The sequence below is a fragment of the Delphinus delphis genome, chromosome 3 (assembly GCF_949987515.2).
Source record: "Delphinus delphis chromosome 3, mDelDel1.2, whole genome shotgun sequence".
Taxonomy (NCBI): Eukaryota; Metazoa; Chordata; class Mammalia; order Artiodactyla; family Delphinidae; genus Delphinus; species Delphinus delphis.
Window position 1 is genome coordinate 20,545,799 of NC_082685.1, and position 137,315 is coordinate 20,683,113.

The 137,315-nt window shown below is 53.1% G+C and overlaps 8 protein-coding genes and 1 pseudogene across 15 annotated transcripts; 4 read left to right on the forward strand and 5 right to left on the reverse strand.

Moving 5' to 3' along the window:
* The first annotated feature begins 3,322 nt into the window (after window positions 1-3,322).
* DBN1 (drebrin 1) lies at window positions 3,323-17,771 on the forward strand. Of its 3 annotated transcripts, none has more exons than XM_060006765.1 (15): window positions 3,323-3,703; window positions 8,247-8,302; window positions 8,882-8,994; window positions 9,175-9,249; window positions 9,329-9,475; window positions 9,615-9,692; window positions 9,930-10,081; window positions 10,167-10,230; window positions 13,474-13,533; window positions 13,622-13,745; window positions 14,530-14,667; window positions 15,011-15,181; window positions 15,566-16,245; window positions 16,558-16,660; window positions 16,840-17,771. In XM_060006765.1, the coding sequence occupies exons 1-15, from the start codon at window positions 3,618-3,620 to the stop codon at window positions 16,908-16,910; spliced, it is 2,118 nt and encodes a 705-aa protein (XP_059862748.1). In that variant the 5' UTR covers window positions 3,323-3,617; the 3' UTR covers window positions 16,911-17,771. The 3 variants fall into 3 exon arrangements, with proteins under 3 accessions (XP_059862748.1, XP_059862749.1, XP_059862750.1); XM_060006767.1 differs by lacking the exon at window positions 3,323-3,703 and adding an exon at window positions 7,284-7,299 and having other exon boundaries at window positions 16,840-17,769; XM_060006766.1 differs by lacking the exon at window positions 14,530-14,667 and having other exon boundaries at window positions 3,335-3,703; window positions 16,840-17,770.
* Window positions 17,772-18,118: 347 nt separating this feature from the next.
* On the reverse strand, window positions 18,119-27,128 carry PRR7 (proline rich 7, synaptic). 2 transcript variants are annotated; one of them, XM_060006768.1, is made up of 3 exons: window positions 26,963-27,128; window positions 18,817-19,470; window positions 18,119-18,593 (listed from the first exon to the last, which is right to left on the reverse strand). In XM_060006768.1, the coding sequence occupies exons 2-3, from the start codon at window positions 19,226-19,228 to the stop codon at window positions 18,196-18,198; spliced, it is 810 nt and encodes a 269-aa protein (XP_059862751.1). In that variant the 5' UTR covers window positions 19,229-19,470; window positions 26,963-27,128; the 3' UTR covers window positions 18,119-18,195. The 2 variants fall into 2 exon arrangements, with proteins under 2 accessions (XP_059862751.1, XP_059862752.1); XM_060006769.1 differs by lacking the exon at window positions 26,963-27,128 and adding an exon at window positions 24,192-24,232.
* Window positions 27,129-30,920: 3,792 nt separating this feature from the next.
* On the reverse strand, window positions 30,921-46,799 carry GRK6 (G protein-coupled receptor kinase 6). Of its 4 annotated transcripts, XM_060008294.1 has the most exons (17): window positions 46,607-46,799; window positions 42,847-42,942; window positions 41,803-41,915; window positions 41,607-41,684; window positions 41,158-41,258; window positions 40,730-40,822; window positions 40,556-40,619; window positions 40,276-40,416; window positions 39,799-39,989; window positions 38,971-39,008; window positions 38,790-38,879; window positions 37,580-37,788; window positions 37,352-37,489; window positions 33,092-33,229; window positions 32,875-33,009; window positions 32,759-32,760; window positions 30,921-32,222 (listed from the first exon to the last, which is right to left on the reverse strand). In XM_060008294.1, exons 1-17 carry the CDS (start codon window positions 46,656-46,658, stop codon window positions 32,114-32,116), a joined length of 1,788 nt encoding a protein of 595 aa, XP_059864277.1. In that variant the 5' UTR covers window positions 46,659-46,799; the 3' UTR covers window positions 30,921-32,113. The 4 variants fall into 4 exon arrangements, with proteins under 4 accessions (XP_059864277.1, XP_059864274.1, XP_059864275.1 ...); XM_060008291.1 differs by lacking the exon at window positions 32,759-32,760; XM_060008292.1 differs by lacking the exon at window positions 32,759-32,760 and having other exon boundaries at window positions 30,921-32,682.
* Window positions 46,800-60,317: 13,518 nt separating this feature from the next.
* On the forward strand, window positions 60,318-73,471 carry F12 (coagulation factor XII). Its single transcript, XM_060007138.1, is given in 18 exon segments — window positions 60,318-60,374; window positions 60,741-60,774; window positions 60,989-61,012; window positions 69,081-69,198; window positions 69,889-69,925; window positions 69,928-69,961; window positions 70,245-70,355; window positions 70,495-70,626; window positions 70,788-70,892; window positions 71,039-71,210; window positions 71,296-71,525; window positions 71,623-71,854; window positions 72,117-72,228; window positions 72,230-72,254; window positions 72,350-72,499; window positions 73,063-73,160; window positions 73,162-73,212; window positions 73,304-73,471. Coding segments are annotated over 18 exon segments (1,890 nt in total).
* A 2,645-nt stretch (window positions 73,472-76,116) lies between these two features.
* Window positions 76,117-76,653, reverse strand: LOC132421922 (mediator of RNA polymerase II transcription subunit 28 pseudogene; annotated as a pseudogene).
* An 841-nt stretch (window positions 76,654-77,494) lies between these two features.
* On the forward strand, window positions 77,495-77,908 carry PFN3 (profilin 3). The gene has a single exon (XM_060006771.1). It carries the CDS (start codon window positions 77,495-77,497, stop codon window positions 77,906-77,908), a length of 414 nt encoding a protein of 137 aa, XP_059862754.1.
* Window positions 77,909-79,587: 1,679 nt separating this feature from the next.
* SLC34A1 (solute carrier family 34 member 1) lies at window positions 79,588-100,643 on the reverse strand. The gene is made up of 13 exons (XM_060006772.1): window positions 100,577-100,643; window positions 90,756-90,885; window positions 90,458-90,607; window positions 90,244-90,372; window positions 89,847-89,990; window positions 88,794-88,905; window positions 88,475-88,670; window positions 88,296-88,391; window positions 82,784-82,853; window positions 82,335-82,502; window positions 80,976-81,092; window positions 80,751-80,875; window positions 79,588-80,091 (listed from the first exon to the last, which is right to left on the reverse strand). The coding sequence occupies exons 2-13, from the start codon at window positions 90,862-90,864 to the stop codon at window positions 79,588-79,590; spliced, it is 1,920 nt and encodes a 639-aa protein (XP_059862755.1). The 5' UTR covers window positions 90,865-90,885; window positions 100,577-100,643.
* Window positions 100,644-100,741: 98 nt separating this feature from the next.
* RGS14 (regulator of G protein signaling 14) lies at window positions 100,742-114,607 on the reverse strand. Of its 2 annotated transcripts, none has more exons than XM_060006774.1 (15): window positions 114,355-114,607; window positions 107,509-107,530; window positions 107,142-107,320; window positions 106,689-106,781; window positions 106,460-106,603; window positions 105,957-106,100; window positions 105,729-105,840; window positions 105,289-105,395; window positions 104,625-104,828; window positions 102,618-102,694; window positions 102,244-102,370; window positions 102,085-102,166; window positions 101,936-101,982; window positions 101,743-101,857; window positions 100,742-101,461 (listed from the first exon to the last, which is right to left on the reverse strand). In XM_060006774.1, the coding sequence occupies exons 1-15, from the start codon at window positions 114,397-114,399 to the stop codon at window positions 101,259-101,261; spliced, it is 1,701 nt and encodes a 566-aa protein (XP_059862757.1). In that variant the 5' UTR covers window positions 114,400-114,607; the 3' UTR covers window positions 100,742-101,258. The 2 variants fall into 2 exon arrangements, with proteins under 2 accessions (XP_059862757.1, XP_059862756.1); XM_060006773.1 differs by having other exon boundaries at window positions 105,289-105,401.
* Window positions 114,608-117,503: 2,896 nt separating this feature from the next.
* LMAN2 (lectin, mannose binding 2) lies at window positions 117,504-137,174 on the forward strand. Its single transcript, XM_060008295.1, has 8 exons — window positions 117,504-117,889; window positions 118,060-118,178; window positions 130,920-131,037; window positions 131,872-131,951; window positions 132,100-132,261; window positions 132,351-132,465; window positions 135,164-135,283; window positions 136,492-137,174. Exons 1-8 carry the CDS (start codon window positions 117,676-117,678, stop codon window positions 136,650-136,652), a joined length of 1,089 nt encoding a protein of 362 aa, XP_059864278.1. The 5' UTR covers window positions 117,504-117,675; the 3' UTR covers window positions 136,653-137,174.
* Window positions 137,175-137,315: the final 141 nt, after the last annotated feature.

Genomic DNA, 137,315 nt, shown 5'->3' on the forward strand with positions numbered 1-137,315 from the left:
CTCCTTCCCTAGACCCCACAGCTGTAGCCTCAGGAGCTACCACCAAATTCCAGGCCAGCCCCTGGATGCAAAAATGGGGGTGCTAGAAGGGGAAGCAGGGAGGGTGTGTGCTATGCTGAAATGATGCAGGACAGACTGGGGTTCCCATACAGATTTTGCCACTCACCAGCTGTGTATTACAGGGCGAGTAACTGCCCCTCTCTGAACCTCGGTTTTCCCAGCCGTGAAATAGTAATAATGGCCAACGTGTCAATAGCACCTACTATGTGCAGTTGCCATTTTAAGCATTTTCTAGATACTTTTTAAAAATCCTCAAACAGGGTCTTCCCTGGTGGCGCAGTGGTTGAGAATCCACCTGCCAATGCAGGGACATGGGTTCGAGCCCCAGTCTGGGACGATCCCACATGCCACGGAGCAACTAAGCCCATACTCCACAACTACTGAATCTGCACTCTAGAGCCCGTGAGCCACAACTACTGAGCCTGTGTGCCACAACTACTGAAGCTCGCACGCCTAGAGCCCGTGCTCCACAATGAGAGAAGCCACCACAATGAGAAGCCCGCGCACTGCAACAAAGAGTAGCCCCCCCACCCCGCTCACCGCAACTAGAGAAAGCCCATGCGCAGCAACAAAGACCCAGCACATCCAAAAATAAATAAATAAAATAAACAAATTAAAAAAAAAACCTCCTCAAACAGACCTTATGAGGTGGGTACCATCATTATCATCCCCATTTTATAGTGAGACAAGAAAGGCCAAGCAGAGTCTAAAGTCACACGGTAGTCTGTGCAGCTCAGGAGCAGAGCTAAGTGGTGAAAGTGGCTGGCCCCATGCCAGGGGCAAGACCTGGAAAGTGCTGGGAGCATTGTAATGATGAGAGGGCAAATTCTGAAGGTGTGCTTGGTAGGAACTTGCAGAGGGAGGGTGAGGGCAGAGAAGGCTCCACCAGCTGGTGCTGAAAAAGTCCTGAAACCTACATGTCAGCCTTGAAGCCTTCTCTGAGAGGTGTGGGGGAGTGCAGAGCAGGAAGGTGGGCGTGGGAGGGCGGGGCTGCAAGGAGGAAGGGGAAGAGGTTCTTGCTTCCTAAGCCTTCATCCAGTCATATCTTATCCTCACAACATGTTGTCAAAGAGGAAACTCAGAGAGGGAAAGCATTTTCCTCAAGGTCACACAGCAAGTGACCAGCTTCTGGATCTGAATCCTCTCTCTTTCTTGGCTTTTCCACTCTGGGGACCCAGAAGCCATTGGACTAGGCTCCCAGTGCTGAGGGGGTGAGGGGCAGGGAGGAGCTGGAGATCTAGGAGTGGGAGAGACTTGAAGGGTGATCAGTGCTGGGAGTGGTAGACATGAAAGCCTGGTGGGAGGGCCTCCAAGGAGGCACCCAGCACCCACCCACCAAGGCTGAGTGTGTGGGTTTCAGGGGCAGCAGGTAGCTGATGGGAGGCAGATTTGCAGAAGAGGTAGTGATCATTGGTCACCCTGCTCCCACCGGTTGAGGAAACTGAGGACTACAACAGGGCCACTGAACTTGGCAATTTAGTGGTCTCTGGTGACCTTGGCCAGAGCAGTGCCAGGGAAATGCGGGAAGGAGACAGACTACAGATGTACAAATTATAGGATGATAATGATGTGGAGGGGTGAAGGGTAGGCTCCAAGGAGGGTGAGCAGGGAAACTTCTTGCTCCCCTGAAAATAGAGAAAACTGGGCATGGGGCATATGGGGACTCTGTACTATCTTTGTAATTTTTCTGTGAATTTCAAACTGTTCTAAAATTAAGTTTGTTTAAAAATATAGATGGCAAAGAGGTAAGAGTGGGTGTGGCTGGAGTTTGTAGGTGGCTGGGGGGAAGTAGGAATTTGAGGAAGGGAGAGCATGCAGGTAGGGCTTCTGTTTTTTGGATGTGAAATTGAGTGAGCAGGAGGCTGGGGAGGGGGCTTCGGGATGGGGAGATGAAAGGCATTCTGGGCTGGGAAAAGTCAAAGGAAGCAGGAAGGGACGAGGCTGGAGATCCCTCTACCTACCGCTCCCAGGCACCCCTCAGCCCTGCTGTGGGGTCTTCCTCCCTCCCCGGAAATCCTACTGACTCTGCCTGGGACTTGCTCCAAGTGGGGGCCGTGGAGAAACCAGGGGTCCATGGGCATAGTGGACGCAGAGAGTTCCCATGAAATGTATTGAGTTTTAAGAGGTTCTTCCCACCCCAAAGTGCTGGGACCCACTGCTGGAGATCAGTGCACACACTGCTCTCCTCCTCTTGGCCCAGCTGGTTACCCAACTCAGAACTCAGAGGCCCAGCCCCACCACCTCCCAGATTGGACCAGGTAAAGTTTGCTCAGGTTCTGTCACCTCCTCTGGGAAGACAGGGGTGGGAGGCTTTGTAGGTGGTGGTAAAGGCTTCTGAGAGCTGCAGAGGGTTTCAGGATTCCAGCTCAGACAGGAGCAGAGATGCTCCAGGAGGCCCTGGCAGTGGTGTCCACTTCCCCTCGAGGGACTCCTCTTAGGCCCCAGTGTTTTCTGTGTTCAGAGCTTTGGGAAATTAAGGTGCCAGGAAGCTGGCCCTGGAGTGTCCTTGGAGGAGCCCTGCCCTGAGAGTCTGGGGTTAGATTCCTCTGGGAGGCCTGAGGCTTGGGAGAGAAGGCAAAGGATCTCCTAGTCTAGCCCCACCTGAGAGGACTCAGGGGGCAGCTGGTAAGGGAGGGGTGCTCAGCATAGGGTAGGGCAGGGATGGGGTAGAGGTTGGCAATGTTGGGGTAAGGAGCTGAGAATGGTCTAGGAGGCAGGGATGGAGGGGTGTGGTTGGGAACAGGGATCAGAATGGGAATAGGGTAGGTTGGAAAGAGGAGGGTGCAGCTAGGGATGGGGTCTGATGAATGGGTAGTGGGTGTGTGCTAAGCATGGGGTTGGGAGTGGGGCTGGAGCTGGGAGGGGAAAGGAATGGGCTGGATTTGGAGATGAAGACAGCAGTGGACAGTAATGGGGATGGACTAGGAATGGGCCTTTCAGAGGTGGGGATGGGCTGCAGATGGGCCAGGGGTGGCTGGCACGGGAATTGGGTTGGGGCTGGAGGTTGGGATGGACCAGTGATAGGGGTGAAGCTGGGTGGAGATAAATTAAGGACGGAGTGGGGCTGGGCCGGATTGGAATGGAGTGGATTTGGGATTGGGACCGGGAGCTGGGAAGGAGAGGGATGAAGCTGGGCCTGGATAGGGATTGGAGAGGTGGGGACGGGGCTAGGTTTGTGGCTGGGGACACCACAGGTGAGAATTTGGGACACGGGAAGAATGGACCCGTGCAGATGGGTATACCCGCCCGGGCGCGGGGTGCAGGGACTGACGGCGAGGGGCGTGGGGGCGCCCCGGGGCAGGCCGGGAAGGGGGGGCGGGCCTCCCCCCGGCCGGGTCGGGGCGGCGCTAGGACCGAGCGCGCGGAGTGAGCGAGCCGGGCGGAGCCAGCGCCCCCCGCCCCCCGCCGGCCGGCTCCCCTCCCCCGGCCGCTGGCTCGCTCGGCTCGCAACGCTGCAGAGGCTCCGAGGCGGCGGCGGCGCGGCGACTCCCTCTTTCCCTCCCTCCTTCTCCGTCCGTCCGTGCGTCTGTCCGTTCGGCCTCGGTCCGGCCCGCAGCATGGCCGGCGTCAGCTTCAGCGGCCACCGCCTGGAGCTGCTGGCGGCGTACGAGGAGGTGATTCGGGAGGAGAGCGCGGCCGACTGGTGAGCCCCCGCCCCCGCCCCCCAGCCCCTTTGTCCCCGCGCTGCCGCGCCTTTGTTTCCACCCGGCCCAGTCGCCCCGCAGCCGGGAGGGAGGGGGAGACCCCGAAATGGTGCAGCGGCCCGGGAGGGCCAGGGAGGGGCTGCTTTTGTGCGCGCCGGGGGAGGGGCCGGGCCGGGCCAGGCGGGGCACCGGCGGGCCCCAAGCGCCCGGAGGCGGCCCCAGCCGCGCGGTGGGAACGGTGGCCGGACGCGGGCTGGAGAGACGCAGGGTCCAGATGTGTGGCCCGGGGCCTCCCGGCCTTGTGGAAGCCCATCGCCCGCCCCCTCCCCTTTGCCTCGGGCCGGGCGGACAGGTGTGCATGGGCGGCCAAGGGCACCTTTGCCACCTTTGAGCGGGCGAGAACGGGGCAGGGACCGAGCTAGCAGAGCCAGCGCAGCCTACCCGGCCGAACCCGGCCCCGGCCACAGCACAAAGGAAAGCTAGGGCGGGGGAGGAGCAGAGCGGGCTGGGGGCCGGGGCGCCCCGCCCACCGGGGGGCCTCTCGGAGTTGGGGTGTGATGGAAAGACGTTCATTGCCACAGGGCCACCGCCAAGTGACTCCTGTTCCCCTGAGGGGTCGAGGAGGAGGCAAGGATAAGTGCTCTCCTCGATGCCAAGGGGATTGCAGGGAGTAGGCAGCTGGGCTGGGACATGCCAAAGGAACTGAACTGCCTGCCTAGGGAGCCAGGTGGGGTCCCTGGGAGGAAGCCCCCAGGCGCACCACTCTGCAGGGAGTTCCCAGAGAAGGATGAGGGGGTGAGTGGATCCACTGAGCCCCTAGCCCGGTGGCCCAGGGGCAAGGGGCTCTCAGCTCCTCTGTGGGGGAGGAGCTGGGCTGCCCTCTCCTCCCTCCCCAGCTGTTGTCTCCCCCTAGGCTGTGGGAGGGGTTGGACCACCTGCTCTGGGACTGGAGTCCCCAGGGTGGCAGGAAAGCCAGGGGGTTTCACACTGCCCCATTCAGGAATCATCATCCTCCCAAGATACTCTTCTCCTGGGGCAGATGCCCATTCTGTTCCCTAGGGCTCTTCTCCCCTTGGCAGGCAGGAAACACAAAGTGAAGGCAGGTCTGAGGGACCTCACTTGGGATGGCCTCACCCTCATGCTGGGAGGACACTGACCTGGGGGCTGGAGGAGGGGACAAGATGGCCAGGCATCCATGCCACAGTACTGCAGCACTGGCGGGCGGCCAGGCCTGGAGGGATGGACGCGGGAGACAAGCAAGCTCTCGTGTCCTGCGGGTCAGTCATAGGAGAGGCCAGCACAGGCTAAGCGGGCAAGCGGCCCATCCGTTGTCCCAGCCCTGCCCCATGGGGACTGAGATCATGGGAGGAGTTCAGGGCAAGTGGCCGGCTTGGCCTGGTGGAGGAGCTGGCCTTGGGATATGGGCCATGCCTGGAGAGAGGCACAGCCCACCTTGGAACCCTTGCCCTCCAGTCCGGGGGTGCTGCCTGCCACCACCCCGTTTACCCCTACCTTCCCAAAGGCAGAGCTCCCACAGCCACTGCTGGCCCACATCCTGCTCAGCAGAGGCCTGGGCTCCCACCACCCAGCAGCATCCATGTGGCCAAAGTGAGTTATTCATCACTGGCGTGCCTCACCCCTCCCCCACCCCAATCTGCGTTGTGTGTGGGACACACACAGATGTACACATGCACCGTCATACATACATACATTTGCTTACTCCCAAGGGCCCAGATAAACATTTGGTAGAAAGGATGTGAGGATCAACCTGCAGAAGGGGACATCAGGGTCCCCAGCACCTAGCACAGAACCAGGGGTACAGTGGAGTCTCAAGACTCAGGGGCAGACCCTGTACTCAGAGGCTGGAGGAGGGCGTCTTGGGTAAAATTGCTGTCTGGGCAAACGGGGCTTGGCACTTCCCTCCCTTACCTTGCCTCTGAGTGGGGAGTAGGGGTGGGGGAGTTCACTCCTAGGTGGCTCACTCTGAAATGGACCGCTGCCCTGATGCTGGCAGCAGGGGACCCAGGAAGTCAGACTGTGTAGTGAAAAGAACTAGTGTTGTCCTGGATGTGATCCGACTCGCTATACATAGCCACACCAAGTCTCTGCTCCTCTCTGGTCCTCTTGAAAAGAGGAAAAGGGGATTGGGCTCAACCATACCTGGGATACCCAAGGCCCTTCCAGTTCTGATATCCTGAGAGTGTGATTGTCCTGAAGAATCCACCTGCCCTGAGCCCCCCATCCTCAGCTGACCCCAGGATCTCCCTGGAGCTGCTACATTCAGCTCCCACCTCACACCAGTCCACTTTCTCTGGCCGAGATGGTCCCACCTTCACGAAGCTTATAGTTCAGGACAGTGTCTGTCTCCAGGGGTTGGAGGTGGTGTAGATTCCTGCCCCCCTCCATCCTGATTCCTTGCAGTTTCACCAGCTCCCACCCACCCAAGGCTCAGGCCACCTCGAATGTGTTTGAGAAGCACTGGTGGTCTAGTGAGATCTGGGGCAGGCTCAGGTGCCTCTTCCTGTCCCTGCTGGAGTGTGGTAAGCACTTTGGGGAGGTGCAGCGCAGGGCAGGGCTTCATGGGAGCTGGCATTGGGTCCCTGAGAGATTTCAGTCAGGGATGGGCATGGGTGGAGAAACAGGTCTGGCCTCCCTGTGAAGGGAACCACATATGCAGAGGCTCCAGGTTGGGAAACATCCAGAACTGTGCTGGGAATCAGGGAGCCATCCAATGTGACCCGAGTGTATGGTATGGATACGGAGGTCTGGCTGGAAAGGCAGGTGGGCGGAGCTCAGGGTTGAAGGCCTGCTGAAACCTTTGAACTTAGCTATGGTTTCCACCAGGTAAGGGCCAGGGCTGCAGCAGGAAAGGTGGCTGCAGGTGGGTAGGCAAGGAGTAAAGAATGGAAGGGGCAGGTTCCTGGGAGGAGCCAGGGTCCCTCAGAGAGCCTAGGAGAGGCTGACAAGTCACCCCAGGGAGGTGTGATGGCCAGAGCAGTGTCTGGGAACCAGGGTCTTGGAGTTCTGCCTCAGTTTCTCATCTGTGGAATGGAGAAGGGAAGACCCTGCTTCTCTAAGGGCCTTTTGTTCCCAGTGGTGGGTTTAGGGCAGCCAGACAGGTGGTGGGACAGCTGTGTTGAGAAGCAGCTGCCAGGACTGTAGCCTGGGCAACAGTTGGACCAGGAGCTCCCGGCCCCACAGCCCACCTGTGTCCCTTTCAGGAGGGAGGGATCCCGAGAAGCAGGGGGCTGGGGGCCCATTTGGCTCTGGCAGTGACTTGTGCTGACCTCATGGGGCTGGGCCTGGACCAGGCCCTCCCTGCTCCCTCCTTGCTCCGCCCTCCACCCTCCTCCCTCTCTCCCTTCCTCCCTCTTCTCTCCTCCCTCTTTCCTTCCCTCCCATTTCCCTTGCTCCTTCATTTTCTCTTCATCCCTTCACTTCCCTCCCTTCTCTTGTCTTCTCTGTCTGCCTCCTCTCCCTGCTCGCTTTCTCTTCTGCATCTCCCTGGTGCTCCTGCTTCCTCCCCTCCTAGCCCCCTACCTTGGCAGTAAGGAAAGGGGAGCTTGGGAGAGGGGCTGAGCCTCCTGCACCTCCGGTACATGACCTTTATTTCTGGCCCCAAGCCTGTCCTCCAAGTGGGTCCTGGGGAGGAGCTATCTCTGTCTTCCCTTCTGTGAAATGGATGCTGTGCCACTGCTACCTGTGAAGAAAAAGCTAGGGAGGAGGAGGAAGGAGGAAGGCTGCTAGGTCAGCTTTCTGCCAAAGCTGAGAGGGAAGGCAAGGCCAGCAGTCCCAAGAGGCCAGAGCCTCAGCTAGGGCGGAGGAGGCCTAGGGCTGGAAGGCCAGGAGAGCACATTCACCCAGGGGCCAGAGTCCAGGCAGGAGTGACCATGGTGACCTCATCCCCATTTCAGAGAGACTGAGATTGAGACTGAGGGCGTGTCCCCTTGGGGTCCTTTGTGTTCAGGAGAATGCAGCTGGGGTGGGCCAGTCGCGTGCCAATTGCTGGGTTGCCATAGTTACCAGGGGATGCCCAGAGCTGAACAGCACCAGGTTCTCTCTCCCCATCCCCCTCGGTGTGGGGGGAGGGGCAGTGGGTACCGAGGCACGCGCCAGGTAGGTTCCTGGCAACGGCCAATGGGGATGAGGAGCGGTAGCCAGGGAACGGTAACCAAGGAACCGTCGCCTTGGAATCTCCATCTCACACCGCTGGCTGAGTTGCAGGCTGCTAGGGCCAGGGCTCCGAGGACGCAACACACTGGCTCACTGGAAGCAAGCGACTGGGCAGCGATTTCTTCCCCACTGCCTGCTCCCCACCTGACCCAGGCCTCCCTCCATCAGATCCCAGACTGTCCCCCACTGGGTTCCAGCCTGAAATGGTGCTTAGCCATTGTTGTCATGGTGACAAGGCTTAAGTGCTGGGCTGGAACCCCCCTCCTGTCCTGCCCCCTCTGTATCCCTCCTCTCCCCGAGAGCCGTCTCCACCCAAAATTGGCTGCCTGGGCCCTGCCAGTTCTCCCAGCCACCCCTCCCTCTCCCCAGGGCTCTGTACACATATGAGGATGGCTCAGATGACCTCAAGCTTGCAGCGTCAGGAGGTAAGAATTCCAGCCATTCCTTTGCCTTCCTCTCCGCTCGCCCCTCCGGTTGTTTTCTTCCCCACCCGCCTGGCTCCAGGCCACCTCGCTGCCTTCATCCAGCAGACCCACACTTGTCTGGCCAAGTGTCCTTCCTGTGGTTATCCCTAAGATCCCCAGGGTGGGGAGGGAGGGAGACTTGTTTCCTGTTTGATTATGAGAAGACTGAGCCTCAGAGAGGGAGAGTGACTTGCCCGAAGTCACACAGCTAGACGGGAATGGGCCTGGCAGGGATGGCCTACATCACCCCACTTTCTTGAGAGCCCTAAAAGGTTTTATTTTACCTCAGTGGGTGCCAGCCCCGCGTGAGACTTGATGTGTGAAGAACACTTCCTCAGTTCTTCCCCAAGGTCCTGGGGGATTCAGAGCCAAAGCTCACACCTGCCTGCTGCCTCTTTCACACCAACACAGAACTCTGGGACTTCCAGATCTCTGGCGGTGCCTGCAGAGCCCACAAGAAGAGTCTTTGCTTTGGGTTCCAGGCCCTTTGTGGGGGAGGGATTCAGGAGATGGTGCCTGACACCCTCCTGATTCCCCCAGATGGGGGCTTGCAGGAGCTCTCTGGCCACTTTGAGAACCAGAAGGTGATGTATGGCTTCTGCAGCGTCAAGGACTCCCAGGCTGCTCTGCCGAAATACGTGCTCATCAACTGGGTATGCAGCTATGGGCTGGGGAAGGGAGCCGAAGGCCCAAGAACGGTTATCCTCCATCCCACTCCACTCACTGACACTGCTGGAGAGAACCCCACTAGTCCCGGGAAGAGAGCCCTGGGCCTCAGCCTGCCGCCAACTCTTGTCCTTTCCCGACACCCCCTTTCGCTGGGTACTTTGCAGGTTGGCGAAGATGTGCCTGATGCCCGCAAATGTGCTTGTGCCAGCCACGTGGCTAAGGTGGCCGAGTTCTTCCAGGTGCGAGCAGGGTCAGGGCTTATGGGGGCGGTGATGGGAGGGAGCCCTGCCGCCTGAACACGCCTTCTTCCTGCTGCAGGGCGTCGATGTGATCGTGAACGCCAGCAGTGTGGAAGACATAGATGCGGGCGCCATCGGGCAGCGGCTCTCCAACGGGCTGGCACGGCTTTCCAGCCCCGTGCTGCACCGACTGCGGCTGCGTGAGGATGAGAACGCTGAGCCGGTGGTCAGTGTGCGCCCCGGGCAGGCTGGCCCTGCCCAGGGCTCCGCCGTCCGGTTCCTCTCAGTCCTCACCCTTTGCGTGTGGGGGCTCCTGAGCACTCGGCCTGTGGGCTGCGCTCACGCCAGGCCGCTTGACTCTGCAGGGCACCACCTATCAGAAGACCGACGCAGCTGTGGAGATGAAGCGGATTAACCGCGAGCAGTTCTGGGAGCAGGCCAAGGTGTGGACCCTGACCCCGGCCTGCAGGCTGAGCTGCCACTCCCTGTCCTAACCCCATGGGGTAGCTCTGCCTTCTCTCCCTAAGGGCCTCGCTTGCACAGCATGGGCCATCCTACGTGCTTCCCCTACTGAAAGAGCGAGCCCCTGAGTTCTCAGAACCCTGGGTTGGGGATGGGCTGGAGGGCTGGGGCGGGCCCCAGGCTCAGGGCCTGCACTGCCTTGGCACGGGGTGCTGCAGAAGGAGGAAGAGCTGAGGAAGGAGGAGGAGCGGAAGAAGGCTCTGGATGAGAGACTCCGGTTTGAGCAAGAGCGGATGGAGCAGGAGCGGCAGGAGCAGGAGGAGCGGGAGCGGCGCTACCGGGAGCGGGAGCAGCAGATCGAGGAGCACAGGTGCGCCCCGCCCCGCCCCCGGGGTGCTGGGCCGTGGGCCCCACGTGGGCCCATCCTGAAGGCTTGCCTGCACCTCTCATTCCAGGAGGAAACAACAGACTTTAGAAGCAGAGGAGGCCAAGAGGCGGTTGAAGGAGCAGTCTATCTTTGTAAGTTCTTAGTCGGGGTTCCTGTCTCCTGCCCAGGGAAGCGAGGATGGTCCTCGTGTTCCTGCGCCTCTTGCGGGGGGAGTAAGTGTCTTGGGGACAGTGCTGGGCATTCTGGGTACCGCTGCATGGGCATGGGGTAGCATGCAGTGTCAGGCCTGGTACCCGATCATGTGAGGCTCTGTTCCCTGGCTGTGGAAAGAGACCTCCTTGGAGAAGCTAATACTCTAGACCGAAAGAGAAAATCTACCTTGACCCAGACCCTCACTGACCAGGCTCCTCCTGCCCCCGCCCAGCAGGGCCTGAGGGGCTCGAGGTGGATTAGACATGCTTCCTGCACTTATATGGGGCTCGAGGCCTGGTCCCCACGGCAAGAATACTGCAGAGCCATTGAATGGATCTGGGCTGGAGTTCTGAGCATCTACATACAAGTGTGTGTAGTGTCTCTTTGAGAACAGGTACTTGTTCCAGGGGTGCTGGCTGAACCTCCAAACACTGGGATGGCCCATAGGGTCATCATGATTGACCCCTTCAAAATCACAGTGGAGTCAAATCTTCATGCTTTGAATTGAATTTTATACTTGAGAAATAGTTAAGATCATTCAAAGCTGAGCATGGTAGAGTTTAGGACAGGAGGTGGGCAGTAGTCATCTGGACTGGGACTGTGTTGGGTAGCCGTTGGGCCATGGGGACGCAGACAGACTCCAAGGTCACACCCACAGGAGGCTGGGAGGGAGCTGGCAGGACAGCCCTGCCGGCACTGGCATTAATGGCTGTCATAGGTCATTCCACTCACGTTAGCCCCTGGGGGTGGAGAGGACGTGTGGTTAGTAAGCTGCAGCCTCATTCATTCAGCAAACCCTTGCCACCTGCCATGTGCCAGTGTGAGAAACATGGTGGAGAACAAGATGAACAAGGCTTTTTTACAATTAATTGATTAATTAGTTTATTTTTAATTGTGGCAAAGTGTACATAACATAAAACGTACCATCTTTACCATTTTTCAGTGTACAGTTCCGTGGTGTTAAGTGTATTTATATTGTACAGCCATCACCACTGTTTATCTCCGGAATTTTCTTCATCTTCCCATACTGAATCTCTGTACCCATTAAACACTAACTCCCCACTGCCCCCTCCCCCAGCCCCTGGCAACTGCTTTCTGCTTTCTGTGTTTAAGAATGTGACTACTCAAAGTACCTTGTATGAATGGAATCACACCGTTATTTTACCTTTTGTGACTGGCTTATTTCATTTAGCATAACATCTTCAAGGTTTATCCATGTGTCAGAATGTCTTTTCTTTTGAAAGCTGTTAATATTCCACTGTATATGTATACCAGATTTTGTTCATCCATTCAGAGCAATTTCTTTTCGAAAAAGCTTATTTTTATGGAAAATTTCACATACGTACACAAAAGTAGAAAGAATAGTATAGTGAACCCACTGAACTGATTGCTCATCTTCACCAATTACCAGTGTTTCAGGCAAAGGCTTACAGTGTCACATCATTATTTTATAGTCTCATCTGGCCCTTCAAGTGTGGCTCATGTGACAGTGACAGTAGGTGTTTTAGCAGGTCACTGTGGTTACCCTGCAACTTCAGGTCCTCTGAGGGAATTCCTACATGAGAAACTTTGGAATTTACAAGTGCTTTATATTGGCTTAAGGGGCTATTCTGCTTTCTCTCTTCTGATAAGAATTGCATTCCTTATGTGAGTTCCCTTTTTGCCTGGGATGCCGGGGAGCTTCCATTTATCTGAAGATGCTCAGGCATAGCAATGCTATTGACCTTTATGGTTAGTGCATTGATGTCTCTCTCCAACCCCAAGCTCTAATTTGTTTCAGTGTTTTTTTCACAGTGTTATGTAGTTAAGGTTTTTGTGGTAAGCTGCCTCTGGTCCTTTTTTTGAACAAGGCAGAGGAACCTAGCAAGGTTATACTAGGCAGGGGCAGCGTAACAGCAAAGGCTGGTGGGATGTACATTTTGGGGGGAAGGCAAGGAGCCTTCCCCAATGACTGGAGCCCGCTGGGAAATTTGGGAGGAGAGAGCAAGGTCAGAGGAGGAGTTTAGACTTCATTCTGGAAGACACAAAGTGGCAGTTGGGGTGACAACCCTCTTGAGGCTTTTGGTGTGATGAGTTCAACTGAGGAAACAGGTATGAACTGAACCTTGGGCTGGCCACTCACACACATAAGTGAGTTCTTATCCTGTATTACACACAGAGGGTGGGGAGATGATCCAGAAACAGGAAATTATGACGCAGTGTAATCTGTGGTGTATGCCTGGAACACCTCATGGGGACCCAGGGAAGGAAATGACCTGAATGGGCCAGGGACCCCTTCCCAAGGAGGCAGTGCCCAAGCTGAGGCCGGAAGCAGGAAGAGCTGGACCTGGGGTGGGGGTCGGGTACTTGGGGAGAGAGATTCGTCTCCCATGCCAAGGCACGGAGGTGGGAAGTTGTATGCATGTTCCAGGAACTGCGACTACATCATGCTGAGGACTTTATGCCTACATCTCACAGGGTGTGGGCGAGTCAGGGTGGGAGGGGAGCGTTGTGAGAGGTGATGGACTAGATCAGGCAGGGAGAAGGGAACATGGGCCAAGCAAAGGGGCCCCACCTACCTTTATTCCTGTGGTTGCAATCTCAAAACAGCGAGTGAAGTGGGCATGTGAAGGGCAGTAGGGAGTGGTGGGGACTGTGGTGAACTGGACAACACACACCCTGTGGGCTGCTACAGTGCAGCTCTAGTCGATGGCTGCTTTGGGACACGCTGGCCTGTGTTGCCAGGGCTTCTGGCATTTCAAGAGAAACTGGAGACCCTGATCTCAGTAAGAAAACCTGATTTTTAAGTGATGGCGACTAATTAACATTTTGAAAAGATCCTTTCAGGTCTGTAGAGAAGAAATGGGGGGAAAGAGAACAAGGAGGCAGGGGACTAATGAAGAAACCTCAGTCGTGATACCAAGATCCACGCAGCAGTGATGGAGGTGTGGTTGGCTAGGTGCTGGGGTAGGAGGTTCGAGAAAAGTTAGCTGCAAATCAGGGAGTGCTCCTGGGTGTCCTGGGGTGCCCAGGGGCCTGTCTGGACTGGAGATGAGGTGGCTGAGGACCTTGCAGATAGAAGGTGCTGTGTGACTGGGTCGTGAAAGTGGTTCCAGATAGTGGAGGAAACATAGGGGCTGTAAGAAAGCCAAGAGCTCTTGTGGGAGTGGGGTGCTCAGAACACTTTCCCTTTTGGTTTCCAGGGTGACCAGCGGGATGAGGAGGAAGAGACCCAGATGAAGAAGTCAGAATCAGAGGTAGAGGTGAGAGCCAGGGGGACCAGACATCTGAGTTTGGTAGGGCTGCCTCAGTCGGGCCCCGCCTGGCCTGACCCTTTCCATGTGCCCCCAGGAGGCAGCAGCCATTATTGCCCAGCGACCTGATAACCCACGGGAGTTCTTTAAGCAGCAGGAAAGAGTTGCATCGGCCTCCGCAGGCAGCTGTGATGTGCCCTCACCCTTCAACCACCGACCAGGTAGTCCCAGCTCCCACCCCCACCCAGTCCCCACTCCTCAGGTTTTGGCCTTGAGCCTCTTTGGGACCTTTCTTGGAAGGGAAACCTTGCCCAAGGACCCCTTGGAGAAGGCAAGGCCAGTCATTGAGTGTGCTTCCACCCGCCACCTCCAGGTGGCAGGGCTGAGAAGGGCTCGGGCAGGGTCAGTGTTGGGCCTGGGCTGAGCAATGGGCTGTGCTCGAGCCATCTGGGCATTTCACACAAGGGCTAAGGCATCCCCCTGGCTGCAAGGAGTAGCCCTGCTGGGGTTGAACTAGGTCTTATCTGAAGGCCTGTGGGTGCATGGGGAGTGGGCTCTTTCCCTGGTCCTGAGTTTGAGCAGCCTGGAGCCTGTACCCAGGGTTCCCTGTTTGGATTCTCCCTGTGCAGCTTCCACCTCTCCTTGAAGCCCCCTTCCGCTCCCTGTCTGCTGGTCTGTTTGCCCCTTCTGTGTGCTTGGCTCTGGGCTAGGGTTCCAGGGGTGGGGCAGGCTGATCCGAGGGGTGGGGCAGGCTGTTCCGAGGCGTGGGCTGCCCTGAGGCTGGTTGCACTGTGGCGTATCAGGCTCTTTGCTGTGTGTGGCTGGTGTGGTGGAGTCATCTGTTGGCTTGAGGCTCTGGCCCAGCTTGGCTGAATGTGCGCCCTGGCTGAAGGCAGCTTGGACATCCAGGGCCAGCTTGGGGGTGGATGAGGCCTCGGGGTGGGGGTGGGGGAGACTGACCCTCTCTTGTCCTCTGTCTCTCTCTCTGTCTGTCTCTCTTGGCAGGTCGTCCGTACTGCCCTTTCATAAAGGCATCGGACAGTGGGCCTTCCTCCTCCTCCTCTTCCTCCTCCTCCCCTCCACGGACTCCCTTTCCCTATATCACCTGTCACCGCACCCCAAACCTCTCTTCCTCCCTCCCATGTAGGTAGCAGACCCCAGGCCTCCGTGGGGGGGGTAAGGAGGGCCCCCCGCTTCCCAGCAGCCCCCCTAACCTCACTCCCCCAGCCTGACTGCTGACCTCTGGTGTTTGTCCCCAGAGCAGGTACCGCCTGCCTCTTTCCCCTGGCCCTGAAGGGACACTGACCCTTAGGGGCCTGGCTTATAGGGTCTGGAGCTGTGGTCTGGCCCCTGGGGGGCCTGGGGAGCTCCCAGCCCCGACCCAGACTCTAGAGAGGAGGGGCTGGTCAGGCCCCAAGGTGGACAATCCTGGTTCCACCTGGCTCCCTGGCCCTTACTGACCAGCCTAGGGGTTTTTGTTCCACAGGCAGCCACCTGGACAGCCACCGGAGGATGGTGCCTACCCCCATCCCTGCCCGGAGCCCATCTGACTCCAGCATGGCCTCTACCCCTGTCACTGAGCAGATCGAGCGGGCCCTGGATGAGGTCACGTCCTCGCAGCCTCCACCACTGCCACCACCACCCCCAGCAGCCCAAGGTGTGTGAACGACCCTAGCCCCTGGGCTGGGAACGCCAAATGGCCATGGTAACAACCCCCCAGGGATCTGGGCCAGACTGTACTGCCCTGGAAGTGGCTGGGGCAGCGAGGAGCCCTGGTCAGACCTGCCCTCTCTGAACCTCAGTGTCTCCCTGGAGTGGGGATTGCGCCTTCCTCCCAGGGCTGCTGAGAGGTTGAAAGACACTAGGTAAAGGGGCAGTGGGGACCAGTGGGTGCTAGAAGGCACTCTGCATGGAAGTCTTAGTGGAGGCCTTCTTTCCTGGACTCCTCAGTGGGTGGGCAGGGTACTGTAGGGTGCCTGCCCAGGGCCTGCATCCTTTCCTGGGAGCTGATCACATGTCTCCTCCATCTGTGCTTTGACAGAGACCCAGGAACCCAGCCCCAGCCTGGATAGTGAAGAGACCAGCAAGGAAGCCAGAGCAGCAGACCCTCAGGCCTGGGCCAGCCCCCTGGAGGAGTCCCCTCAGGCACCAGAGCCTCCCCAGGGCCAAGGCAGCCCCACAGAGGACTTGATGTTCATGGCGTCTACAGAGGAGGCAGTCCTGGCTGCCTCTCTAGAGCCTGCCATGGCTGGAGCCTCTGCAGCTGACACCCCAGCAGCTGATGCCATTGAAACCGACGCTGCCGCTGCTGACACCAGTGTTGCCAACACCGTCACCCCTGCCACTGCCAGCCTCATTGACCTATGGCCTGGCAATGGGGAAGGGGCCTCCGTACCCCAGGCTGAGCCTAGGGCCCCCACACCACCCTCAGGTGCCGAAGTCACTCTGGCAGAAGTGCCCCTGCTGGACGAGGTGGCTCAGGAGCCACTGCCGCCGGCTGGTGAAGGCAGTGCCAACCTTCTCAATTTTGATGAGCTGCCTGAGCCACCAGCCACCTTCTGTGACCCAGGGGAGGAAGTAGAAGGGGAGCCTCTGGCTGCCCCCCAGGCTCCAACTCTGCCCTCAGCTCTAGAGGAGCTGGATCAGGAGCCGGAGCCGGAGCTGGAGCCAGAGCCCCAGCTGCTGACCAATGGCGAGACCACCCAGAAGGAGGGGACCCAGGTGGGGCTGGGGCTGCCTAATGGGAGGGGAAGTGGTCAGGGCTGGAGCAGGGGGCTGACCCTGCCTTCCTTAGGCTTGCAGCAGTACCCTGCCCCCTTTCTCTGTGACCCACATTGTTCGGGGGTGGGGGGGAAGCTGTATTTCATTCCCCCTCCCTGGGCCAGCTCTGCTTTTATTCCCAAGGCGGGCATCTGTGTTTGCCTGGCAACCGCTGATAGAATCGCTGGTTGCAGGGGAAACGTGCTCAGGCCTGGTAGGTCAGCCCTAGTCCTGCTGGGTGGGACCCAGTGACATGGACCTTTTCTCCTACAGGCCAGTGAGGGGTATTTCAGCCAATCACAGGAGGAGGAGTTTGCCCAATCGGAAGAGCTGTGTGCAAAGGCTCCACCTCCTATGTTCTACAACAAGCCTCCAGGTAGTACTGGGATGGGTGATGGAGAAGAATTTGGGTGGCGGTGCTGTGTTCAAGTGTGGACAGGCAGCGCCCCCCCTCCCCCCCACACACAGCTGGCACAGCTCCCCAGGGTTGGGAGGGACACAGGCATGGATCTGCTGGGCCATCTCCTTAACTCCCCTCCCTTCCCTACACCATAGAAATCGACATCACCTGCTGGGATGCAGACCCGGTACCAGAAGAGGAGGAGGGCTTCGAGGGTGGCGACTAGCGGTGATGCTTGCCCTCAGGCTGCCCTCGCCAAGGCCGCCCACCTGCGCTGGCCTCTGGCCAGACGGCCCGCAGTGCCTGCACTTGCAGCAGCTCCGCCTGGCACCCACTCTGGATTCCGGCCCTGGCCGGGGACTTGGCCGCTTCCCTACCCACAGGGCCCTACTTTTACAGCTTTTCTCTCTTTTTTAAAGTTGATAGGAGACTTGTACAGTTGACTGGTTTTCCTCCCGTTGGTAGTTGAGATGCTGTTGCAAATTCCACCCCCTTCCCACCCGGTCCAGATTGTAGCTCTTAGTCCTCCCTGCTCACTCAGCTGGCCGGGGTGGAGGCCTCACCCTGCTTGGGGCCTGGCGTGGGGGGAAGTTCTGGTGGGAAAATGTTCCCCCCCCCTCTTTTCCTAGTTTTCTGTTTCTTGGAAAAATATCACTTTGTATTCTCTGTCCAGGGCTTCAGATATTTTGCACGAATTTTAAAACATGGCAATAAATGGCTCGTGGGCTCTGGTTCCCTGGGACCCGCCCCCCTCCCCCCTTCTCTTGACCCCTCCCAACCTGGTCCGAAGGAAGTAGCAGGCCCAGCTGGGGCCTCTCAGCTTCCTGGCCCTTTCCTGCCCCCTCCTGCTGGGCAGGTCCCAGGCTGGAGGCCCTAGGCGTGATTCAGGTCAGGGCTATGGGTGGCCCCTTTCCATCTCCTCCCTCTTTGCTTGGGTTCCTTTTTCACGTTCAGTAACTGTTTTTTGGAAAGCACAAACTTCTGTAACAGGTCGTGCTCATGTCTGTTAATAAAGAAATCCAGATCCCTTTGGGCCTGCTGCTCCGGGCCTCCAGGGGCTGATCTGGGGTGGACTGCCTGCCACGACCCCATTCCCAACTCTTCCCACTTCCAAGGCAGCAGGGGGCGCCCTCGCCAAGACCTCAAGGGCAAGGAAGGTGGGGTATGAGGCTCCCTGGGGAACCGACCAGTGGTTTGAAGCAGGCAGACCTCAGGTTTAGTTCTACACCCTCAGGCCGGTTTGTAGCTGAAAGGCGCAACAAGGTTCGGTCCCGATAAGGCCGGGCACACCTGGCCGCCAGAACCTTGGGTGCAAGCAGTGGGTGCCCCCTCCGCTTGTACCAAACCAGATCACACACCTTTATTATCCTCAAAATGTAACAAACGGGGTAAGAAATCCCTCCCTCCCGCCCCGCCCCCCACCCCCACCTCCGCAGTCCAAGGGAAGCGTTTAAAAAGCCCCGCAATCAGGCCAGGAGTCCGCGGGTGGGGCCCGGGACGCCGGGCGCCCTCTATACGGCTGTAGTCCTCCCGAACAAGGGGATGGAGACCGGCAGGCGCCAAGCTCCGTGCTCCAGTGGCTCTCGGCTGCTGAGCTCTGAGTCGGTCCAGCTGGGGAAGACCCGACGGCTGCGGTCCGCCTGCAGGCAGAGCGCAGGGCAGGGCGGCGCGGGCCGCGGGGCACTGGGCAGGTGCAGCGCCGACGTGTAGCCCCGGTCCAGGAAGAGCGGCTTGTAGCTGGGCGGCGGCTGCTCCTGTTTCTCCGCGCTGTCGCGGCGGCTCAGAAAGGGCGTGACAATCTTCCGATACAGGCCGCGCGTGTCCGTGAGCACCTCGCTGTAGGGCGGCGGCGGCTCGGCCATCAGCACCGCCTCTTCGTAGCACGGTGGCTTGGACGTGTCCGATTCCGCTGCGAAGTGGGAAGCGGTCCGAGGACGTGAGGCTCTCCGTCCTCAGCCTCCCGCAGAGGCCTTGGCCAGCCGCCAACCCCAGACCCAGCCCGCTCCCTCCTCCTAGCTTCTCAAGGAGGCTGTCCTGTGGAAGCCCCGCGGGTAAGCAGCGAGCCCGCCCCCTGACGAGGCCTCGCCCACCCTAGTGACCCAGGCTGCCCTCTGGTGGAGGTCGGTACTTACCTTGGCGCGGGTAGCTCCACGGCCGCGGCGGTACTGATAGGTGCTGCGGCGGTGGGTGCGGAAGCGCGTGGTGGTGTGCGTGCGGGTGCGCGTGCGGCTGCGCGGGCCCGTGGTGCAGCATCGGGTGCACGTGCACGTGCTGGTGGGCGTGCGCCGGCGCCTCGAGACGGCCGCGGTGAGGTGGTGGCGGGGGCGCCAGGCCGGGGGGGCTCCCGGCCTGGCTGCCCTCGAGCTCAAGGGGCTCCAGCTCAAGCGCGCGCAGATTCTGCTCACGCAGCCGCTCCTCCTGGCGCCGTTTGAGGCGGCGGCGCAGGAAGCTGCAGAAGCAGCAGAGTAGGACGATGAGACCCCAGATGAGCCAGAAACCGGCAAAGCACGTGAGGAACGTGTAGGTGCCCTGGGACATAACCATGGCGGCGGCGCGGGCGGCGGGTCCTCGGTTGTTTCACTGGACAATGGGCTCCTCGACGTGGCCCCGGGCCCGCGCCAAGCTCCCAGATGCCTCCAGCGTCACTCGGGGACCCGCGGCCGGGGGCTGCCCGCAGCTGGGTTCAAGTCGTGCGCGCGCACGCAGGGGGCAGCAGCAGCGGCGCCCGCTCCTTCCCATGGCGCCGACAGGCACGCTGGCGGGCCTCACCCGGGGCCGCGCGGGACCTGTGGGACAGACACAGGGCGCGGTGAAGGCGTGCTGTAGCCCCGGACGACTTCCCTGCCCGCGCCGGTGCCCTGCGCAATCCCGGGGAAGCCTCCTCTACGGAACCTCCGCACTCCGCGGGGGCCCGGTGACGTCACCTGGATGACGTCACGCTCAGAGGTTTCCCCCGTAGGGCTTTCCCGTATCTGAGACCCGGCTGCCGCCGCCTCCCAGCCGAGGTGACTCCAGGCAGGCCAGCAGGGGGCGCGCGAATGCCAGGTTCGACCTCAGTGCGAACGGAGATTCGCCATCCGCATCCCCGGGGTGCACGGTACCCCAGCTCCGAAAGGGCTCGAGAGGCCCATAGGCAGACTCCCAGGGCGCCGAAGGGGAGCCATGACGCAGTTGTTTTGCGGCGGAGAAAAGGTGGTCCACCTCCTAGGCCCCACAAGCAGCCCGCCGGTGCCCAGCTTCAGCCCTATGCATACACACCTGGCAGCCCCTGGCGCCCTAGGCCTTGTATCCGCTCCCAACCCTGGATGTCCAAAGCGTGTAACATTCCGGACCGCACCGCGGCTTCCTGCTTGTCTCAGCTCTTGTAGGGGGCGATCGGGCGGCTGGTTCCCGCGGCTACTGCGTGCTACCAGCCTTTGTCTGAGCCCAACGCGCCGCCGAGCGTGGGCCGTTCCCTCTTTTCCTTTACTCTAGGCGCCTCCGCTCGCTGAATCCCAGCTCCGTCTCCGCTTCCTCAGCCTCCTACCCATGCGCAGCCCCACTTGGCCCTGCCCTTCTAGCTCCAGGCCGCCATGTCTCTTCCCCCAATTCCTTTCCCTCTCTGCAGAGGGTAGGAAAATTAGCTCAAGTAATCGGTACCACCTGGTTCCACATCACTCCAGATGGGCACCTCTAGTTCCATTTCCTCTCCACAGCCAGGGTTGAGAGGGGAACCTTGCATCCTAAGAGGTATGTAGGAGGGAGCCCTAACTGAGGAGGGACAGGCGACTGTTCACCACTCCCTCAGAACAGGAATGACCCCTTCCTGACTGCCTTATACCCAGGGGCTTTCACATACAACCCTTTGGGGTAACAAATTATTCCTGTTTTACAGATTTTACACAATTAGCTGTGTGGATGGCAGTTGACGGTTCCATAATTTGAACCCAAGCCTGGCCACAAAACCCTAGCCTGGGGTGGGAAAGTGCTGCTGCTTGAGCTACTTTGTGGGTCTCTTCCAGGAGCCCCATGGACCCCCCATCCTCAGCATGCCCAACCAAGGCACACATGCATTCAGCTCTGGGGGCCACAGTGAGCCTGAGCCCCAAGCTGGGGACCCCACATTAAGTTGACTTAGACTGGTCTGAGAGCAAGCTGGGGGGAAGCCAGGCCACACAGGCCACCCCACACTTCTCCCCCAGATGGCTCCTTTCTGACTCCGTGACTGCTTTGTGCCATGTGCCATTGGTGCCCGTGCCAGTCCCTTTCTCCTGGGCCTGTGTTCCAGAACACACAATGGCAGGAACAATAGCTCCACCCGCCCCCTCGACAACCCCACCATGAGGCTGCCATGGTGACGCAGCCCAGATAAAAACACGATGCTGCCAGTCACTGGGAGTTAATTAAATCTGTTATTCTCCTTTTCCTGAGCCCACAGGAATTTTCAGGAGTGCTCTGAGGAAGCTGGCCCTAACTAGGGGGCTCCTTGGCCTGCAAAGTAGGAACAGCTCTGGGTCAGGAAAGCACTTCTGGGGCTGGAGGTGATGGAGTTTAGCGGAATTAGAAATAAAAATACCTGCCAAGGATTGTCTACTGTGTGAAGCCTCATTCTAGGCCCCTTCCATGCAGAGTAATCTAATGCAATCTTCAACACCACCTTCTCACTGGGGGTCATGCCCATTTGATGGATGAGACAGTCTTAGAGAAGGAAGTGACTTGCCCTGGGTCACACAGCTAATAAGGGGAAGAGCTAGGATTTAGCCTGAGTGTGAATCCAAAGTCTGTGTTGAAACACTTTCCCCTAAGTGATGAGTGAGATGTAAATAAATGCACGTGAGCACTCAGTACAGGAGATTTGGCAGTCGTGGGGACACTGGCCAGGCTGGCCAGCCTGTAGCCAAAACGCGCCTTCCTACTCCTTCCCACCAAAACTTGGTGCTTCTGGCAACCAGTCCTCAGCCCAACAGTGGGAAAGGCTACAGGGTGAAGGAGAGATGGAATGGCAGCTCTAGGGTTAACACGGAACAAAGGACAGGGACTGTGCCCTGAGGGGTCCAGCTCAGCTCGCTGGGCATTAGGAGGATTGGGACAGGCCACACCCAAGACCCACTGGGTGCCACTGTCGCCTCTCAGCCTGTCTCATCTATCAAGTGGGCATGACCCCCAGTGAGAAGGCAGTGTTGAAGATCACATAAGATTCTGTGTGGAAGGGGCCCAGAACAAGGCCTGACACACAGTAGACAAGCCTTGGTGGGTATTTTTATTTCTAATTTAGCTAAACTCCAGCTGAGAGGCAGGAACTATTGCTGAATTTTACAGACTTGGCCTCTGTGGGTCTGAGAGAGGAAGTCTGCTTAAGGTCTCACAGCTGAGCTGGCCCTCTGACCCCCACACAGGGCTGGTCCATAGGAGTTGCTCAGTAATATCTCATCTAACCCACAGTAGTTGCCCAATATATAAATGTCAAGGAATTAATTCAGGCTTTTCCAAGTGCTCTTCCTGACCAAGCCAAGCTTCTCAAAGCCTTTCCAAAGGGCTGTTCCTTTATCCCTTCACACCTGTGCATGCTCCTGTCCGGGTCTGGGGCGCCCTTCAAACTCAGACCCTGCCTCTTGCTCACAGCTACTCACCTTCCCCATCCCCTTCAGACGCATGCCTGGTCCCTAGTAAATACCAACTCCAACTGTGTGCTGGGAGCGGAGCCTTTGGCCAGATTCATCCTTAAGTCTGCCGTTTTATGATTTGTTTTCTGTTTGTTTCCTTATTCTCTTTTCTTACCTTTTTGCGGGTTATTTGGACGTTTTTCAGGATTCCATCTTGGTTTATTTGTGGAGTTTGTGAGTATATCACTTTGTAGGGTTTTCTTAGGCCACACACTCACTGGGAGCACAGCAGGGGATGGGAGTGAGAGCTGGAGGGTGACATGTTGTCTCAGTTTCCTCGTCAGTGGCCGTGGAGAAGAGTGAGCTAATCCATACAAAGGGCTTGGAGATGCCCAACAAACATGAGCACTGCTGTCCACAGTTTCAGAGCTGGGGGTGCAGAGGTGTGTGCCCACGGGCTGGATGCCACAGAGAGTTCTCAGTCACCCTATAAACTAGGTGAGCATTCTGCCCATTTGACAGATGAGAACACTTGGCTCAGAGAGATTAAATGACCCCCAAGGTCACACAGATCTCTTACTCTAGGGCCTGGTGCACTGCTGTGGGCACCTCCCACATTACTCCTCTGTATGGAGAACCCCGGCCCCCTAACCTTAGACCCCAAAGATCTGCTGCTGGCTCTTTTATCTCAGCAAAGGGCCCACCGTTTTCACCATCTGCCAAATCCTGTTGTTTTTAACCCTCAGTATAGTGTGTCTTCATCTGTCCACTTCCTTTTGTCCCCCCACCGCAGCTGGCTGGGTCAGGTCACTGTCATCTCTCACCTGGGCCCCCATTACCGTGCTTGCTACCACTCTCTCTACTTCCACGCTGTGCTTCTGCCTGGCCTGCCACTCTCCACACTGTCCATTTCCCCCTGGCCTGCTCCTGAACCCAGGTGCTACACAGCCTCGCTGCTCTCGCCCCAGCGCGTGCTCCTCAGCCTCACCTGTTACCTCCCTGGACGTGTCAGCCTCCAGCTACCTCACCCTGCAGGGCTGGATGAGAAGTCCAACGATATCAATCACAGTGTTCTGTAGTGGCCTGTGTCCAACACGAGGGCTGCATCTGCCTTGATCATCTGGCATACGGTAGCTCAAAAACCACTTGTTGAAGGAGTAACTGGAGGTGTCCAGTTACCTGTTTGGTCTTTTAGCTGTCTGACAAGGAATACCTCAAGAGCTAGGTCTGCATCTAGTTCATTCCTGGGAAATGTTGGCCATTCACCAAAATGTCACTGAGAAAGCAGCTCTCAGCCCTCACAGGGAGGTTTGTAAGCAAGCTGAGGATGCATACGTCTATGTGAATAAAAGGAAAAGTCTACGTGGAGATGTGTACCAGGGGCTCTGGAGTGGAAAGAAGGAATCCCAGGCAACAGGGGCTCTGGGTCACAAGGGGAAGCTGTGGATGTGACACCAGAGTTGCTGGTCAAGTGAAGGAATAGGCATTCAGGCCGGGGGACAGAGGAGAGAAGGAGGAGAGTATGGTGTGTGGAATGAGGGTGGGGTAGGAAAGGTGACCGCTCACCTGTCCTGCGTGCCCTGCACGTGCCAAGCCCCCTGCTAACCTCTCTAGATTCATTACCTCAGCGAGGAGGGAGCTGCTGCCATCCCCACTCTACAGGCAGGGAGGGAGCTGGGGCCAGTACAGGCCCACATAGCCTGTGGGCTTATGAAATCCAGGGGACTGTAAAGCCCACTGTCCTGGCAGGAAGGCCATTTTAGGGAGGCATTGGTGACATTTTTACACTCCTCCCACACCAAGACAAATGAACTGAAACCAGAGAGAGATGATGGCAACTGTCCCAGCTGCCACAGTCGGCCAGGCGCGGAGCTGGCCAGAACCTCATTTCCAGCGAGGCCAAGGTACTGGCTTGACACCCTCACCTGCAGGCAGCATCTCTGTGATCCAACCTCAGCACAATGCCAGGAACCCAGGGCTTGCGAAACTGCAAACAGGACAACAGAGATTGGGGCCCTAGTGGGTTGGTGTCTACTGTACTCAGATCTGCCCCTCCAAGGGAGTTGGCCACACCTCGGGGGTTGTGGGGGGGGGGGAGCGGAGGTGATTGTACCCTCTTTTGAGGGGCAGCCTGGTGAACACGCAGAGCACTGAGCAGGGAGCCCTGGGTTCAAATCCTGCTTATACCCTGCCCAGGCTGTGTAATCCCATCCCAGCTATTCCCACGCCTGAGCTGAAGTTTCTTCACCTGTATGACAGAGACGATGAGACCTGCCTGGCAGTGCCAAGGTAGGAGCAGAACTGATGGGGGATGTGAAAATACACCAGCATATACAGCTGCACTTGACAAACCAAATGCCAGCACCTTGCAGCCTCAAGAGGCTCAACTGTGGAAACTGGCCCATGGAACTACATCTACACAAGCCTGGAGATGGTCTAGCAAAAATTGCCATCACTTTCCCTTGGACTAGAGATCTCAGCCTTGTGACTCTCAGCCTTGACACAGTTCATGGACATGTTTTGTTGGCCCATAATCATTTTTTAAAAATATGATTAGTTGCCAAGATTTAAAAACCAGGAGATTTTACATACATTTCTGGGTCAACTTGAAAACTGGACAACCTTGTCATACCAAGTCCACATTCTCAGATGGTGACACAGACTGCAGCTGATTAGTGCCCTAGTCCACCTGGGCCTTGGAGGCATTTGGGTTTCTAACCCCTGAGCTAGACTGAGCACCCACAGGGGCCAGCAGTGCATGGGCCCATCATTGCTAAATTCCTTCTGCTACAGCCAGGGCTGCAAGCTGACCAGGCCACAGAGCCCACAAACCAAGGAATAGGGCCTTGGGGGTTTCCCAAGGGACTGAGGTAGCCCTCACTGCTCAGCTTCCCTCAGAGAGAGAAAATGGAAGGGGGGAGGAAAGGAGGCAACCCAGCCATAGCACGGTCCTACAGAGCATCTGGGGGCAAGAATCTGGCTGATTTTGCTGGAAGAAGGAAAGGTGTGCCAAGGCCTAAAAGACATAGGGAATTTCCTCACTGGAGGAATGCAGAAGAAGGTTAAGAATGCTCCTCTAGAAGGCTCTACAGTTCTTTTCTGCCTGGCTCACAAGAGATAGTATGTAGCAATACCATAGCAAAGAGGCGCCATGCCAGCAGAGAAACCTGCACTGGAAACCTAGCTCCACCACTTATTAGTTGTGCAACCTTGGTTAAGTCATTTTACCTCCCTGAGCCTTGGAGTCATCATCTCTAAAATGGGGATAATAAACTTACCTTGCACAATGTTGTAAGGACTAGGAGATCATGGATGCAGAGTGCTCAGCACAGGTCTCACACAGCAGGAACAGAATGAAAGGAGCCTGTGAGTAATTCCAAAGGCACTCCTGCCTGTGGGAGACTCAGGCCTGACTTAGGATACCACCCATCTAAGGGCATCTATGTCAAGGCCTCACATGCCCAGGTAATGGTCACCTCTGGTACCCAGGAGACCTCCCTGGATGGGAAAGGAAACCCAAGGGTGGTTGTGGTCACTGGGATGTTGGGTCCAAGGCCTGCGGTTGGGGCTGGCATCTGCTGAGTCAGGCCCGGGAGAGATGGCAGGAGGGCCATTTCTCTCCCCCAGCAAGCTATCCACTGAGGGGAGGTTGGGAGGGGAGCCAGAGGTCATTTCCTCTGACTCAGCGGCCATTCTCTCAGAGGAGCTCCCCTGGAAGATAGGACATCTCCATGTGGCGCTGGCCTGCCTGCCGGCCAACCTGCATGCCACCCAGCACAGTCTAGGCTTTGTGCTCAGACAAGAAAGGGACACTTGTGATCCAGACAGGGGGTCGGGTGCTTCTATTTGGCCTGGGATTCAGCTTCCCTGGGTCAGCAGTGTCCTTTCCTCTGCTACTGCCCACGCTCCTTCCACCCCTTCCCGGAGAATGGTGGCTTGAGAAGAGGAGCAGAGACCCACCGCGGGCCCAAGCCACGGTTTGGCTCATGCTCTGGCCGTGAGGAGGAGGGATGCGAGCGTCTTTCATCTCCCCTGGTAGGGACCATCACCTTTGGGGCACCCAACTCGGGTCAGGCCATTTCGCTGGCGGGGAGTGGTGGTGGTGGGGTTTGGGTTTGGGATGACGGGCACAGACCCCGGACCCATGCCTCCTCCTCCCGTGGCTGGCCCAGGGGCTGGCCCGCCCCCACGTTTGCTGCCACCCCAGGAGCCCTGCTGCGACGACTGCAGCCACGTGGGAGCCAGCTCCTGCCCACGGGGCCGCTCGCCCCCCACCCCCACCCTCGACGGCTGTGGAGGCAGGAACACCCAGACGGGCCAGAGGGTCGAAGTTCCCCCCACCGTGAGAGGGAGAGTCCCCCGGGGCTTCGGCCCCTCGTGGGGGCGGGGATAGGGGGTCGCCGCCCTGCAGCCGCGTTGCCGGGGAGCGCAACCCGGTTGCTGTGGCAACCGTTTCCAAGCGAACCGGCGGCGGCTTGCGCCCTGCTCCCGCTTCTTGGCTCACTGGCGCCTTCCCTCTCTCTCCCTGCCTCCCTCCCTTCCTCCGGTGTGGGCTGGGGGAGGGGCCGGCCGGGGCGGGGGTCCGGGGCGGCGACCCGGGGCCAGGGCGCGGAGCCGCCCGCGGGGAGGGGCTTAGCCCCGGGATCATCTTCCGCCCGCGCTCCGGACCCGACCGGCCCGCCACCGCGGTACTCACGGGCCCAGGCATCCTCCTCGAGCTCGTCCTCCTGGCTCGGGGCGAGCGGCACGGGCCCCGCGGACAGAGCCCGCGACCCGGGGGAGGCGGCGGCGGCCCCAGGGAACGGACTGTGGCAGCGAAGGCGGCTCCGAGAGCTGGGCTGGAGCCGCGGGGCGCGCGCACGGGCGCGTACACGGCGCGTACCGAGCCCGGCGTGCGCGCGCGCGGCCGCCGGCAGAGGGCCCCCACCCCCAGTCAGTCGCCGCCGAGGATGCTGTCCCGGGAGCGAAAGGCTGAGGACCCGGCACCCACCTGCCGCACCGAGACTCGGCAGGCAGGGCGCCGGGTTCACCCTGCACAGGGAATGCCCACGCCACGCCGCACAGCTCCTGGCAACAGGCTGTCCGGACCCGGCAGACGCTAGCAGACCCGGTGCACACCGTCGTCGGCTGAGCACACAGGATGCTCAGCCAAGGAGCTGAGATGGAGAACGAACCTACCTACCTACCTACCTACCTCCACCCGGAGAACGCACACATGTCCAGGCCCTGGCCACATCCTGACGGGCGCCGCACACACGCAGTGGGCAGGGGCTGGAGCAGGCAGGCACCCCAATGTGGCTCCAACTCACAAATACATAGCCCACTCCCAACTCACGGCCCTTCCCACTGTGTTCCCAGCACACACTATCACATGTCTAGTAAGAAGTAGCACAGGGAAAACCTAGTGCTGGATCCATAGCCCTGGCTTTCATGGACCCTGCTCATCCCCAGGGAACAGAGGTGAGCTCTAGTGAGGGCCCCACTACCTAGGCTGAGTCTGAACCTGACTGTCCATCAGCCTCTTAATTGGGTTCTTTGTTTCCAGTCCAAATTCTCCACCATGCTTAGGGTGGTCTTCTAAAACATCCTCCACCATCATGTTGGCTGGGGCATTTTGAGTTCCAAGTGACAGAACCTCAAAACAAATGGGCTTGAGCTCGAAGGCATTTGGCACATGTAACTGCGAAGTCCAGGGGTAGATTTTAGCTGTGATCACAATTGTGTTCCAGCAATGGAATGAGGCATTTATCTGTTCTCTCCACTCGGTTCTCTTCTGTTTGCATTATTTTCAAGCAAATTTGCCGCCAAATGGTGGCGAGGATGACCCCATAGCTCTAGGCACAAGTCACCCATCCCCGGAGGAACTGAGAACCCCAATTCTTCCCCAACAGTTCTAGCAACCCCCTAGGTTCTTTTTGGATTCATTTTGGCCAAGTGCCCATAGGTGATCCAATCGAGGTATGGGGGAAGGGATATGTGTTCAGCCACCCAGTATGTTACCTTTTCTTTGAGCACCCTGATTTCATTGGGGGACTCATTTCACCCCATTAGTTGCCCCCGATGTACAGTGGGCAGGTTCCCAGCCTGGTCATTTGGATTCCTTGGATCTGGAGCTCAGTGGTGCAGAGACATAAACATGGCTGTAGCATATTGCTTCTGGAGGTTGTGCCTTGATGAGCTGCCTCAGTTCTGATTCTTCCCCACTCAGCTCCTCCATATCTTTTTTTTTTTAATTAATTAACTTTTGGCTGTATTGGGTCATCGTTGCTGCGCGCGGGCTTTTCTCTAGTTGAGGCGAGCGTGGGCTACTCTTCATTGTGGTGCATGAACTTCTCATTGTGGTGGCTTCTCTTGCTGCGGAGCATGGGCTCTAGGCTCAAGGGCTTCAGTAATTGTGGCACGCGGGCTCAGTAGTTGTAGCTTGCGGGCTCTAGAGCACAGGCTCAGTTGCTCTGCGGCATGTGGGATGTTCCCAGACCAGGGCTCGAATCCGTGTTTCCTGCATTGGTAGGCGGATTCTTAACCACTGCACCACCAGGGAAGCCCCTCCATATCCCTTTAACACTTTCTAAGTTAGCTATAGGACAGCTCTGTCACTTGCAACCAAAGATTCCTAACAGCCCAACCTGGGTCACATGCTCTGGGTGTATGTGTATGCAGGGGGTGCAAGCCCAGTCTCATATAAACCAAAAGGACTGAGGGGAGTCTACCCAAAGGAAACATGGGGTGCTTTTGTACATGCTAGGGAGACACCCTGACACAACCACCTACAACCCTTCAGGACTGCCCCACCCTCCAGATGAGACCCCGCATCTTAACACAGCTTTCAAAGCCCAGGATGGCAGAGTCTCGCTGACCTCCGCTCCAGCCACTACCCCACGTTCAGCCATCCTAAACCACTAGAGGCGCTAGACCATCCGTCTCCTCCCCTGGGAACATCTGATTCTGTATCCTGGAGGGTACCACTTGACACCTTTGTGGCAAGGGGCCTCCCCTGTTTGGTGTTGGCCCCCAGTCCCAGCATCATCTCTGCTACAGTGCTGATCACACTGGGTCCCACTGTCCCCACGTCTGCTTGCCTACCAGACAGAGCTCGAAGCTGGCAGGGGCCTCATTTCCATCTGGGTCCCCCAGCTCTTACCATAGGGCTGGATGGAGGAGGTGAACTTGGGCAAAGCTTGTTAAGAAGTGAATTCTGGGAGTTTTCTCTGCCAAGCATCCACTGTGGTAAGAACTTTAGGGTGGGTTGAACCCTAACCAAGAAGTTCCTACCTAGCCTAAGGGGAGTCTGGTGGGAGGTCTGGACCCACCCGGCTACCTGGCACTCATTTACCCTCGCACACCTGCCCAGAGCTGGGCTGTGGCTTCTGCACACTAATACCTATCTCCCCCCACCACCCACATGAAAGCCTGGAGCACCTCAGGCCCCAACCTCTCACCTCCAGCTTCTTCATCTTCAGCTGGCTTCCTCTCCAAACTGCAATGGCCGCTCACCAGCTGGAAGACCTAGGTAAGGCCCTCTCCCTACCCCATTTCCCTCAAGTCAATAGAAGCAGCGGTGTGCACTCCACATACCAAGAGCTAGGCCGCCACCAGAGGCCCCTTCAAAGTTGGTACTTGGAACCTTGACTTGTCCTTAAGATAGCCATCAGCCTGACCCCCAGCACCCACATACCCCCAACAGGCAAGAGTCCTGCCAGTGACCCAGGGGCTCAAGGGGGTGACTGGCTACTTAGTTGGATTCTCATAGATGCCCAGTGAGGCGATGGGTATCACACCCAGCTTTCCAGACGAGGGAAGGGCCTATGCAAAGGCAGCTTGGCAAGTGGCCAGGCTGGTACTTGAACCCAGAGCTATCCAACTGTAAACCTCATGTGGCCTCTGTGGCACTGGGTACCCAGCCCAGAGGCAAGGAACAAACACTTATGGTGGTTACAGAGCATCCCTGGGGGGCTGGGGCCACTGGGATGCTACAGACCAGGAAAAGACTTGTGAAGTCTGGGACAGACTTGTGGTCAACAGGCTGCCACTCTCAAGTCTCTGCACAGGTGGAATGCTCCCCAACTTCCTCTGTCCCCCAGGTGAATGTCTCCTTCAAGACCTGGCTCAACTGCTACCTTCAGAGAATCTTCCCTGATGGCCACATGGCTGGTCTCCACCCACCTCTGCCACAGCCTAACTTCCAGCATCACCAGTGTCTGTCTCTGCCCAGCCACATTTCCTGCTTCAAAGGCAAAGCAGAGGAATGGCTCTAACACATGTGTACTGGCCCTGGGCAAATCACACAGCAGGTGTCCAGGTAAGACAGACTGGGCAGGTGCTCCTAACTGGCAGGTGTCCAGGTAAGACAGACTGGACAGGTGCTCCTAGCTGGCAGGTGTCCAGGTAAGACAGACCAGGCAGGTGTTCCTAACAGCAGCTCCCACCTTACTCCCCAGGCCGCTCCAAACCCACGAGCGGCAGCCAGGCCACCTTGGCCTCGGAGGGGATACTGCCAGCTGAGCCCACCTCTCCAGCACAGGCCCACACCCTAGTGGTTCCAGAGCCAGACCCATACCTAGCGGGGACCCAAGGCTTCTTTTCTGAGGCCTCAACCTGCTGAGGAAGCTGCTGGGCCCAGAGGCCACCAAAGCCTGGCTGCCTGGAGAGGCTACCCCAAGATCGGCCCTGGGGGCCCTTGGGCCTTGCTGGAAGGGCAGCCGCCACTATCCCCACTTCCAATCTCTTTCCACTTCCAGCAGGGCCAGGGAAGCAGGAAGACCCCTGGACCACCAGGGGCAAGAAAGAGGCAGGCAGGGGCAGCTGGCCAGGTTTGTGCTCGGACTGTATTCACACAGAGACATGTGGCAGCTTATATTGGACAAAATGGGTAATAAAAATTGGCTTTAAATATGGAAAAACTGGGACCCTGTAATCCCACGCTACCCTAACACTGGGACCAGGATGGCCATCACAGTCCGGGAGGGGCCAGGGCTGGGGCCTAGGGTGCAGGCCCATAGCCTCACCTGCCCCCTTCTCTCTCTCTCTCTCTCTCTCTCTCTCTCTCACACACACACACACACACACCACAGGCACACACTGGGAGGGGTGGATTATTGCTGGGCACATGTGTCTGTTATGAGGGGAGTCTGGAATGTTTGAGGGTTGGTCAGGGACACCCCAACCCCTACCCTTCCCCTGGCCTGGGCTGGGGTGTTTCTGCACGAGGTGTCTTCAGGACAGGGCCCAGCACAAGGGACGAGGTGACCTGGGAGCTGGAAGGCAGAGGCAGACCCATCTGGGATAGCCTGGGCAGTGGACTGAGGGGTCCCAGGGTCAGCCCAATCTCTGGTCACACTTTGGCACAGGCCTAGGGGACAGAAAGGTCCCAGATCCAGCTCTGACAGGTGCTGAGAAGGGACAGTATTGGGCCCCAGAGGTGGCGGCCTAAGCCCAGGGCGGCAGGGGCAGGCACGAGTCTCACTCGGAGGTCGGCGGTGGCAAGCACAGTGCTGGGGGCCCAGGGGCCTGGCCTGGCCCAACCTCGCCCGTCTGAGCTGGGCCTGAGGTGCCTGGAGTGTGGCAGCAGCCCCTCTGCCGGCTCCAGCGTGGGTCTTAAGAACACTCTGGTTGCTATATACATTCGTACAAAGACATAAATACAGAAAGCCCCGAGCTCCACAGACAAGAGCTGAAGGGACGCACCTTTGTCCCAGGGACAGTCCAGGCCTTGCCAAACTCAGCCAGACCAGGGGCTGAGGGGCAGAGGGCACTGGGGACAGCTCCGGCTGTGTTCCCCAGGCCACAACTTGAGTGGACAATGGGGAAGACCACTGTGCAAAACTGTAAACAGCGCTTGGAGTAGCTGCTACCGCCAACCGCCCGGCGGGGCCTCAGGTTGGGGGCTAGAGGCGGGTGGGGAGCTCGAGGCGGGCGGGAAGCTCTTCCTCACTGTCGCTGCAGTTCCCACAGCAGTCCTGGAGGGCGGGGAAGACACGGAGGGAGAGAGGCAGAGCAGGCGCAGTTAGCTACCAGGGCCGTCACCTGGGCCGGCCCTGCCAGGGCAGACCAGGAGCTCCGTGCTCCAAGGAGGGGGCTCCCCACGAGGAGCCCAGAGCAGCAGCTCAGGCCAGACACGTGTGGACATCAGTGCAGAGGCTGCTGGCAACAGGCTGAAGTGAGGAGGACCAGGTGGATCCCAGGCTCTGCCAGGGCCCTCTCCCCTGGGGCCGGTGGAGGCAGGGCATGGGGAGACAGATGGCTAAGCAAGGCTAGCAGCTTGCAGGTGCTGGGCACGGAAGCAGTGGGGAGGGGGAGGTAGGGAGCGGGCACCAGACTTCTTTCGCCCACATCTCGCCTCTGCCATGGAAGGGCTGTCTGTGGCTCCCCAAGGCCGGGCAGCAAGGCCAACCCATGGGGAGCCCACACTGCTCACCTCTGGAAAGAGAAAAGAGGCCGTGAGCCCAGCCGGGGGTGGGGGACAGGCGGGAATGAGGCCAGAGACCCTGGGCACCGCTGACATGGCTGGAGGATGCCTACTCCCCGCGCATGCAGGCACCGGCTCTGCCTCCCACCCACCGTCCCCTGGAGCCAGGTGGGGGACCCAGGTAGGACACTGCTGGGGGTTACCTGGCGACTGAAGAGCCTCTGCAGCAGTCCCTTCTTTGGGGGTGCAGGTGGCTGGCCCTTCCAGTCCAGGTCTGGGGGAACCGAGCCATCCAGCCCGAAGACATTCAGCTCCTGGAAGCACTCGGTCTCCACCATCTGCCACAGAACAGGTAGCTGTGAGTACTGACCCCAAGGGTGCCCCTCTGGAGCCCACCCCATCAGCTGGGCAGGTCCCCACCTCATTCTGCCAGGGGATGGACACACTGCCCGTGGCAAATTTCTGGTAGAAGTCCTGGTCAGTGGCTTCCAGCTCCACACCCTTAACTGTGGAGAACTGTTCGATATCCAGAACATCCTTGCAGTAAATGGCCTGGGGCTGGGGGGACAGAGGCAGTGGTTAGACAGGAACACCACACACACCCCTCCTCGACAGGAGGGCAGCTCAACCCTGAGCTGGGGCTGGGTTTGCCCTGACCCTTGCAGCTTCCTGGTTTGCAGGTGCCCCCAGTGTTTACAGCAGCACTATTAACAATGGCCATGACATGGAAGCAACCTAAGTGTCCATCCACAGATGAGTGGGTAAAGAAGATGTGGCATATGTATATAAATAATGTACAGTGGAATATTACTCAGACATAAAAAAGAATGAAATAATGCCATGTGCAGCAACATGGATGGACCCAGAGATTATCATACCAAGTGAAGTAAGTCGTACAAAGACAAATATATTGGGCTTCCCTGGTGGCTCAGTGGTTGACAGTCTGCCTGCCGATGCAGGGGACACGGGTCCGTGCCCCGGTCCGGGAGGATCCCACGTGCCGCAGAGCGGCTGGGCCTGTGAGTCATGGCCGCTGAGCCTGTGCGTCCGGAGCCTGTGCTCCACAATGGGAGAGGCCACAGCAGTGAGAGGCCCGCGTACCGCCAAAAAAAAAAAAAAAAAAAGACAAATATATTTAACATGACATCACTTATATGTATGACATCACTTATATGTGGAATCTAAAAAAATGATACAAATGAACTTATTTACAAAACAGAAACAGACTCACAGACATAGAAAACAAACTCATGGTTATCAAAGAGGAAGGGGGGAGGATAAATAAGGAGTTTGGGATTAGCAGATATATTTTACAATATATAAAATAGATAAACATCACAGTCTTACTGTATAGCGTGGGGAACCATATTCAATCCCTTGTAATAAACTACAATGGAAAAGAATCTGAAAAAGAATATGTATACACACACATATACACATATATGTATCTGTACATATATATATCTGAATCACTTTGCTGTACACCAGAAACTAATACACAACATTGTAAATCTACTACACTTCCAAAACAAAACAAAACACAAGTGCCCCATGCACTTCCTGAGCATGGCAGTCCCTTCTCTCTGAGGCCCAAGTTCCCCTCTAAACTGGGGCTCATTATCCCTCACTGCTCACTGCCTGACAAGGCTGCAGAGCTGACCCACGGTGGCCAAACAGCCCCCACAGTGCCATACGGAATCAGCAACAGGCACCCCCCTCCACCTGTATACAGCTGTCTAGGTGCAACTGGTGAGGGCAGCGCAGACTGAATCTCAGCTGGGTACTCCATGCGGGGCCTGGAGCTGATAGGTCCTCTGTCCTGGGATGTCCAATGGCATATTCCATCCCCTTCTGCTTCACAGCCAACCAAAGGATTAGAACATTCCTCCCACCTCTCTGCGCCCCCAGCCCTCTGCCAGGAGCCCACCTCACTCCAGAAGGCCACTTCTTTTTTCATCGTTACGTTTTTTTCTAAGTCCTACTGTTAAGGATGTCAAAATATTATCATGTAAAATCATACAGCCGCTTTTTGGAAAAGTCTGGCAGTTCCCCAAAAGGTTAAACATAGCGTTACCATATGAGCCAGCATTCAACTTCTAGGTGTATGTCCCAGAGAAATGAAAACATATGTCCCCACAAAAACTTGTATGTGAATGCTCAAAACAGCATTATTCATCATAGCCCCAAAGTGGAAACAACCCTAATGTCAATCAACTGATGAACAAACAAAATGTGTCATATTCATACAATGGAATATTATTCAGTCATAAAAAAGGAATGCAGGACCAATAAATGCTACAACATTGGTGAACCCTGAAAACAGTATGCAAAGTGCAAAAAGCCAGTCACAAAGGACCACATATTATATAATCCCATTAATATGAAATGTCCAGAATAGGCAAATATAGAGAGACATAAAGTAGATTAGTAGGGATGTCCCTGGTGGCGCCGCAGTTAAGAATCTGCCTGCCAATGCAGGGGACACGGGCTCGAGCCCTGTTCCAGGAAGATCCCACACGCCGTGAAACAACTAAGCCCATGCACCACAACTACTGAGACTACACTCTAGAGTCCGTGAGCCACAACTACTGAAGCCTGCATGCCTAGAGCCTGTGCTCTGCAACAAGAGAAGCCACCGCAATGAGAAGCCCGTGCACCACATCAAAGAGTAGCCCCTGCTCGTCGCAACTAGAGAAAGCCCGCGCACAGCAACGAAGACACAACGCAGACACACACACACACACACAAAAGGTCGAAGAGTGGATGCCAAGGGCCAGGGGAGGGGAGAATGGGGAATGACTGCTAATGAGTATGGGGTACTTTGGGGGGAGGGGTGATGAAAACGTTCTAAAATTGATTGCGGTGATGGTTGCACAACCTGACTATGCTAAAAGCCATTTAATTATATCCTTTCAAGGAGTGAGTTGTATGGTATATGAACTCAATAAAGCTGTTAAAAACTATATCATCATCAAGCACATTTTTCATCTGCTGCTTCTAAAAAAAGTTAAACTCCAGGGCACTGATTTTCAAGGTTGGTGTGCAGGGAAGGAGGAGTAAACTCGAGTGGCAGGGCCAGCCCTGAGGCAGGCTGCCGGAAGTCAGGCTCTCAGTTCTACTGCCCACAGCAAGGCTAAAACCGTGGGTTGCTGGTGAGACCCACCTACAAGATGCAGTTCTGCAGAGGCAGCAGCCCACTAGGTGGCCTCCCACTCCCGATCCTGCTCCCCTGCTCTGTGGCCCACACCCCCACCTCACATTCTTGCTCCACGTTCCCTGCACATGCTCATGCCAGCTACACTGGCCTTCACTGCTGTTCCACCTCTCAAGGCTGGTCCCTGTACTAGGATCTTAATGCCTGGCTGCTCCTTCTCCCTGGAATGCTCATGCCCCAAATCCTGGTACAGCTCTGTCCTTCACGTATTTTAGGCTTCTACTTAACCAACAGCTCCTCAGAGACCATCCTGTCTAGAAATACTCCCACCTCCCCACAACTCTTTTTTCACTTACTGGTTTATTTTGCTGTGTCTTCCCACTAGAACATGAAGGGAGGACTGGGTCCTGTTGACTCTATTAATTCTGAGGTCTGGTACATATGGGCACTCAGAATATTTGTTGAATGTGTAAACAACCACGTGCATGGTTGACAGCCACCAACCTGGCCTGCCCATCACCTACCTTCCTCCCCCGTGTTCCTGGTGAACTGTCAATCACAGGTCCCAGTCCTTTTACACATGAGAGGGGGGGCAAGCACGTGATCTAATCTTGGCCAATCAGAACCTTCCCTATGACTTTATACAGAGAAGCCTGAATTCAGTGGGAGAACAGTCAACAGGCTGCAGCAGAGCCAAGAGATGGAGTCCTGACAACATGGTATGAAACCCTGACATTGGCCCTACTCTGGGACTTTCTGGCCAAATGAACCAATAAGCTCCATGTTGGGCGTAAGTTTGAGTTGGGCTTCTGCCACTTAGAATTTGATGACTCGAGGATGTTTCTGCCAGGAGGATGCCTGACCCACTGAGATGCTCAGTAAATGAGTGAGACTCTGCAGAGGGGAGCGTCCTGCTCCCAGACAGGAGGCCAGCGTTGCCAGGTGTAGTGGGCAGCAGATATTTTGCCAGCCCAATGGGCCTTTCCCCTGCTGGCAAGGCATCTTAGTTTTCCTTTGGAAAACCGATCTCCCACCACTGGCAGTGGCTCAGGTGGGTATAGGATCCAGGTGTGGCTGCTGAGGGGCCTCTGGGCAATCAGGCAATGAGCATCAGCCTCAGGCCTTGTTTTTCCTTTTCGGACTTCTTTTGAAATTATTCGGCAAGAGGCACTCTCTGTCTTCTAGGGTGGCTGAGCTGTTAAGATGTAGGCCTGCCACACCCTGGGGACAGCTGCCTGAAAGAGAAGCCTGCACACTGACCAGTAGTGGTCAGAGAGAGGAAGACGGAATTCCTGCAACATTGTTGGAGCCCTGGATCGGGTGGGCCAAAAGCAAGGCCTCTCCCACAGCTTTTCATTTTTCTGAGCCCGGTGAATTCTGTTTTGCTGGTTAACACACTTGAGTTTTCTAACACTTGCAATGAGGGTGTCCCAACCAATCCTCCAAGAGCCCCCAACCCTTCCCGCTCACCCCTGCCCCCCAGCCAGGGCTTGGCCCTGCCCTCGGCAAGAGGGGGCAGCACTCACATCAGGCTTGAAGGGTGGTTCTAGCATGCCGGCTCCCAGCCGCTTGAAGTTCAGCTTCTTGAAGAGGGGGTGCTCCTTCACCTCGCGGGCACCGCCCCCCCCACACCCCAGGCGCTCAGCAGGGTCCTTGCAGAGGAGCTACAGCAAGGCAGGGTGGTCAGGGTAGCCCCGGGAGAGGCGCCCCCAGCCCCAGCCCTGGCCGGTTGGGCCTCCTGCTGGCTGCTGTACCTGGGAACAGAGCGAGCGGGCCTGCGGGGAAAAGTGCTCTGAGTACTCCTCGGGCACCTCCTTTACCAGCCGCTCCACCTCCTCCCGCTTGATCTTCTTTTTTCTCTGCTGGAAGGGTGACTGGCCTGCGATCATCTCGTACAGGAGGCAGCCTAGCGCCCACCAGTCCGGGCTGAATGTGTACCGTTCGTTCTTCACCACCTCTGGGGCTGGGAGGGACAGCACAGGAGTTAAGACGGGGCAGGAGGCGGAATTGTGCCCCGGGGCCCCAGGAATGCCCAGCATGCATGTCAAGGTGGGGTAACCAGCTCAGACACCCACTGGCACCACCCAGGCAGGCAACATCAGCAGCCCGGTGGGGACTGAGGTGAGTTGGAGAGCACACATCCCATCAAAGTGCGCTGGTATGGCCCTGCAGGGGGCCACGTCTTCTGACTTTTCAAAGAGAAGTCAGAAATCCGTATTTTTAACATGAAGCTGTCTGGGTTATCAAACGTTGGCAATCAATTCAGATTGTTTGAAAAACAATTTGATTTAAACACAGATGGAGGCCAAATTAGGCCTAGTGTGGCTGCCAGTTTGCAACCTCTAGATTTAATATCAAAGAGAGGAAAGAAGACAGCAACTGATTTGCTGGATAGCTACTGCCTGCCAGGACAGGCAGGTAGGGATTTTTGCCTCTACTACCTCTTTTCATCTTCAAGGCAACCCTGGGAGTAGGTGATGATCACTTTACAGTCAGGGAAAGTGAGGCTGGGAGAAGCAGAATGTCCGGCCCGAGGACACATAACAAGGAAGAGGTGGAGCCCATAGCTGGAGCTCTGTCTATTGTGTCACGTGGTCCCAAGGGGAATTTGGGGCCACATCTTGGCTTCCGCCACAGATGGGCACTCCCACTTCTAGCATGGGCAGGTCTCGGGAGTGGAGAGCCGGGGCCATGGAAACAGGTATGAGGCCCTTGTCTTTCACTGGTAGCCACCTGTAGGCCCGGCCAGTAGGAGTAGCTCAATGAATATGTAGTGAGTGAATGCTGTGGATTCACAGTGTGTGGGGCCCTGGCTGAGTCTTGGTCTCCTCATCTATAAAAGAAGAACATCAGCTCTTTCTATTTCCTGAGGTACAGGAGACTTCCCAACAGGGGTGGTGGGACTGGGCCCAAGACAGATAGAGGACCCAGGAGGCTGGCGGGCCAGGGGGAAGGGAGACTCACCCATGTAGCCCACAGTGCCCACACGGCCTTTGATCGTCTGGCCCTCAGGTACGTGCACTGCCAGCCCCAGGTCGGAGATGCGGATGTGACCTGAATGTGGATGGAGAAGCAGGGAGGCCCGTTAGGCAGGTGGGCCAGACCTCCCCCATGCCTCTCCCACCCTTTGTGGCCCCTCACCCACCGTGGTCATCTAGTAGGATGTTCTCTGGCTTTAGGTCCCTGTGGGGAGAGAAGGGCAGGATCAGATGCTGCTCAGTTTGCCCAGCAGCCAGACAGGGCCACCCCCTCCTAGCTCGCTCACCCCCTAGGATGGGATGTGCAGCAAGGTGTGGGAGCCTTTTGTTGCCAGAAGACAGACAGCCCTGCCTTCCCTGGCAGCAGCCCCAACCTGAGGGAGCAGATGAAGGATCTATGCAGCCAGGACTCCTGGGACTCGCTAGGCAAGTGGAAGGCAGTTCCCACTCAGAGGGAAGCTTCCCAGACATCACCAGCAGCTTTGTTCACCTCTAGTGCTCTCCCTCCACTCTGGTGGCTAACTCTACCTTTTCCATCTGTCAAATGAGGCTACTCATCCATCTCCTCATGGAGCTGTTGTGAGGCTCAAATGAAATCATCACCAGTAATAGTAGTAAGAGGAGCTCTCCACTACCGAGTTCTATGTACTTTACAGCATTATCTCATTCATTCCCTACAACAACTTGAGAAGCAGGAGTTATATATAGTCTTTGCTTCCCAGGAAAGAAAATGGTGTTGTGAGCAGGGAGCTGAGTGGCCAAGGTCACAGAGTGAGAGAGGGGCGACAATGCCGGGATTCACACGTGGTCAACCAGACCCCAGAGCCTGGGTTCTGAGCCTCTCAAGTCTGCCTAGTGTGGGTGAGTGTGGAGTCCCCAGCCAGAGCCCAGACAGACTTGCGCCTGCAGTGACAGCCCCAGCACACCAACATCTCTCTGCAGCCTCCACCCAAGCCCAGTTGCGGGCCCTGGCCAGGAGGGCCACACCCTTGCACCTGTACACGATGCGTTCCCGGTGCAGGTCCTCCAGGCCGCAGCAGATCTCTGCCGCGTAGAAGACGGCCCGAGCCTCGGGGAAGCCAGCCTGGCCCATGTGGTAGATGTGGAACTTGAGGTCGCCTCCGTTCATCAGCGTCAGCACCAGGCACAGCGCGTCCTTGGTCTCATAGGCGTAGGCCAAGCTCACCTGTGACCAAGAAGGTCCGAGCCCTGAAGCAGGGGCCGCGGGCCACCTGGTGGGGGGGGCTGGTGCCAGCCGCCCGAAAAATCCTTCTTAGTACCACTCCCTGGGGCCCAGCCTGCTCCCTAGGCCAGGTGTCAATTCCCCAAACCCACCCTTCCCAGGCATCTCTGAGGACAAGGGAGGCAGTTGTGCCTAGAGGGGGCCTGTGGCAGGGAAGAGATCTTAGTCCAGCGAGTGGGGAGAGCAGGCGTGGCCAGGGGAAAGGGAAGGGTCTCCTGTCTGTACTTACTACAAACCTACTGTTCACTTTCTCCAGGATCTGCTTCTCATTGAGGGCCATGGCCTCCCCTTTCCTCTTCTTGATCCGCTTCTTCTCCAGCTTCTTGCAGGCGTACATCTTGCCTGTTGCCCGCACCTGGCAGGCACATACCTGTAGCCAGGGTAGATGGGGCAAATGGGGACCAGCTGTGCCCTTCCTGGGGGTACAGGGGCTCAAAGGGGGAAGGGGCTTGTCAGGGTCCACCCTACCCCACCTCTGCACTCTGCTGGGCTCTGGCCTGGCCACTCACCTCCCCAAAGCCACCTTTGCCCAGGACTCGGTACTGCCTGAAGGTGTTTTTGGTCACTGGCTGCCTGTGGACAAGGGGTTGGGGATCAAACACTAGCTGATCAGGGGCCTGACGCCCATGAGAGCCCCCACAACCTGGCCTGGCCCAGCCCAGCCCAGCCTTCAAGGAGCTCACCTTTCCAGCCACTTCCACTGCAGGAAACGGTTGAAGTAGATGCTGTCGAGGTAGTCGGTATAAGGGGCCACACTCAGGTACTCGTGGGTCAGCCTATCGAGAAGACCCAGCCCACTGGTCAGCCCCTGACACCCCAAGTTCTTGGCTTGATGGGCCAGGCCCCCTGTTGTGTGTATGCTCAGCCTGAAACGCAGCATCCTCAGCCAGCCCTCTTGCTAACCCACCTAGGTGGGAGACATGCATCCTGGCTGAAGCCCAAGAGGCTACAGAGAGGGGAGGCAACCTGCCCAAGGTCACAGAGCTGGCGCAAGGCTGGGGTGAGGGGCTGAGCTCCCTCACCACCTGCTGAACTGTTCACAGCCTTCTGGGTCCACAGAAACCCACCCGTCAGGACACGATTCTCAGCCTATGGGCAGGGAGAGGCTTACCGGGTGAGCTCCTGGAAGAGGTCTTTGCAGGGCCCCTGCTCCAGCCGCTGGGCACAGTTAGTCACCAGTTGCCGGGGGACGTCAGGGATGAGGTCGGGACCCTAGGGACAAGCCACAGACAGGTCAGTGCAGGGGCTCCCTTGGCCAGCCGCCCACTCCCAGGGCAGAGACCTCGGGACTGTGCTGGGGTGGCTATGGGCTGGAGGTGCGCCAGCCTGCCCAGTTGCTGAACTTGGTTTCTGCTGTTCCCCTTGAGGCAGGGTGAAGCAGAGCTGCTGGCAGGCTGCAGGGTCCAGAGCCCCAGCCCACCCTCCTGGGCTCCATGCCTGCAATGCTGCCTGGTGAGCCTGGAGCAGCTCCAGGGCACTCTCTGCCTGAGCTGTGGTCAGTCCTCTCCCCATCACTGAGCTCTACCCGCTGCCATCATCCCTCCATCAGTGCTCACTTACCGTGTGGCTCAGAAAATTCTGCATTAGCCGCCACCCACACTCCTTCCGCTTCTCATCAGGGGTCACTTCATAGTCAGCCTGCGGGGTGGGAGGCAGAGAAGCTTGGGGTGTGGGTACAGCAACAGGTGTGGGGAGATGGGGCACATGTGGCCCGGGACCTCTGCCCACCCTTGGTGTTGGGCTGGGCTGCACTCACCACCCCGTCCAGGAAGGCAATGCAGCGGGTCAGCTCGGGCCTCGTGGCGCAGAACTCTCGGAACAGCAGGCGCCCGATGGGCTGCCGCTTGCACAGGCTGTGGTAGTCACACTCTGCAGGCAGGGGTGGGAGCTGTTGGATTTCTGGACCTGGAGCCCACCGGCAGGGCACTCCTGTCCACACCACCAGGCCCGGGGCCCTAACAACAGCTTCCAGCCCTGCAGTATGGCAGCCATTGTCTCCTTTAGAACCCTCACCACAGCAATGAGGTGGCACTACTGTTACTGCCATCATAGCTTGGGACTCCGAGGCCCAGAGAGGATAAGTAATTAGCCCAAGGTCACACAGCCAGGAGTGTGGCTCCAGAGCCGGGGTCCTCACTTCCAGCCGCTGTCTCCTGGTTCACACCACTTGCATACGTCACAGTTGGGGTTGGGTGTGGTCTGTGAGGTTCCGGCCCGGCTTGGGCCCGGCCCACACCTGCTGACTGCCTGGCGAAAGTGTGGGAGGAAGCTGTGGCTTCCGGCGAGCTCGAGGCTAGGCCTCCTTCCCGGCGGTGGAAGCAGCCATGGTGTACTCCTAGCCCACGTGCAGGCCTTCAGAGGGGGCCTGGCCCTTCTCGTTAAGGTTTTGCGGGGCACCTGCAGGGCCAGGCTGGGTGGGGCTGAGCACAGGCCTGGGGCTCCCCGGGCAGTCGGTGAGGGCTGACTCCAGCCCCTGAAGCACCCTCCGCTCCATCCTGCGAGCCCTGCTCGCCTGAGGCCCTCCCTTCCGCTGCTTCCCTCAGATCGCCCCCAATCTGACCCCGTCCTCCTCCCCACGCCTACCCCAACCACCCGCTGCTGTCCTATGTGCTCTCTGCCCTCCACCCAGCCCAAGCCCAGGAACTGAAACTGGGTTGGTGGTGCGGCCTCAATTTCTCTGCTCCCCAAAACCCCCAACACTGCCCCTCCACCCTGAGGCAAGGTCTTGGGGGAGGCCCCGTGGCACCAGCAAGGCCCTCTCACCTCTTCACCCCAGCCCCCGTCTCTACCCAGGTCTCACCAATGTTGAGCCGCAGCTCTTCGCACTGGCTGATATGAGGGAACTGCAGCATCTGACGCCATTTCTTGCTTTTGCCTTTGCGATTCCCGCCACCACCTGTGGAAGCAAACAGGTGCTGGGTCTCGAGTCCCGCCACTGCCGTGCCTCCCCTCCACCCTCAGTCCAATCCAGAGGCCTTCAGGGCCCAGCCTAGGCCCAGTCCACTCTGGGAGGCACCTCGGGCCTTCCTTCCGTGTGCTGCAACATGCCCTCGCTGGGTTCCAGGACAAACATGGGCCCCTAGGCCCACCTGCTAGGGGCTTCTGGGCTGGAAGAGCCAAGAGGGGCATGAGGCCAGCCACTGGGAGAGAGTGGGGTTTCCAGGTAGCTTTGGCAGGCCTCAGCTTCTTCCTACCAGGTAGGAGTTTCCCAGGTGAAGAAAGAGAAGGACACGATAGTGGTGGGAACTGTGTAAGTCAAGGCCCAGAAGGGAGATGTTCCAGGACATGTGGGACATGCCTGAGAGATGCCAGAGGCAGCGGGCAGCCTGGGTCACCAGGTAGGCTCCAGGCCCCTATTACGAGGCCCTGCATCAGAGCTATCAGAGACGCAAACAAAGTGGTGGCAGGAGGGTTGACACTCAGGATCCCTACCCCTGCTTTCCTGGTCCTGCTACCTGCCTCATTTTACCTAGCTGACCCCTCATCTGTAGCTGCTGAGACCAGGGTAGCAGCTCAAATGCCTACAGAGCCAGACAGGTACAGTAAATGTGGGCCAGATGGTAGACAACAGGGAGTGGTGAGGAGTGTGGGAACTGGACCCGGCATGCCGCTTCAAACAGGGGCAGCTGCAGCACAACCACGGCTGACTGCTTGATTGTTACTAGGCAGGAATGCTGGCCCAGTGTGGTCAGCTCTTTTGACTTTTCAAAATCAGCTGAGACTCTGGACTGTTCCATGAAATATTGGTTCCTATATTTTAAAAAACCCACTGCAGCCCAATAAATAAAACATGTTAGAGATCTAGCTAGATGTGGCCTGTGGGCCATGAGGTTGAAAATGGTGGAAGGAGCCTGAGTCTTGGAATCTTGCAGACCTGGGTTTGAATCTCCACTTTACACTTCAGGCCCATCACTTGCTCTCTAGGAACCTCAATTTCTCCATGTGTACTTCAGGTCCAGAGCCATCTCCAGAGGTATTGTGATGGTGACCAGGAGAGTCTGTGTCCAGTACCCAGTAGAGCTGTGGCAAGAGGTGGGTCGCAGCTCCAACAACTCAGTGGCAACCTCAGGCCACCACTATCCCTTGCCTGGCCTCAGTTTCCCCAGCCTTGTTTCCATCTGGCCTGGCTGAAGGCAGGTGGTGCAGGAGGAGCCACCGTCTAGGGAGAGGGCAAGGCTGGGTCCTCCAATAGGCTCCCTGACCTAAGCTGCCTGGAAGAGGAAGTGTTGTAGGGTACCCATTGGGAAACCTGCTAGCAGCCCTCCTGCAGCCTGCACCCAGCATACCCCACAGTCATTGCTCCACTGTGAGTGAGCAACAGACCCCCACCCCCCAACCCAGGGCAAGGCCTCCCCAGAAGGGGAACTCCTCCCCCACCTCTCCATCCGCCTGCTACCCCCATCACTTACTTCCTCCTCTCCCTCCTCCTAGCCACATCAAGGCAGCAGCAGAGTCACATGCAAATATCCTGTCCTGGAACTGCCACCAGAGTCAGTGGGGCTCCTCCCCACCCCAGCCTGGTCCCCTCCCCGTGCCTCTGGGGGCCTGGGAAAGGAAGGAGGACTAAGTGAGGGTTCACACCTCCAGTGCTGTCCCACTTCATCCTCATAGCAATCCTTCCAGACCTGGCCCAATTTTATGAGAAAACCGAGGCCCTGAAATGAGGAGTCAATTGGTCCAAGATTACGAAGGCTGGAGGTCCCAGAGTCAGGACTTGAACCCAGCTCCCTAGGACCACAACCCAAGCTCTTCTCCCACCGCAAACATGCCTGGCATCAGGTGTCAACTGAATACATGCAATCCCAAATCACTCAGGGCCTCAGATCACTTGGGAAGCTGGCAAAGGCCTGGGGTCCAAGCTGTCAGCCAGCTCATGAAGTGATTCCAATGCACTCAATCTACAGACCAGGGTTCAAAACTCAGTGACAACTGGGATTTCCTTTAGTTTTCAGGTCCCACCCTCAACCATCCCACAAAAAGAGTTACTGAAGTTCAGAGAGAAGAGACTTGTCTAGAGCCACCCAGGTGAGAGGGACAGAGCCAGGTTGGAGTAAGGATTCTCCAGTGAAGGCATTGGTCTCAGTCTGGCCATAACCCCCTATGCCTCCTGAGGAAGCCTATCAGAAGGTGCCCACACTCTCTAGTTAGGCAAGGCAGTGTTCTCAGCAGGCCTGAGGCCTGAACTGGCTACAGCCCTAGAGAGGGAGGCCTGGCCAGGCTCTCCCCACCCCTCCTCCCTGGATGGCTGGATGACGAGGCAGAACAGAATCGGCAGATGCCCCCAGAGGCTGGGAGGAAGGCCTAGCCCCAGGACTCGATAATGGACAGGAGATAAGGAAGGCTCTGGGCACTGAGGACCCAGACTGCCATGCCCATTTCCAGGCAGCACTTCCCCAGGGTCAACATGCACTGGGCAGGCAGGGGGCACCAGATGCTGTGCCAGCTGGGGGTTCCTCTGGGTTTCCTACAGACTGCATTGGGGACATCCTGTGTCCTAGGCATGAGTCAACCAGTCTCATTGTGTGTCCTTGGGGCTAGTCACTGATCTAAGCCTCAGTTTCCCACCTGTAAAATAGGTCAGAAAGGCGAAGCAGATGTCTTTTTCAGCCTGAAACCCCAGCAAAGAGTCCTGACCTCCCTGCCCTAGAGTTCCAAAAAGAAGTGTCTTCTCTGCTGGTCCCTGGCACCCTGGACAGGACAGGGCACAGAGTAGGTGTTCAGTGATTATGTTACTGAGGTGAACAGTGGCAGGTGAGGGGCAGACTGACCGCAAGGCAATGAGGACCAAGTCTGGTCCCTATGCATCCCCAGGATCCTCATAGAGCAGGTGCCTGGTAATGTCTGAGGAGCTCAGCAACACTAGGTTCACAAGACAGGCTCCCTCTGCCAGGCCTTGCACTTAACAGTCCTACCAGCCTGGCATGCCTCCCTTCCTTCAAAACTCAGCTTCCAGTTTTTTCTGTGCCCATCTGCCCCACTACTCCCGAGGGCAAAAACTGTGACCCATTCACCTCTGTCCCCAGTGTCCTGAGGCACCGAGCAAGTGGCAGTCATGCTGGTAGCATATATGACCAGCAGTTTCCCCACCTCGCAAAGGCTGTGCTACGGCAGAGCCTCGGTTAATTTATTTTCCAAACCTTTTACCCTGCACCAACTTTGTGCCGGCCCAGGCTGGGCGCCGGAGTCTGGGCCCGGGCACGTGGGGTGTGGGCTGCCCCTTTCCCTTCCTGGGGCATCTTCTTACCTCTTACCTGGGAGAGGGCTCAGAGAGGCTCTCCCGGGGCTGGGGTCCCACCCTTCCCTCTTCCTTCCTCTCTCCTCCTCTCACTCCCTCACCACGACCCCACCTCCTCGCCGCGCGGGCGGCGGCCTGACCCACCCCTTGCTGGGCTCCAGCTCCCGGGGGGCAGGTGCGGAGAAAGAGGACCACAGGCCGGAAGGGCTCGTGTCTGCGCGAGGTGCGGGGCACGGAGCGAGCTGCCCTAGGGGATCGGGCGGCTGAGGCACCCGGTCGAGCTCTGAGGCCGCGCGCCCGCGTTCTCCTCACCCAACAGCCTCACCTTCCCGGGCCTTGAGTAGCACCGTGTTCGCTACGATGTTCTCGAGCTCCATGGGCTGCGGCGCCGCCGGGCCCGCCGGGCCGCGCCACCGGCCGGGATTGCGCGAGGGAGCCGGGGCCGGATGGCGATCGGCGCGGCTCGGCTCGGCTCGCAGTGACCGCGCCGCGGCCTCCCGGGCCTCCCCGGCCGCCGCCGCCCGCCGAGCACTCTGCGCCCCCTCCCGGGGGCCACCCCTGCGCCGGCACGCCCCGCCCCGGCCCGCCCACTGTTTACTTTACTCAGCCAATAACCGGGAGAGCGCTCGCCGCGCCGTCTTCCCATTAGACAGCCTCTTCATCATCCCCCGCCCCCAGAGCCAGGAATTCGTTCAAAGGAACGGGGGGCGGGACTTAAAACGTCACCTCTTTCTGGTTGGTCTGCGGTGGGGTTCAGCCTCTACGTTCGAATTTCTGGGCCTTCGTAGGATACCAAACTGCCAATTAGGGCCGAGCCCTCCGCTGGGACAAAAGAGGTGGGTCCTCTGGGTCACGCCCCGGATCTCTTGTATTTGATTGGATGAAAGAAGCGTCAGTCATTCTCAGCTTTGCACTCTGATTGGGCCATTAGATGTGGGTGTGGGCCAGGTCCTTTTGGCTCGCCTTGGCTTGTCCAGGGTTTGTAGGGGATGCGCTTGGTATCTTGGGCCTCTTGCAGGCCAGCCTCAAGCAAGTTCGGGCCGTGTATCCAGCCGTATTCCTTTGGGCCGGCCCATTCTGGAGGGCGCACATCGTTAGCAGGGAGAGGCCCACAGGAGGGTGCCGGCTTTCCGAGCTGCTCCCAGGCCTCCAGGCCGGCCACCGCGGGCGCCCCAGCCCCGCCCCACCCCGCCCCCACAGCCGGATGTTGTGATTTCTCTCCACCCACACGGCCTTGTCCGCCCTCGGCCTCTGCTGCCTTATAAGGCAGCGCTACCACCCCAAGACGTAGGGAATGAGCTCACACCCATTATATAGGTGGGGAACTGAGGTCCAGTGGAGGGCTGCGGGCCTAGGACTAGGGAGAAAACAACGCCGAAATTTTACAGCTAATCAACACCTTCTAGCTAAACATCCTACTCCCTCCACCCTCACTTCACACACCAGGAAACGGAGGCTTGCCCAAACTTGCGGGTAAGGCAGAGTCCTATTCAACTAGGCTTCTCTGATTCCTATCCATTCATTCATCCAAAAATACAGAGCATGCACTTTGTGCCAGGCACTGGGCCAGGTGCTAGGGAATACAGTGGTGCCAGCAAGATAGTCAATCTCTCTGCCTACCTGCTAGAAGGGGGATAAATATGGTAATCCTATGTGTAAACAAATAAATGGTATGGTCTGAGGGAGTGACAAGTGCTATTAAGACATTAAGACAAAATAGGGGAAATGGTCTCAGGGTGTGACATTTGAGCAGATCCAACCACACAAAGATCTAGGGGAACAGTGTCAAGCAGAGGCAACAGCAAGTGCAAAGCTTTGAGCCTAGAGTAAGTTTGGTATGTTCAAGGAACAGGAAGAAGGCCTGTGTAGCTTCAGGGCCCAAAGTCTGAGATGAGTTGAAGGAGCAGGGATTCTAGGTAGATCCTGAAAGGCTTTGTAAACCATGGAGAGGAGTTTGTTTGTTTTTCTTAAATGAAATGTGGAGCCTTTGAAAGGATGATTTATACTTTTATTTATTTTATTTTTAGGCCATGTGGCATGTGGGATCTTAGTTCCTGACCAGGGATTGAACCCACACCCCCTGCATTGGGAGCACGGAGTCTTAACCACTGGACCGCCAGGGAAGTTCCTGACTTATACTTTTAAAAGATCACTCTAGCTAGTAGACTTTCAGGGGGCCAAGAGTGGAAGCAGAGTGAGCAGTTGGGAGCCTACTGAATTCCAGGAGCGAGAGGATGGTTGCTTGGACTGAGAAGGTGGCAGTGGACATGGAGAAAAGTGCATGGATCTAGGATACTTTGGGGAATAAAGAAAAGTACTTTGAAGGAAGGAAACCCAGTGGTCAGTAGGACAAAGGGCAGGTACCTCACCCAGTGAAGGGTGTTGTGTCTAAGTGAGATCTGAGAGTTAAGTGAGAATGTGCAGGTTTCAGAGGTAACTGGAGTGGGAGGGAAAGAGCCTCTGGCTAGAGGGCTAGCACATGTTCAGAGTTCTGTAGAGGAAGGTGGTTAAGGGCTCATGCATTTGGCACCTGAGGGCAGAGCATTGAACTAGACTTTCAGGTACACATTGTGGTGTGCATGGGGAGGCCTTGAAGAGGCCTGGATCAGGGAGGTCCTTGGAAGCTAGGTAAGGAGTCTGGACTTCATTTTGAGAGTAGTGGGGAGCTGTCCAGGGTGTGCTAAACCAGGGAGCAGTTTGATCATATTTGCTGACTCAGCCACACTGTGCTAGGGGTGAGGTGAAGGGTGGGGAGAGAGGGGCCTAGGCTGACTTGTAAACACCGATTGTTTTGACGCCCAGCATCTGAACACCCCTCCCCTTTGGGAGGAAACCTATAAAATGCAGAGGCAGGCCCTGCTTTCCACTAGGGAAATCAGAGAGGAGGCAGAATTTCCTCTCTAAGGTCCCTGGTACCTGGAGCGTTTCCAATGTTTGCAAGCACGTCTTTGAAATCCAAAGCAAGTGATTAACATAAGACATCAGAGGACCATTTAGGGTTCATTATGGTGGCAGTGGAAGAAGAGGGGGAGGTGGTCGAGCCAGGCCCTTCCTGGGGTAGGGGAAATTCAGCAAGCACCCAAGAGCATCCAATCAGTTCCTTGTCTGCCTAAGTTACCCAGAATCAGCTTCATTGTTTAGAGCCAAGTATCCTGAGTAAGACAGGTGGGAGGCCCTTTTAATAGGAATCACTGGAGAGAGGAATGATGCACTGTGCTGGGGCAGTGGCCAGTGGGTGCAGACAAGTGGCCAGGTTGAGAGCTATCACAGAGCTCCAATGAATAAGACTTGGTGATTGATATGGGGTGAGGAGGGGATGGTATCACACACAGCTCTTGGGTTCTGACTCTTCAACCCGTTCTCTAGCTATGACCAAAGTGATCCTTTTTAAAAGGGAAGTCTGCCACCATTCGTCTGACATATGCACTTCTAGGGTTTATCCTACAAATATAATTGCACTCAAGCAAAATAAGAAATGAATGTTCAAGGTTGTTCACTGCAGCATTGTCCAAAAACACCAAATGTACTAATTGTCCTTAATAGGGACTAGTTAAGTAAAATTTGGTCCTTTCCTGTACAGGAATACTACGTAGCTTTAAAAAAAAAAACTGTCGGGGTGCTCTTCATGTACTGATATAAACAATCTCCAAGATATATTGTTAAATAAAAAAAGTGGGACTTCCCTGGTGGTCCAGTGGCTAAGACTCCATGCTCCCAATGCAGGGGGCCTGGGTTCAATCCCTGGTCAGGGAACTAGATCCCGCATGCCTCAACTAAAAGATCCTGCATGCCGCAACTAAGACCTGGCACAGCCAAATAAATAAATTAAATAAATATTTAAAAAATCTTAAAAAAATTGAAAAAAGCAAAGTACAGAACAGTGGGTAGGGTTTGCTAGTAGTTGTATACAAAAGGTCAGGATAGGCTAGGTTATGCTGCAGTAACAAACAATCCCCAAATTTCAGTGACTTAAAGCAACAAAAGTTAACTTCTCAGGTACACCTTGTGTCCAGTGCAGGTTGTTGGGAAGTTGGGAGGCTCCACTAGGAGTAGTCACTCAGGGACCCAGGACACTAGAGACTCCCTGTCAATCTGCGCTTCTGCAATGTCAGGCAGTAAAACGAAATGTGGGGAATCATATGATGGCCCTTAAAGCTTGCATCTGAAAGTGACACAAGTCACTTCTGCTCACATTTCATTGGTTAAGGCAACCACATGGCCACAACTAAGTTGAGAAGGGTGTGGAGGTCCGACACTACTGTGGGAGATTGTATTTTCCAAAGATGAATGTAACAATACACTCCCATCCCACAGGCATTTCTGCAGTGTGACCTTGCCACCCACACAGCAAGAGGTGGGCTCTCATTTCCCTGTCCTTACTTCTGGCCTGGCTTTAGTGACTCTTGTCATCAGTAGAATATGGTGGAAGTGATACACATGAGATCTGAGGCCAGGTCACAAAAGGCCATGGAGCCTGGGTTTCTTGCAATGCTTGTTCTCTCAGGATGTTCCTTCAGGCTCATCAGCTGTGCTGTGATGTGATAAGCCCACACTGAATAGATTGTTCACGTGTAGATTGGTCATTGCTCTGCTATGGTTGACAGTTCCAGCTGAGCCCAGCCTTCCAGTTGTCCCACCTAGAGCACAAGACAGTTGAGCAAAGAAGCCCCTGGGTGATTCCAGCTCCCGGGCATTCCCATCGGCCCCAGCTGAGGCCCCTGGCATTGTGGTGCAGACAGCCATCCCTGCTGTGTCCTGTCTGAATTCCCAACCCGCAAAATCCATCAGCCTAATAAGTTGGTGTTTTATGCCACTAAGTTGTGAGTGGTTTGCTACAGAGAAATAGATTCTGGAATAACGACTGTACACCTGGAAGGAGAATAGAATTGGAAATATTTAGTGAACAACACTAACTCCTACAGATGAATCTGCTTCTGTACGCATGGACCCCACTCTGGAAGGCCACATGAGGTATGGGAACATTGGTTGCCTATAGGAAGGGGGAGTTAAGTGGCTGGGGACAGGGCTGGAGGGGGGCTTTTCATCTTATACCCTTTGTTTCAGTTTTTTGTTTTGTTTTGTTTTTTTAAATGATTTGTATTTATTTATTTATTTTTATTTTTGGCTGTGTCAGGTCTTTGTTGTAGCATGCGGGATCTTTTTTCTGTTGTGGTGCGTGGGCTTCTCTCTAGTTGTGGCGTGCGGGCTCCAGGGCAGGTGGGCTCTTTAGTTGTGGCGCGCGTGCTCTCTAGTTGAGGTGCAAGGGCTCAGTAGCCCCGCAGCATGTGGGATCTTAGTTCCCTGACCAGGGATCGAACCCGCGTCCCCTGCATTGGCAGGCAGATTCTTTACCATTGGACCACCAGGGAAGTCCCCTTATAGGCTTTTGGACTTTAATCTTGTATCATGTGACTCTATTGCTTATTTTAGAAACAATCAACCGGGTCCTGTCACTCTCCTGCTCAGAACCTCCCGGTGGCTTCCTGGGGTGGGCAGCCTCTAAGATGACCCCAATGATCCCTCCTCCTGATATTCACCCCCTGATGTGATCCCCTTTCCTCAAGCATGGATTGGACCTAATGACTTACTTCTAGTGAAAAGAATGCAGCCAAAGTGTTGAAATGTCACTTCATAGATCAGGTTACTAAAAGGCTGTGGCTTCTGTTTTAGGTGCCTTCTCACCCCCTTGCTGGCTCACCCTCAAGGGAGTTGCTCTATGCAGAGGCCTACATGGCCAGAACTGAGGTCTCTGGCCAACAGTCAAGAAGGACCTGAGGCCAACAGCCTTGTGAATGAACTTGGAAGTGGACCTTACCCCAGTTGCACTATCTTTGAAGTGAAATAAAATGAGGTATGCCTGTAAATGTTTGTAGTTTAAGCCGCTAAATTTGGGAGCAATTTGTCATCTCTTATTAGCTGTAGTAGATAATTAACTTCCCATTACACTTAAAAATAAAACCCAAACTCTTCCCCTTGGCCTACCAGGGCCCAACTCGATCTGGGCCTGTGTAGCTCTCCAACAGTATTTCATACACCTCTCCCTCTTGTCACACTGTGGAGCTGCACTGTCCAGTACAGTAGCCACTGGCCACGTGTGGCTATTTAAATTAAAATTAAATAAAATGAAAATTCAGTTCCTCAGTCATACTAGCCACTTTTCAAGTGCTTAATAGCCACATGTGACTAATGGCTACTGTATTGGAAAACACAGGTAGAGAATATTTCCATCATTGCCGAAGTTCTGACAGGCAGCACTGGTCTGGAGGAAGGAGTGGCTTCCATTTGTACAAATGTTCCATGGTGGTGGCCTGAATGACTGGGATAAAAATGGTGCCACTGACTGAGAGGAATGAAGGATGATGGGCTGGGTACCTTCTGACCCCCTAAACTTGTCTTTGAATAGGCAGTTCTGCCACCTCTTGAAATGTACGCCCCCAAGTCTCTGCTACAGAGGAGTGGGGTCTGTGTGTGTCTGTGGATCCAGGAACCTGTGAGCAGGAACTTGATGGTTTCTCCCTTCTCATCCCACAGACTGACACCCCAGGTATGGAAAGACAGAAACCAGGGTGAGGAGATGGTGCCTTTCTGCTCTGATCCAAAGCAGTTGATGGAAGGGACCCAGATGTTCAGGGGGAACTGGGCACGCATGTAGAAATTGCTGAGGTGGGGGGGTGTCCACATGGGAAAGTTTCTTTGTAAACTCCTATAGACTGAGCCCCAACCATATGCCAGGCTCTGCCCTTTCACATGCATTCCCATTCAAGCATCTCTACAAGCCTGCCAGATGGTGTGACTGCCATCCCCTCCCTAAAGAGGCGTGGCCTCTTTAGGTTCAGAAAAACTTAGCCCCTGACCCATGGTCACACCAGGGGTTGGTAGTGATTTGAGGTTTTGGTAGTGATTTGAGGTTCAAGACGGGATTTGAAGGTTTCCTGATTGAAGTTCGTTGCTGTTTTTTTCCCTCCAGTCCCTGCTTCTAAGGTCATTGTTTTCCTATTCTTTAAGCTACTGACTTACTTACAGAGCTGATCACTAGCGGTTTTGTTTTGTTTTAGCAACTTCCTGGTAACGATGCATGAATTCTTGCTTGCATCAGTTAAAACTTTTGGTTGCAACTAAAACCGGCTTAAGTAAAAAACCAGAATTTATTGGTTTAAGTAACTGAAAAGTATAGGTGGTGGTTCTGATTTCAAGTGTCATTGCATCCCAGGTCTCAAATGGTGTCACTCAAAATTTGTCTTTCCCATATTCTGACTTGGCTTTTAAAGTGTTGTGTTTATTCTCAGGCAGTTTCTGAGATGCTAAACACGGCTGCCAGCAGCTTCAAGGTCACTTCCTACCAACATGGCAACTTTTATAGAAAGAGAAAGGCTCTATCTTGATTCCAGCAAAAATCCCGGGGTTGCCTCTCATTGGTTTGATTTGGGTCAGGTGTTCATTTTGAACCAGTCACTGAGGACAGAAAGAGGCAGGTTTTTTTTTTTTTCATTGTGAAAAAGTCTCTTTATTTTAAGAAAAAAATTTAGTTAACAAAAAATTTAACAAGTTTCATTTAGCAAAATACACCCAAAAGGAAATCACAATACAAAGAAAGTTTTAAGTCAAGTCCTCACCAATTCCTACAGTATTAGTAATGTGTTTCAATTTCCAAAACTAACTCTTAAAAAGCTTAAACTTAACCTAAAAGATTTTAAATGAAAATAAACTAGAATAACAAATATGAGAAATGTTCCTCTTTGAATAAGGGATCTAGCACCCTGAGTTTTCCTAAAGAGGCAGTGTTCTAATTGACCAGGTCTGGATCACATGCCCACTCCACCCTCAGCTGAGGGATGGGGTAATCTTTCTTATATCCACTTGATGGAAGGGGGAATGGGCCCCTCCCCAAAGGAACATTGAGGGCTCTTACTAGATAAAGGGAGAATGAATGCTAAAGAAGGGAAATGACAGATGTCCACCAGAGGTTCTCAAATTATGTTCCGCCACTGTATATACCTTTAATTTTACGGAAGTCAAAGAAAGAGGCAGTGGGAATGGAGAGAAGTGGAGGGAATTGAGAAATATGTGGGCAGTGTAATGAACAGAACTTGGAGGCTGGTTAGACTTGAGGGATAAGGGAGAGTGAAAGGCCTTGGCTGCAAGCAACAGAAAATGGCTCTAGCTACTTAAACAAAAGGGAATTTACTTTATGGGAATGCCCTCAGCGGTTCATAGCATCAACTAGAAGGAACAGGCTTGGAAATAAGAAGGAATTAAGGGCCACTAGAGGATAAGGAAGCAGGAATTACAGCAGACACTTTGGTTGTTTACCTAATATCCAATACCACTCCCCTTCCTCTTTTGCAGAGTCCCAATTCTGTTTCTGTGGCTACTTTACCTCACAGCCTGACTTGGCTCCAGGGTTGATTGGCCTAAGACAGGAGATCCCCTTACCCTTGCCAGAGATTGGTTTAGGAGTGTCTGGTAACCCAGTTGTGGCCATTGAGCCATGAGGGGAGGTCTTCTTGGGATTTTGGGGGGAGGAAGGTTTCCTCATTTCTAAGAAAGATCTACTGGAAGGGAAGGTTCCTCTTCACTGGAGTTTAGACGTGATTCTTGGAGCTGTGGCAGCCATCTTGTGACCATGAGGGAATCAGCCTGAAAGTATACACACTGAGGACCATAGTAAACAAAAAGAAGAAGGAACATGGGTTCTTGATGACATTGTTAAACCACTGAAAGCACTGTTCCTGGAGCCCCTCCACTCTAGATCTCTTATGATATGAAATGATGCATTTGAATTTCCTTGCTACTTAAGCTTGGCTTTTGGAAGGCATCCTGACTTATGCCATGTAGCAGGGACAATCTGGTCGGGGCACAGTTGGTGCAATGGCAGACTTCCAACCCCAGCTCTTTTCACCATCCTTGGGTGGCCTGTTCAGGATTCAGAGTCCTGGGAGAGAGTGCCCATTGGCCACGTTTAGGCCCCTCTGACTATGTTAATATAGGGAGAGGGTGATCTGGTCCATTAGGCTTCCAGAGTGGGAGGTGATCACTAGAAATTTCCCTTCCCCCACACAATGGGGGAGGGGTGACCCCAAATAGAAACTGGGAGACTAGAGGAAGAGGAAGGGGGAATAGATGTTGAACATCCAAATACCCATGAATGTCCATCTCCAGTCCCAACAGACTGGATGCCTCATCTCACATTCCCTACAAAGCACCCTGTGCTCATCACATTCTTCATTTGACATGCTACATTCAGGTTTCTGTGAAGTTGTAGTACTCACTCTGCCTGGAAGCTGTTCTCTCCCTTTCCCACCTACAAAGCCCTATTCATTGTGAAGACCTGTTTAAAAGGCCCCTTCCAGGCTTCCCTGGTGGCGCAGTGGTTAAGAATATGCCTGCCAGTGCAGGGGACACGGGTTCAAGCCCTGGTCTGGGAAGATCCCACATGCCGTGGAGCAAATAAGCCCATGCACCACAACTACTGAGCCTGTGCTCTAGAGCCCGCGAGCCACAACTACTGAAGCCCATGCGCCTAGAGCCCGTGCTCCACAACAAGTGAAGCTGCCACAATGAGAAGCCTGCGCACCGCAATGAAGAGTAGCCCCGCTAACCACAACTAGAGAAAGACCACGCGCAGCAACGAAGACCCAACGCGGCCCAAAATAAATATAAATAAAATAAATTAAAAGGCCCCTTCCATTTGGAGGGAGAGCTGGCTTCTCATCAGGAGGAAGGAGCCAACGTGGGAGCAGCTCTGGGCCATGGACTGTATTCAAGAACTGCAATCAAGAACTGACAAAGGGGGCTTCCCTGGTGGTGCCGTGGTTGAGAATCCGCCTGCCAATGCAGGGGATGCAGGTTCAAGCCCTGGTCTGGGAAGATCCCACATGCCGCGGAGCAACTAGGCCCATGCACCACAGCTACTGAGCCTGTGCTCTGGAGCCCGCGAGCCACAACTACTGAGCCCGCAAGTCACAACTACTGAAGCCCGTGCACCTAGAGCCCGTGCTCCACAACAAGAGAAGCCACCACAACAAGAAGCCCATGCGGGCTTCCCTGGTGGTGCAGTAGTTGAGAGTCTGCCTGCCAATGCAGGGGACATGGGTTCAAGCCCTGGTCTGGGAGGATCCCACATGCCGCGGAGCAACTGGGCCCGTGAGCCACAGCTACTGAGCCTGTGCGTCTGGAGCCTGTGCTCCGCAACGAGAGGCCACGACAATGAGAGGCCCCCGCACTGCGATGAAGAGTGGCCCCTGCTTGCCACAAGTAGAGAAAGCCCTCTCACAGAAATGAAGACCCAACACAACCAAAAATAAATAAATAAATTAAAAAAAAAAAAAGAAGCCCATGCACCATAACGAAGAGTAACCCCCACTCACCGCAACTAGAGAAAGCCCATGCGCAGCAACAAAGACCTAACGCAGCCAAAGATAAATGAATAAATTTTAAAATGCTATATAAAAAAAAAAAGAACTGACGAAGATGCTTTCATTTTAATGATCTCATCTATACAGCTCACAGTTTCAGTTTCATCACAGTCTTTTTTTTAATATTTATTTATTTATTTGGCTGCACTGGGTCTTAGTTGTGGCACACAAGATCTTCATTGCAGCGTGTGGGATCTTTTTTTTTTTTTAAGTTGCAGCATGCAGGATCTTTTAGTTGTGGCATGTGGGATCTAGTTCCCCGACCAGGGATCGAACCTGGGCCCCCTGCACTGGGAGTGTGGAGTCTTAACCACTGGACCACCAGGGAGGTCCCTTACCATGGCCCTCATCATAGTCTTAGTAGCTGTCTCATCAACTTTTTTTGTTTAATCCGTTTTTTAATTTTTTTTTTTTTTTTTTTTTTTGGTACGTGGGCCTCTCACTTTTGTGGCCTCTCCCGTTGCAGAGCACAGGATCTGGATGTGCAGGCTCAGCGGCCATGGCTCACGGGCCTAGCCGCTCCACGGCATGTGGGATCTTCCCGGACGGGGCACGAACCCGTGTCCCCTGCATTGGCAGGCGGACTCTCAACCACTGCGCCACCAGGGAAGCCCAAATCAGTTTTTAAATTTAAAAAATTTTCTTTTTAGCTGTGTCAGTTCTTAGTGACGGCATGCGGGATATTTCCTCGCAGCGAGCAGGCTCTTCGTTGCAGTGTGAAGGCTTCTCTCTAGTGGTGGCGTGTGGGTTTTCACTCCCTAGTTGTGGCATGCAGGCTACAGGGTGTGTGGGCTCTGTAGTTTGCAGCACGCAGGCTCTCTAGTTGAGGCGCGCGAGCTTCAGTTGTTGTGGCGCACGGGCTTAGTTGCCCCGCGGCATGTGGGATCTTAGTTCCCCGACCAGGGGTTGAACCAGTGCCCCCTGCATTGCAAGGCGGATTCTTTACCACTGGACCACCAGGGAAGTCCCAATAGCTGTCACATCAACTTTTGAAAACAATTGTTGAAGTGGTGCCTCTACTCCTGCCGACCTGTTGCTGTGTTTCTGTTCCAGGAAGTCTTCCATGGCCTACCTTTCTTCCAGCAGAATTAAGGAATCGCTGCATTCTGTCTTCACTTCATTTCCCACAAATTACTTTGTATCAGTCAGGACTTCTTTGAAAGCGATGGAAGTCCATTCAAATTGGTTTTAATTGGTGAATGTAACTGAGAATTCTTGAGGGTATCTCTAGTTTTAGGATCCAGGTTCGCAAATAAAAGAATCAGTAATCAATTTATCTGTATTAGTTATCAAATGCTGGGTAACAAATCATCCTAAAATTTATGGCCTAAAACAACAAAAATCAATTAGGATTTTCTCAAATTCAGAGGTTCAAGAATTCAGGAGCAGCTTAGCGGGATGGTCTGGCTTGAGGTCTCTAATGAGGTTGCAGGCCAGATGGTCGGGCCTGCAGTATCCATATCAAAAGTGGTTCATTCACATGGCTGTACAGTTGGTGCTGGCTGTTGGCAGGAGGCTTTACTTTCTTCCCTCATGGGCCTCTCTGCAGGGCTGCTTAAGTGTCCTCACAGCGTGGCAGCTGGCCTCCCCCGGAGTGAGTGATCCATGAGACCAAGGCAAAAATTGCAATGCCTTTTATGATCTGGGCTTGGAAGTCAAACACAATCATTTCTGCTGTATTCTATTGGACACAGAGAGCAGCTCTGAATCAGTTTTAGAAGAGACTATTCAAGGTCATGAATCCCAGGAGGTGAGGATCAATGGGGACCATCTAGGAGGTTGCCTCCTACAGCATTCCTCCATCCTTCCTTCCCTGTTTGCTCTGCTATTCCTATATGTGTGCTTCATTCTCAGGCAGGCCTTCCCCAGGCAGTGACAGAGATGGCCATCAACATCTCCAGGCTTGCATTCTTAGGGACCCCAGTGGGAAGAAAGTACCTTTATACTTTATAAAAGTTCTGGTGAAAGTCCCAAGGCTGACTCTGATTGGCCAAACTTGCGTATAGCTTATCCCTGAACCAATCACTGTGGTCTAGAGATACCATGCTCTGATTGGCCAGACCTAGGCCACACCCCCAGCACTAGAACTGAGGGTAGAGTGGGCAGCACTAGAGACTCATGGAGCAGATGAAGGAGGAGTGGTTCCCAAAGGAAAAATCAGGGTGTCCTTACTGAACCAAGGAGGATGGTTGTTGGGCAGGAAAAATAATACATGCCCAACCTATCTCCCTCCTTTGTACTCCAGTTGCATATTTTAGCACCCCTTGGTTTAGTATTTTTAGTATTTTTTCCATGGGATAATTTACTTTCTTTGTAGGTAGAACTCTAAGATGGCCCCCAAGTTCCCTGGTGTAAACATACCTTCTCCCAGTCATTTAATCAAACACTAATCTAGATGCTTCTGTAGAAGAATGCTGCAAATGTAAGTAAGGTCCCAAATCAGTTGACCTTAAGACAGGGAGATGCTTCTTAGTGGGCCTGACCTAATCAGATGCGCCCTTAAAAGTGACAGGGTTCTTCCTGGCAAAAGAAATTCAAAGGGTAAGAGAGTCAACGTGGGGGAGATTCTCTGTTGTTGGCTTGGAAGATCAAAGGGTCTCTATGGCAAGAAATGCAGGTAGCTTCTAGCAGCTGAGGGCAGCCCCTGGCTTGCAAAGAAAAAGGGACCTCAGTCCTACAAACACAAGGAACTGAATTCTGCCAATGACCTGAATGACCTTGGAAGGGAATTTCCCCCAGAGCCTCCAGAAAACTTAGCCTTGATCTCAGTTTTGTGAGACCCTGAGCAGAAAACTGAGTCACGCAGTGCTGGACTTCTGACCCACAGATTTACGAAGTAATTAATGGGTATTATTTTAAGCTGCAAAGTTTGTGGTTAATTTTAGGCAGCAATAGAAAATGAATATACTTCTCCATGGACTCTAAGATTCCTAAAGTAGGGAGCTTCTCTTGGATCTCCTTAAACTCCTCATCCCCAATAGGACCCAAAACAAAGATGGTCCCTCTTCCTGCTTCCAGTTCCACTATCTGGGAAAGAGAGGAGGAGCCCCACTCCTTATTATGCTACTCCCACACACCAGCTCCCAACTTTCCCATCCTTGGGGGCCCACCAAGGAAACTCTCTGCTTGGCTTTCCATAAACAGCCCAGGAGGGCAGCTCGACCAATCTCTGCTTCCCAGGCCTCAGGGACCTTTGACCAGTTCTATTTTTTTAAAAAGTTATTATTTATTTATTTATTTTTGGCTGTGTTGGGTCTTCGTTGCTGCACACAGGCTTTCTCTAGTTGTGGCGAGTGGGGGCTACTCTTGGTTGTGGTGTGTGGGCTTCTCATTGTGGTGGCTTCTCTTGTTGTGGAGCATGGGCTCTAGGCATGCAGACTTCAGTAGTTGTGGCATGTGGGCTCCAGTAGTTGTGGCTCACAGACTCTAGAGCTCAGGCTCAGTAGTTGTGGCGCACAGGCTTAGTTGCTCCGCAGCATGTGGGATCTTCCTGGATCAGGGCTTGAACCCGTGTCCTCTGCAATGGCAGGCGGATTCTCAACCACTGCGCCACCTGGGAAGCCTGACCAGTTCTATTGATCTGGACTCCTGGACAAGTGGTTGGACCAACAGACAGACCCCATGAGGGCTCTGCTGCTCCTGGGGGTCCTGCTGGTGAGCCTGGAGTCAGCAGTTTTGGTGAAGGCTGTGGGAACCAGGAGGGTTGTACTGGGATGGCCCTGGGGGGTCCCTATCACAGCCTTGGCCTCTGTCCATGACCTTTTAGTCTAGGTGATTGGAAGGCCTGTTTGGAAAGACTAGGCAAGCCTATAAGGCCAAAGTAGAGGAGAGAAAGACAGACAGTGCTGGTGGATATGAGGACATGGCCTGCATTACTGGGGGAGGGGGACCTTGAGGAGACAATGAGAGGAGGAAGGAGGGGTCCAGGCCTTCTGAGGAAATCTCTGCATTTCTGGACTGTGAAAGGAAGCTGGGGACTAGCATGGGATCGGGGCAGGCAACGACTTTCTGGGAAAATTCCCGGCTTTCTTCTCTCTCCCATAGACTCCACCTTGGAAAGCCCCCATGCAGAGCAAACAGGGAAGGAAGGATGGAGGAATGCTGTAGGAGGCAACCTCCTAGATGGTCCCCATTGATCCTCACCTCCTGGGATTCATGACCTTGAATAGTCTCTTCTAAAACTGATTCAGAGCTGCTCTCTGTGTCCAATAGAATACAGCAGAAATGATTGTGTTTGACTTCCAAGCCCAGATCTCCACCTTGGAAAGCCACTCTCTATGAACTCTCTAAGTTCATAGAGAGTGAGCGCACAGTGGGTAAGTAGCCTGGATCCACCTCCTGAGAGACCCTTGAACAGGGATGAGTATGGCAGGGAGTGTGCAGATTGTTAGTCTCTGGCCCTTGGGGTGAGGGGAAGGATCCTGGGCACTCTTCACTCTCATCCCCAGAGTTGTCTGGCTGGCATTCAGACCTGAGAGCCTACTATATGCCAGGTCTTGTGCGCATGGGTGCCGGGGATCCAGAGTGATAGTGAACTATGTGCTCCTTGAGGGCAAGGCTGGGGCTGTATCTGAGTGTCTGGTCCAGTACCTGCCAGTCTTCCTCGGTTTCTCCAGCCTCCCCCTTCCTTTCCTCTCCTCAATACATCTCGCAGGCATCAGTCATGCCACACAGAGGCCAGGGCCCTTGACGGACAAGGAAGGATCAAGAGCAGGGCTCTGGAGCCCAAATTCCTCTGAATCCCAGCTTCATCACTTACGTGCTGGATGGCTCTGCACCAATGACTTGACTTCTCCAAGCTTAAATCCCCACCTGTAAAACGAGGCTGGTAATGGTAAAACTCTTAGGGTTGTGGAGAAGGAGAAATGAGTCATTAATCCCAGTGAGGCGCTCAGCCCACAGTTTGGTACATGGTAAATGCTTAAAATATATTGGCTTTTGTTATCAAGCTCCCTTTTAGATGGTAGATATCTGCCATCTTCCCCCTGCCATAGCTCCTCATTTCCTGTATTCTTCCAGGCACTAAATATTTACCTAGAATTGTAAACTAGATTGAGCCTGCCCTGGCAAGCCTGCCCTGATGGGATCAGGCCCAGCCCCTTAGCATGACACTGAGGCAATCCTGAGTACCTCACCTCCTCTCCTCAGCACTCCACACCTAGCCAAACTGCTCTCCTCCCTCTAGCCTGACTCAACCTAGCTGCTCTGCCCTTGCCTAATCACCTTCTTAGGGTCCTACTCTTCTGTGTCCATTCCATTTGCATCTTAAAGGTCCGTCTCAGACCCCTCTCTCTTCCTTTAATGTCCTGTCCCTGATTTGGCCCTCAGCACAAGCGTCATTGGGCCTCTAATAACAAAATAGCAGCTAATGTACTATGTGCCAGACTCTGTGTAAGTGTTTTATAGACACAATCTCATTTAAGTTTCACAACACTCCTCTGAAATAGAGTCAATTCTCATTATTCGTGGTAGTCATGTTCTATAAAGTCACCATGAACACTGAATTAGCAAAAACTGAACCATTGCTCCTAGAGGAAATATAGGGTTAGGTTTCTGTTAGCTCTGGTCACAACATTTTCATCAACATATAACCTTGTTGTATGTGTGATTCTGTTTAAAGACACCTTACTTAATATATATTGTTGATTCATTGATATTGAATTCATGGCCAGCAGCACTATAGCTCATGCCTGGACGAAGCTTATCTAACCCACAAGTGTTCTACATAATGTACATCACAGCCCTTTTGCACTTCGGAACACTGGACAGCACTTCAGCACTCTATTTGGGGGCCATTTTCAACAGCAAAATCAGGTATCAAAAGCACAAAATTTGAGGGCTTCCCTGGTGGCGCAGTGGTTGAGAGTCCGCCTGCCGATGCAGGGGACATGGGTTCGTGCCCCGGTCCAGGAAGATCCCACATGCCATGGAGCGGCTGGGCCCGTGAGCCATGGCTGCTGAGCCTGCGCATACGCGCCCTGTGCTCCACAATGGGAGAAGCCACAACAGTGAGAGGCCCGCGTACCGCAAAAAAAAAAAAAAAAAAAAAAAAAAGCACAAAATTTGAAAAACATGGCACTAAACAGAGCATGAAAAGTACACTTCTTGAGAAGTAAGAACTACAGTCCTGCAGCCTGTGGAACAAAAACCACATTCAGAGAAAGATAGATAAGATGAAAAGGCAGAGGGCTATGTACCAGATGAAGGAACAAGATAAACCCCCAGAAAAACAACTAAGTGAAGTGGAGATAGGTAACCTTCCAGAAAAAGAATTCAGGATAATGATAGTGAAGATGATCCAGGACCTCGGAAAAAGAATAGAGGCAAAGATTGAGAAGATGCAAGAAATGTTTAACAAAGATCTAGAAGAATTAAAGAACAAACAGAGATGAACAATATAATAACTGAAATGAAAAATACACTAGAAGGAATCAATACCAGAATAAGTGAGGCAGAAGAACAAATAAGTTACCTGGAAGACAGAATGGTGGAATTCACTGCTGCGGAACAGAATAAAGAAAAAGAATGACAAGAAATGAAGACAGCCTAAGGGACCTCTGGGACAACATTAAACACAACAACATTCACTTTATAGGGGTCCCAGAAGGAGAAGAGAGAGAGAAAGGACCCAAGAAAATATTTGAAGAGATTATAGTCAAAAAATTCCCTAACATGGGAAAGGAAATAGCCACCCAAGTCCAGGGAGGGCAGAGAGTCCCATACAGGATAAACCCAAGGAGAAACACACTGAGACACATAGTAATCAACTTGGCAAAAATTAAAGACAAAGAAAAATTATTGAAAGCAGCAAGGGAAAAACGACAAATAACATACAAGGGAACTCCCATAAAGTTAACAGCTGATTTCTCAGCAGAAACTCTACAAGCCAGAAGGCAGTGGCATGACATATTTAAAGTGATGAAAGGGAAGAACCTACAACCATGATTACTCTACCTGGCAAGGATCTCATTCAGATTCGTTGGAGAAATCAAAAGCTTTACAGACAAGCAAAAGCTAAGAGAATTCAGCACCACAAAACCAGCTCTACAACAAATGCTAAAGGAACTTCTGTAAGTGGGAAACACAAGAGAGGAAAAGGACCTACAAAAACAAACCCCAGACAATGAAGAAAGTGGTAATAGGAACATACATATCAATAATTACCTTAAACATGAATGGATTAAATGCTCCAACCAAAAGACACAGGATTGCTGAATGGATACAAAAACAAGACCCATATATATGCTGTCTACAAGAGACCCACGTCAGACCTAGGGACACATACAGACTGAAAGTGAGGGTATGGAAAAAGATATTCCATGCAAATGGAAATCAAAAGAAATCTGGAGTAGCAATACTCATATCAGATAAAATAGACGTTAAAATAAAGAATGGTACAAGAGACAAGGAAGGAAACGACATAATGATCAAGGGATCAATCCAAGAAGAAGATATAACAATTATAAATATATATGCACCCAACATAGGAGCACCTCAATACATAAGGCAACTGCTAACAGCTATAAAAGAGGAAATCAACAGTAACACAACAATAGTGGGGGACTTTAACACCTCACTTATACCAGTGGACAGATCATCCAAACGGCAAATTAATAAGGAAACACAAGCTTTAAGTGACACAATAGACCAGAGAGATTTACTTGATATTTATAGGACATTCCATCCAAAAACAGCAGATTACACTTTCTTCTCAAGTGTGCACAGAACATTCTCCAGGATAGATCACATCTTGGGTCACAAATCAAGGCTCAGTAAATTTCAGAAAATTGAAATCATATCAAGCATCTTTTCAGACCACGACACTATGAAATTAGAAATCAATTACAGGGAAAAAAATGTAAAAAACACAAACACATGGAGGCTAAACAGTACGTTACTAAATAACCAAGAGATCACTGAATAAATCTAAGAGGAAATCAAAAAATACCTAGAGACAAATGACAATGAAAACACGATGATCCAAAACCTACGGGATGCAGCAAAAGCAGTTCTAAGAGGGAAGTTTATAGCAATACAATCCTACCTTAAGAAACAACAGACATCTCAAATAAACAATCTAACCTTACACCTAAAGGAACTAGAGAAAGAAGAACAAACAAAACCCAAAGTTAGTAGAAGGAAAGAAATCATAAAGATCAGAGCAAAAATAAATGAAATAGAAACAAAGAAAACAATAGCAAAGATCAATAAAACTAAAAGCTGGTTTTTTGAGAAGATAAACAAAATTGATAAACCATTAGCCAGAGTCATCAAGAAAAACAAGCAGAAGACTGAAATCAGTAAAATTAGAAATGAAAAGAAGTTACAACAAATACCGCAGAAATACAAAGCATCCTAAGAGACTACTATGCCAATAAAAGCAACTCTATGCCAATAAAATGGACAACCTGGAAGAAATGGACAAATTCTTAGAAAGGTATAGCCTTTCAAGACTGAAGCAGGAAGAACTAGAAAATATGAACAGACTAATCACAAATAATGAAATTGAAACTGTGATTAAAAATCTTCCAGCAAACAAAAGTCCAGGACCAGATGGCTTCACAGGTGAATTCTATCAAACATTTAGAGAAGAGCTAACACCCATCCTTCTCAAACTCTTCCAAACAATTGCAGAGAAAGGAACACTCCCAAACTCATTCTATGAGGCCACCATCACCCTCATACCAAAACCAGACAAAGACACTACAAGAAAAGAAAATTACAGACCAATATCACTCATGAATATAGATGCAAAAATCCTCAACAAAATACTAGCAAACAGAATCCAACAACACATTAAAAGGATCATACACCATGATCAAGTGGGATTTATCCCAGGGATGCAAGGATTCTTCAATATACACAAGTCAATCAATGTGATACACCATATTAACAAACTGAAGAAGAAAAACCACATGATCATCTCAATAGATGCAGAAAAAGCTTTTGACAAACTTCAACACCCATTTATGATAAAAACTCTCCAGAAAGTGCACATAGAGGGAACCTACCTCAACATAATAAGGCCATATACGACAAACCCACAGCACACATCATTCTCAATGGTGAAAAACTGAAAGATCAGGAACAAGCAAGGGCAAGGATGTCTACTCTCACCACTATTACAACATAGTTTTGGAAGTCCTAGCCACATCAGTCAGAGAAGAAAAAGAAATAAAAGGAATACAAATTGGAAAAGAAGAAGTAAAACTGTCACTATTTGCAGATGACATGATACTATACATAGAGAATCCTAAAGATGCCACCAGAAAACTACTAGAGCTAATCAATGAATTTGATAAAGTTGCAGGATATAAAATTAAGGCACAGAAATCTCTTGCATTCCTATACACTAATGATGAAAAATCTGAAAGAGAAATTAAGGAAACACTTCCATTTACCATTGCAACAAAAAGAATAAAATACCTAGGAATAAACCTACCTAGGGAGACAAAAGACCTGTATGCAGAAAACTATAAGAAACTGATGAAAGAAATTAAAGATGATACAAACAGATGGAGAGATACACCATGTTCTTGCATTGGAAGAATCAATATTGTGAAAATGACTCTACTACCCAAAGCAATCTACAGATTCGATGCAATCCCTATCAAATTACCAATGACATTTTTTTACAGAACTAGAACAAAAAATCTTAAAATTTGTTTGGAGACAAAAAAGACCCCGAATAGCCAAAGCAGTCTTGAGGGGAAAAAAACGGAGCTGGAGGAATCAGCCTCCCTGACTTCAGACTATACTACAAAGCTACAGTAATCAAGACAATATGGTACTGGCACAAGAACAGAAATATAGATCAATGGAACAGGATAGAAAGCCCAGAGATAAACCCACGCACATACGGTCACCGTATATTTGACAATGGAGGCAAGGATATACAATGGAGAAAAGACAGTCTCTTCAGTAAGTGGTGCTGGGAAAACTGGACAGCTACATGTAAAAGAATGAAATTAGAACATTACCTAACACCATCACAAAAATAAACTCAAAATGGATTAGAGACCTAAATGTAAGACTGGACACTATAAAACTCTTAGAGGAAAACATAGGAAGAACACTCTTTGACATAAATCTCAGCAAGATCTTTTTTGATCCACCTCCTAGAGTAATGGAAATAAAAACAAAAATAAACAAATGGAACATAATGAAACTTAAAAGCTTTTGCACAGCAAAGGAAACTACAAACAAGATGAAAATACAACCCTCAGAATGGGAGAAAATATTTGCAAACAAATCAATGGACAAAGGATCTCCAAATATATCCAAAATATATAGACAGCTCATGGAGCTCAATATTAAAAAAACAAACAACCCAATCCAAAAATGGGCAGAAGACCTAAATAGACATCTCTCCAAAGAAGACATACAGATGGCCAAGAAGCACATGAAAAGCTGCTCAACATCACTAATTATTAGAGAAATGCAAATCAAAACTACAGTGAGGTATCACCTCACACCAGTTAGAATGGGCATCATCAGAAAATCTACAAACAACAAATGCTGGAGAGGGTGTGGAGAAAAGGGAACCCTCTTGCACTGTTGATGGGAATGTAAATTGATACAGCCACTATGGAGAACAGTATGGAGTTTCCTTAACAAACTAAAAATAGAATTACCATATGACCCAGCAATCCCACTACTGGGCATATACCCAGAGGAAACCATAATTCAAAAAGACATATGCACCCCAATGTTCATTGCAGCACTATTTACAATAGCCAGGACATGGAAGCAATGTAAATGCCCATCGACAGAGGAATGGATAATGATGTGGTACATATAAACAATGGAATATTACTCAGCCATAAAAAAGGAATGAAATTGGGTCATTTGTTGAGACGTGGATGGATCTAGAGTCTGTCATACAGAGTGAAGTAAGTCAGAAAGAGAAAAACAAATATCATATATTAATGCATATATGGAACCTAGAAAAATGGTACAGATGAACCAGTTTGCAGGGCAGAAATTGAGACACAGATGTAGATAACAAACGTATGGACAACAAGGGGGGAAAGTGGCAGGGGTGGTGTGGTGTGATGCATTGGGAGATTGGGATTGACATATATACACTAATATGTATAAAATGGATGAGTTATGAGAACCTGCTGTATAAAAAAATAAATAAAATTTAAAAATTAAAAAAAAAAGACACTTGTTTACAGTAGGAGTTGAAACAAGATGCAGAGCATCACCTTGTTTGACCTCAGCTGGGAATTGCACTTCAGGTGACTCAAATTTTTCACCGCTCTGTGCATGTCCACAAATGACAGTGAAAGCCCCTTGAGTATTGGTTTGGGGTTACAGATAAATTTTAGCAAGAAGTGCAGATAAGCAAATACAGAATCTGAATGAGGCTCAATTGTACTATTTTTAAAAATTACAATAGCAATATTTTTATTGTAAAAACTTTATAAATTACGGAAATAGAAAAGAAGGAAAAGTCACCCATAATCCACTATCTTCCAAAAACCACTGTTACAAATTTTGGAGATTTCTTTCTAGATTTATTTTTTATGCATATGTAAACATATTTTTACAAAAATAGGACCATACTGACATGCTGGGTTTTTAAATAAATAAATAAATTTATTTATTTATTTTTGTCGGAGTTGGGTCTTTGTTGCTGCGCGCGGGGTTTATCACTAGTTGCCGCGAGTGGGGGCTACTCTTCATTGCGGTGCGCAGGCTTCTCATTGCGGTGGCTTCTCTTGTTGCAGAGCATGGGCTCTAGGCATGCGTGCTTCAGTAGTTGTGGCTCACGGGCAGTAGAGCGCAGGCTGAGTAGTTGTGGCGTTCAGGCTTAGCTTCTCTGCGGCATGTGGGATCTTCCCGGACCAGGGCTTGAACCCGTGTCCCGGGCATTGGCAGGTGGATTCCTATTCACTGCGCCACCAGGGAATCCCCGTCTCAACCATTTTTAAGTGTACAGTTCAATGATATTAAGTACACTCGTATTGTTGTGCAATCATTACCACCATCTATCTCCAGAATTCTTTGCATCTTGCAAAACTGAAACCCTTCATCTGTACTATGTATGATTTTTGCCATTTTTAACAGATGAGAAAACTAAGGCTCAGAGTGGTCAAGTGACTTCAACATTCAACAAGTATTTATTAAGTGCCTACTTTGTAGCAAGCACTCTTCTAGGCCTGGAGGCTGCAGACTTGTCTAAAGTCATGCAATTAGTAGTTGGTGGAGTCAGGAGTCCACCAACTGACTCCAGAAACCCAACTCTTAAGCAGGATGTGGTCTTGAAGGCACAATGATCTTTTCAAAGGTCTATCCTTTTTCCAACCAGACTCTGAGGGGTGGTACCTGGGCAATGGGGCATGGGGAAAGTCATTAAGGAGTGTGTTACCCCTGCAGTTCTCACTGTCACTGGGGAGCCCTGCCACTTCCCCTTTCAGTACCACTGGCAGCTGTATCACAAATTTATCCACAGAGGCTGGCCTGGCCCCGACCCTGGTAAGACTACCCTGGAAGGGTTGGAGCAGGGGTCTGGGGGAGGTAGACTCTGCCCATCCTTCTGTCCAAGGAACCCTGCTTGGAGAGAAGGGGCTGTGATAGGGAAGGGCAGCCCAGCCTCTTGGGCAGAGCTAGGAAGCGTCATCTCTTTCTTTCTTTTTTTTTTATTTATTGAAGTATAGTTGATTTACAATATTGTGTTGGTTTCAGGTGTACAGCAAAATGATTCAGTTATATATATATATTTTTTCAGATTATTTTCCATTATAAGTTATTATAAGATATTGAATATAGTTCCCTGTATTATACAGTAAATCCTTGTTGCTTATCTATTTTATGTATAGTAGTGTGTATCTGTTAATCTCATATTCCTAATTTATCACCCCCACCCCCGTTTTCCCCTTTGGTAATTGTAAGTTTGTTTTCTATGTCTGTAAGTCTGTTTCTATTTTGTATATAGATTCATTTGTTATTGTTTAGATTCCACATATAAATGCTATCACATAATATTTGTCTTTCTCCATCTGACTTACTTCACTTAGTATGGTATTCCCTAGGTCCACCCATGTTACTGAAAATGGCAATATTTCATTCTTTTTTAATGGCTGAATAATATTCCGTTGTGTATATACCACATCTTCTTAAACCAATCATCCATTGATGGGCACTTGGGTCACTTCCATGTCTTAAGCCTTATCTCTGTCTACAGGTGTGCTACCACCCCCAACTTCAAGAAGGATCAGCGATGTGGGCATACTGCCTGGAGCCAAAGAAAGTGAAAGGTGCCACACAACCTTTGGCGTGGCACAGGGCCCTCTCCCCGACCCTAGCTACTCTCCTGGGTATCATCAGATCTAAAACATATGGGACTCTGGGCCCACCTATCTCCTTCCCTCCCAGAGGGAGAAGTTCTAAGAGGGGGTAGCCCCATTTTTCAGGTGGGTAAACTAAGGCTTGGAAATTTGGAGGGCCAAGGTCAAAAGACAAGCAGGTTTGGGTAGGGACTTGGCCCCATCTGTTTGATTCAGGCTCCCCACTCTTTCTCCCCCTGTGTTCATCTCTCAGATCACTGCAGCAAACACAAACCCTGCCAGAAAGGAGAGACCTGTGTGAACATGCCAAATGGCCCACACTGCATCTGTCCAGATCACTTCACTGGGAAGCACGGCCAGAGAGGTAAGGAGATGCTGAGGCCAGGGGAGGGGCTGCTGGGGAACAGGGGCAGCCACGGGCCTACTGAAGAAGTCCTGTGGATTCCCAGAGATTTGGCATGGTCCCACACTCTCCTGAGACTACCCTACCCCTTTGTCCCCAGAGAAGTGCTTTGAGCCCCAGCTTCTTTGGTTCCTCCAGGAGAATGAAATATGGCACAGGCTTGAGCTGGCAGGTGTAGCCAAGTGCCAGTGCAATGGTCCGAATGCCCAGTGCAAGCCACTGGCCAGCCAGGGTGAGTAGATCGGTGGGGAGCTGGCCAGGGAGGAGGGCAGAAGGTGGGAAAGAAAGGCTGGCAGGAGGTCAGGTGGTGTGCCAGCGTAAGAGGGAGCTCTCTGGGTAGGGGGCGCGGGGGTCTTTGAGCCTAGGGGTGGCTCAACATGCTCCTTCTCCCAGTCTGCCGTACCAACCCATGTCTCAATGGGGGCAGCTGCCTACAGGCGGAGGGCCACCGCCTGTGCAGTTACCCCACGGGCTACGCTGGACGCTTGTGCGAAGTGGGTGAGTTAGGGTGTCTGGGAAGCAGAAGCCCCGCCCCCACGTGGGAAGGGCTTGCAGAGAGGGAGGAGGGAGAGTGGAGAAGTGGGTGAGAGAGCGGCAGGAGACCGTTTCATACCCTAGCTGTAGGGAGCCTTCTCTCTCCCCAGACCACAAGGCGAACTGTTACGACGACCGCGACCACGGGCTCAGCTACCGCGGCGTGGCCCGGACTAAGCTCTGGGGTGCACCCTGTCAGCCGTGGGCCTCCGAGGCCACCTACTGGAATGTGACCGCAGAGCAAGCGCTGAACGGGAGACTGGGCGACCACGCCTTCTGCCGGTGCGCGGGTGGGGCAGGGCTGGGCGTCTCTTTCCGCCCCAGGGCCCTCTAGGGCTTCTCAACCACCCCCACCCCGTGGTTGCAGGAACCAGGACAACGACACCCGCCCGTGGTGCTTTGTTTGGAGAGGCGACCGACTAAGCTCGAATTATTGCCGCCTGGCACTGTGCCAGGCCCCAGCCCCGGCGGCGCCCCAAATCCCTCCTCCGATCCGGATCTCATCTGGGCACCAGTACTTCCCTTTGCCCTCGCTTTCGGCTTTGCAGAAACCTCAGTCCACGACCCAGACCCCGCTTCGACCCCTGACCTCAGGTTGTTGGGAAAAGTTAAGAATCCGAGCAGAGAAAGCACGGGACGAGCTACATTCCAAGATCGTGGGTCTCCCGGCCCTCAGCCTGGGCTTCTCCCACAGGCTGGTGCTCGCCGCCCGAGCAGCGGACTCCCCTGCCCAGCGCGGGCCCGGCGGGCTGTGGACGGTGGCTCCACAAACGGCTGTCCTCGCTGAGCCGCGTCGTCGGGGGACTGATGGCGCTCCCCGGGGCGCACCCCTACATCGCCGCGCTGTAACAGGGCCAAAATTTCTGCACCGGCAGCCTCATCGCCCCCTGTTGAGTGCTGACCGCGGCTCACTGCCTGCAGAACCGGCGAGTGCCTGAGCGCTCAGCTCCCGGCCCTGGATCCCTAGCTCCTCTCTCCTGTGCCCAGCTTCCGCGCGACACCTGAACACGTTCCCTACCTCTACGCGTCCCCTACCTCTACGCGTCCCCGCCCACCTTTCCCCCTTCTCCCTTTCAGAGCTCCCCAGGAGGAAGCTGAAATCCAAGAAGGGGCTCGGAAAGAGGAGGGTCCCGCAGGATGCCTGTGGCCGGCTCTGAGCACGCTTCCTTTTCCCGACCCTGCCCCCAGACCTGCGCCAGAGGAGCTGACAGTGGTGCTCGGCCAGGACCGCCATAACCAGAGCTATGAGCAGTGCCAGACGCTGGCCGTGCGTGCCTACCCCCTGCACGAGGCCTTCTCGCGTTATCACCTACCAGCACGACCTGGGTGCGTGGGGGCGCCCCAGCGGGGATCAGGGGAAAGGGTGGGCGGGGCTCGAAGTCCTAGCGTCCCGGTCTCATGCTCCTCCCCGCTTGGGTTAGCTCTGGTGCGCCTGCAGGAGAGCGCTGAAGGCTGCTGCGCGCACCCGTCGCCTTTCGTTCAGCCAGTGTGCCTGCCGAGTAGCGCCGCCCTCCCGGCCGAATCTGAAGCCGCGCTCTGCGAAGTGGCCGGCTGGGGTCACCAGTTAGAAGGTAGGCAGAACCGCTAGGGGTGGGAGGGAAACCTCTGGCCACCGGGGTAGGTAAGAGAAGGCCGCAGGTTTGGTACCGCCAGGGACAGGTGGGGCCGACCTGGTGGGTTGTGAGGACGTGCAGGGCCCTTGTCTCTGCAGTCTGCTTCTCCAAGAGCTTGGTATTCACTGTTGGGGGGCGTCCCCAAATCTGAGGCGTATCGGGAGAATCGCACTTTCTCTTGATTCCCTCTGGGCACAGGGCTGCAAGGGCTACTAGGACGCTGGCCCGCGCTGGAGCAGTAGGTGGGCTGGATGGGGACCAAGGTTTTGAGACACTGGATGGGAAGTTGGGGTGGGGTTCCGAAGCAGTCCTGCTTCCTCCTGGTTCATTCACATAACCGCTCCTCTCTGGCCTCAGTTTTCTCGTCTATGAAATAGTGTTAAAGGCAACTCACTCTCTCTCGGGCTTGTTGCGAGGGAGGCAGGAGATTAGCGGGTTTGGAAGAGCCTGGCGCAGCCAGGTCCATGGCTTGGGCGGAGAGGAGTTGGGAGGGGTGTGAGGAAGGCGCTCTCGGTTCGCAGGGCCAGGGTAATATTCCAGCTTCCTGCAGTAGACTCAGGTGCCGCTCATCCATCCGGAGCGCTGCTCCGCCCCCGACGTGCACGGAGCCGCCTTCATCCCCCGGCATGCTCTGCGCTGGCTTCCTCGAGGGTGGCACTGACGCGTGCCAGGTGAGCCCTTGGACCCACTTGGTGCCCTCCTCCAACCCGGTCAAGTGCAGACCTCAAGCCAAGGGCGCTGAGCCGCGTGTCCCCGACCCAGGGTAACTCCAGGGGCCCTCTGGTGTGTGAGGATGAGACCGCAGAGCGCCAGCTCATCCTGCGAGGCATCGTCAGCTGGGGTTCAGGTTGCGGCGACCACCACATGCCAGGTGTATACACCGACGTGGCCAACTACCTAGCCTGGATCCGGGAGCACACCGCTTCCTGACCGCCCCGGGACTCGTCTTTCCCTCCTGGGCAATTCTGGAATGGAAGTGTGGCTGAGGCTTGATCATGGATAGCAAGGAATGTGTTCCATTCCCCCCAGCGCTGCCAGCCTGGCTCCAGGCATGGCATAGAAATCAGTAAAGTGCTTTTGAAGATGCTTGAAAGGCACAGCTCTTCAGGTGTCCCGTCGGGAAATGCCAAGATAGTATACCGGTGCTCAACTTCTCCACACCCCTTCAGAGAACAGAATCTATTGAGATCTGATGCAAGGTTTAGATTCCTGTCCAGCTGACATTTACTAAGCCACACTGTGTACCAAACCTGTGCAAGGTGACTCCACATGTATGAAACTCATATTTTAAGTTTATAGAACAGGAGTTCTCAACCTCGACTGTACATCGGAATCACCATGGGGAGCTTTTTGAACCTATGCCCAACATCCACCTCAGGCCAATTAAATCAATATTTCTAGGGAAGGGGGGTGGGTGGGTAGCCATTTGTTTTGTTTTGTTTTTTTACAAACAGAAAAAAGTGAAATGTTTATTTGGCAGAAAACTTTTGAAGTTAACAAAGAAATGACAATAACTGGTACACACATTAATTCAAAATATTTCTACTAAGCACCAAATAGAATAGTTCCTGAACTTTTCACTAAGAACCTCTTTCATTACTGAAAGAATGCTAAAATGTAATCAATTTAGTTAGGTTTTTAATCAAGAAATCTAAAGCTGCCAATCAGAGCTTCTAATTGGCATGAGATGACCAGGTTAACAACCTTGAAATCAGATAATGTGATTAAAAACAACTTTTAAAAGCTTTGTTTAGGGCTTCCCTGGTGGCGCAGTGGTTGAGAGTCCACCTGCCGATGCAGGGGACACGGGTTCATGCCCTGGTCCGGGAAGATCCCACATGCCGCGGAGCAGCTGGGCCCGTGAGCCATGGCTGCTGAGCCTGCACGTCTGGAGCCTGTGCTCCGCACCGGGAGAGGCCACAACAGCTAGAGGCCCACATACCGCAAAAAAAAAAAAAAAAAAAAGCTTTGTTTAACTATATACTCCGAATGAGAGAATTCGTTGCCTCCGGCTGTGTACCATACACACACATACACAAACAAAAATAAGTACTAAGTTATTATATATAAAAGATAATAAACGGTCCCTGCATATTCAGAGGGGAATAATGCCTACTTCTCATGAGGAACAAGGAGACAGATTACTAACTCCAGAGGGAGAATCAAGCAAGGCTGGCAGAAGAGACAAGAAGTCCTGTGTCCTGTGGATACGACGGAGAGGGCCTTTGGAGGCTGCAGAGACCAGGTGGCGTCCAGGCCAGAGGGGAACTTGAGTGGATGTCAAGGTGGGTGGGGCAGGGCCTTCAAGGCTGGAGAAAAAGCGAGCCAAGACACCGAGTCACAGAATTACTGCCTGTTCAAGAGACAGTGCAGCACTTGGTGAGAGAGAAGGGGTGTAATCTAATGAGGGAATGTGAACAACAGAGAAAGGAAAGCCTCATCCAAGGAGATCAGGCACAATGCCGGTCTGTATTTCTCAACAGCAGACCAGGCACAATGCTGGTTTGTATTTCTCAACAGCGGTTCAACAGAGAATCTGAGGTGGCCTGTGCGGCTGGCAGAGGGTAAAATATCTTCCCAAACACCGAGTCTCCCATGCACCCTGCAGCCAGCCTCCCACCTCGAGGCCCCAGTCCCTTGGAATCAACACCACCCATTAGCAAGAAATTCATTAATGGAAAAATCTGCTCCAAATAGCAGAACAAACAAACAAAACTCAAAACTCAGAGATGATTACAGCAAACTTTAACCCTCATACTTCACCTATGCCCCTATTGAGATCAGGGTCCGCTCTGTTACTTAAACTGATTATTGAGGAAATGAATATCACTAGCATATCACTGCTCCTACCACCCCCAAAAGTAAATAAACACTACACAAAATATAAACTTACCCCAAATAAAAGTCAACATTAACTTAAGGATACTACTGGATTCCTATAGCACTAGGTTACTGCAGTACAATAACAGTTACTACGCTAACCTACGATATTATAATCCTCTTCCAACCTATTTACAAAATATCCTCATTCTGAGGTTCTGGAAGTGTTACACTGTTGCATTAGACTCCTCTTCTTGAGGTAGTTCAAAGTCTTGAAAAACAGCAAATTTACATATTTTTATATACTGCCACTGATGGGTAAATTATCATAAAAGGCCTACAACCGAAATCCTCATCCTTTGATATGCAGATCAGATCATACAAGCTTTTCCCCTCAGATCATACAAAGTAATGTAAAACTGGAAACAGAGAGATTAACACTCATTCAAAAATAAAAATAATAACAAGCAGCAAAAACCAAAAACATAAAAAGGAATCTGTAAATGGCATCACACTAACAGTCTTAAACTTTGCTAAAGACAATATACTTGGTTTACCAAAGCAATAAGCATTTTATAAAGTACTCCAGAAATAACAGTTATAAAAATAGAGGGGAAATTTTAGATGAGAGCACAAAACTAAAATCATATTCTCTGGCAAAGAGTTCTCCCAAAATGGCATGTCTACAAGAAGTGATGTTTGACAAAACTGTGTTGGCTGACTCAGCCACCAGCTCATGTTCAGGTGGCTTTTCCTCAGGTTTGCTTCATCGGTGAAAGGGTATTTGCAGATGCCTGCTTGAGGTAGGCCAGGGAACCCTGAGGGATGTTGGCTGGCTTTTTGTGCTGCCTGTTGATGTCCTCCAGCACCTGCTGCCAATGTCTCAGTTTTGTTAAGTGCTTCTGGACCAGAGCACCCTTCCGCTGTAATTCGTTCCTCAGTTCCGAGACATCCTCTTTGATAACTTGCTCTGGTTTCTGGACAGATAACTGCAATCTTTTTTGGAGGAAAAAACATTCTGTCTGTCTCACAATATCTAGAAATTTCTGGATACACTGATCAACACCAGTTCGAATTTCTTCCTGATCTGTACCATTGACATAATCCTGACTCACCAGAGAAGCAAAGCAGGCCTCGAACAATGACTCCGACTCGTCCACCAAGGTACTGTTAGAAGTTCTCAGAATGCCGGGTATGGCCTGAAGAAGCGAAGCCTAGCCCAATAACCCTGGCGGGGGTGGCGGGGGTCCATGTGGCTGTCCAGAGAACATGCCTCCCAGCGGAGCCGCCATTTCTAAAATGGCCTAGCCATTTGTTTTAAAACCTCCCCAGGTGATTCTCTCTGCAGCGGAGGTTGAGAACCATGGTTAGAAGTACTTAACATTAAATCAGTGGTGTGGACCCTTAAGACTGATGGCATGGAAGACCCTCACCCCTGCCCCAACTGTCACTAGGGCAGTGGGTCTCAAAGTGTGGTTCCTGGACCAGCAGCAGCATCGCCAGGGAACTTGTTAGAAATGCGTATTCTCTGGCTGCATCCCATACTGCAGAATGAGAAACTCTGTCTTGGGGCCCAGCAATCTGTTTATCAACTTTCCAGGAGATTCTGATACTCCTAATGTTTGAGAAACACATTCTGGGAGTTGAATGGTTATCAGGCTGAGAGGTCAGGCAGTTTAGACATGGCACCTTTCTTTTTATTCTTAAACTCGTGTGCTGTGCTTGATGGGCCATTTAAGTGTTCGCTTGTTTGTTTTGAGAGTTATTTTGACTCGTGCGATTCCCTCCTTCAGGCTAACTTTATTTTTTTTTTTTCTGCTTATCACACTTTTATTGTAGAAAATTTGAAAAATATAGGATAAAAGTACGAAGAAATGAAAATCACCTGTATCTTACCATCTAGAAATAACTGCCATTATCTACTAACGTTAGAACTTCATCAGGTGTAAGATATGAACACCGCCCCACCCGCACCCCATTCTCCAGCGTAGGTATCCGTTCTGTGACCTTGCAGCCATCTCTACGTCACAACCCCGCCCCCCCAATACGTCATAGTGCCTCGGGCGTTCCAGGTGCGCGGCGCAGCAGGACAACCCTCCAAAGTGAGAGGCGAGGGACGCACTCTGAGCCGGAATGGGCGACTGGAAAGGCTACATCAGTGCGGTGCTGCGGGACCAGCGCATCGACGACGTGGCCATCGTGGGCCACTCGGACAATCGCTGCGTGTGGGCATCGCGACCCGGTGGCCTGCTGGCGGCCATCTCACCGCAGGAGGTGGGTGTACTCACCGGGCCGGACCGGCGCACCTTCCTGCAGGCGGGCCTGAGTGTGGCGGGCCGCCGCTGCTGCGTCATCCGAGACCACCTGCTGGCCGAGGGCGATGGAGTGCTGGACGCGCGCACTAAGGGGAAGGACGGGCGCGCCATCTGCGTGGGCCACACGCCGCGTGCACTCCTCGTGCTCATGGGCCGGCGGGGCGTGCATGGGGGCGTTCTCAACAAGACGATGCACGAGCTGATCCATGGGCTGCGCTCGCAGGGCACCTAGCAGGACAGCCAGACAGCGCCAAAATAAAGTCTGACCTGGGCATGGCAGACTCACCCTCCGGTCGTGAGGGGGACGGGGAGGGTTGCAGATGCGGAAAGTACTTTACTAGAAGATCCTTGCAGAAAGGGTATCTGGTGAGGTTGGTATTATGAGTCCAGAGGCTTCCCAGCCTCCTGAGCCCTACATCAGGCCCTCCCATGGGTGCCCTGCCTGTGGCCTAACTCCCTAGGCCAGAGTCCAAGGGCCTTGGTCCCTTCTCAGGGTCCTAAGGACGGCCAACCCGAGGAGGGAGTTCTCAAACCCTCTAACTCAGGCCTGAGCATCCTCTCCCACAAAACTTTCCGCAGATCTGTGTGGGACATACTGCAAAGGAAGTCCCGTCCCCACCCTCCCACAACACTCACTAAGTTGGAGGCCAGGATACTTCTCACCCCCTCCACATGGCAAGAGGAAGCACTAGTGAGGGTTGTGAGTGGATGATGGTGGGGCTGGTAGCCTGGAGAGCAGCTCTAGGGCTTGCAGGCCCTTGCATCTCCCTGCACGTACTTCATAGGGGACAGAGGTGGGGGTGGGGAGGCACATGTTGCAGACCATCACAACTAGGTCTGGGGCCCCACAGCGTTCCTGCCTCCTTGGGGTCCAAAGGCCCTGGATATGTCCCTGGACTAGAGGGAGGAACTTTAGCACCCCCCCCACCCCTTGACCCTCCCTCTGCAGGCCTCAGCTCAGGGGGCCCTATGGAGGAGGAGGAATTGAAAAACTTGGGTGGGTTTAAATGAAGGCTGGTTTATTGCCCAAAAGTAGAGGATAAAGGTGGGAGGGAGAGTGGCTAGTTTCTGCGCCCTGTGCACTGGGGTCCAGGGCATGACCTCTCTTGCCCATCTCCACCCTGCCTCTCCTTCCCCGAGTGGCCCTGACAGGCCCCCATTTATCACTTGTTTTCTGGAGAACTGATTTTTATCCCAGAGAGAGGGAGGGAGGGAGGCAATGAGGTGGGTGAGCAAGAGGCAGATAGGGCACAACAGGCTCTCTTTGGGAGGGGAGATAGTACTGCTGAACCCCAAACCATGGTCTCTCCTCCACCCTAGATGGAGAGCAAGCAGACTTCCAAGTGCACAATGAGAATTTCATTTCTTTTTTTTTTATTAAATCAAACAGTGTTGGGGAAGAGGATTGTAACAATGATACAGAAAACCTGGGTGAGGATGAGGAGAATGGTATCATGGAGGAAGGAAGGTGGCAGGGAGGGGGCGAGAATTCAGCCAGCGACTCAGGCTCCCACATCTGTGCGCGAGCAAACAGCTGTAGGTCATGAACTCAGACTCACCCTTACTCCCACCCAGCCCAGTCAGAGTTGTGTGTGCACAAGGACACAGTGCAGGTCTCCAAACACATGTGCAAAGGACTCAAACCATACCCAAGTAACATGCAGTTGGCACGCACCCCCTCACTCCACCCCCAGGTGCATCAGTACGCATATTCAGGCTGTCACACAGGCTCACCCCAACATGCCCACATGTGCACATAACACTGTCTCTCAGTTACAAAAGCCCAGACCTCTGAGGACCTGTGCAAGGACAGGTGCATGCCCAGAGTACACAGACACACTCCTCTGCCCTTCTACCCCGGGCTCCAGGCACAGGCATTTCCTGACTCCAGGCAGCAGTCTGGGCTGGAGCCTAGAGACGGGTGGCGTTGTGGTGATTGGGCATCGCGAGGCGGGGGGAGGGTGTGGCAGGGGGCAGGTCCTCCAGGAAGACCCTGGCAGGCAGCGGGGGTGAGCGGGGCTCGGGCCTGGCACAGCACAAGGTAGCGCGGGTGATGAGGTGGTCCAGGGGCTGCAGGGAGTGCATCCAGTGGGGCAGGAAGTCCCATGTCTGCAGCCACTTGGGCAGGCGCCCGGGGCTGCGACTCTGCAGCATGCTGACAAGTACCACGAAGGCCAGCAGAGCCCCAAAGGGTGTGCCCACACCTACCATGGCCTGCCAGCCTGCCATGGAGATGCCAAACACCAGCGACGGCAGCAGCAGGAAGCACAGGAGGAGGTAGAGGACGGCGAACCAGCGGTACTTGGCAGTGCGTTTGCCCAACGCCTTGGCCATGCGGATGGGCAGGCGCGTGCAGGGCACTGGGTACCACAGCAGGATGCCTGAGATGTTGAAGAAGAAGTGGCAGAGGGCAATCTGCAGGGGAGAGGGCGGAGGGGTGGAGGTGGGCAGGGGTGCCAGCTCCTGAGTCAGGATAGATAACAGTGGCCCTACACGGTCTGGGCAGCAGGAAAGTCAGCACTTAGGGCTGACATTCCCCCAGTAAAATACTGAAACACTTCTGGACCAGTAGGTAAATAACTGCTGCCCTGAACTCTCCACATTTCCCCCACTGATCTCCCTCTCAGGAATTCCCCAGCAGATCCTGCCCAGATCCAGTAGCTAAAAGATTCACATCAGTTTCTGGCTCAGGAGCTCTGGCCTTCTGAGTGGGCAACATCCTGGCTTATCAGTTACTCCTTTGCTCCTAGAACAGCAACCCCTTTGCTGTCTGCCCCCCCAGTCCTTGATCCCCCAAACTGAGCCAGCACCCCTTCCTCAGAGTACAAATCCCTCTCACTCTTGTTTGATTGGTGTGGCTCTCAGTAATGTCTCTCCCCTGTTAGACACTAAGGTCTTGAGGGCAGCACCAGGTATACTTTGCCCGTATGGTTCCCATAGAGTCTGGCATAGCAGGTGGCCCGTAGTAGGCAGTCAAAAACTAATTTGTACGTGTTGTCCTACGTTGGGTCAGGCTCCAGGCACCAGTCCTAGCCCTGTCCTGCCTCTGGCCAGGGTTACTCTCCCAAGCGCACCTGGAAAGCACTGGACAGCTTCTCCCGGGGGCTGGCCAGTGCAGCCAGGATGGCCGTGGTGGTGGTGCCGATGTTGGCGCCCAGTGTGAGTGGGTAGGCGCGCTCAAGGCTGATCACACCCAGGCCTGGGGGTAGAGGAGAGGACATGGTCTCCCCAGCTCCTTCCTTCAGCCCTTTTCCTGTCAGCCCTGCCCCACCTGACCCTGCCTCGGCGTAGGGACTTACCGATGAGTGGGGTGATGGCCGAGGTGAATACAGAACTGCTTTGGACAACGAAGGTCATGCCAGCGCCCACCACCATGGCAAAGTAGCCTGTGGCCCAGGTGAAGGGGGTGGGAAAGTCTGCGAGCAAACGGTCCCAGTAGGGTCAGTGGGAGGGCATTGGGAGGGGGCGGGGACTTTCCTTTGGGAGGAGGAATCCATGTCAGCTTCCAAGTGGGACCTTGTCAGTCCCCTGCTCGACTGCGGTGGCTTTTCCTGGTCCTCTTTGATCTTGGATTAAAGGCCCTTCTCAGCCTGCTTCTATCATGCTTTTGCTCCCTTGTTCCCTCTGCCTGGGACATCCTCCTCACTCCTAAATATTCATCCTCGGGACTCAGCGTGGATATCACTGCCACTGGAAAGCTCTCCCTGACCCCAGCCCCTGGGCAGACTTTGCTTCTCCCTCCTCTGAGCTCCCATAGATCCATGGATGCCCCTTATTCCGGCGTTTGTCATGCTGCCTTTGCCAGTGCCAGGCAGTGTCCCAAAAGCTCAAAATGAGGCTTAAATGAAAGTCAGATGGTATCACTGCCCTGCCCAAACCCCCAAGTGTCCCTATTAGCCTGGATAAAGTCTAGGCTCTGAGTGCAGCCTGGGACCTGCTCTGTCCCTGTTACCTCGCTGACCTCTCCCTACCTCTCTCCACCTCACTGAGCTCCCACCACACTGCTGGCCACCTTTTTTGCCACAGTCCTGCCCAGCTGAGTCCTGCCTTGGAGGCTTTGCACTTTCGGGTAGGTTCCCTCCACCCGAAAAGCTCTTCAGCCACATCTGACTGCTCCACATTTAGGTCCCTGCTCAAATGTCACCTCTGCACAGAAGCCACTGACCACCCATCAAAAGCAGCCTCTTCCATATTCTATTTGCTGTGTTTTGCTTTCTCCTTGGCAGTTACTGCTCTGTCTGAATTTATCCCCCCTCGATCACTTTTTTATTGCTTGTCTCTCCCTCTGGGCTGTGAGCCCCCTGAGGGCAGGAGCCATCTCTGTGTGGCTCACCTCTGTATCCCTGGCACCAGGCCATGCTTGGCATACAGTAGGGGCTTAATGACTATTAACTGAATCAAACAATGGCCTCTGAGAATCTCTTTGGAGCCACCTGCTAGAATGGAACCACAGCCGGAAGCAGCCACAGATCCCCAGCTGTCAGCACCTCAGGGGCCTCAAAAATCACCTCGTCCAATCTCTTCTTTGTTCACATGGGGAAACTGAGGCTCAGAGATGGTAGGACTTTACCCAGATCACACACCAAGGCAGTGGCAGGACTCAGCAAGATCCAGAAGGGCCCATCCTGGGGCCTGCCCACCCACTGCTCGAGGCTCACCAGTGTTGATAATCATCTGAATGACCTTGGCCACCTGGCCCTTGAGCAGAGAGTTGAGCATCTTGACGAGGAGGATGAGGCAGGTGCACAGGAGCACCAGGGAGCCAGCCAGCAGAATGAGCCCCACAGCCAGGTCAGGCAGGCCTGTGTCCACGAAAATGTGGCTGCCTGCGGGAGGGTGGTGGTAGTGGTATCAAGCTTCTGAGAGCTGACCCCCTCAATCCAGCTCCTAGCCCCCAACCTTTGCCACCCTCTTGGGCTCAGAGCCAAAGGCCTTGCCTCATGTCTCTTCAACCTCTAGAGCAGGGCCAGACCGAAGCCCAAGAGCTGGACTGGCTGACAGCTGTCCTTCTGGGGCTGGAAGCAGCAGTGGCCAGGTGGGAGATGGCTCTGCCTCTGCCAGACTCTGCCCTGCCATGCCAGACATCTCCCATGCTGCAGGTACTCACATTTCTCCATGGTGGCATTTCCGAGCATCCGGCTGGTGCTGGCCTCTGCCCTGGGCCTGCGGGAGGGAACCTAGATTAAGAGGAGAGTGACTTAGAGAATTCAGGAAAATGCAGCCTGGGATGGGGGCTAAGGTAGGGGTTAGGGAGAGATGGGGGATGGAGGGGATACAGATGGTCCTCTTTTTTTTTTTTTTTGCGGTACGCGGGCTGCTCACTGTTGTGGCCTCTCCCATTGCGGAGCACAGGCTCCAGACACACAGGCTCAGCGGCCATGGCTCACGGGCCCAGCCGTTCCGTGGCATGTGGGATCTTCCCGGACCGGGGCACAAACCTGTGTCCCCTGCATTGGCAGGCGGACTCTCAACCACTGCGCCACCAGGGAAGCCCCAGATGGTCCTCTTGACTACATGCCCCTGAATGCTTTGCTTGCCCTCTCTGAGTCTGTTTCCTCCAATGATGAAATGGAGTTGAAAATATCTGCCACAGGAGAATCTGGCTGTAGTCGACCCTCAGAATATTCAGCCCCATCAACCCACTGATCTGGCTCTCACGGGGGCCCGCAGGGGCCTCCTGATCTGATGGTGTCTTGTCCATGTTTTCTTCTACCTCTCCTTGGCATTGGAGGCTGCTGACCATGGCCCACTTCTTCTGAAAACTCTCCCTTCCCCATCTTTTATTATCAATCCCTGTCTCAGGGCCTCCTCTTCACCAGCATCCTTGCCCTGTCCTCTCCCCTCAGGCACGTAGCCCACATTCTGTTTTCCTCTTGCTCAATTCCTTATCTGGAGGGGGTGGAGCAGAGGGCCCAGGACCAACATCTCTTCCCTCCCCCACCTACTATCGGTGAAGAGGAGGGGGTTCCTGGAGAGGGCCCTTAAATCAGAAGGCCCAGGACAAGCAGGTAGCCTAAGTGAGGGGCTCAGCCTTGCGTGGGGGTGGTGGGGAGTGTCCTGGGCCTAAAGGGGCAGCAGCTACTCAGCTCCAGGCCACTGTCACTGTCCAGGGATTTAGCCCAGCTTAGCCAAAGGGCCTGATTCTACAAGAGAAACCACAACTCTGAAGGTTTAGATAAAATCTCCCAATCTGTAAATGTTGGCAACCACTTTAAGACATACTTTACAATTCTGTGAAGGCCAGTCTGGCCAGTCTGGAACCACTCATTCGTAGCCTTCTTGGGTTAAGGAGTTTTTTTCTTTTCCTTGGCACAGCCTGTGGGATCTCAGTTCCCCGACCAGGGATCAAACCCAGGCCCCTAGCAGTGAAAGCGCAGGGTCCTAACCACTGGACTGCCAGGGAATTCCCTAAGGAGTTCTTTTTAAAAATGCAACCTGGGCTCCTTACCTTTCCCCCAGGGTCCCATCAGTGAAAGTAGAGAGTGGGCCAGGCTTGGCTAGGAAGAAGCCATGTCACAAAGGAGGACTTGAGCGGCAGAAAGGGGCCCTTACTCCTTGGGCCCCAGGCAAAATGAAAGAGTCACAGCTTCTCCCCATCACCACCATCTGCCTCCTCTGGGAGCTGATATGGACCCTGGTCCCATTCCCCCTGTGGGGTCTCCATCTCACACCCCTCTGACCTTCCTGGGTGCTGAGGGTAAGGGCTCAGGCATGGTGCTGGCACTTGGATTTACAGCTCCTTTATGTTTTATTCTAATCTGTGTCATTTAAAAAAAACTGTGTGTTAGAGATAAGAACCATTTATGGCACCTGACTTTAAATCGGGGTTTATTTTAATGGCATGTACTCCCTTGAGGGGGGCAGCGTGCTCCTCTGTGTACCCAGTTGGCCATACCAGGGCCCTGGGGCATCCTCAAGCCTGGGCCAGAATTGCAGGCCGAGAAACCAGGAGAAAATAGTCTCTGATGGGCTTGATTGGAAAAGCCGGCTGGGAAAGTGGTGGTAACTGGGAGACAGCCGGGTGTTTGCTGTCTGGCAGATCTGAGTTCAAATCCTGCTTTTATCTCAGCTACCTTGTGCAAGTCATGCCGCCTCACTGAGCCTGTTTTCTCTAAAGCAGGAAAAGAAAAGAGCTGTTGCAAAGGTTACAGGAGGAAATATGTGTGAAGCACTCACGACAGGGCTTAGATCATGACAAGCCTTCGATAAATTGTGCCTCCAAATAAGGATTAGACCCCCTCCTTCCCTGGGCCTATCTAGTATCACATGGTGTATGAGTACGGGTTGACTTCCTAGGTCAGGATCAATGGCTCCTGCAGACATGCCTGAAGATCCTGGCCCTGCTGGGAAGGAACTTGGTGGACCATCCTGCACTGCACTGGGTCTAGGGGTCTCTTGGGGGAGGGTTCTCTGGGACCTGGGGAGGCTGGAAGAGGAGGAGAGGAGCTCCACTGGGGTCCCACTCAGTGCTGACAATGTCGGGGCAGGGCAAGGCTGGGGGCTAGGACTTCTGAGGTTTGGAAACTTGACCTTCCTGCCTGGGGTTATGTGGCCCTGGCTGAGCTCAAAGGGCCAGTCCAGAGACCCTAAAGTGCAAGAGAGGAGTGTGGAGGCAGCAAGAGTGGCAGAGAGGGGGTCAACTGCATTGCCAGGCTGGGTGGGCAGAGACGGGAGGGGAAGGAGCAGGCCCTGGGGTTTCCCTGGCCAGCAGAGGGGAAGGTGGGAGCTCCAGCCTAGATAAAGAGCTGCCAGGCCCAGGGTCTGGGGCATAGCCCCAGGATATGCCCATCCCTCCTGGGCCTGGGGTAGGTGGGGGTGGAGGAGAGGGAGGGGCATGTGGAGGGGGTGCCTTAGCCCTGGGCTCAACCCCAGCTGAGCACTCCCTGCTGTGTGACACTGGACAAAACACATAACCTCTCTAAGCCTCAGTTTCTTTGTCTGAAGCATGAGGTCCATAATGCTGCCCACTTCTCCCCAGGGGCTAGTTGTGAGGAATCTGGGAAGAAAGAGTTTGGGATTTATGTGCTTGCAGAGACAACCCAAATTCAGGAGACACCTCTGGGAACTGAAGCATATGATTAAGCTCACAGAGGGATGTGGGCTCCAAGAATCCTTCCCCTGGGGAAAACCGTGCAGGATGTGGGTGTGCGCAGTAGTCTCCCCTCCAGGAGAAGAGGTGTTTTAGGGTCTTTGCTTTTCTGGAAGCAGAGCGTGAGTGCTCTGCTAGCAGCGCCATCTGGTGGCAAAGAGGAGAATTGATTTTTTTTTACGGCCACACCTACCACCCCTGGAGGTTCTCAAGTGGCTGTGGTCACCTGGTGGCATTCACGCCTGATAGGCAGAGTGGGAAATGGACACCTATGGTGGGATATACATCTGGAAGGGACAGCGAAATGGAGAGTCAAGAGTGTGGGCTCCAGATTCCACCAGGATTTTTGTCCTACCTCAATCACATAGACTTGGACAAGCCTGTCTGAACCTGTTTAAAATGGGGTTGTGACAATCCCTGTCTCCCAGGATGCAAGTCCTCAAAAGAAGCTGGTTTAAACCAGGTACATAGGGTTGACAATCCACACTGTGACCACACAAGAAGGTAATTCCCAGGACAGTGTCAGGACCCTGGAACATCAAGAATTGTTAGGATGCTAACAAACACTGCCTCTGGTTTTTCTTTCACCATCTGGAAAACCCCAGACTGTCAGTCACATAGGTGCCCTGGAGGCTGGCTTAGGCGAGGTTGGACCTAGCTTGGTGAAAGCTGGAAGCAATGAGAACAGGTTGGAAGGGGCCACAGGAGACTCGGTGGCCAGAGGAAAAACGTGAGTCTTCAGTGCAAGAGCTGCCAGTGCACGTGGCTGAGTGAGCCACTTTCCAAAGGGGACTGTCCCAGAGAGAGGGCCAGAACAGGGAGCTCACATCCCACCCCCAGCTACTCTCCAAGCCAAGGAAATCCAGTCTGGACCCTGCTCTCAAGGGAAGGTTTCCCGGGAGAGCTGGGACGAGAAAACAGTGCTCAGGCGAGTGGTAGCAGGCTCAGCGGAGGAACCAGTGAGGACAGCCCCAGCCCAGTGAACTTGGGTGGGTTGCTTCCAGTCCCTTGGCCTCAGGACCAGCATCACTGAGGATTCCATTGGGTGAGAGCTACATTTGCCGGTGCATCCTTCAAGGGGAGACCAGGTGAATGCAGCTGCAGGCAGGCAGCAGGGATTTCAGAGGACTCGAGGATCGCCACGGCTGAGGAGCTCCCTTCCACAGCTTGCTTTCTGTGAAGTTCAAAGTGTGTGACTTTGGTCTCTTTCAGGTTTTGCTGTGAAGCAGAGGGGATTTTGGCCATTCAGAGAGCTTGGAGAGGGCCCAGAGTGCTCATGAGAAGGAGAGATGTGTTAGAGGGGTCACAAAGCCAGCGTGAAAGCTGTCTGCATGGGCTTTTTGATGTCAAACTGCCTTGAACACTCAGAAGGACTGAGCTGGAGCTGTGTGCCACTCAGATGCAAAGGAAACTTGCAGGGCCAGTTGAAAGAATGTTCTCTGTTCACACTGGGATAAAGTCTGGGAACATCAAGTAGCAAGTGAAGAGGGTGTGCTGGGCTTCCGGTTTCCTTGTCTTTCATTCTAAATGGTGTTACTTCTTGTATGTCATAATCAAGGGGGAGCAAATACTGTGGATTATGGTTTTGATGAAGCATTTTCCTTTTTATGGCTGAGTGAGAAAGTGTGCTAATAGTTAGCTTCCATGTTAGCCTGGTGTAATGGCTGGTCCATGAGTGTCCAACTGATCCAAACGGAGCCTCATTCCAGGCATTAGAAGCCAGAAAGCAGCAGGAAGAGTGCAGCAGGACAAAGGGACACCGGCCTGTGGGAGTCTCCAGGGGAAGGAGCCCAATATCAGTACAAGTGGCTGTTGTGTCTCCAGTGAGGTCTCCATGGCCCACTTGTCCTGCTCCTGGACCAGTTTCCTGTTGGTCCTATTTTTCCCAGGCATCCTTATAGCACTCTCTCCCCGCCCACCTCCGCACATTACCTGGGCCCCCAAACACGGCAGAAGTGAGTCGTTAACCCCCCTGGCACCCGGGAGAAGAGAGAGCCCTAGATTGCAAGACCTGCGCTTGGGGCCCTGAAGCGGTAGGACAAGCTCTGGAGAGTTTCTTAGCCCCTTGGAGCCAATTTCTCTACCTATGAAATGACAGGGTTGAGCCATATCAGTGGTTCTTCAACTTGAGCATGGAACAGGCCTAGAGGGCTTGTTGAAATGTAGGCTGCTGGGCTCCACCTGTTTTTTTCTGATTTAGTGGGTCTAGGAAAGGGCCGGATAGTTTGCATCTCTAATGGGTTCCCAGGTGGTATGTGTGCCACTGGTCCACACTTTGAGAACCAATCTCTGGGCTGGATCGATGACATGCTAACTCTAATTGATTGGCAATGGCTGCCTGAAGCTGGTGTGAGGCTGGCAGGGTGTAGCAACATCTGCCCTAGGCACAGTATCACCGCAAAAGTGCCCCATGTTTGTCCTCCCAGGGTAAATGATCCCCTAGGTCTACATAGAGCTTTTGAACAGACGACACTGGCAGTCAGCTGTCTGGAGAAGGAGTCTTCTCACTGAAGCCAGACCTGGGACTCACCTCCATGGGGTTTGGGTGGCACCAGATCCGGATGAGACTGTGATTTCTCAGGGACTCATCCCCCGTGGCAATGCTGGTAATCACGGACTTGTCCAGCTGTGGGTAAGGTGTGGGAGGGGGGAGTGAGGGTGGGGTCCTACAGTCCCCCAGCCCCCACCCCATGACAGCCCTGCCTCCACCTGAATGATGAGCTTAGTGAAGGGCTCTGTGATGATCTTGAGCAGGTCAGGGGCATCGTGGCCGCCGCGGATGTTGAAGGAGGCCACCACAAGTCGAGTGATGTGGTGCAGGTACCCGGTGGCAGCCTCCAGGGGTAGCAGGACCAGAACTGACAGCCAGTTAAAGCAGTCATGCACTGTGGCCCCCGCGAAGGCCCTGGGCAGGGAGGCCACGTTGCAGGGCAGGCTGGAGCCAGGATGCACTCAGATTGGGGGCTCCTGGTGTCTGGGACCACCCTCCCCCGACAAGGACAGGCCCCTCACTGCTCCACCCCCTCACCGCCGGAAGTCAGTCCTGTCCCCCGCCTGCATCAGGGCCACGATGGTGTTGGTGACGGAGGTGCCGATGTTGGAGCCCATGATGATGGGGATGGCAGAGCTTACCTCCAGCACTGGTAGAAGAGGGCGCCTCTTAACTAACTGGATAAGGGCCACCCAGCTCCTGCCCCACAACCTCTCCTGTCAGACCCACTGCCCTCATCCCAGCCCCCAGCAGGCATTCCTGCCATGCTGCTGACTCTGCTCGGCCTCAGCATCACAGGTACATGGGGGCACATGCTGTGTGTTTACATGTGTGCGTACATGTGAACTGATGTTCACATATGTGTACTGCACCTGTGTATATGTGAACGAGTGTGTGGGTGCATGTCCACGAGGGCACGGGTCCTAAATTCAAATGTGTCTCTGTGCTTGTGTGTGCACATGTGTACACAAGTGTGATGTCACTTTCATGTGTCAGCTTGGCTAGTACCCAGTTATTCAGTCCAACACTAACCTAGATGTTGCTGTGAAGGTGTTTTGTGGATGGATTTGCCTCAACCATCAATTGACCTTGAGAAAAGATTAACCTCAATAATCTGGGTGGGCCTCATCTCATGAGATTAAAGGCCCTAAGAGCAAAACTGAAGCTTCCCTGGGGAAGAAGAAATTCCACCTATGCACTGCAGTATTGGCTTCTGCCCAAGAGGCCCAGCCTGCCTCACAATCACGTAAGCCAATTCTTTGCAATAAATTATAGATCTCTATATATCTCACGCAGGTTCTGTTTCTCTAATTCCTCTGGTTCTGTTCCCTTGATTGATGGAATGAGTGACTGTGTGGTGACATGAAGGTGAGCCTTCCTGAGGCTGTACTCCCTAGTTGCCACCCTTCCCAGCTCCTGGGGCGCCCCTCCTGGCTGAGACTCCAGGCCATGCTTTGGAGAACAGAGTGGGAGACACCAGAACTGCCCATTGCCCGCGGCCCCTGCCCCCACTCCTGCTCTTCCCACCCCAGCCGCGCGTCCAGCATCCCAGCCCCCAACTCCTTCCCTGGCCCTGGTGGGCTTACTCACAGCCGGAGGAGACCATGCTGACCACGATGGATGTGGAGGTGCTGGAGCTCTGCACCAGCACGGTCACGAGGATCCCCACCACCAGCGCCGCCACCGGGTTGGACAGGATGGCATTGTCCTTGAAGATGTCGCCAGCCACCTTCCCTGGGGAGCATGAGCCAGCGTTGTCCGAGACCCTTCAAAACCCTTCCCTGGTCCCCTCCCCTCCGCCCTACCTCTCCCCTGAGGCTTTCCTGGGGAAGGAGAAATTCCACCTATGCACTACAGTATTGGCTTCTGCCCAAGAGGCCCAGCGTGCTTCACAATCACGTAAGCCAATTCCTTGCAATAAATCATAGATCTCTATATATCTCCTGCAGGTTCTGTTTCTATAATTCCTCTGGTTCTGTTCCCCTACCTCCGGCCAGCTGGAAGGCTGAGCTGAGCACGTCCAGGGAGCAGACGAAGAGGTAGAGGAAGACGAGCATCAGTGGTACCTTGAGGAGCGTCAAGCCAGCCCGGCACAGCTTCTGGGCCAACCCAGGCTCTGGAGAGGGGCCAGTCATGAGCACAGTGGCTGGAGGGCTCTGCCAGTGACTGCCAACACCCCTGCCACCCCGACCCAGGCCCACCTGGCTTCTGCTCATCCTCCTGGGCCAGCTTGGCAGGCAGCGGGTCATGGTGCTCCAGAACCTCCCCGTAGGGGCAGCCTTGCTCGGCGAGGGCCATAGGGCCCAGGCTGGGGAAGGCATAGGCTGAGGTCCCTGGAATCCTGTGCAGGACTGGGGAGCGAGGCTGGTCAGCAGTTCCCTGAGGCCCCAGGTCCTGGGGAGGTTGGGAGGGGTGGGCAGAGGGGTGGAGGCCTCCCCACCGGGGCAGGACGTGGGCAACTGAGGGCAAGCAGGGTCCAGGGGTGGGAGCAGCACTCACCCTGTGGGCTGGGCACATAGGCAAACGCCGCCCCACACGTCATGTGCCCCCCACAGACTGGGAGTGGGGAGACAGCCCGGCTCTCCAGCCTCTCTCCGTAGGACATCATCCTGGGTACACACTGTGGGCCCTGCACATCAGGGACACAGCAACACTGAGTGAGAACTGCTGTGTCCTGGAAACTCACACACACTCACACACCCATCCCTCCACACCCACACCCATACACTCACGTGCGCAAACACCCAAACATACCTCCAGCGAAGCACACCCTCCAACCCCACACACACACACCCAGAGCTGCACACTCAGGTCTCAGCACAGATTTGGGGATTCATTCACTCATTCATTCAGCAAGTATTTATTGAGCATCTACTCTATCTAAGGCACTGAGCTTGATGCTGGGGTACAGCTGGCTAAGTACAGATGCAGCTCCTTCCCCCAGGAAGCTCAAAGTCTAGTGGAGAATCAGATGTCAATGAAATAATCCCTCAAATAGATGGAACATGGCAATGGGAGCAAGTGTTCTAATGACAGATACAGGTGTCACGAGAGTGCCCCTGGGGCACAGGGGTTCATCCTCACAAATGAACTTCTTTCCCCATCCACCCTTAGCCCCCAGCAATAAACAAGCACTGATGGGCCTTTCTGCCATGAATGAGGCTCAGACCAGGACTTGTTTAGTTAAGGAGGGCCCCCATCCTGTCCCCAAGTCTGGGAAGCCCTTGACTTGCTTTAGCTGCCCCTGAATTGCCACAGGAGTTCCCGGCTGTTGGGGTGGGAGTGCCCCAGTCTGCTTCAGCACCCCACCCTTCACCCCCAACCTTATTCCAAGGGCCCTGGCTGTGGGGTTGTGGGGCATGCAGAGCTGAATTCCAAGCTCTGGAAGAGCATGAGTCCGTTTTACTCTGGGGCAGTGAGCCAGGCTGGGCTGGGACTGAGATATTATACGGGACAGGAAACAGAGGCACAGTAAGGACAGAGGTGAGGAGCCTGTTTCCTACTAAGGGTTGGGGATGGGGTTGGGATGTGGGGACCCTGGACTCACCTTGGTGTTCTGTGTTTCAGCTCCTGCTCAGATGCTCAGGGAAGCCCTAGGGGCCTGAGGAGAACCTGGGATCCTCTTCTTTATACCCTCGGGTCAAGGGCAAAGTCCCTGGAACCCTAGCTGCCCTCCCTCTGTTCCCCAATTAACCTCACCCCGGTAGATTCCTCCCGGTTAATTGCTAATCGTCAGCTCTGCAGGGGGAGTCTGTGGACAGGCTCTCCCCTCCCCCACACAGACACTCAGCTAGAACCATGACCCAGACCCAGCAAGGAGGGCACAGATGCATCCCATGCCCCCAGGCAGAGACCCTGATGCCACTCAGGCACCTCATTCCCAGGGTCCCCAGAGATTCCATGGCTCTGGCCCCTTTCCCTCCTTCTTGGCCTGACAGTACTCTGCAAGGAGTAACACAAACACCCTTCAGCCTTGCCTTGCATCTGAGTGTCTATGGGTCTCTCTGTGTGTCTTGAGGGACATTTAGAGGAGAGGGAGTGTGTGATGGAGGAAGCAACAGAAGACAAACCCAGAGAAGCTATGTAGCGCTGAATTGTGGAGGGTCCAAGACCACAGATCCAGGATGTGAGCCTGAGAGAATCTGCCCCTGGCCAGATGGGGCAGGGCCTGGTCTGCATTTTAGAATGGTCCCAGGTGTGTGGGGTTCGGATGTGTCAAAGGGAGTGAGTCTGGAAGCAGAGAGACCGGTTAAAAGGGTGATGAGATGGTCCAGGTGAGAGAGGATGAGGTCTGAATCTAAGTGGGAAGAAGAGGGATGGAGAGGAGAAGATGCATCCCAGGGATACTTGGGCAGGACAATTGGTGTTGGGAGGGTGGGAGGGAGAGGAAATATATCACAGTTGGGCTTCTGGATCAGGAAGTTGATGATAACATGAGGTCTGTTGTAGAGTCCCTGAAACCCAGACAGGGGTCTTAGGGAGTCTTTGAGAAGCTTATTTCTCTTTACAGGACCTTGGAGCCTGAGTTGGGGCCCATATTCACAGAGAGATGAGAAGGGAGCTTCCCTTCTAAGGGACTAAGATTTTCTCAGATCCAGGAGTGGTGAGTTCCATTCAAGATCTAGCTTGGGCAACTGTCTGAGTGACCTAACATCCATCGGCCCATCCATCCATCCATCCATCCATCCATCCATCCATCCTTCCATCCATCCACCTAGCCAGCCAGCCAGCCAGCCAGCCTTGTGTCTATCCATCCATTTCTAAGCACAGTAGTTGAGTTCCTATTCCATGCTGAGCCAAGATTGCAAGGCCAGCTTCTCTCCTGATCCAAGAAATGGTCCAGTCCCTGAGTCGGCCTGGGATTCTAAGTACTCACCTCCCTGAGCCCTAGTCCCTTCCCTTATAAAATGGCAATGAGCATGAATTTTTCAGTGAGTTGTAGGATTCAATGAGATAAATGACCCATCTCAGTGCCTAGAACAAAGTCCCTTAGCATGTTTGTTCTCTTCATGCCCTCATGCCCTTTTCACTGTCTCCAGGATGGCTGAAGTGTCCCCGCCAAAGAAATGGCCCCATCTCCTCTAGATTCTCAGCCCTGTTTCAGGTCAACAACTCTTGGCTCACCAGCTACTCTGTTTGCTCAGGGTCCCCTGAGCTACAAATCTTACTCAACATCTTACACATCTTAGGGCGACACAGACAACAGACTCTGTCGAAGTGGCTAAGAGCAGAGAACAGGCCAGCCTGGGTTTGGATCCCAGCGCCACCACATTGTGGCCGTGGTAGTTTAGGCCACAGAACCCACAGGGGAGAGAGGGGTTGGGGGGGCGGAGGTGCGGCTGGGATTGGTTTTGAGGAGAGTGACTGTAAGTCCTGGTTTGCCTGGCCAAGTCCGGGTTTATGACTGTTGGCCCAGAGTCCCCTTTCACTCTGCAAAGTGCCCTGGTTTGGACAATAAGCCATATAGTCTTATGGCTTGTTCTGGAAGATTCTGGGGAAATAAGGCAGGGAATCAGCTACGCAGTGCTTGCTAGAAAGGCCTCCATTCATATCAAAAAGGAAAATAAAGACAATCCTGCTTCTCAAAAACATCACCGTGTTGTTTAAAACACCGCCTTTTGTCCTTTTCCCTGTGCCTTTTCTATCTACTTTGGATTTTATTGTCTCTGGAAGATTGCATCTTGCTTTTTTTCATCTAACATTATAACATAAGCCTTTTCCTGTGTCTTTACACTCAGCACAGATGTTGTTTTTAATGGTTGCATCACGTTCTGTCATGAACCCTAATTTATATGGTGAACCCTTGGGTGTCCTAGAACCTCTCCTACCTGGAGGGAGTGATTTGGGTAAGACTGGCATTCATGCACGGGTGGGAGGGGCGTTGCTGATCCAGGGAAATGCAATTATTACTGAGTTCTTGTGTTGGATTCATCCTTGAGCTGATGGGCTCAGAGATTGTCTGGGTACGTCCTCTCCCCTGCCTGCTCCAGTCAGACCCCGGGCGGGAGCAGAGGTATCCAAGGCACTCCTTATGGGCTGGGGGTGTGTCTCCTTTTTAATAAGGTTTGGATCTTTGACAGCTTTGAAGCCTACCTTCCCTGCCCTCGTGGAGCTCAGGGTTTAGCGGGAGAGGCAGTTATTAATCAAATGCATTGCAAGAGAAACAATTATGTAATGCTATGGATCTCCACCACTTGCAAAAATATTTTGTGGGGAGTGGGGCTGCCACAGCCCTAGCAAAAGCATGGAGACTTGGGAGCTGACCAGAGCTGCCTTTGGGACTCTTGAGAGCAGTGGAGAAGGTGGCCACACCCCAGACCCCAAGCATTTCAGCCCCTCTGCTCATCTCAGCCCACTCCTGCTCATGGCCTACCTCCTCTCTGTCTGTGACAGACCCTGTGTTCCCCTGAATGGTAAGTCCTGCCCTGTCTGCTCACCTGCACTCTGGCCACGGCTTCCCCCAGACCTCTGGGCCCGGAGCCTGGGTGGCTGGTGGTGTCTCACACTGAGAAAGGCACCCAGGAGGAGGAGCAGTTTTGGAGGGAAGATGCAAAGATCCGTCTGTACTGAACTGTACCACTGTGTCTGAGGTGTCTCTGGCGCGAGCAGTTGGAGCTGCGGGTCTGAAGCACGCGATGTTCTCCTTTCCCCAAATGGGGCCTCTTGCATGTTCCAACCTCAGTGAGCAGCATGTGGTCCAGACACGGAGCCAGACATGGAGGAGGCATCTTTGACACACGCTTCTTCTCTACCTCTTGGTCTCAAATTCATCCCCCAATTCTCCCAATTTTCCTTTTCTGGGAGCTCCCTAATCCTTTTGCCCCCTCCCCGGTCTGGCCACCATCTCTCAGCTGGGTTATTGTAGTAGCCTTTCTCTCTGATGGCTCCCCTCAATCTAGTCTCCAAAAAAGCAGCCAGCCAGCCTTCCAAAATGCAAACCTCACCATGTCACCCCTCTTCCTTTTAAATCCTACCCCTGCTAGCCCAAAGACCAGCATCCTGTCACAGCCTCAGGGCGCAGCGTGACTTGGCTTCCTGCCTGAGTGGGCTCAGGTGAAGGTGCCCCCAGGGAGAGTGTGCACAGTGAGGAGAGACCCAGCCAAGCCCAGAGGAGCACCCACATTTGAGGGAGGACACAGGAAGAGGCACAGCAGGGATAGGGAGGAAGAGCAGAAAAGCAGATGCCCCAGAAGCCAGGGTTGCCCATGTTTTGAAAGAGATACCCTGGTCAGCAAGATCAAATGCTGCTGAGGTGTCAGGAAACGTGAGAACAGAGTGGATTTAGTGGCCCTCGAGAGCCTAGTCGGGGCAGTGCTGTAGGAGGGGAAGGAAAAGGAGGTGGGAGCAGAGATAGCATGGCTAACGTGCATGGGACAGGCTGACAGACACTGAATTTCGTCACACCGACGACAAGGATTTCTCCAGGAGCGGCATGATTGCTGAACGGAGTAGAGAATGGTCCCAAGAGCAAGTGTGTGGTCCAGAAAGGGAGCAATCTGGACCACAATCTGGACCAGCAATCTGGGAGAACAACCAGCTCCAGTTATTCTCCTTTTCTACAATTCTCTGTTAAGATCCATTTGCTCCTTAAATACACACAATTTGCTGCACGTAAGTTTTCTGCAGGACCAAAAGTTTAACGACAATCAAAGGAGGAAAAATTGACATTCCAGACCATCTGTTCATGACCTGGATTTTTTGAGGGGATCTGGTTAATGACAACAGGGTTTCCCATCAGCACAGTTTGAGAAACTTGTGCCTCTTCTCATCAATATGTTTATTTAATATTCAACCAACATATAAGCCCCACGGAGGCGGCACGGTGCTGTACACCGGGAATATGGGCATCAACATTCCTGCCCGGCATGCAGCCAGCACAACTGCACACCAACACAGCATGAGTGTGCATTGCACACATGGGTGCATCCTCTCTGTGTCTGTGGTCAAAGCATCCACTCTCACCAGCAGGCTGAGTGACACGGTAGGGGTCACCTGTCACCTCCCTCTGGGAACAGAGCAGTCCCTCCCCTGGCCCTCTTGACTGTCCTCTCTTAGAGAGCCTGGATTTTGATCTGAGCTGCCCGGCACAGATCAGGCAGGGCCCTGAGACATTGTCCCATCTGAGCCCCACTTTCCAGAGGGGTAGCCCAAGGCTACATTAGATCCTCTGGGTCCAGGGCAGGGGCGGCTGACCTGAGGATGCCCTGTCCTTGTTTGGGGGATAAGTGCCCCATGTAATGATTAATCCTGGTGGCCCAAGTGCCGGTCACTCATTGACTGACAAGGCCAAAGTCTGTGGCCAAAAGAGCTGAGGCTGCTTTGGGCTTTTCTCAGAAATCACCTCTTCCCCCGCAGTTCCCTTCCTTACATGGCCCCAGCCCTATGCCCTTCCTGCTGGCCTCAGGGACCAGGCCTGAATGGGAGGCTGTGGACTCCCAGTTGGTTGTCCCAGGCTCTGGCTTCTGAGTTCCAGACCTGAAGCTCGGAGGTTGGCTTCAGACTTCAGGTCCTGGCCTTCATGCTCTGGGCCTGGAGCTTGTCTCCAATTTCTGGGGTCCCCACTCTGGTTCTGGCCTCAAGTGGGCTCCAGTATCTGAGTTCCAGTCTCGGGCTTCAGTTTTAGACATCAGATGTCAAGCTCGGGGCTCTGGTTCTTGGCACTGGGCTCTGGGTTCTGAGCCCTAATCTTCAATTTCAGATTCCAGACACCAGGTTGGGCTTCTGACTGTTGCCTCCAGGTTCTGGGTCTGTGCTTCAGGCCCCAGATCCAGGCTTTGTGCTCCAGATTCCAAGCTCCAGTTCCACACTCCAAGCTTCAGGTTTTTGGTCTGGGTTCTGGGTTCCTTCAGTGCTTTGGCAATGGGGCAGGAAGATGGGGGCCTCCTCGGCTTGTAGGGTTACCCCGGTCCACCAATCTTAGCTGGCCACTTCGTCCTAGCAGCTGGCACTCTGGGCTGGCCTGCAGGTAGGACGCTCATTCACCTCCTTGGCTTTCTGTCTCCGCTTTACCCCCAAGCCAGTTCTCTGGAGACAGGAGTTGAGATGGTCACAGAGCACCACTCACTCAGTCCCTCCCTGCAGGAGTCAGGACACATGCACATGTTCATGTCCCTAGCTCTTCTTGGACACCCCCAGGACCATGGTGGACATGAATGGCGACCCCTGTGGTTGTACAGTGGTACGGGCCTGTGCCCAGCTCTGGCTACATTTGACTCACTGTAACCAACCATATGTGTTCCTCCCCATCTGGGCCTTCATTTCCCTGTGGAAGCTGAATTCCAGCCTCTAATCCTCCAGAAGTCTGAGTCACCTGATCACCAGACCAGGCCCCCTACTGGGTGCACTCTGTGCTCGCCCTTGGGGGTGGGGTGGCTGTCCCCAGAGAACAGTGCATCAGCACTTGCAGCCCAGCTCCAGGTGAGCAGCCAATGCCTGTAACTGCCCCCACGCTGGCCCAGAGCCAAGGTCACTGTGTGCCCTGTTCTCGCCCTGTGCCCATCCCGTACCCCAAGGCTATTAAGGTGGGTGGGGGGACAAGAGACAGATTCTTAGAGGCTTGGAGCCACATGGGGTTGGGCCCCACGGGTGTCCTTGAGGAAGTCACGCCTCCTCTCTCAGCCTGTGAACTCTGTAGGATGGGGGTGTTGGAGGCTGCAGAGTGGTCAGCAGATGTGTGTTCGCTCCCTTCCTTCACACTGGGTGCTGGGTGAACAGGCCGACTCCTCTCCGGGCTTCCCACCTGGTGGGATGAGGGGAAGCAGCTCTGCTACCTTTCCCGACCACCCAGGAGTCCACCTCTGTGCAGTGACTTTGAAACATGGCCTCAGGGGTTAACCAGCTGGTGCTCCTGGCCCCCTTCCTTGTAGCTGGGGCCTGGCCAGGCTGGGACAGTGAGGGCTCAGGGCTGCTTCAGGGGGCATGATGGGGAGGAGATCACAAGGGGATTGTGGCAGAGGGACACACCCAGCCAGTCAAAATGGGCTGAGGGGGCAGTGGGCTGAAGCCCCTAATGGAAGAGTTGGGTACCACTTCTGGAGAAAGGGATGGCAGGCCAGCAGTGACAAAGAAGTGGCTTTGGGGAGTTCTTTGTGATATTATAATTATTTTTAATTGCATCCTTTAAAAAAAATTAAAGCAAAGGTGAAAGTCTCCTTTGACCACTACCCCTTCTGCTTCCCACCTCCCTGTCAGTTTGGTATGTATCCTTGTAGAACATTCTCTCTCTTTTCTGTACATTTATAAGTGCCTGTGTGTTTGTGGTTTATATAAAGGTATCATGCCATGTTCATTGCTCTGCATTCTCTTACCAAACTGTCTTGGAGAACCTTCCATGGCAGGACATGCTGTACCCAATTCTTTATCTGCTGTGTGGTATCGCAGAGCGTGTGTGTGTTACCCTACCCCCCGCCCCTATCCACTTTTGCCAGTTTTCAGGCAATAGACAACCCTGCAGCGATGGGCCTCCACGTGCCCAGAAGTGAGTGATTCTCTAGTGGCACTGCTGGAGTCACATGCCGTGTGTTTTTAATTTTTAGCAGAAATTCCCAAACTCCCCCCAACCCAGAGTAGCCACATCAATGTGCCCTCCTCTGAGAGGGCCCTGGCTCCCCAGTGGGGGTTTCTACAGCATCCAGGTCCTCCTTGGTGTGTGTCCCTGCGTCAGACAGCCTGAGTGCTGGTGACACCCCAGCGGCAATCCCCTGCATGATCCTGGACTAGTCACTTACCCCTCTGCAGCCTTGATTTCATCCCCACCAGGCTGTTTTGTTGTGAGGACAAAATGAGATAAAGGATGGAGGATGCCTAACTTGGGGACCTCGGGAGATGTGAATTCCTCCTCCTGTAGGGGCTGACCTCTACGGAGGCTCTTCTACCTAGGCTTCAGCCCTCTGCCCCCTTAGCCCATTTTGTTTGGCTGGCTTGGCCCAGCCCTCTGGCTGTTGAGGTCATCTCATGAGCCAGGCTTGGCTACTCAGTGTGGTTCAGGAATGACCCTCTGACCCCAGTCAGAATCCCAATCCTGGTCATTTTCTACCGTCCTTTGGGGATTTGCAGAAAGGACATGCAGGGAGAGAACACGCGTGCAAATGAAGCCAACACAAGAAAGCAGGACTGAGATGGACAGAGATTCCTGACTAAAATGATCTAAACTCCTAAATTTACCCAGCCACTCCTAGACTTCTTCATTAGATAAGCCAATGCATTCTTTCAGTGTGTGTGTGCTTGTGACTCTGAGTGGGATTTCTAAGACTTACAAACACAGAAGTCCCGCTTCATTGAAGGTCTCAGCTTACACAGCTCAGGAGAGCTTTCCTGGTCACCTTGTGCTATGGTCTAAATATTTGTGTCCCTCTGAATTCATATGTTGAAATCCCAATGCCCAAGGTGATGGTATGTGGAGGTGGGCCTTTGGGAGGTGATTAGGTAATGAGGATGTAGTGAGATTAGTGCCCTTACAAAGAGACCCCAGAGAGCTCCCTGACCCCTTCCACCATGTGAGGACACAGAAGTTGGCTGTTACAACCTGGAACAAGGTCCTCACCAGAACCCCACCATGTTTGCACCTGATCTTGGAGTTCTGACCTCTAGAACTGTGAGAAATAAATTTTTCTTGTTTACAAGCCATGAAGGCCCCCTGAGGAAGGCTTGCGCTTGACTTCTAGAGAAAGGCCAGCAAACCGCACTGATCTCTCCCAGGAACTTCAAGGGTGAGGAGCCAGTTACAAGATAGGGGGCAGGTATGGGGAGCCCCTGGCAGAGGGGACAGAAAGTACAAAGAGCTAGAGTGGGGAAGAGAGCTCAACCTGTTGGAGGTGGTCAAGAGGGCCCCTCACTCCCCCAGTGCCTTCTCAAGGCTCCTGCGTCCCCTTGTTTCCTCTGTCACAGCAGCACCGGGACTGAGTCTAGTTTCTCTGCCCCCAGGCTGGGGCTCTCCTTCTGGGGTTCTCCCTGTTCCTCCTCCCTGTGTGGGCTGTGGGCTTCTCTGGCCACTGGGGGACAGCGAAGACCACCCAGCCAAAGCAGGCAGGGGGCAGAACCTGCCCCCACCACAAAAACCAGTGTTCTCCTCGAGGCCTTCGATGAATCCAAAGTAGCCCACTGCCATGTCTACAGAGACACTTTCAGTCCCCAGTAGAAACAGGACAGTGACCAGACACTGTACTCAGATTCAGAGAACAGCACAATGACACCAGCAGAGGCACAGCTGCCCAGAGGGGTCTACCCCTCCCTCCTCTTCCTCCCTCCCTCCCCTGCTTCCTCCTTCCCTCCCTCCTTCTCTCTGGCTGTCTCTGTCTGTCTCTCACACTCACACCCCATACTCTGTGCAGTCAGGAAGACAGGCTCTGACAACAGGAAGTCAGGGGGTACATCCTGAGGTCCCCAAGGGCTTCCTGGCGTTGACCCTGGTGACAGAGGCAACACAGTTTGGGGGTGGGGGCGGCACACAGGGTAGACTGGCACACAAGGAACACGCCCTATGGCAGAATAATAATTATTATTATAACAATATCATACATCCAGGACAAACCCAGCTGCCCCAAGCCAACTGCAAAATCCAAAAGTTCAGTAGCATCTCTGTGGGTAGAGGGAGGGGCTGCCTGCCTGCCTGCACCCCCAGGCCTTACTCATACCAGCTCCCCGAGGAAGAGCCGGCCCCTCTTCCTACTCATTGCTGAGGCCTGGCACATGGTGGGGAGGCTGGCACTGCCAACGCCGCCCCTCCATGTTGGGCACACCTGCACTGGGGGCTAGGCCCACTTCCCCCTGGTGGCCTGGCAGCAAGGGATGGACGAGCAAGCCTGTAAGGGACCAAGTGGTGGCAGCTGTGGAGTGTCACTCCTCTGATTCGCCTCTCCATCCCCTCCCAGCTCTTCCTGCGGGCCTGCCCGTGGCAGGAAGAGGCCAGGGACACTCATGGCACAGACAGGGCATGCAGAGCGGGCCCATGGCATGCTTGGCCCGCCAGGTGCCATGCAGCCGGCCTGGACGGTTGGGCAGCTGTCAGAGGGCCGAGTGCGCAGTGGAGTCTGAGGGGCTCCCCTTGGGCTGGGCCGCTGATTCAGTCTGTGGTGGGGCTTCCTGGGAGTTGGCTCCCTGGGCAGGCAGCTGCAGAAATTCTGGAAGCACCAGGTCCTCTTTGCGCAGAAGGCCCCTCTGGTCATGGGCTCCACTGCTCTGCACCCGGTTCAGCAGCTCCACCAGGCCTGGGGATGGCCACAGAGTCAAGGGGACCATGGGTGCAGACCCACCTATGCTAGCCTACCACAGTCCTGCTGCCCTTACTATGGCCACAGCCTCCCTGACCCCAGCACCAATGCCCCCATCCTGCCCCCTGTCCCAGTCTTTCTGGTCCCTCAACCCCAGTGGACCCTGTTCCAGCCCCAGTGACATCCAGGCCCCTGCCTCAGCTCAAGGCTCTCTAAGGCCACCCACCCTCAACGGTCCCCAACCTTCTGGTCCCTAGCCACCATCATCCCCAATGTACCTTCAATGTCACAGGTCTGCCGCTTCCCAGTGATACTACTGGGTGCCTGGGCCAGCGAGTTCAGGGACAGTGGAGGGAGGTGGGCGGCCTTGTCCTGGATTGTAGGCGGGCCACCCTGTTAGAATGTGGGGTTAGAGCCACAACCGGAAGGGGAGGCTGGCGGGCAAAAGAGGGTGCCCAGTCCCTCGCTCACCTGGCTGAGGCAGGGCGATATGTCGCCAGCTTCAGTGATCTTCACACCTGTGGCAGAGAGGGCCATCGTTCCTGTCTGCCTCTCGCCTGGACCCCCTTCCTCTTGGGCCAGAGCTGTCCCTTACGAGCCCCTGGGCCAACGTCCCTTACCTGGGAGAGCGTCCAAAACCAATCTCTCGGCCGCCACCGAACTCACTAGCTTCCTCAGATCTAGTGGCTGCTTCTCGCCTGGCTGAGGGGACAGGTCAGCAGCCCGCGGGACAGGCAGTCCGCCCCGCTCCGCCCCTGCCCCTCGGCTACACGGCTCACCCGACGAAGCGACACCTGTTGCGGGCTCAGGCCGTGCTTCGCCAGGATGGGCTGCAGCGCCTCCTGCAGCCGCTTGGTGGGCTTGGCGGAGATCCGCACCACGCGCTCCAGCGGCGCCAACTCGAGCCTGCGCGGGACCCCGGCGCTGCGGAAGGTCGGAGAGCCCGCCGCGCCTCTCCCCCAACCCACCTGGGACTGGCCGGAGAGAGGGTGGAGCCTGAACTGGGGAGGTGGGACCTCTTGGGGGTGGGGCCTTAGCCTAAGGGGCGGGGTTAGCGCCAGGGGCAGGACTTGGAGGGAGAACAGCAGCCAGAACTGGGACCCAAACGAGTGCTGGGACCCCCGGACCCTAGACTGGAGCGACAGACACTTACTCGAAAGTGATTCTGTTCTCCAGCCGCACTTCCTGGTCCGCCAGCACGGTGCAGTCCTGATCCAGGACCAGGGCCTTCTGCAGGAGCCAGGCAGGGTCTCAAAATTCCTTCTCCTTCCCTCCTCCCCCATCCCCGGGGTCTGAGGGAATAATCATCACTTCCTCCCAGGGCCTCCACTGAGGCTCCCTAAGGGCCAGAGGGAAGGGCCGGTGGTCGGGTAAGCCATAGAGATGCCGACAGAATACAAGACCGGGCTGGATCAGAGCCTAGTGGCAAGAACGCTGGACATGGGGCTTCTCTGGTGGCGCAGTGGTTGAGAGTCCGCCTGCCGATGCAGGGGACACGGGTTCGTGCCCTCGCCCGGGAAGATCCCACATGCCGCAGAGTGGCTAGGCCCGTGAGCCATGGCCGCTGAGCCTGCGCGTCCGGAGCCTGTGCTCCGTAACGGGAGAGGCCAGTGAGAGGCCCGCGTACCGCAAAAAAAAAAAGAATGCTGGACAGACTTGGAAAAGGAACAGAGTTATGAGAAACATGGAGGTGGGGTGGGCACGAAATGGTAATGGGGCTGCTTGGTTAAGGGGTAGGCTTAAATCCTGGAACATGGGGGCCACCTCTTCCTGAGCCAGGTCAGGATCTGCCTCCTGGACAGCTGCCCCTTGTCCCTCAGGCATGGGAAAACCAACTGGACCAGCTGGACGCATTTCCTCCCTCACCACCTACCTTTGGTCAGCCACCCAGGCCTTGTCCCTTTTTTTTACACTTGTCCACTTCTCTCCATTCCCACCTACTAAGGACACTTCTTGTCTCCTCACTGCAAAAAGGGCTTTTCCCCGCAAGACAGCTGTGAGGCCAGAAGGATGCGAAGTATCTGGCACAGTGCCTGGCACACAGTAGGTACATAAAAGTAGCTGTAGTAATTACCACCCCTGGAGGCCCTGCTGCCTGCACCAGCCCGGGGCTGGGAGGCAGCCTCTTCCAGGCAATAGGCCTGTGCTGTGCTGCAGGGACAGGTGGAGTGTGGGTGGTGAAGTTATATTTAGCAGACATGAAAACCCATCAGGGCTGCAGAGGCTGCCTGGGTGGCCCAAGAAAGTGGGCAGAGCTTCTCTTACTGTGGCCCTCATACTCCCATGCTCCAGGCCCCTGAACCTGTACTGCACTTCTTCCCACCTGTGCCTGGAATGTCCTCCCCCCACAGCTCCGCCAGGCAAACTTGTCCTCATCCTCATCAACGGCCACCTCTCCCATGAAGCCTCCTGGGACCAACCAGAAATGCCTTCCTTGACCCAGAAACTCTCTGGAACTTCAACTCCTCCTCCTGATCACATCCTGCCTAGCTCAACTCCAGCCTTTGGACCTAGAGGACAGAACTCAGCCTGGCTCCCTCTGCCCCCACCTGGCAGGGGCTTAGGACTGTTACTGGGTGAATGAAATCCTGATGCGTCTCCCTGGGATACAGCATCCTTCCTTTAGATTTCCCCTTATTGGATGGTTTAGTTTAAGTGAATTTTGCCCTAGCCTCCTCTTTAAAGCTATGCTAGTTTGTACCTAAAGGAAAGTTTTTCATAGGTTGGGTGCAGTTGGGTGCCCCTGGTGGCAGAGGAAGTAAGGGATCCCCAAATGGCCATTTCAGGGATGGGCAGTCTGAACTCTGGGAGTGACAGGGAAAAACTCAGCTCCAGCAGTGGTTTTCCCCTACTCTTCCTCCCAGAGACTATCACAGTGAGGATGATGGCTGAAGCTAGAAACCAGGATGGGAATGGGGTGGGGACAGGATTTTCATGGGATGAGAGTGGATATCTGAGTTTGAGTAAGGAGTTGGTGCTGGGTTGATTTGGAGTTGGGCATGGGGCAGGGGGCTGGAGTTAGGAAGGGGGTGGGGATAGGGGATGGGGTTGGAATTAGAAGTGGAATTGGTGTTGGGGTCATGGCTGAGCAGAGACAGGAATGGGGGTGGGTTCAGGATCCGAAAGGGAGTTAGAGTTGGGGAACAGGCCAGGTTCGCACCTGCTCATTGCCCACCAGGTAGACCTTGATGTCAGGTAGAGAGAGGCCTCGTTTCTCACAGATGCCTTCCAGCATGTCACGGATGGTGAGGCCAGGTCGGGCTAGGGCCAAGGAGGCTGTGCCATCAGGCAGGTACACGCAGCAATACTTCCCTGGTCGGCTTTCACTCTCGCCTTCTGAGCTCCCAAGGCTCTTCCGGTGGCTCTGATTCAGAGCAGGTGTCAAGGGAGGTGATGTGTACACACGCAAGGACACACAGACAGGTACACAGACAACGTAAGCTCACTGGGGCACACACAGGCATACACATGCCCAAGGGCACACTTGTAGGCAGGCAGGATACATCCTCCTACAGGAATACATGTATGCTCACCCAAACGTATGGGCACCCAGAGACAGGTCCACCCACTGACTGCTACACACGTGTTGTACACACCTGGGCACCCACATGTGCACACACATCAGCTGAAGAGGATGTGCACCCATAACATGCATGGGGCCCAATGTGGTGAGGACAGGAAGAAAGTGAGGAGGCTGAGTGGTTGGCCATGTGGATCAAGTGGAGGATGAAGTGGGGCCGGTGACTTGGAATGAGGGTGGTCACACAAAGGGGCCTGAGTAGTGGCCCGAGCCCACACCACGTCTCCCCCAGCAGTGGGCTCACCTCAGATTTGCTGCTGACAAAGGCAAGAAAGCCGAGGTCCAGACTGGCAGAGGAGTTGAGGGACCCCTGGGATTCTCGGCGCAAGGCTGAGTTTGACGCGCCGCCCCCTAGTTCTAGGGGAGAGGGAGAATGAGCAGGACAGCCCCTCCCCCAACCCCTCTGCCGGGGCCTCTCCCCAGCCAGGCGGACCCTGTTGGAGCCCTTTACAGGGGTCTAACGTGGTTTGGGTTCCTGGAAGCTTCGCTGCTGAGGGGGGCTTCCCAAACTTCTGGGGTCTAGCGTGGGAACCGAACCACCAGGGGAACATGGGGGGCACACGGACCTGCATTTCGATTTTCACAGTCTTAGAGACTGCGGGACCAGTAGGAGGAAGGGGGTGTTCTCCAGGCTTGCCCAGACTCCCGACCCCGCTCATCTCTGCGGCCCGCTCCTGCCCTCACCTCTGCGGAAGGACAAGCGGAGTGGGCGGCCCCCAGGGCCCTCAGCAGGAGGCAGCTGCCCCAACTCCTCCACGCCCAGCGGCAGCGACTTTCCGGGCTTCAGCTTCGGCTTCTGCAAGATACAGGGAAGCCACTGGCACTGGGCCGGGCCCCACCCGCAGGCAGACCGTGGGCACACCCTCGCAGATCTGCACCCGGTCGCCTGCCCCCACAGGCCGTCGTCCGCACCTTTCTCGTGGCGTCAGGGCTGCCAAGGCGCGAAGAGCCAGGTTCCCGCAGGGGGCGACCCTCGGCCTCCGCAAGGAGGCACTCGCGGTACAGCGGGGATTTGACGAAGCGTGCATAGCTGTCAAACTTCATCAAGTTGAAGATCTGCGGAACCGGCGCCGGGGCGGTGAGCTGGAGTGGGCGCTCTGCGAGCCGCCAGAGTCCCAGACCCGGCCCTGGGGCTTGGCGGCGTCCGCAACCTAGGGAGCGAGCCCCTAGCCCTTCCTTGCTCCAGGTCCCGCCCCTAGTCCCTCCTTCACTGTCTCCTCTAGTCTTACCTCTGACCCGCGCCCTGCCCAACGTTTAGCTGGGTCCCAGCATCCAGATTTGCACTCTTCCCCACCCCATCCCCACCATCTCTGCCGCTCAAGGTCCGCCGCTGGATCTGGCCCTGCCTCTGCTCCACCGAGCTCCCTTCCAAGGCGCTGCCCCTTATCTCAGGCCGCGCCTCCGGGACCGCTCACCTGAAGCTGCTGTGCCCGGAACATGTCTGGTCGGGGCTCTGCCAGCACCTCCTCGCCGAGCCAGGCCTGCCTGTCGATGTTCACAGGGCTCAGTGCCTGGCTGGACAGAAACTCCTGGTAGATGTTCCGGGCCTCCTGAGCTAACTGGGGCAGGACGGACAGGAGAAGGTCAGGGGCATGGCTCAGGCCCTGGTCTCATCTCGCCACCTCAGTTCCCCCTTCTCCCCACCTGCTGGGTGTCGCTGGCGGGGATCTGCTGGAAGCGCTCGCAGGCCTTCCAGAATGTCACGTTCTCAGCACTGAACTCCTTCTTCAGGAACTCCTGGGGGTGGGGAGAAGGGGGCACAGACACAGAGGCGAGACACAGAGACCCAGTCAGGGGATGTGGTCCAAGAGATTGGTATAGAGAGAGGGCCAAGAGGCCAAGCCAGACAGATAGGGTCAGACAGACAGATGGGATGAGATCCGGAGGCACAGAGAGAAAATAAGAGGCAGAGAGAAGGAAACATCCCAGCTGGGAGAAGAGTAAGAGGGTGCCAAAGAAAGGCCAGATGAGGCAGCTGACAGAGGAGTCCCACTCTGGCCAGCCTGAAACTCCATCCATGCCCTCTCCCATGCCCCCTACCCTTCCCCCCATGGTGGCCACTGCCATCTGCCCTCCCTATCCCACCCCAGGGCTTACAGTGAAGTAAGCCAGGCCCAGCGGGTCCTGCAGCAGCCGCTCGAAGGACAGGCCCCAGCTGGCCACAGGCTGCTCCTCGGTGGGGAAGGGGCTGCTGGGGCCACTGGGAAGGCTGTGGATGCTGAGGGAGCTGCCTCGGCCCTCTCCCTGGCCCTGGGGCCCCGCCGTGCTGCTCAGCTCTGCAGGGGGATGGACAAGTGCAGCTGAGCCTTGCAGCCTTCCCCAGCCCCTGGCCCAATCCCATCTCAGGTACTTTTCCTGGAAAGACAGCAAATGGCAGGGGTATCCCCACGCTGTTTCCACATACACCCCCCTCAGCCCCCACCCCCACCCCAGCCAGGCTTCCTCCACATACTCTGTCACTTACCTCCATCTGAGACAGCCACAACCTACAAGAAACCCGAGGTAGAAAGTCAGAGTAGAGCCCAGGGTGGATTCTCAAGGGATAGTTCTAGGCCCAGCCCCCAGGACTGGAGCTGTGTTCTCTGCCTGCAGGGCCACACTGGGCATTCTCAGCCAGGTCACTGCTTGCTCAGGGTTTTGCTCAGGCTGCCCCTGGCTCCCCTTCCATCATGTGCCAACCACTGTGTGCACTGGGACTTATACCAGGTACATCCCAGTCACCCCTGTTGACCCCCAGCACCCACTGGGTGAGCCTGGGTGTAGAGCATGGTGGGTAGGAACACAAACTTTTAATCTTGTCTCTGCCACTAACTAGTTGTATGACTTTGGGCAAGTAACTTGTTTGTCTCCATCTGTAAGTGAGGGATGATGATAATAATAGTTAACTTACTTCCTGGGCCTGCTGTGAGGATCAAATCAGTTTAATATATTTCCAGCGTCTAGAATAGTGGCCAGCATGTGGCAGGTGTTATAGCAATGTTTGCTGTTGTCTTTGAGGAAGGAGAGGTGTCTCTGTAACTGATGATCTCCTTATTGCAACTGCCTCCTCTTGGAAACACCCCACCATGGGCAGGGCATAGGATGCTATTTTATAGTAGAGAGCAGTGGTTCTCAAACTTTAGTGTGCATTAGAATGATGGCGGGGGGGAACCTCCAGAGATTCAGTTTCAGGAGAGCCTAAGACTCTCCGTTTCTGACAAGATTCCAAGCACTGATGCTGCTGGTTATGGACTACCCTGTGAGTAGCTGTAGAGGCCAATCCCTTCCTCTGCGCATCCCCCCTTCCCCCACATGCACAACTCTGGCTTCTCTGGGAATCCCAACCATTAGTGAAACAGAAAAACCCTCCTTTCAAAATGACTCTTGCAGTGGTTTCCCTCGGTCTTCCTACCCTCCTAGCAAATCCTCCAGCTTCCTCATCATCTATACACACAAGGTGGTCTCTACCCCTCTCTGACTCTGTTCTGGGCCCTTTCTCCCTCCCACATCTCCCCAGCTTCAAACACACATAGCCAACTTCCTGCTGACATCTCCACCCAAATGCCCCACAAGCCCTTCTAACTCAGCCAGTCCCAATTGGAAACCACGTCTGCCACCACCAAAGCAGGGCACGGAACCAACTTCCCTGAATCTGGTTTTCCTCCCATCACCTGGGCTCCTAACACCAGGGCTTGACTGATCCCCAGTTCCTTCCTCCCTCTCACCTCCTACATTTTCACTAGGTCCTGTCACAGGAGCTTCTGCCACCTGTCCCTTCGTTCCATCCCTACTGGAAACAAGTCTGCAAACATCTCCTCCCCAGGAAGCTTCTCCCTGCCCTCCCAGCTGGAATCTCCCTCTCTGTTCCCCAACCTGGGAGCACCCGGGTCACATATCTGTGGGCCAGAGCTGGCCTGCAAATAAGTAGGACATTATTAATATCAGAATGTTTTTGGTTTTTTTAAACTTTAAAGGGGTTTCCCACATATGAAAGTCAGGAGTTTTACGTGAAACCCCAGCTACCTTGAGCTTCTTCCCAGCATGGCAACCTTGGCTGGCCCTGAGCAGCAATCGCTTTCCCTAGAAGGGTTTCACACTCTCCTCAGAGATCTCTGGGGCCAGTTTGATGCATTTATGTTATTTATGGAGGCAGACCCCACACTACCTGAGTTCACATTTGTGCTGTGTGACCTTGGGCAGAGTACTTTACCTCTCTGTGCCTTAGTTTCTCCCTCTATACAGATGGGGCAAATAATGGTCAGGACTTCAAAGGCTTGCTGTGATTAAATAAGTTAAATATACATAGAAAGAGAACTCATAACACTGTCTGGCATGTGGTAAATATTTAAGGAACATTACTATTATTGTTGTCGCATTAGTATTGGTGTCTGGCCCTGCTTTCAATTTTGCCAAGCCCTGCGGTAGAGGGAAGAACACAGGGATCGGGTCTGTCAGACACGGATTCAAATCCTAGCCCTGTCCTTTTCTAGTTTTATAACCTTGGGCCCCTCCCTGAGCCTGCCTCCAAGCTGGAGCACAGGGCTAAGACATTATGGAGGAGGAGGGAAAGCTTGTGCAGAGGGAGGCTGGACATGGAACTACCCTGCACGCCCTCCCCTGGCTGCCCCAGCCTTCGCCTTCCTGCCTTTGCACTTGCCCATCTCACAGCTTCATAGGAATTCTCTCCCAGGGCTGCAGGACAAAGTCTCAACTCCTGGGGTGTGTGAAGGGGACAAGTTGAAGCCCAAGGTCCCTTCCAGCTGTTCTTTCCCTTTCCTGGCCGCTGCCCTCATGCCTGCACCTGCCTGTCCCACGTTCTTCCTCCCCAGGCTGCTCTGTGGCTGTTCCCAGCCTTGGTTACTGCCCTCCGTCCAGGTCTCCAGGAACCATCCTGACTTTCCTCTCCCACTCTGCGGTGGCCACCTGGCCCTCCCTCTTCCCCGCACCCAGCACACACCGGGCCTCTCGCTGGCCCACCCTCCAACCCAGGACTCAGCTTCTCCCTTGCTCAGGGCTCTCCACGGCACTTTTCGTGTGTCAGGGGGTGGGGCACGGGATGCTCTTGGGCAGCCCAGGACCCCAGGGAAGGCAGAGGGCTCTGGGCTTGGCTTCACTCCTATTTCGTTTTGTTCTTTACATCCTGTTGAATGGATTGTGTCTTTATGTGGGGCTGGCTCCCAGGCCCTCTTCCGGCCCCACTCCTCACTCTGGGAGGCAGAGCAGTTGCTGGGTTACCGCTGAAGCTCTGCCTGAGCCTGACTAATAAACCCCTTCAGCCTCCCCCATTGCCCTCCCCCTCACCTCCACCCTACACTTCATCAAACTTCTATTTTCCCCACACCCCTTCACACTCCTGCTTCCTGCTTTACTATTTCCTCTGCCTGGTATCTGCTCCTGTTTCCCCCACCTTACAGCTCTCCAGTCTCTGCCTGTTGACATCAGTCTTCCCTAAACTCCAGTTGCCCCGAATCCCCCTGCCCACCACACTGCTGCCCACCTATTTGTAGGCCTCTCCCCTACCAGCCTGTAGCTCCTGGAGGGCAGGCCTATACCGTAGGAGAGAATCAGCCTGAACTCCCTCCTCAAAGAGCACCCTCTTTGCCCAGGTGCTCCCAAGCAGCCACAAGGGCCCAAGTTGCCCTCCCCTGCCCTCACAGGAGGCGCTGGCACCCCCTTTGCCAGGGATGCTTTGACTCCGAATGCCCCATGCAGTTCTTCCTGGGCCCCTCTAGATATTAATAACCTGGTCTGAGACAGGACGGAGATCCAGAAGTGGCAGGGAGCGGGGATGGGGTCCAATTCCAGATTGACCATTCTGAGGCAAGTAACTTCCCTTCTCTGGGGCTCAATTTCCCCCTGGGTAGCATAGGGCTCAGCATTCCCAACCTCCTGGAGCTGCCAGGAAGGGTGAGTCAGCGAGGCCCCATTTGTGAATGTGGCAGGTGTGCAGCAGGGAGAGTGGCATGCTGCTGCTGCCGCTGCCTGGGGCTCTGATCTGCCCAGGCTCCTGGGTCTGGGGAAGTTGTGCTGAGCAGGGCTGGCCTTGCCCCACCCTGGCTTGCCTGAGGAGAAGTGGTGAGTGAATGGGAGAAAAGGGGAAGAAAGGAGGAGGAAGGGTGTGGTGGCCAAGCGGCAACCCCAACCCATGGTCTGGACTCAGTTTGCCAAACATTTTTCCTTGGAAATGGGCCCTGGGGGAGCCACTGGTATCTGAGAATACAAAGATGAGGGTGACCCGACATTTCCTGAGCTCTCCGACAGAGAGAGAACATGGACGGCACACATCCATGTCACACATCCAACCTCACATCCTTATCCTATGTGGCAGGTATTATTACGCCTATTTTACAGATATGGAAACCTTGGCCCAAAGAAATCACACAGCTGGGAAGTGCCTGAGCTGAAATTAGGGCCAAAGTGTGCCTGACTCTGGAAACCTAAGGTCTCCCCTCCACTGAGCTGCCTTCCTGGGTGAACAGCAGACGTACCGGGGACCTGGGAGCCCCAGGGCCTCAGCCCTTGTGGCATAGATGGGCAAGGTCGATTGGGGTAAAGGGCTCAGGGGCTCCTGGATGAATTCTGCCCCCTGGAGGGGTGACTTCAAAGGGAGGGCTGATTTACTGAGCGTCTTCTGGGCTTGGCCCTCTATATCATCATCTTATTTCATCCTGGCTTGGGGTGACTGAGGCCCAGAGATCCTCTCTGGGTAGACCCACTGAGAACCCTGGCTGCCTGGCTCTTCAGCCTGAGTCAGCTTTGTGGAGCTGGCCTATGGCCCTGAGCTAGACTCCAGGAATGTAGGCCAAGGTACAGTGGGCTCTGCTTTCCAGGTCCTCCTGTGCAGGGAGACTAACTGGGCACCCTGAGAGTGACAGGATGCAATAACTGCTCCTCTCCAGGCTTTAGGCTCGCCAGCCCTTGGGCCTTGTCCCTGTACACACATCATGTTTCCCTGCGTGTAGGCCTTTCCCCATGCTGTTCCCTCCTCCAGCTGGCACATCCTTTCAGGACATCTTCCACACCAACAATGCATGAAGTGAGTGGAGAAGTTTGTTCTCCCTCCCGGTCTTCCTCAAGCTTTCTCTATTCCTGACCTACTGCTCTTATCCAAACCTTAATTTTATTCTGGTATTTGCGCTCGTGCCTTTTGTGCCTTGCCAGACCAGGAGCTGTTTGAGGGCAGGGCCTTGGTCTTGATGCCTGGGACAGGGCCAGCACTGAGCAGGCCCTAAGGAGGGATTGTTGAATGAATGCATGAGTGAACAAATGAAGTGGGAGTTGGGACTCTGTGAAGGCATCTCTGGGAGGGAGGCTGGGAGCCATCTGTAAGTGACAGGTTTCATTGCAACCCCCTGACAAGCTGAGTGGCAGAAAGACGAGGCTGACAAATGAAGTTGCCTCAGCAGGGAATGACGGTGGTGGTGGGTGGGGTTGGTGGCAGGAGGAGATGGGGGAGGACGAAGCCAGGCAGTTCTGGGAGGTGGAGGAGACCTGGCGTCGAGTCAGATTGGCCTGGTTCAAAAGCGGGTCCCTCTCTTGCCAGCTGCCCTTAGCATGTCATGTACTCCTTTGAACCTCCCTTAGGAGGTGACTCATGGAAGGAGGCTGACAGCTGGCCTACATCTATGCACATCCGATGCTGGTCTGTCCCTCCCTGTCTCAGCTGAGTGTGGCCTCAGAAGGCTGCCCGATGGCCAGCAAGTGGCCAATCTGTGACCCTCGGGATTCCAAGAGGTGGCACAGAGTCCAGAATGGGCCCGGAAAGGGCAAAGATAAACCTGTGTGTGAACGTCGCTGAGAAAAGCAAGTCCCTGGGCTTGCAGGGCTGGGGGTAGAGCTTGGGGGCCTTCCCTGCTCTGAATGACTCTTGAGTAGAGAAGCTATAGGTTGATGTGGGATGGGCAGAGGCTGGGTCTGTCTCTGGGCCCCCTCAGCTGCCCTGCAGTTCTGGGCACTGCCCAGAAGCAGCAACCCAGTTGCCCTCTGGGGTGGGCGTGGGAGTGGGTGTGTTCCTCCTTGGCCTGGATGCTTTGGGAGGGGTGAGCCAAGCATCATGCCTCCAGGGAGTGCGAGGCCCATGGATGCTCGAACTTCCAAAGTCATTTTGATGGTAGAGATAGTGAGGTGGGGGACATGGCCAGCTTGGAGGGATTTGCCTCTCTCCTGCCCAATAAAGAGATGCTGGAGGAAGAGGTATGGAGACAGGTCTTGGGAATTAGGAGGAGGAGTAAGGGTGGGGAGTGGCTCAGCTTCTTGGTGAGGCAGGGGATCCTTGAAAAGGGGCTGAGAATGAAGGGGGGCATTGGGCTGACATTTATGGAACCCCCATGGTGGGTCAGGGGGCTCATATTCATTATTCCACTTAATCGTCTCAGCAAGCCTTTGAAATCCCTTTCAAACTCCTCCTTTTATAGATGAAGAAACTGAGGGTCAGAGAGGACCCTCTAGTAAGGGACAGCAGAGCTGAGATTAGAACCCAGGTCTCTCTGGACCCATTGGCTTTGTCCCACAGTACTAGGCTGGGGCTGGGTAGGCGACTAGGACACTGGACTTTCTGGAGTTTTTAGGAGGGGCTGGGACTCTGCCAAGTGGCCTGGTGCCCTAGGGAGAGAAGAGAAGACCGACACAGCCAGTTCCATCTGCTGAAGCGGGTCTCTTCAAGGGCAGCTCTCACCTGGATGCCAAGCAGCCAGGGAGAGGATTTAGCAGCAGCCAGGGGCACCCTAGTGCTCAGCTCCCCCCACCCGTCCTAGTAGCCCAGGAATAGAACAGACAGAAGCTGTGCCAACCGGGCCTGACCCTGCTGACCCATCCCAGGCTGCCCAAGGACGGCTAGTTCTGGCAGGAAGCCTCTGGAGTAGGTCTAGGTGGAGGTCAGTGACCCATTAAAGGCTGCCCCTTACCTGACCTTGGGCATCAGGACACTGGGTGAGGGAGGGGGCTGAGGTTAAGTGAGGTATGGGGGCTTGGGTCCCCGTAGGGGTATACAGGGGGCAAAGGGCATGCCGGGACTCCCTGCTACCCTAGGATGCAGTCAGCCCCAGATGGTGCCAAAGTAGTAGGTAAGAGAGCAGTGGGGACTGGGCCAGAAGCCTATGCCTGCTCTCCTCTGGCCTCATCACCGGAGTGGCCCCAGGTCCCCATCAGAACCATCTGGAAGGTCCTGGGATGAGGGTGCCAGGTTCTACCACCTGCTGCTGCCTCTCCCCAACTTCTCCCGCCCGATGGCAGCATGCAGGCTCTAGCCCAGCCCTGCCGGGTGTGCCTGTTGGGCTCCACCCTGGGTGTGCCCACCCCCTCCCTGTGGGCCTGGCCTGGAGCCCGCACTCACCATGCGTCCGTTGGGGACGCCCAGGTGCTTGGGCTTCCCTGGCATGCCGCTGCTGTTCACGGGTCCCCACTGCGGGGGGCGCCCACCATGGGGACTGTAGGCAGCTCTGGCCAGAGCCTGCACGGCGAAGGGCAGGCAGCAGAGAGAGAGCCCAGCTCCGCTCCTGCGGGCCCTCACATCCTGAAACACCAGCTCACTACCTCTTTTCTCTTCCACAGGAAGTGTCTCTATAGAAACCGAACCACAGAAAGAAGCAAGGTCTAAGAGAGCGAATGTTTCTTCCTACACACACACACACACACACACACACACACACACATGCGCGTGCGCACGCGCACACACACATTCACACGCACATACACATGCTGCCAATGCACCCTTGGCAGTGCCCCATGCAGGCACCAACACACAGCAGAGGCCTCTGTGTGCCCAACAAGGAGCCCAGCCTGGTCTGGCCCAGCCTGGGGAGTTCCAAGGGCACATCTGGGCACACAGAAGTACACATTCACACACCTAGGCAACTTCATACACCCTGCAGGGGCTACCATAGACACAGGGACATGTGTACTGTGATGTAAGTGTCCACTTACGTACTTTACTTAGCACATACCTATCCCACACCGGCTGTGTGCTTGGCATGTGCACACTCAGCACCCCTCCCCCGGCAGTTGTGCACGTGCAGTTACTACCTCTGTCCTGAGACATCTCCAGGCTGTCCTTTGCAGGCCTGTTCCTGGGTGTGGACAGATACATTGCATGCATGGTCATGCACACACAGACCCTTCAGGTGTACAGGTTAGAAACACACAGGTTCTCCCTCGTCAGGAACACCTGAGCGTTCGGTCATATGTATGCACAGCCCTTCGGACATGTGCATGTGACAGGCACATCTGCCTGTCACATATGAACACAGGCACATATGAACTCAGACACCCCAGTGACATGTGCAACCAAGTATGCACACGCTCGCCCACCTGCGCAGGGAACAAATAAGGTGCATCTGTGCCCAAAGACACGTGTGCGTTTATAGTCATTCACATAAAAGTCCTACCTTGGTGTAGTACTGTCGACTGAAGAGGGACACCCTGCTTCCTCAGCCTGGCCCAGTCCTCAGTTGGCCTCTTTCTTACATGTGCATGTACCCACTATGGGACTTGTATTTTACCTAAGTATGGCCTTACTTAGAGCCCTCAAGTCACCCACCACTCCAGTTTGGACCCCTCTTTCTACAAGGATAAGGTGACATCCCTCTTTCATATTCTACCCTCTACTCCACTGCCCCCTTCTAGGGCCATGACCCAAAACCTTCAGAGGTGGAAACTGAGTGATTCTTCACCACAAATTCATGTCCTAGTCCTCCTGGGCACACAGCTAAACTTTAATTTCCCAGGCTCTCTCACAGTCAGGTGTGGCCATGTGCTAACTAGTTCCCGCCAACTGAATGTGAGTGGAGTGATGTGTGCCAAGGCTTTTCAGCCCTTTGTGTCCTCCACATTCTCTCCTTCCCCTTTAGCTGACTGGATACAGAAGATGATGAAGCCCTAAGGGCTTGTGGAGCCACAAAAAGGAAGGAGCCTAGGTCTCCACATTAGTGTAAGAAGACAAGCCATCCATCAACCAGGAACACCAGCCTTGGACTGTTAAGGGAGAGAGAAATCAACTTCTTCTAGCTGTTTTACACATTAGAGTCTATTTGTTATAGCAGTTAGCATTATCCTAGTTAATATAGCTCTTCACCCAGTCCTAACTCACTTCTTTCCAGACACCTTGTTCCAGGTCAGACAGACAGAGAGATTCAATAAAGTCAGACTTGGTGTGTGTATTGGGACTTGCATTTGGGCCTGGAGCATTGCCAATGGTGGTCTGAATAAGGTGCATGACGGTGTCAGTATACCTGTGATGGGGGGTGGCTGTGTCATGGATCCGGGCCTAGCCTCATAGGGGGTTTTAAAGTTTACAAGCTCTCCCCCCTAACATGACCTCTAGACCAAACATTCATTCTTTCACCAATTACTTATTAATCAACTTCTATGTGCCAAGCACTTTTCTAGATGCTGGGGATTAAGTAGTGACTATAGCTGATAAAAATCTAAGCCCTCATGGAGGTCTAGTGAAATGCACATGTCCTTGTTTGCACAGATACAGATAAATCTCTGAAATATACATACATATATATATCGCTAATTTTAAAAAGATGTCTCAGCACTTAATCCTGAAGAAATTCATTCATTCAACAGGACAACTTCTTAAAGGAGCAGGAAACCAACTGTCCCACCCTGTGATCTATAACAGGGGTCATTAATTCAAGCGTCTAGAAGGGCCAGGCAGGTGCTGTAAATTAGTGGCCAGAGTGGAGACTAGCTTAGAAAAGTAAGGCATTTTTAGCAGGGCAGCCCCATGAGCCTAGTGTGGTTGGGTCTTCCAATTTTTCCTGAGAAGCTGGAAACTTGGATTTTTAATTTGAATTTGTCTCCTAATTTAAAATATCGGTAAAGTCATTTACTGAAATAGCATCAGCAAGAGCTCTATTTGGCTGTGGGCCTCCAGTTTTCCACCTTTGCTCCACGGCCAGCTTTCCCGGACCTTTCCTGGACGCTTCCTGCTGCGCCAGGCAGGCACTACAATCGTTTGGATACGAATGGGCCCCAGCTATCACTGGGACGGGATTCGGGTCTGCTCCTCCTGCTGAAACCCAACTGGGCCTGAGGAACTGGGAATGCTGGACGCCATCAAGTAAAGGAATTCTGTTTCCAAAGGCGTGGAGCCAGAAATGGCTAAAAAGTCTCGCCCTAGTGAGTTCTATGCGGCGCGGGAGTTGGAATTCTAGTCTCCGCCTTCAATTTAGAACTCACTTCTGCTTGGACTGGGAAAGGTTACTCCAGGGACGCCACCAGTGGCCAGAGGCCAAGAGAGTTCTAGGCTTCGTCTTCCCAGCCCGCGCGAGCGGCCCATGAAAACTACAAGTTCCAGCATGCCCCACTTCACAGACGACCCTCGCGCTGCCCGCCGACACAAATCATCCCTCTGCTCCCCGTTGGCCCACAAGCCGAAAGTGCTGTTCCATGATTGGTTGCTGCTCTTGTCGCTCATAAGAACCCCCTGCTGAGGCTGGCTGACAGGTGCCTCGCAGCCGCCAAGGCACTCGACCAGGATGGGAGGCTGCTCAGCAAATACAGCCGCCGTCTTCACGGCAGCGAGGCTTTACTTTTGCTGGCAGTTCCCAGGTGACACTAGGGTTGGAGGGCTTCCGGCCGGAGGCTATTAGATGGAACACCCGGAAGGCGGAAGTCCTAAGACGGAAGTGGTCGAGAGGAACGGAGAATGGCGGCGGCGGCGGCGGTGGCGGCGGCAGGCTGGGCTTGGCGCTGGGGCTGGGGCCGGCGATGCCCGGGGAGGCCTGGGCTTCCCGGCCCCGGCCCTGGCCCCACTACACTTCTACTTTTTCTCCTGTTTCTGGGGCCGGTGGCTGCCGATATAACTGACGGCAACAGTGAACACCTCAAACGGGAGCATTCGCTTATCAAGCCCTACCACGGTGAGGCCTGGGGCGGGAATGAGTTCAGGGTGAGGGCGAGGCTGGATGGGGTTGGGGAAGGGGTGCTCTTTATCCTGGTCAGAGCAGTTATGTGGGTTCTCTGCCTCTGGCAAAGCGAGTCCTGGCCTGGCCTTTTACGCACCTGTCTGTGCCCGTGTCTCTGCCCACAGGGGTCGGTTCCAGCTCCACGCTCCTCTGGGACTTCCAAGGCAGCACAATGCTCACGAGCCAGTACGTGCGTCTGACCCCTGACGAGCGCAGCAAAGAGGGCTCTATCTGGAACCACCTGGTGAGTGGTTCCCAAGAGGCTAGGCAGAGCATTAAGTAAGCCACTGCAGTCAGCAGCCTAGACCTGAGCTTAGTTTGAATGCCGCCCTTCCCTCCTCCGTCCCCTTCCCCATCTTGGTCACACCCGCCAGTAATAACAGGTAATGACAATTGAAGTAACCATGTGTAAGGAGCTGTGCTTGACATTTCGTACACTCTTCTTACTTCGTTCCTTCAAAAGCCATGTGAAGTAACTGATGTTATCTCTGTTTCACTGACTAAGAAGCTAAGACTCAGAGTTGAAAGTGCCTTCCCCAAAATCACATAGCCAGTAAGTAGTGGGGCTGTCATCTGCCTGAACTGAACCCTCTCATTAGTGGGATAAGTGGAACGAGTGGGGTCTTCATTGGGTATTTTTTGTGTGTTAGGCACTGACTTCAACGTGCCTTATCGCACTTAATTCTCAAACAGACTGATGTAGATGGCTATCCTGAGTTTTTGCAGAGCTAACAGACAGCGAATGGCATAAACAACGTTTAAACTCTGATCTGTCTCATTTCCAAGCCCAGCAATTCATTTGCTACACTTGACCCAGCCTGGACAGTGGAGGAACCCCTTAGAAATACTTGCAGACTCAGTCCCCTTCCTTAGTGCTTGATTGAGGGTCTAGTCATCAGTGGACTCATGGGCAGTTTAGTTTCTGTGACCTTTGCTGTAGAGGTTAGGGAGCCTCAGGTGTCACTGGTGTGTCATATATAAGCAGTGGCCAAGATCAGCTGCTGCACAGACTCCACACCAAGGAAGGTCAGGAAAGGGGTGAAAGGGGAATAATTGGGGGCAGAATGTACTCCTTCCTCAGCCTGCCTGATCCCAACCGTTCCCATGGCCTAAGCTGTTGGCGAGTGTCCTAGTTTTCTTTGTTACTCTGCTCTTTGGTCCCTTCTGGATGACGTCCCCATTTAGTTCTGAGAGCCCACACTGTCCTTGTGTTGCCTCATCTGCCTGTTACCTCAGCTCCACCTCTCCTTCCAGCTAGGGGCATCTGGGGATACTTTGTTTAGCTTTCACTCTGATCCTCAGAGCCTGGGGTCTCCTGTGAAGGGACAAACATGCATTATGTCTGCACAGTCCGGCCTCTAGTGCCTGACATTTCCAGTCATTCGCTCTGTTAATTTTGTTCCAGCCTCTCTGGCTGCCTTCTTGCCTCAGGACCTTTGCACTTGTTACCTCTGTCTGGGACACTGTCTCCAGTCTCTTCATGCTTGCTTGGTTTCTTCTTATCTGTTAAGTCTCAGCTCGAGTGCCACCCACTCAGAGAGTACTTCATTAACTATTTCCCCCGGAGTCACATTCTGTCACATTTTTCTGTCATATAAATTTTTTAAAAAATTTTATTTTATATTAGAATATAGTTGATTTACAATGTTGTGTTAGTTTTAGGTGTACAGCAAAGTGATTCATTTATACATATACATATATACATTCTTTTTTCAGATTCTTTTCCCATAGAGGTTATTACAGAATATTAAGTAGAGTCCCCTGTGCTATACAGTAGGTCCTTGTTGTTTATTTTATATACAGTAGTGTGTATTTGTTAATCCCAAACTCCTAATTTATCCCTCCCCCACGTTTCCCCTTTGGTAACCATAAGCTTGTTTTCAAAGTCTGTGAGTCTGTTTCTGTTTTGTAAATAAGTTCATTTGTATCTTTTTTTTTTTTTTTTACATTTCACATAGAAGTGATATCATATGATGTTTGTCTTTCTCTGTCTGACTTACTTCACTTAGTGTGGTAATCTCTAGGTCTATCCATGTTGCTGCAAATGGCATTATTTCATTCTTTTTTATGGCTGAGTAATATTCCATTGTATATATGTACCACATTTTCTTTATCCATGTCAGTGGACATCTAGGTTGCTACCATGTCTTCACTATTTTAAATAGTGCTTCAGTGAACATTGGGGTGCATGTATCTTTTCAAATTAGAGTTTTGTCTGGGTATATGCCCAGTAGTGGGATTGCTGGATCATATGGTAGTTCTATTTTTAGTTTTTTAAGGAACCTGCATACTGTTCTCCATAGTGGTTGTACCAGTTTGCATTCCCACCAACAGTGTAGGAGAGTTTCCTTTTCTCCACACCCTCTCCAGCATTTATTGTTTATAGACTTTTTTTTTTAATAGTTATTTATTTGGTTGCGCTGGGTCTTTTAGTTGTGGCATGAGAACTGTTAGTTGCGGCATGCATGTGGGATCTAGTTCCCCTGACCAGTGATTGAATCTGGGCCCCCTGCATTGGGATCATGGAGTCTTAACCACTGCGCCACCAGGGAAGTCCCTGTAGACTTTCTGATGATGGCCATTCTGACTGGTGTGAGGTGATACCTCATTGTAGTTTTTTTTGTTTTTTTTTTATCCTTAGGTAGCTTTTTATTATATCATCATTCAAAGGAGCATATGATAAGAGAGCAGTGGTAAAAAGTGCCAAAGAAGATCAGGAGAGAGTTGACTTGTTGACTTCAGGCTGGGGTGAACATGGCTTCACAAAAGAGGTAGCCCTTGAGCAGAAGTAGGTTTCTTCTTTCTCGAGAAACCAGAACCCCTTTTGCTTTCTCCAACAAAACATCCATTCAGAATACTATTCTTTGCCAAAAGATAAAATTTTGAAGTCATCTGAGGCCATCAAGGAATTACATAACAAAAATCATGATAGGTTTCCAACTTTCTTCAACATGCAGGGTTATCTGCTCCTTCATGGAAGCTAGAATAGTGGTGGCTGTGGTCTCGGGTTCCATGCCTGGGCCAGTGGAGGCAGCTTCCTGATGGGTCTGTGGTTGCCTCTCCTCCACCAATGAGGCCTGCTCAGGAGCTGGCATTCTTCTTTCCAGGTTAGGCAGCGGCCGTTGTCACCCTGGGGATCAGGAACATCAGCTCCAGGGGTCGCCTCTGCGGCACCCCAAAAAATTTAAAGAGTGCCGCAGCCGAGCGGCTGCCTGCCTTTCCTTCTCCTACCTGCTCCCTACCCGGAAGTGGCTCTCCTCCCCAACCCCACCCCCGGCAGCGGTGGTGGCCAACTTGCCCCTCTACCCTTGCCCGTGGTGCCACCCCAGAGCCCCCTCTACTGCCCAGAGGCTGCTGCCACCCACCTAGCCGCCTGCCTGCCTGCTCAGCCACCCCCTCATTCTAGTGTTGATGTGCACTTCTCTAATAATCAGTGATGTTGAGCAGCTTTTCATGTGCATCTTGGCCATCTGTATGTCTTCTTTGGAGAATCGTCTATTTAGATCTTCTGCCCATTTTTTGATTGTATTGTTTGTTTTTGATATTGAGCTGCGTGATCTATTTGTATACTTTGGAGATTAATCCCTTGTCCATTGCTTTGTTTGCAAATGTTTTCTCCCATTCTGTGGATTGTCTTTTTGTTTTGTTTATGGTTTCCTTTGCTGTGCAAAAGCTTTTAAGTTTAATTAGGTCCCATGTATTTTCAGATAACTTTTTCTTTTGGCCTCACTGTGCGGCATGCAGGATGTTAGTTCCCCAACCAGGGATCGAACCCGGGCCTCCTGCAGTGGAAGCGTGGTGTCCCAGCCACTAGACCGCCAGGGAAGTCCCCATGTTTTCTGGTAACTTTTAAAAATTATAATGTAGCCTTATATTTTTCAAGGAAGTGAGTTCAGCATAACATTACAAAATTTTTTTTTTTAAATGAGGTACAAATAGTGCTGGAACTGCTAGAAATTGGTTCAGTCCCAAGTAACTTAATTATGGTTGGAGGTAGTTGGTGGTTGGCAGTGTCACAGGCTGAGAGAATTCTGTACTTGCCTTCATCAAGTTTTTCAGTCTGGAATATAATTGTGCTGTCTTTCTTCCCCCGCCTCCTGTTCAGTGGAATCTAAATATTGCAATTTGAGATCCACTCTTTTATTTATTTATTTATTTTTGGTATCTTTATTGGAGTATAATTGCTTTACAATGTTGTTAGTTGCTGCTGTATAAGAAAGTGAATCAGCTATATGTATACATATATCCCCATATCCCCTCCCTCTTGAGCCTCCCTCCCACCCTCCCTATCCCGCCCCCTAGGTTGTCACAAAGCACCGAGCTGGTCTCCCTGTGCTGGGCAGCAGCTTTCCATTAGCCGTCCATTTTACATGGTAGTGTATATATGTCAATGCTACTCTCTCACTTCCTCCCAGCTTCCCCTTCCCGCCCTGTGTCCTCAAGTCCATTCTCTACATCTGTGTCTTTATTCCTGCCCTGCCACTAGGTTCATCAGTACTGTTTTTTTAGATTCCGTATATATGTGTTAGCATACGGTATTTGTTTTTCTCTTTCTGACTTATTTCACTCTGTATGACAGACTCTAGGTCCATCCACCTCATTACAAATAACTCGATTTCGTTCCTTTTTATGGCTGAATAATATTCCATTGTATATATGTGCCACATCTTTATCCATTCATCTGTCAATGGACACTTAGATTGCTTCCGTGTCCTGACTACTGTAAATAGTGCTGCAATGAACATTGGGGTGCATATGTCTTTTTGAATTATGGTTTTCTCTGGGTATATGCCCAGTAGTGGGATTGCTGGGTCATGTGGTAATTCTATTTTTAGTTTGTTAAAGAACCTCCATACTGTTCTCCATAGTGGCTGTATAATTTACATTCCCACCAACAGTGCAGGAGGGTTCCCTTTTGAGATCCACTTGAATAAGCCCAAATTGTACATCATTTTTAAAAATTGAACTTGTATTTTCATTTCATTTCCCACACAGAATTTTAACTTAATGCAGTATATTTAATGCTTGAAAATTTTACTGATTAGCCTATCATGTACCTCTGCAAATAAAATAAGTGTAATAATTTAAGCTTTTAACCTTGTTGGGACCTTGAAATTAAGTTTTAATATTTTCTTTGGGATTATTATAATTATCATTGGTATACAATTGATCAAAAGAAATGCCTTACCCAATTACACAATTTTTGAATAATTATTACACAAAGTAAACATTTATTGAAATGCATCTCATCCAGCTGTCATCTCCCCACCCCTGTTTGGATGGATGTCATTGTCAGAATGAGAAGCTTTAGCGTGACTTCTGCTTTTTGTTCTTACCTGTGTGAATGCTGAGAACTTGTGTTTGCTTAAATAGTAGATGGAGATGCAGGGAGTTTTGTTATAGCAGGGTCACTCAGTGTTTTGAACTTCTTTGGTTTATAAACCCTAAATCATGTAGTGATCTTTCATCAAAAATTTTAACAATGTATCAGCTGACTGTTAGGTTAGCTCTGCCTTGATGTGGATAGACCTAGAGACTGTCATACAGAGTGAAGTAAGTCAGAAAGAGAAAAACAAATATCGTATAATATTGCTTATATGTGGAATCTAGAAAAATGGTACAGATGAACTTATTTGCAAAGCAGAAATAGAGTCACAGATGTAGAGAACAAACTTATGGGAGATTGGGATTGACATATATGCACTACTATAGATAATATAAAATAGATAACTAATGAGAACCTACTGTATAGCACAGGGAACTCTACTCCGTGGTCTATGGTGACCTAAATGGGAAGGAAATCCAAAAAAGAGTGGATATATGTATACGTATAATTGATTCACTTTGCTATACAGCAGAAACTAACACAACATTGTAAAGCAACTATACTCCAATTAAAAAAAAAAGGATTAGGTCTGCCTTTCACTTTATTGCAAGCCAAGACACAGAAACTACCTAACTGTAAAATGGTCTGTGACCGCCAATGATTGATTCTGATTTAGTTGGCCTGGGGGAGGGCCAGGGCATTAAGATTTCTGAGCTCCCCATGTGACTCAGCTGTGCGGCCAGGATGGAAAACCATGGCCATGTCATGTTCTGCCCTCAAAAGCAACTTCTACATCAGTTCTAGCCCGTACCTCATCTGCTTAAAATCCTTCTTTATATTGTCTGTATCACAGTATTCTGTCTGATGTTCTGCAGTCTTACCTGCAGTACACAGAGACTTTTTAAGGCCGGGATAGTCTTGGAGGTCTAGGTCTAGGTCTAGGTCTTCTAGGTCCTCAACTTCCATGTGTACTCTTTCCTGAAACTGATCTCCCTGCAAACATGCCAGGGACAGGAGGGGAGGTTTTCCTTTCCCACCTTCCAGTGCATCGTTGCCCTTCTCAGAGGCACACCTCCCACCAGCTTGGAGTCTTATTCTCAGTGCATTGTTCCCAGGCATAGAAAACTCCTGGGCACCAAAGAGCCCATTTGAAATCTTAGTTTCTAGGCTGACTTTTGTGTATGTGAGATATGTTTTTAAGTTTTTTCAAATACATGAGGGCTTTTCTAGTTATCTTTATTTTTTAAGTTATTGATACCTAGTTTAATTTCATCGTGGTCAAGGAACAGGTTCTGTGATTTCAATCCTTGGAGGTCTGTTGAGACTTGCAAATGGTCCTTCGAATGATCAGGATTTTGGGGAAACATTCCATGTGTGTTTCTGAAGGATGTGGATTCTTTACTGCTTGAGTGAAATGTGCCATTTAGATCCTTAGGTCATGTTTGCTGATTGGGTTCAAATCTCTATCTTTCTGACATTTTTGCTTGTTTTTATCAGTTATTAGGAGAGGTGTATTAAAATGCCTGTGTATGGATTTGTCTTTATCTTTGTAGTCTGTCAGTTTCTGCTTTATATATTTTGAGACCAAAATTTTCCTGAAAAATGGAGTCTTTTGTTCTTAAGAAGAGTCCCCTTCTAAACTTTGTTATTGGCATAGCTGCACAAGCTTGCTTTTGCTTAGTTTTTGCATGCAATATCTTTTTCTATCCTTTTCTTTTTCCCACTTCCTTATGTTTTAGAGTTGTCTCCTGTAAACAGCATAAAATTAGGCTTTTGGACAGTTATTCATTTATTTTTATTGTGGTAAAATACAATAACATAAAATTTACCATTTAACCTTTTATTGTTTTTTACTTTTAAATACTTTAATATTTTAAACCATTGTCTTCAGTACGATACTCAATGGCATTGGGACAGTTTTTTTAAATGTAATGGTCACCACAAAGGATGCAAGAATATACAATGGCGAAAAGACAGTCTCTTCAGCAAGTGGTGTTGGGAAAGTTAGACAGCTGCAGTACAGCTGCAATCAATGAAGTTAGAACACACCCTCACACCATGTGCAAAAATAAACTCAAAATGGCTTAAAGACTTAAATATAAGACATGACACCATAAAATTCCTAGAAGAGAACATAGGCAAAACATTCTCTGACATAAATCCTACCAATATTTCCTTAGGTCAGTCTCCCAAGGCAATAGAACTAAAAGCAAAAATAAACAGATGGGACCTGGTCAAACTTATAAGCTTTTGCACAGCAAAGGAAACCATAAACAAAATGAAAAGAAACCTATGGACTGGGAGAAAGTATTTGCAAATGATGCGACCGACAAGGGCTTAATTTCCAAAATATACAAACAGCTCATACAATTCCATAACAAAAAAAAAACCCAACCCAATCAAAAAATGAGCAGAGGGCTTCCCTGGTGGCGCAGTGATTGAGAGTCCACCTGCCAATGTAGGGGACGTGGGTTTGTGCCCCGGTCTGGGAAGATCCCACATGCCACGGAGTGGCTAGGCCTGTGAGCCGTGGCCGCTGAGCCTGCGCGTCCAGAGCCTGTGCTCCACAACGGGAGAGGCCGCAACAGTGAGAGGCCTGCGTACCGCGAAAAAAAAAAAGAGCAGAAAACCTAAATAGACATTTCTCCAAAGAAGACATACAGATGGCCAATAGGCACATGAAAAGATGCTCATCATCTCTGATTATTAGAGAAATGCAAATCAAAACTGCAGTGAGGTACCACCTCACACCGGTCAGAATGGCCATCATTAAAAAGTCTACAAATAATAAATGCTGGAGAGGGTGTGGAGAAAAGGGAACCCTCTTACACTGTTGGTGGGCATGTAAATTGGTGCAGCCAGTATAGAGATTCCTCAAAAAACTAAAAATAGATTTTCCATGTGATCTGGCAATCCCATTCCTGGGCATATATCCAGATAAAACTCTAATTTGAAAAGATACATGCACTCCAGTGTTCATTGCAGTACTATTTACAATAGCCAAGAGACAGAAACAACCTAAATGTCCATCGACAGATGAATGGATAAGGATGTGGATATAGAATGGAATATTACTCAGCTACAAAAAAGAAGGAAGTAATGCCATTTGCAGCAACATGGATGGACCTAGAGATGATCATACTAAGTGAAGCAAGTCAGACAGAGAAAAACAAATACATCAATTATATGTAGAATCTAAAATATGACACAAATGAACATATTTATGAAACAGAAAGAGACTCACCGATATAGAGAACAGACTTGTGGTTGCCAAGGGGGAAGAGGGTGGGGGAGGGAAGGATTGGGAGTTTGGGATTAGCAGATGCAAACTATTATATATAGGATGGATAAATGACAAAGTCCTACTGTACAGCACAGGGAACTATATTTAATATCCTATGATAACCCATAATGGAAAATAATATGAAAAAGAATATATATATCTGTATAACTGAGTCACTTTGCTGGACAGCAGAAATTAACATTGTAAATCAATCTTCAATATTTAAAAAAATGTAAATACTGTAAAAAATGTAAATACTTTGATTACTGTAAATATGTATCTGCATGAAAAAGAAAATAAAATTTCTCAAAATATTTTTATTGTAACATAGAATGACATAAAAGTTACCATCTTAACCACTTTTCTTTTTATAATTTAAAAAAATTTATTTATTTATTTTTGGCGGCATTGGGTCGTTGTTGCTGTGCAGGGCTTTCTCGGCGAGCAGGGGCTACTCTTCATTGTGGTGCGCAGGTTTCTCATTGCCGTGGCTTCTCTTGTGGTGCACAGGCTCTAGGCATGTGGGCTTCAGTAGTTGTAGTGTGCAGGCTTCAGTAGTTACAGCTCGCGGGCTTCAGTATTTGTGGCACGCAGCCTCAGTAGTTGTGGCTCACGGGCTCTAGAGCTCAGGCTCAGTAGTTGTGGTGCACGGGCTTAGTTGCTCCGCAGTATGTGGGATCTTCCCGGACCAGGGCTTGAACCTGTGTCCCCTGCATTGGCAGACGGATTCTTAACCACTGCGCCACCAGGGAAGTCCCTTAACCGCTTTCAAGTGTACAGTTTAGTGACATTAAGTACATTGACCTTGTTGTGCAACCATCACCACCATCTATCTCCAGAACTTTTTCATCATCCCAAACTGAAACTGTACTCATTAAACACTAACTCCCCGTTCCCTGCCTCCCCACAGCCCCTGGTAACCACTATTCTACTTTCTGTTTCTGAATTTGACTCTTCTAGGTATCTCACATAAATGGAATCATAATATATTTGTCTATATCTGGCTTATTTCACTTAGCATAATATCTGCAAGGTTCATCCATGTTGTAGCATGTGTTAGTACTTCATTCCTTTTTATGGCTAAATAACATTGTGTGTGTGTGTGTGCGCGCACGCGCGCGCGCGCGCGCGCGCACACCACATTTTGTTTATCCATTCATCTGTTGGTGGACACTGGGTGGTTTCCACCTTTTGGCTATTGTGAACAGTGTTGCTATGTACATGGGTGGACGTAGATGGTTGTTTTCACTTTTTTTTTGGTAAATAACTAGGAAATGGAATTGCTGGGTCATATGGTAACTCTTTGTTTAACTTTTTGAGGACCACCAAACTGTTTTCCATAGCAACCACACCATTTTACATTCTCACCAGCAGTGCATCAGGGTTCCAATTTCTCCACATCTTTACAATACTTATTTTCCTTTTTTAAAAAAAATTTATTTATTTATTTATTTTTGGCTGTGTTGGGTCTTCGTTTTTGTGCGAGGGCTTTCTCTAGTTGCGGCAAGCAGAGGCCACTCTTCATCGCGGTGCGCGGGCCTCTCACTGTCGCGGCCTCTCTTTTTGTGGAGCACAGGCTCCAGACGCACAGGCTTAGCAGTTGTGGCTCACGGGCCCATTTGCCCTGTGGCATGTGGGATCCTCCCAGACCAGGTCTCGAACCTGCGTCCCCTCCATTGGCAGGCAGACTCTCAACCACTGCGCCACCCCCTGATTTAGTGAATGGTCAGACTGAAGTCTCAGTCTGACCCTTTCCAGTTTTTTGATGATACCCATCTGAATGGGTGTAGAGTGGTATCTTGTGGTTTTGATTTGCATTTCTCTAATGACTAATGATGTTGAGCATCTTTTCATGTGCTTATTAGCCATTTGTATATATTCTTCTATGAAAAAATGTGTATCCAAGTCCTTTGCCCATTTTTGAATTGGGTTTTTTGTTGAGTTTCAGGAGTTTTCTATATATTCTGGACATTATATATGATTTGGAAATATATTCTCTCAGTCTGTGGATTGTCTTTTCATTCTCTTCCTGTTCTTTGACGTGTAAAAGGTTTTAATTTTGATGAAGTCCAATTTGATTTTTTTGTTGTCTGTGCTTTGGTGTAATATCTAGAAAATTATTGCTAAATCTGGTGTTGTGAAGATTTTCCCCCATTGTTTTTTCTAAAGAGTTTTGTAGATTTAGCTCTTAAGTTTAAGTCTTTGATCTGTTATTTATTTTTAAAATTAAACTTTTTATTTTGAGATAATTGTAGATTCACATGCAGTTGTAAGAAAAAATACAGAGATTAAGATAAGTCATGGGGATGTAATGTACAGCACAGGGAATGTGGTCAGTAATATTACAGTAACTTTCTATGGTGACAGATAGTTACTAGACTTATTGTGGTGATCAATTCGTAATGTATATAAATATCAATCCCTGTGTGGTGCACATGAAACTAATATTGTATATGAACTGTACTTCATTAAAAAAAAGAAGAAGGAAAAATAATACAGGGAGATCATGTGTACCCTTACCAGCATTTAGTCTATCTACATTTAGTAAGATTACTGATACGTTTATTTGGGTTTAATCTGCCATCTTACTATTCACTTTCTGTTTGTACTGACTGTTCTCTGTTCATTCTTCTCTTGGGTCTTGGCTTCTTTTGGGTTGGCTAATTTTTATTACACTTTTCCTCTTCTATTAGGTTGAAAGTTCTGTGCTTATTTCCCAATATTTTAATGGTTTCTCTGGAGTTTAAAGCACACATGTTTTACCAAAGTCTAATGATAACGCGTACTTCTAACTCCTTCCAGGACAATGCAAGGCTTTTAGAGCACTTTAACTCTTTTTACCCCGTTGTTATTAATCTTTCTGTTTTAAATCACACAAAGCATTATTGTTTTATGCAGTCAAATATTTATTTAGATTTTTAGTCTCATATCTACTTTAGTCATTGTTCTTCATTCCTTCGTGAATCTCTGACTTTACGTCTGGATCCGGATCACTTTTCTTCTCCCTGAAGAATGAAAGATAACTTTTTTCTTTTTTTTAATGAATTTATTTATTTATTTTTGGCTGCATTGGGTCTTTGTTGCTGTGTGCGGGCTTTCTTTAGTTACGGGCGAGCGGGGGCTACTCTTTGTTGCAGTGCGCAGGCTTCTCATTGCGGTGGCTTCTCTTGTTGCGGAGCACGGGCTAGGTGCGTGGACTTCAGTAGTTGTGGCTCACGGGCTCAGTGGTTGTGGCTTGTGGGCTCTAGAGCACAGGCTCAGTAGTTGTGGCGCACAGGCTTAGTTGCTCCGTGACACGTGGGATCTTCCCGGACCAGGGCTTGAACCCGTGTCCCCTGCATTGGCAGGCGGATTCTTAACCACTGCGCCACCAGGGAAGCCCCTGTGTTTGCAAGATTTTTTTTGCTGAAATGTGAGGCTTGGGTGCGTCTGTTTAGTCTAATTTCAGGGATTGTGAGGACTCATAGCTGAGCTACAATCCCTGGGAGGCCTTTCTCATTCATTCTTACTTTTCAGTTGCAGTTTTTGTCGTCTCAGTCCAAAGCAAGACTGGTTCACCAGGCCTTCCATCGCCTCAGCAGGTCTTGGACTTAGATTCCGTGCCCATATGTCCTTGAGACCTGGTTCTTATCACCTCACAGTTGCCCCCTCCAGAATCTTCAGGGTCTCCCAGAGCCAATGAACTGTCAAGAACTGGGAGGGCTGACTTCACACTGTGTCAGGCTGTAGTGCAGGTGCCTGCAAACCCTTTGTTCTGAGGGGCCAGGTCTCCTCACCTGGGCTCCTGGTGCCCAGGCCCAGAACAGTGAATCTGGTAAATCAGTGATGCACAAGCCAGATCACCCACAATGGGACATAGGGTTTTTATTTTTCATTTGAGTTTTTTCTAATTACAGAAGTAATATGTTCAATACAGAAGATTCAGACATAGAAAGTAGACATTCCCCTCCCAGAGTTAGCTTTCATTAATGTTGGTTCATATTTCTTTCAGTTCCTTCTTTCTCTACACATATGCTAATTTCTTTTTCAAAAATGAGCGCATAGTGCTGATACTGTTTTGCAACTTATCTTTCCTCTTTTAGTATCTTTAATATCTTGATCTTGAACTGTAAGTGCTTATGGAACTCCCTCATTCTGTTAAAAAGCTGCCTCAGCAGCCTTGGGATACTCTGTGGCCTCCCACTCCCGACCTGGGAGGCCCAGCAGCCCCTTTCTCCCTGCTGAGAATGCTGGGGGGTCTGTTGGTCAGTGACACTCATGACCCTGCTGCCTGGCCCTGTTCTGAGTGTCATCTCGGTGCAGGGTCTGTGCCCGGTCACCTCCATCTGGCAGACAAGCTGGGGAGCTCTGAACAGCCCTCTCTGCTCTCCCTCTAGCCTTGCTTCCTCAAGGACTGGGAGATGCACGTTCACTTCAAAGTCCATGGCGCAGGGAAGAAGAATCTCCATGGTGATGGCATTGCCTTGTGGTATACCCGGGACCGCCTGGTGCCAGGTAGGGTGGCGCTCGCACAGGTGGGACCTGTGCATCTGTGGCCAAGGATCCTCCACTCTGCACCCCTTGTTAGGGCGCTGCTGCTCCTCTTTGAGGAAACCTGGGACCTGGGGGCAACTGAAGGGAGCGTCCTTTTAGAAGATGACCCTGTGGCTCAACTCTGTGCCCCATTGTGGCCTGGTGTTCTACACCAGCTAATAATGGTTTTACCATTCTACCATTTTATTTTATTTTATTTTATTTTATTTATTTATTTAGGCTGTGCCAGGTCTTAGTTGCAGCACGGGGGATCTTTAGTTGCAGCATGTAGACTTCTTAGTTGTGGCATGCATGCAGGTTCTAGTTCCCCAACCAGGGATCGAACCTGGGCCCCCTGCATTGAGAGCACGGAGTCTTACCCACTGGACCACCAGGGAAGTCCCTCTACCATTTTAAAAAGGATAAAACAAGGAAGACTGTGTGACAGAGACCATCTGTAGCCCACAAAGCCTAAAATGTTTGCTGTCTGGCCTTGGACAGAAGGGTTAAGGGATGGTTCTTACTGTAATGGCCACCTGTTTTTCACAGGTTGGGTATCCCCTTGTCACCTGACACCTCAGAGCACATAGGCAGGTGCTGTTCCTTCACAGTTCAGGCTTCAAACTTGAGTCCTCTCTGCCACACCCCTGAGACCACCCTCCAGTCCCCCACCCCACCCCCACTTAAAGATCCCTTCTCTTTCCTGGGAGAATGACCACAGATTAACCCACCCATGCTGGCATTACTTTGTCCTTCAGGTATCCATGGGACAACTCCAGTTTCTCCCGTTACAGGAGCATCTCCTTCTAATTCCAGGGCCTGTGTTTGGAAGCAAAGACAACTTCCATGGCTTAGCCATCTTCCTGGACACGTATCCCAATGATGAGACCACAGAGGTAGGCCCCTGCTCTCCTGCAGAGCAGAACGGGACTTCTCCCTGGTCCCTGCATGAGAGGAGCCTCCAGGGATCAGGGTGGTGGGTGCCCTGCGGCCTCCCACGGGCTGGGCTGGGCTGGCCTCAGAGTAACCCGTGTCTTGTTTCAGCGTGTGTTTCCGTACATCTCCGTGATGGTGAACAATGGCTCCCTGTCCTACGACCACAGCAAGGATGGCCGCTGGACCGAGCTGGCAGGCTGCACGGCTGACTTCCGCAACCGCGATCACGACACCTTCCTGGCCGTGCGCTACTCCCGGGGTCGCCTGACGGTGAGCGGGCGGGAGGGGCGGCTCTGGGGGGTCTCGGGAAGGTGGGCAGGCCGGCCCCAGGCTGCCCTTGACCTGCTGGTCGGCCGCAGGTGATGACTGACCTGGAGGACAAGAACGAGTGGAAGAACTGCATTGACATCACGGGCGTGCGCCTGCCCACTGGCTACTACTTTGGAGCCTCAGCCGGCACCGGCGACCTGTCTGGTGAGTGTGTGGGCTGAGCGAGGTGTGAAGTCTCAGTCTGACCTTCCCTGGTACTTTGGGAGCTTGTGACACAGCCAGTCCCTTTCCTTCTGACCTTCCTTCATTTGATTCCACGCTTGCCTGGTTTTCTTCCTCCTTTTCCCATATCCATGAGCAGTCCCTCACCGCCATCTCTCTCTGTCCTCTAGGGGCTGGGGTGCTTTGAATCTGGATGCAGTGGACCCCCAGATTTCCATCTCCAGACCTGTGTCACCAGCATCCTGCTCAGCATCTCCGCCTGGTGCCAAGCAGGCCTCTCAGCCTTCACACACCCACAGCCAGAGATAGAAACGAACCTCTGTCCTTGTAGTTGCTCAGGTCAAAACACCTTGGTATCATTCTGGTCTCTGCATTTTCTCTCACACGTCACCTCTCATCCGTTGGCTGGTCCTGCTGGCTTTGTCTTCACCCTGCCTCAGACCACTTTTCTCCCTTCCTCTACTGCTGGCACGTCCGGGCCACCATCCTCCCTCACTCGGACAACCACAGGAGCTTCCCGGGGGTCCCTCTTCCCACGCCAGCCCCAACAGTTTCTCCCAGCACAGCAGCAGAGCTGCTCCTCCCACCTCCCTCCCAGCGGCACACTGCCAAGCCTGTGTGCCGCCTTCCCACCCCCTTCCCTCTGGCTCATCCTCCCTGCTCCCTGGTGACACTGCCCCTAGCCGCTCTTCAGACCCACCCCTGCCCTCCTGCCTTGGGCCTTTGTGCTTGCATCTCTCCCTTGGCTTCTCCAGGTCTTGCCCAGATGTCACTTCCTCAGTGGGACTGTCCCTGATTCCCTCATTTAAAGTCGCATACACACATCCCAGTCCCCTGCACACTTCCCATCACCTTTCCTAGCTTTATTTTTCTTCATAGCACTTAACCATCCTGGAATCTGCCATGTAATTTATTTCATTATCTGTGTCCCCCTCACTGAATTGTAAGCTCCACAGAGTCAGGGCTCTGTCTTGTTTGGCCCACGGTGCATGCTGTAAGCATTGGGATGCTGCCTGCCTACACAGGCCTCTTGGGGCCACCAGGCCTGGGTGGCACTTGATGGTGGCCTTTGGCCTTGGTCCTTAGTCCCTTCTCAAGGCCCTTGGGAGGCACCAAGCCTGGGGCTGGCTCCTGCCTACCAGAGCTAGGAAGCAGTGTGGAGAACTAGTCAGAGGCTTGTTTATTGTCAGGACAGATGTTTCCAGGGCCTGTGAGCCAGCACCGTTCAGGAGCCTGCCCTTCACCGTGCAAATACCTGGGTCCACCCTGTCCCAGTGTCTATTTTGCGGGGCGGAGGGGGGGGTTTGTTTTAAAGTTTTTAATGTGGAAATTCCACTAAATACCCATAAGAGGGGAGGTGGTCTAATAAGCCCCTTGTTGCTGTTAACCAGCTTCAGTAATTACCAGCTCATGGCCCGTCTTGTTCCATCTGTGGATTCACTACAGCCCTCCTCTGGGTTACTTGGAATTCCATCTGACAGTGTTTCAGCAGGTGTCATGAGAAGGTTCTGGGAACAGAGCCAGATCTGTGGCAGGTGGATATTCTCTAAGGTTGTTTAGAGAGGCCCCGGGAAGGGCAATGGAGGGAGCCATGCACACAGTAGTGTCCGACCATTAGTTGGAGGGTTGTGCACGCCAGCCTCCCGTCAGGCATCGCATGCATAAAGGCACGTGGTGTGTTCTTAGATAGGTAGCCGTCTCTTTCCCATTTTATACACCTGGGACCATTGGGCATTTGGGAGTTGAAGGGATCTTGTCAAGTTCATGCACCCAGGGAACGGCAGAGCTCAGATGGGACCTACCTGATGCCTGACTCCAGAGTCCATGCTTGTCCCTGGGCTTCCAGGGGCTGTGCATACTGGTGTCAGGTATGGCTGGGCTCTGCCCAATCCGGCCACGGGGGTCCTTGCTCTTTAGGCTCTCCCTTTTCTGGACCTTTCCTCAAATTCTAGTCAGTTAGCTGAGCTGATAGCTGGAGTCAGGTCCTTGACCGGGACCCTTGTCTTGGTTCGGAGCCTCAACCTCCCCATCTCAAAAATGGGTTGATCAGTTATTGTCAGTGTCATTTAGAGGTTCTCTCCTGCCCATACTAGTTGGACCCAGGCCTTTCTCAAGTCTCCTCAGGTACAGTCGCTTGACTGTGTGTCTGGCTGAGCTTTCAGCTGGCTGCCAAGTCGTTTGTCCGCATTCTGTATTTGGGTCTCTGTGACAGGAATGTCTGGGGGCTGCCTGCCCTTGGGAGGATCAGGCTTCTCAACCAGTCATAGAACAATGTGTGGGTCCTTATCTGGTTCTGTTTTCAAAGACATACTATCTGCAAGCAATACGCCTGTGCCTTGTCTGTACTTTCTCATTTATATGCCTTGATAACCATGCAAGATGGAGATTACCACCTGCATTTACAAATGAGGAAACTGAGCCTCAAAGAGGACAGCAGAGCCAGGATTAGACCCAATGATTTTGATTGTAAAACTCCTACTTTTTCCTGTCTGCTCTGCCTCCTTCCAGGTTTCTTGTTGCTGAGTTCTGGAGGTGTTCCAGCCCCTGGAATGCTGCCTGCTGGGGGCTACTGGGTTCTCCCCAGGGAACCTGGCCACTTTATGTGGTGGTGGGGGTGGTCGTTGGGCCACGTGCGCCGAAGCGTCTTCAGGCCCCTTAGAAGCTAACTCTCATCCTGCAGACAATCATGACATCATCTCCATGAAGCTGTTCCAGCTGATGGTGGAGCACACGCCTGACGAGGAGAACATTGACTGGACCAAGATCGAGCCCAGCGTCAACTTGCTCAAGTCGCCCAAAGGTATGCACTTGCAACCCCTCCCGGTGGGGCCTGGGCCGGCTCGGGCAAGTGCCCGGGGTCCATCTGCCCTTCCCTGGTCCAGCCAGGCCCTTGGATCAGCAAATAGTGCTCATGAGCAGGTGTGTGGGCACCTGGTGTCTGCATCCTCCTGCACTCAGTGCTGGGATAACGGCCAGTGAAGCCAGAGGGGCTGTTTGTTGTTGTGGGTGGTGCGTGGGGCACTCTGATACCTCAGTGCGCGGCCTCAGTGAACAGCGTGGAAGTAGGTCCTGTGACTGCTGGGAGAGCTGATCCTCAGGTTTCCTCAGCTAGAAAGAGGTAAAAAGGCAAGATGTGAACTTGAGTTTTGGCAAAACCCCAAGCCTGAGTTCTTCCCAGAGTACTAGTCAGCCACCACTTCGTCCTCATGGAGCAAGGGTTCTCGTGCGGGAAGTGAGGCCCCTGTGTGTGTGTGGCGAAATCTATCCCAGGGGCTCCAAAGTTGTGCATGTGGGCCCAGCGGGTGATAGAGCACCAGTGGAACCCAACATTTTATGTGACATCTCACTTTTCTAAGATTCAAGTTGCTTTTAAATGTTTTGGGGGCCAAACAAATCCTGCCATAGACCAGTTTTGCGACCTTTGGTTGAAGGCTTTCTGCTGCCGAGGGTTTTCGGACACATCATCTGCTCTAGCCCACCCAGCAACCCCATGCAGCTGGCCAAGCAGGGGTTAACTCGTTTTCAGTTGGGTGGACCCATTGGGGTAGAGGGTCAAAGCAGAAGGATGGGGGTTGGGGGTCGGGGCCCTGGGAGAAACCGAACGCATCCAGATGTGATTGAGGGCAGCCTGTGGCCAGGGCTGTGTTTCTTCAGATGGGGACCTCAGACCACTGCATTGGGCTGGGAGTGGGCTTGTGAAAGCAGGTCCTGGGCCCGTCTCAGGCAGACTCAGGCTGTCAAGGAGACCCCAGGAGTCCAGTGTTCACCAGTTTCTTGTAGCAGAAAGCACCTCAGCCTGGATCCCTGGGAGCCTTGATCCCTGGGAACCTTGGTCCCAGTGAGGTTGGACAATCTCTGTGCATGCCCCTGCCCCTCACTGGTGCGGTGTGAGCAGGCCACAGCTGACGCCTCTAGGGTGGGTGTGGGGGCCTAAACGGGCTGTCGCCCTGCTCCCCCATCTCCTGGGAGCCTGTCCGGCCTCTCATTCCCCCCTCTCTCCTCCCTCAGACAACGTGGACGACCCGACGGGGAACTTCCGCAGCGGGCCCCTGACGGGGTGGCGGGTGTTCCTGCTGCTGCTCTGCGCCCTCCTGGGCATCATCGTGTGTGCTGTGGTGGGGGCCGTGGTGTTTCAGAAGAGGCAGGAGCGGAACAAGCGTTTCTACTGAGCAGCGGGCGCTCGATTTGGGGAAGGGCCCTGGCGCTAATGTGAACTTTTTTTTTTAACTAGGATTATAAAAGAAAAATAAGATGACCTTATTTCTTAACCATTTCAAAGAAATAATTAAAGAAGTATTTTCGTACATTTTGCTTCTTGCCCAGTGGGGACAGGCTTCAGGGCTGGGGAAAAGGGTTTGACATCCCCACAGCTGGGTGCAGAGGCCCTTGCCCTATGCCAGCCTCTCAGGAGCAGGAGGTCTGTGCCTGGTGCTGGGTCGAGACACCCGCAGGTGGCTGTTGAACACTGGAGGCCCCCAGACCACACTGGGGTGGGCATCTGAGGACATGAGCAGTGATCTTGTTCTGTGCTGTGTGGTGTGTGTGACAGAAGAGGAGGCCAGCTGGGGAGCCTGGGCCTTCCTGTTCACCCTCTGAGCTTCTTTCCAAGGCAGACCCTTGTGGGAGGCTGGAGGAGCAGTTTGGTGGGGCCCATAGTGTGACGGTTTGCTAAATAAAGTGAAATAACCAACCTCAGCTGTGTGGCTGTCCTAAGAGACTTGCTTTTCTTTTCTTCAAATGACATCCAGCTGGCCACGCTTTACAGCTCCTAGCCTCGTCCCCTCAGGCCTGCGGCACAGCCCCAGGAGGCAGGTGCTGTGGTCCCCATTTCC

What these genes read in the sequence shown, in the direction of transcription:
- PFN3 (XM_060006771.1), top strand. Translation starts at nt 77,495, where the DNA reads ATGGGCGACTGGAAAGGCTACATCAGTGCGGTGCTGCGGGACCAGCGC.
- PRR7 (XM_060006768.1), bottom strand. Translation starts at nt 19,228, where the DNA reads ATGGTTATGTCCCAGGGCACCTACACGTTCCTCACGTGCTTTGCCGGT. An exon ending in GTGGAGCTACCCGCGCCAAG is followed by an intron (nt 18,594 to 18,816) that starts GTAAGTACCGAC and finishes CCCACTTCGCAG; the next exon opens with CGGAATCGGACACGTCCAAG.
- GRK6 (XM_060008294.1), bottom strand. Translation starts at nt 46,658, where the DNA reads ATGGAGCTCGAGAACATCGTAGCGAACACGGTGCTACTCAAGGCCCGG. An exon ending in CTCTTCCAGGAGCTCACCCG is followed by an intron (nt 40,823 to 41,157) that starts GTAAGCCTCTCC and finishes TCTTCTCGATAG; the next exon opens with GCTGACCCACGAGTACCTGA. An exon ending in GGGCACTGTGGGCTACATGG is followed by an intron (nt 37,789 to 38,789) that starts GTGAGTCTCCCT and finishes TGTCCCTCCCAG; the next exon opens with CCCCAGAGGTGGTGAAGAAC.
- DBN1 (XM_060006765.1), top strand. Translation starts at nt 3,618, where the DNA reads ATGGCCGGCGTCAGCTTCAGCGGCCACCGCCTGGAGCTGCTGGCGGCG. An exon ending in AGTTCTGGGAGCAGGCCAAG is followed by an intron (nt 9,693 to 9,929) that starts GTGTGGACCCTG and finishes GGGGTGCTGCAG; the next exon opens with AAGGAGGAAGAGCTGAGGAA. An exon ending in CCTCTCTTCCTCCCTCCCAT is followed by an intron (nt 14,668 to 15,010) that starts GTAGGTAGCAGA and finishes TTTGTTCCACAG; the next exon opens with GCAGCCACCTGGACAGCCAC.
- LMAN2 (XM_060008295.1), top strand. Translation starts at nt 117,676, where the DNA reads ATGGCGGCGGCGGCGGCGGTGGCGGCGGCAGGCTGGGCTTGGCGCTGG. An exon ending in GCTCTATCTGGAACCACCTG is followed by an intron (nt 118,179 to 130,919) that starts GTGAGTGGTTCC and finishes CTCTCCCTCTAG; the next exon opens with CCTTGCTTCCTCAAGGACTG. An exon ending in CCGGGACCGCCTGGTGCCAG is followed by an intron (nt 131,038 to 131,871) that starts GTAGGGTGGCGC and finishes TTCTAATTCCAG; the next exon opens with GGCCTGTGTTTGGAAGCAAA.
- SLC34A1 (XM_060006772.1), bottom strand. Translation starts at nt 90,864, where the DNA reads ATGATGTCCTACGGAGAGAGGCTGGAGAGCCGGGCTGTCTCCCCACTC. An exon ending in AGCCTTCCAGCTGGCCGGAG is followed by an intron (nt 89,991 to 90,243) that starts GTAGGGGAACAG and finishes CATGCTCCCCAG; the next exon opens with GGAAGGTGGCTGGCGACATC. An exon ending in AAATGCCACCATGGAGAAAT is followed by an intron (nt 82,503 to 82,783) that starts GTGAGTACCTGC and finishes ACCCTCCCGCAG; the next exon opens with GCAGCCACATTTTCGTGGAC.
- RGS14 (XM_060006773.1), bottom strand. Translation starts at nt 114,399, where the DNA reads ATGCCAGGGAAGCCCAAGCACCTGGGCGTCCCCAACGGACGCATG. An exon ending in CCGCTTGTCCTTCCGCAGAG is followed by an intron (nt 105,402 to 105,728) that starts GTGAGGGCAGGA and finishes CCTCTCCCCTAG; the next exon opens with AACTAGGGGGCGGCGCGTCA. An exon ending in TTGTCAGCAGCAAATCTGAG is followed by an intron (nt 104,829 to 105,288) that starts GTGAGCCCACTG and finishes GCTCTGAATCAG; the next exon opens with AGCCACCGGAAGAGCCTTGG.